We start from the raw sequence: 121,920 nt of genomic DNA, 5'->3' as shown, positions 1-121,920 counted from the left end.
ATTATCCACCGCTATCCGGAGGGCCCCTGTTTATTGTCCGCATCAGCCTCTCCACCCACTTCCCGTTCGCCCTGGGGCCACAGCGGGGTGATCTTTCTGTGCCTGATCCGGAGAGCCTCCAGGTACGCCTGGAACTCTCTCCCTTGAAAGGGGGGTCCGTTGTCGGACTTGATTTCCTCGGGGAGCCCCATCGTGGCGAACACGAGGTTGAGTACTTTCTTGACCTGCGGGAATGCTGTGGACGCTATGACTTCTACGATTGGGAATTTCGAGAAGGAATCAACTAACACCAGCATGGTGCCTTCCGTCCGGGAAGCTGCCAAAGTCTATGCTGAGTTGAGTCCAGGGCGCCTGGGGTGCTTCTTCGGTGATTACGGGTGCTGGGACAGGCTCTCCCCCGGTGATCGTGCAGGAATGGCAGGACCGTATCATCGTTTCCACTTGGCTGTCCATCGCCGGAAACCACACCTTGCTCCTCAGGCGTGCCTTCGTTTTGGCCATACCTTGGTGTCCTACATGTGCTAAACTCAGAGCCCGTTGTTGAGACCTTCTGGCATGACAATGAGGTGTCCTCGTAAGATCACTCCTTCATCTCCTACACTTAGTTCGCTGCGTACTTGCACAGCTGCTGTCTGGCGTGGCTCACTTCCGGTCAGAGGCTGGAGGCGCCGTCGAGAAAATGGGCCCCGCCGTTTTCCTCGAGGGCTCGACGGGCTTTCTCAGAGTCTCATCCCCTAGCAGTGGTGCTCTCCGATTTCTTTGAGCGACATGTTCTCCGGACACGCGGCCTGCGTGATCATGTGGACGATCTCTTCCACTTCTTCTCCTTCCTCGGTGAGTGGTCGCTGTGTGGGGACGTCCGGATGCCGGGACAGCGTAGTCGGCGGGATTGTGGGCCCCTGGCCGGAACACAACCCTGAAATCGGTAGCCTTGCAGCTGGACAGCCCACCTTTCGATGCGCGGGGGAGCTAGCCGCGATGTTCCCGCGAAGAGGGGCAGAAGAGGCTTGTGGTCTGTGACCACCGTGAACTCCTGTCCACAGAGGTAGAGATGAAAATGCAGGCACGCCCACTTGATGGCCAGGGCTTCTCTTTCTATTTGGGCATACCTGGTCTCGGTGTCCTTCAAGCGCCTTGCTGGCGTATGCAACTGGTTTCCACTCTTCGGGCCTGTATTCTTGTAAAAGAACGGCTCCTAGTCCCACGGGACTGGCGTCGACGTGAGCTCGGTCCGCCTGCGTGGTTGGAAGTAGGCCATTGTGGTGTTATCCAGGAGGCTGTTCTTGATGGTCTGGAACGCCTTGTTGCGGCCGCAGTCCAGTCCCATTTCTGATCGGCTCGAGTGAGGGTCCGGAGGGGTTCCGCAATGGCAGCCAGGTTCGGAATGAACCGGCCACAGTAATGTGGCCATGCCCAAGAAACTGCGCACCTCAGTTTGACTTTGTGGGGTGCTGGCTGCCTTGATCGCCTCAGCCTTCTTGGGATCGACTTTCAGGCCCTCTCTCTTGAATGTGTATCCGAAAAAGTCCACCGACTCTTGGTAGAAGGCGCATTTGGCTCGGTGTAGAGTCAAACCGCTGTCCGGCGAGCCTCTGCAAAGTCGCCCTTAAATTGACGTGGTGTTCTTCGAGGGTTGAGGAATATACAAGAATATCATCACTCAGGTTAATCACTCCTCTTAGACCTGATAGCACCTCGCGAATGGCGTTTTGAAAAACTTCGGCTGCAGATGAGACACCGAAGCTAAGCCGGGTGTAACGACGCAGCCCTACGTGCGTCGAAAAAGTGGTGATGTACCTGCTGGCTGGCTCCAACTCGAGCTGGTGATACCCTGAATTGAGGTCCAGCTTCGAAAACCACTTCGCCCCGTTGAGGTCCGCTATTATATTGTCCATAGTGGGGGTGATATGCCTTTCGCGCTTGACGGCTGTGTTGGGGAGCCTCATGTCCACGCATAGACAAATGGCCCCTGGCTGCTTTGGTTTGGGGGCGACAACCAACGGGGAGACCCAGGGTGTCGGGCCCGACACTTTCTTGATTACTCCCAGGTCCTCAAGTTTGCGAAGCTCCTCCTCCACTTGCGGCCTGAGATTGAAAGGCACCCGCCGGTGTCGGAGTGCAACGGGTTTGATGGTTGTGTCTATGTGTAGTTTGAACCTCCGTCCCTTTAGCTTGCCAAGGCCCTTGAACAGTTCAGGGAAGTCCTTTAACATGAAGTCTGCGTGTGCTTGGTGCACCTGGTTGGCGAAGAATACCAGGCCAAGGTCTTCTGCCGTGTGGCAGCTCAGGAGGGTGCCCTTCTTTCCCTCTGTGATGTGAAACTTGGTTTCTGTGGAGTATTCTCCGTTGACCACGGTGGTTTGGATCACTCCCCGAAGGGGCAGCGGTTCAGTTCCCCCGTATGTGTAGATTCTTGCCGCGGAGGGTGTTAGTGCTGGCTTCGGGGACATCCTCTCATATTGGTCCGAGTCCATGACGTTTACGGACGCTCCTGTGTCTATCAGAGCGTTGACACTCGTCCCATCCACTGTTATGGAACACATGGGCGGCGGCCTCCTTTTCGTGGATGCTCGGCTTACATAGGAGACGACGTATACTTCGTCGTCTTCATCGTCCTCGTATCTGGGCCATCGGTCTAGCGCCTCAGTGTCGGGCGGGGGCCTCTCCTGTTCGAGTGATAGCTGTCGGATGTGCTGTGTCACTGCCCTGGCACGCGGGCCTGCTGATCGGAATTTTCCTCCCCGGCAGACGGCGGCAAAATGATTCAGACGCCCGCACTTGAGGCACGTCTTGCCTTTGGCGCCACACGTGGCTGTGGCAGGGTGGTCATCACCGCAGTACCCGCATTGGCTGCCTCGTGGCGGGCCACTTCGCTGCTTTGTTGGTGGGAAACGTCTGTGAATCGCATCCACCCGTTCTTCTTTGATGGTCGGGGTTCTTGCAGCTGGTGGGGCGATCACCGGGGTGCGCAGTGCCGCCTCCATTTCTTCTGCCCTGGCATCGGACAGTTCATGCGATCTGGCCAGGATGAGTATCTCGTCAAGAGATATCCCAGGTTGCCTGAGGATCAGCTTTCGTAGCAGCTTCGACTTGCACCCGATTATGATCTGATCCCTGATTTCCTCCCGGGGTTGGCGAACGGGCACGTGCTTGCGAGCCGACGGAGTCGGGCATAGTACATGTCGACAGATTCGGAGTCAGTTTGCCAGGCGCGCTTGAACTTGAACTTTTCAAAGTCATTGTTGAGCTGGGGGTCGAAATGCGCGTTGAGAGCCGCGACGGCGGCATCATAGTCGTGCTCGGGCCCGGTGTTGGGGAGCGACTCGAATAGATCGTAGATTTCTTGACCCCCGTGTAGGATGAGGAGTGACCTCTTTACTTTCCCATCCGTCTCTCTGGTGCCCTTGAAATATAGATTGAGGCGTCCGACCCATGCTCTCCATCGGAGTGCAGCTGTCGCAGGGTCTGCCGTTTCGCTGAAGGGCAGGATGGGCGCTGCGCCGGCATGCAGGTGGGCAGGAAGTGCTGGTACAGGAGGACCCGCTGGGGCTTGGCCCCTGCTTGGGCTTGGACTTGTGGGAGTACTGCAGGTGCAGCTGGTGGTGGCTGAACTGCTGGCGGTGGGGGCTGGACAGCTCCGTCCTGGGCCGCCCCGGTCGCGTTCTGGCTCATGGTGAGGCTCTACGCGAGGTGTTCTGGTGCTTTCCGGAGTTGGAATGAGTGCGAGGCAGGGTGCCTGGTTGAGTTTGCCAAGGCTCCTTTGAGTTTGTGTGTGGCCGTGAGTCTCTTGTGCTTGCTGATTTACTTTTCTCTTTTTTTTTTTTTCTTTTGACAGTTGTGGCAGCTGATGCGTGGGAGCGCCGCGTGGGCTTGTGCCAGAAGCTCTGCAGATGACTCTGGATTGCGTTTGCCAGGGTTTGATTGTAGCGCGTGCAGCGCAGGCAGGTGCCGAGTGAGCGGGGCCTGGCGCGGTGCCTCCTGTGCACACGCGGTGAGAACGCCGCTCGCGCGCCTTCCCCAGGAAGGGGGGCGGGTCCGCTGCAGGCTGCGGCCACGTGGTGCTGCCGCTGGGCCTCTGAAGACGTCCGCGGCGGGCAGGCACACCTCCACCGCGCCTGCCGGTGAATCGAGGCAGCGCGGGGATCGCGCAGGCGGGGCAGACGGCTCACTCACCCACAGGATGATTCCGCAGCACACCGGCCCCACGAGTCCCGCCGGCTGAAGGCGCTCCCTCACGGGAGACGCGTGGGCGGGCCTCGGGCAGAGGGGACCGGCACAATGAAGCGGGTGGGCACCGCAGCAGGATACAAGCAGCGCAGCGTGCAGGAGGCAACAGGCACGCGTGGGGAACAACCGGCCTCGTCGCCAGTGTGGTGACCTAAGGTAAGGCCTAGCACGTGTGGGGAACACCATACGATAAGGGACACAGACTCTGGATAATGGTTAGCCGGAAAGACCCAGAGCGGTCTTCCGCGTGTTTATTTATACCCCGGCGCGAGCCCGCCCCGGGGTTGTGCGTGCGTGCGTGGGGGAAAGGATACATTGTGTGGGAGAGCCCGGGTGGCTCTCTACAACACCGATGTAGATGGCGTAATGTTTTCTCTTAGTCACTTAATAATTATATGCGAGTGCTTCCACCGAGCAAAAGATCACCAACTGCCACTGCCTGGACAATATATTGAACATGTGACTTTCGGTTTCCAGACCGAGATTAGGCGATAAACCCGCTGAGTTATTCACAGAAATGCCTCCAAAATGCTGACAAGATTCAGGGGTAGCCGAAATCTAGCGTATCTCCCTCGAAGTGTGGAGCCACCCGAACCTAACTACGGCCCAGAAACATAAAATTGTTGCCGCCCCTTGAAAGCAAAACTAGCGTGAGACAAAGCTCTCCAAAAGTGGTCGGCAAGACTCCCCCCCGCCAAAACTGGCCACACCGAGCCAACAGGCTCAGTACCAAAGCGTGCACCAGTGACCCCACATGCTATGCCCCCGAGCATTGCTACTCGCCCTAAAAGGCTTCTCCGTGGGAACGCGACACCCAACAAAACGCCCCATGTGCCATCTTGTGGCACTAAGGGGGCCGCCTGCGGGGACGTGTCGGTCGGTCCACATTTCACTCATAATCCTTTTTCTTTCCCCAACCTGCAGCCCGAGCATAAAAGCAGAGAGCAGAATCATCTCCCGTTCAGCTCCCTCCGGCTCTCGCTTTGTGCTCGACTCTTCCCCAGGGCCAGACTTGGCACATCGGGCGTTGCCCCGGGAGGCTGGAAGGGCGAGGGCCAGTGTTGCAGCGGTGGGGGCGGTTTTGTTACAGTGGGTCGGTTTGTCAGCGGTGCTGCAATATTGGTCCCCCCCAGTAACAAAAGCAGCAGTGTTGCACATTTGCACCCCACAGCTCACCCACCCTGGGGCTGGTCCCACAACATTGCCAGGGCTGCTTGCAGTTCTCAGTCCTGTTAAAGATTAGACTGCAAACGTCAACATTATCGGCGCCATCTTGCCCCTTTCGAGCCCATTCGTGCGCGTAAGCAGCAGCCATTTTGAGCATCATGGTCTCCCGGCCCCTCGCTGATAGCCAGCGCGTCTCTCTCTCTCTCTCCCTCTCTCCTAAACCTCGCAAACATCCCCCGCACGTTGACAACCCCCGCTCTCTCATGCCTTGGGTCATAAACCCCTCTTCAGCGCAGCTCCGCCACAGAATCCCATCCTGTTCCCAGCGCGACACCTCCCTTCATTCCTTTCATGGTCTCAGATCCTTTTGATGCAAACCCCCTTTTCCTGTGTCCCCGTTTGTCTTCCCTATTCCCAGGCCACCACCTGGCCCTGCGGATACTGTTTATTACCCCGTACAGTAGGAAGCTTCCCCTCCCCATCAAAAGACCCTCGAGCCGATCAAAGCCCCCACCCTATGAGATCCGATCAACCCCATGCATTCCGTGAATCGGCGGAATGCCCTGCTGCGTGACAATCCTCACCTGTTGTGACCGGGGTGGGGAATTCAACTGTAAATGTATGTGGGAACAGGCCTGTAGGGGAGATTCCGAGGATGTTCTTTCGAAATATCAAAGTGTTGCGAGAATGTGTTACGTGCAATAAAGGTCATAAACCCTAGTATAAGAGGCCAGGCCTCAGAAATGTGGTTAGAGCACCTCGTGATGATACTTGCTGTCTGAACTGATGTGTTCTCCTCCGGAGAGAATAAAATCCTCGTTTCCTGCCTTCCAGTCTCCAGCGCCTGCTTCTTCATTGATTAATATTGGTGGGTCATAGAGGCGACATCGCCGGGCAACATAAAAGGGTCTTTGGTTACTGGTTGTCTTTGAACCCCTTTTTACAATTGGCGTCCCAAACGTGGGGCCCATCAGCGACTCGTGGATCCAGTGGGAGAGGTCCTGACGACAGAGTGAACGACTGCAACGATCGGAAGGTACCCTGTCCGATAGACCCTCGTCTGACAGCCGATCATCCGAACTTCACTGGTTCCGAACAGACCTCTCTCAAGTGATCTGCGGTCCTGACTGGGAACCATCAGGAGTGCCACGTGGATTACGAAGAGAAGAGGACGATCGGGCGCTGGATTCGGAAGACAAGAAACTGTCCATGCGGTCCGGGTAAGGTCGTGTAAACACGACGAATTGCGAAAGTGATTGATAATTGAAAGTGATTGATAATTGATGAGAAAATACTAGTATTACTTTTTGTTAATTTATTTGGAGATTCGCTGTCTGCAAACGGAGAAACAACAGGCTCTCCCTTTATAAACAGCGAAGGATAGGTACGCATCCGTCGGACCTATCTTTCTCCCCCACTAAACAATTGCCCCTCCCCCATTGATTAACTGTTATAGATTGTTTTCTGGAGATTCTCTGTCTGCAAACAGGGAAGATTAGGTCCCCTCTTTGCAGATAGTGAAAGGGTAGGTGACGCGGACCTTTGCGAGCCTACTTATTCTCCCCATTGACCATATTGATTTTTTATTTTTGACCTAACATTGATTGCTCAAGATTGGTTCATGAGGTATTCACTACCTGCAAACAACGTAGAATAGAAATATTCTGTCTAGTCTTTGCAAGCAGTGATAAGATAGGTAGTGCTGACTATTATCCCATTGTGATCCGTCATGCCTGTCTTCTCCCCCCTGGTTAGTAGCCTGTTTAGCCCGGACCGCTCATTAGAGATGAACCATCCGGCTCCGCTGGAAGGCACCCCTAATAAGGACATGTTCATGAAGCATGGATTAATCGCTATAGCCTATAGCCAGCTGTGGCATAAATATACGAAAAAGGATCGAGAAAGTCAGTGGCCACTGGTAGGATCCTTTGAAGACGATAAAATAAACGCACTAGAAACAGCCCTTGGTAAAAACAAGACGACGCCCACTATGCTTGACAGCTTCGGCATGTGGCGCAAAGAAACTGAACAACGTAAAAAGAGAACTGAGAGTAGGTTGGGAAAAGAGCTGCGGAAAGCAGCCCACCTAGCGGCCCAGAAACTAGAGAAAGAGATAAAAGAAAGAGAGGATACCAAACAGAAGCTAGAAATAGAAACGTCAAGCCAGTGTCTGGTTAGAACACCCTCCACGCTCTACCCTGAATTACACTCGAAACAGCGAACCAACGATGATCTGCTGCTAGGTCCTCCGATCATCCACATGCCCCCTCCATATGCCCCTTCCCAACCCTTAGCGCAGCACCCACTACCCCCAGGTACAAGCGAGAGTAGCACCACGGCTTCAGCCCCCATGGCCTCTGTGCCGGCTGAACTCCTTGTATTAGATGCTACGCAAACGACAACGTTGGGCGACCCAGAGGCCCGAAGGGTTGGTCCTGCAAGAACATATAGACTAAACAAAAATGAGCGAGCAGGGGTCGACAAGATAGCAAAGATACTGGTAGAGAAGGGGGAAGATGAAGAGTCCGTCACGGATGTGTTTAATTCTTATACAGGGAGTCACAGACGACACTTTACTGTACAACTGTGTTACCACGTCCTAAACGCATACGAGGACCGATATCAAGAAAAAGGTCCCCAGAGCCTAACGACTCTGTACCGGAAGGTCGATATCGGGGATGAGAGTGAGAGTGATGTGACGGACCTCCTTACGCGTACGCTTGAGGTTTTCCGCCACCTCACTGAACAAAAGCCGAAAATCGAATCCACAACATCCATAGCAACCGAACCACAGACTGAACGATCTAACACCATGATGCCGATACGAGAGGCTGCCCCTTACTGGGTTCCTCCACGAGGTGAAGGGACTCACGATAACGCAAACAACAAAGACGCAAAGGGACGGGTAGTGTACAATTGGGTCTACCAACCATGGGACCGGCAAGAGATTCTGACCTTCCGGAAATCTCTGCCTGACCTACGTAAAAACCCCACTGCCTTCTATACTGAGTTGGGTACAGCCCTAGGATCGACGATTATGACTCTGGCTGACATCGACTTGTTTTTCGGGTTATGTCTACCAGCTGATGTGTGGAAACAAATCCGGAAAGTCGACCACTCTGAGCTGTTTGGACATAACTGGTCACAACTCGATGGCATAGACAGACAGCGAGAACCCGGACAAAAGCCTTTGAAAGCCATTTTAGACCTCCCGGATAAAATCGTACAGAAATTAAAAACCCTGATCCCAGAAAAGAAAGTGGACTGGTCGATAGTAACGGCTTGTCGCCAGAAACCTCAGGAGGATGTATCGGAATACTTCTCCCGGTTTGAAACGGTGTTCTCCGATTACAGCGGCCAGGACCTGACCACTTCAACCGGACACCATCTGTTTGTCCAGAATTACGTTAAGGGTTTATCACCGGAGGTCTCGCAGAAACTGCAGGCCAGCGAAAGTAGTTGGGCAGCCTCCAAACCTACGGCTATCCTCCAGATGGCCCAATATTATGAACATCAGAAAAACGAAAACGATAGGACAACAGAGAGAAAGAAGAAAGATTTAAAAGAGAGGGTGATGATGGCTCAACTGCAAGGGGTGACTCTGGGACGAGACCAATACCGGGGAAACCACCAGATGAACGTCCCTAAAACTGCACCTCCCAAAGACCGTACTTCGACTCCCCACATTGGACGTACAGACATTAGAGAGGACCAGTGTGCTTTCTGTAAAGGAACGGGCCACTGGAAATCTCAGTGCCCAGTTCTTTTGGAACTCATCAGAAATAGAGATCCTAGAGATACAGCAAGCGACCCAAGAAATAGGGGACCACAGCGAGGGCCCCCAAACAACGCAACTAATGATAGATCAAGTAGGCCAAACACATTTGATCGACCCCGACAGAACCAATGCCAGCAATCTGACTACGATGATGTTCATGACTTTGCATAGGACTGCCTAGGGCAAGGGAGGGATCCAGTCGAGCTCCATGTTGACCAGCAAGGCCCTTATGTCACTGCTAAGGTCTTGGGTACAAAGTCACCATTCCTGGTAGACACTGGCGCAACACGTAGTGCATTATCTAAACGACTGATTCCAAGGGCACCCTTGTCTGGCTCACTAATAACATCGACAGGTTTCGATGGAACGCCCTCCACTAACCCTTTGTCCGCCCCGATCCTCTTTGACTTAGAAAACAACACCACTGACACTACGTTTTTGCTATCCTCCAACAGCCCTGACGCAATTATGGGACTTGACTTATTGAAACACTTCCGAGCAACGATTAGATGTTCCCAAGATGGAGTCCGAGTTTTCCTTTACGACAATCCTGTTCTGCTTAGACATTGCCCTCCCAGACACATGTTTTCCATCACCGACGCTGACACTTCCCTGCTTGACACTCTGCCTCCGTATCTGTGGGCCAAAACGGATTCGGATGTAGGGCGCATGATGATTGACCCAGTGCACATTACTGTTCGACCAGATGCAACACTCCCAAAACTTCCACAATATCGGATATCGCCCGAGGGCGAGAAGGCATTGGTAGAAATCATCCAATCACTGATAGATGCGGGAGTGGTAGAGGAAGTGGTTAGCAACGTTTGCAACAGCCCAATCTTGCCCATCATTAAGAAACAGGGAGAAGGAGATGAGAAAGCATACCGCTTCATGATTGACCTTCGAGAGATCAACAAAGTGGTGGTACCCCAGTACCCTGTGGTCTCGGACATTACCACCATCCTGACTTTGATTCCCTCCACTGCCACCACCTTCACTGTCATTGACCTCAAAAACGCATTCTTTTCCATCCCCATCCACCCAGACAGCCGATATCTCTTCGGTTTCACCCTAAAAGCCCACTCGTATAGGTTCTGCCGAGCACCCCAGGGCTACACAGAAAGCCCTAGCATCTACAGCCAAGCCCTCAAGAGACAACTGGATCAAGTCCAGTTACCCGATGGAGTGGTGTTAGTGCAATATGTCGATGACATCCTCTTGGCAGCCGACACCACTCCACTAGCTGTCACAGCCACCATTCAACTCCTGCACTTCCTTGCAGAAAATGGCCACAAGGTCTCTAAGAAGAAGTTGCAATTCTGCCAACCCCAGGTCACTTACCTAGGCCACCTTTTGTCCAAAGACGGAAGGAAACTGACTCCTGACCGAATCCAAACCATTCTCGACACCCCCATCCCTAGGACCCAGAAACAGGTCCGCTCCCTACTATGCCTCACCTCCTTCTGCCGACAGTGGTTACCCAACTTTAGCCTTGTAGTAAAACCACTGCTTTCACTGCTAGCTAAGGATATCCCTTTCCCACTCCCTTGGACCCCTGAGTGTCAGGCTTCCTTCACGCAACTACGAGATGCCCTTTGCTCGGCCCCTGTGTTGGGTACCCCCGATTACACAAAGCCCTTCTCCCTTTACACTCACGAAAGGGAGGGGTGCGCCTTATCTGTCCTGACCCAGTCCATCGGCTCAAAGCAACGACCATGCGCTTACTTCTCAGCCACCCTTGATCCTGTAGCCAGAGCCCTGCCTGCTTGCCTTCGAGCCGTAGCTGCTGCTGCGATCTCTATCCGACAGAGTGAGGGGATCGTGCTCTCGAATTCCCTCACAGTACTGGTACCCCATGCAGTTGACACCCTCCTAAACCAAACCAAAACGCAACACCTGACGAGTGCACGACTGACTGGATACGAACTGACTCTGCTCGCACCCCACATCACTCTGAAGAGATGCACCACACTGAACCCAGCAACCCTGCTGCCCTTACCAGAAAACGATCCCAATGTGCACCCTGTACACGACTGTGTGACCCTCACAGACGAACAGACCAGAAGTAGGGTTGACCTCAGAGACACGGCCTTTCCCGACCCCGACGGAGAGCTGTGGGTGGACGGTTCTTGCATCAAACTCCCCGATGGCACCACTTCAGCTGCCTATGCAGTCACCACGGCTCGAACTGTAGTCGAGACAGCCCGCATAACGCAACGATCTGCCCAGGCAGCGGAACTGATTGCCCTGACACGGGCCTGTATTCTAGCAGCAGGAACCACAGCAAACATTTACACCGACAGCCAGTATGCCTTTGGGGTGGTTCACCATTTCGGGCTCCTTTGGAGGGAGAGGGGATTCTTGACCTCACACGGCACCCCCATTTTGCACGGGGATCTAGTCTCCGCCTTGATCGAAGCCGTCCTTCTCCCCAAAAAACTTGCAGTCATCAAATGCCAGGCACACAAAAGGGTGACAGACATTATTGGACAGGGAAATGCACTAGCCGACATCACTGCCCGAACGACAGCTGAAAATAGGACGACAACACGCATGTACGCGACCAGGTCACAAGCAGAAAAATGGTCAGACGCTAGGGACACTATTAGAGACATTCAAATGGCTAGCACACAACACGAACTGACTGAATGGACACGGGTGGGATTGAAAGATGACGAAGGCTGCTGGCGGACAAAAGACACAAACAAATGGTTGCTACCTGACTCGTATCTGATTCCCATACTGACTATGGCACACTCCCCTGCCCACATAGGATCAGCCCCCATGATTGAACTTGTCTCCAGAGTTTGGCACAATGATAAGATCACAGAGTCCGCCAAACGCCTGGTCCAACAATGCTTGATATGCCTGCAACACAATCCCGGGAAAGGAACTGTAGTACCCCGGGGAGGGTTTGGGGTCCCAAATCACCCGTTTGAAGTCCTGCAGATGGACTACATCCAACTAGACAGATGTCAAGGCCTGAAATATGTACTTGTTGTGGTATGCGCATTTAGCAAATGGGTGGAAGCATACCCAACCCGTGACAACACTGCTATGGTCACAGCAAAAGTACTGTTAAAGGAGTTTTTCCCCCGTTACGGCCTTTGCCGAATTTTGTGGAGCGACAATGGCCCCCACTTCGTAGCCGAAGTTATCCAACTCATTTTGAAGGGGTTGGGTGTAAAACAAAAGTTCCACGCAGTCTTCCACCCCCAATCTGCCGGACTAGTTGAACGACATAACGCCACACTGAAACTAAAATTGGCCAAAATAGTGGCTACCACAGGACTGAAATGGCCAGACGCACTCCCCCTGGCATTGCTCTCAATGCGTTCCACCCCTACCAAACACCACTTGACACCATACGAGGTTGTATTCGGCCGGCCTATGAATGTCTGGTCTGCACCGAAACCAACTTCCATTCATGACGTCCCGGACGTCCTAATGTCTGATTACTTATGCCAGTTGACTAAAACACTGTCTGTTATCCATCAACAGGTGCTGCATGCCATCCCTGACACTTCCAGGGGTCCCGGACACACCATCCAGCCTGGGGATTTCGTCCTGATCCGGAACTTCCAGCGCGCCAAGAGTCTGGAACCCCGGTGGACGGGCCCCTGGCAAGTCCTCATCACCACCCGAACAGCACTTCGAGTGGAGGGAAAACGCAACTGGCTGCATGCACACCACTGTAAGAAGGTCTCCTCGACCCTGACCTCGACCGAAAACATCGACAACCAAGAAGAGCTCCTGAACAAGGACCGACCGTCACTAACCTGCTATCCTGATACCGAAACGCTTGAACTTTCAAAATTCTCTGATCCCACTGTGCCATCGAGAGAAGGGTATTTCCTGCGTCGAAAGGAGGGAGCCTCGGCTAAGTAGACCACGGACTGAGTTAAATCTCAGAACGGTGACCTAAACACTACCAAGGGTTACCCGGAGAGAAGCAAAACAAAATCTGTGGTTCTGCCCGCTACCGAGCACCTTGAAGATGATGGAAGCGCAAGATAAGAAGATGATGGAAGCACCAAATAAGAAGATGATGAAGACAACAGGAAATACCCACCACAGAAACCCAAAAGCAGACAGACTCCACAGCTCAAAGACAATTGCACTCTTCATCACGATCCTTTTCTGCTTTCTCCTCATGACCACACTCTGGATTGTGGAAGAAAATGCACCCGCTCACGAAACATTCCTGACCACTGCTCAGCCTACCACCATGAAGGAACATTATCTGATTTCGCTCTCTCCCCAACTCAGAGAGAGGCGAAAGGAATTTTGGAATAACTCTTTCGTACAACTACTTCACCAGCACAACCTCGCCACCAATGCCACCAACTGCTGGATCTGTGGGTTGCTACCCCACGCCACTGGACACTCGATACCATTCATCCCTTCACCTTTCTCAGTTCACGGCTCCTGTCTTGCTTGGCTGATGCTTCTGCAAGAAAGCTTTAAGGACAATGCCACCTCCAGCAAAACCGTAACGCATTTCTACCACGGGGTCTGGCGGAACAGAACAAAGACACACTTCTGCCCACAGACCACCAACAAAACAATCCACTTGGACATCCCGGCTAAAGAACAAATCGAAATGCAAGTGTTCAATAATCCAACCAGAACCACCTTCTCCTACCTGCGAAAACGAACGGCTGCCACTCTGACTGTGGCCCTGTCAGTCATCAACGTCACCGGCCACATGTGCATGGAAGGGCTTGGGACTCAGCTGGTAGGCCACAGTGCTTGCCGGTTTTCCAGAACTCTGGACTCCACCGACCCACCTTCCTTTGTGGCATCTCCAAACACGTATTTCGTCTGCGGCACGAAGGCTTACACCTGGCTCCCCAAAGGCTGGGGGGGCACTTGTTTCATTTCCTTCATCCTTCCTCCGACATATGTGGCACCAGCAAATCATCACAGACAAAAACGAGCCAAAGACATTGAACAAGCCGACTCAACAGGAGCGCAGTTCTTCGATGCTATGAAGGGACTTGTCCCCCTCTGGGGCCCGATGGCGAACAGCCGTGCCATCCGACATCTGACTCAAGCAGTTGAGACAACAATGAACATCACGGCTGGTATCCTTGCTAACAACACCGCTGAACTTCAAGCGGTCCGCTTGGTGGCCCTCCAGAACCGCCTTGTCCTGGATGTGGTTCTTGCGGATCGAGGTGGAGCATGCCGCATTATTGGGTCCAGCTGCTGTACGTACATACCGGACAACTCACCCTCAGTGTACAAAGCCATCGAACATCTTCATAGGCTCTCTTCGGAAGTCCACCAAGAACAAGAAGAATGGTCGCTTGGTGGTTGGTTCTGGAGCACCGTTAAGAACTGGGGCTGGAGGCTATTCACCATTATCCTGATTCCTGTAGTTGTAATATGCGGTCTATGCTTAGGAATTCAATGTCTGCCACCTCTGTGTACATTATGCGTAAATTGTATTTGCCCTAAGACTGTGGACTTTGGGAACGAACATATGAGAGCAATATATGATGCCGAGGTTAGGAATTTGATGAAGATTGACATTGAGTAAGCAAGTTGGCTAAGATATGTTGAAAAGGGAGGACTGTTAAAGATTAGACTGCAAACGTCAACATTATCGGCGCCATCTTGCCCCTTTCGAGCCCATTCGTGCGCGTAAGCAGCAGCCATTTTGAGCATCATGGTCTCCCGGCCCCTCGCTGATAGCCAGCGCGTCTCTCTCTCTCTCTCCCTCTCTCCTAAACCTCGCAAACATCCCCCGCACGTTGACAACCCCCGCTCTCTCATGCCTTGGGTCATAAACCCCTCTTCAGCGCAGCTCCGCCACAGAATCCCATCCTGTTCCCAGCGCGACACCTCCCTTCATTCCTTTCATGGTCTCAGATCCTTTTGATGCAAACCCCCTTTTCCTGTGTCCCCGTTTGTCTTCCCTATTCCCAGGCCACCACCTGGCCCTGCGGATACTGTTTATTACCCCGTACAGTAGGAAGCTTCCCCTCCCCATCAAAAGACCCTCGAGCCGATCAAAGCCCCCACCCTATGAGATCCGATCAACCCCATGCATTCCGTGAATCGGCGGAATGCCCTGCTGCGTGACAATCCTCACCTGTTGTGACCGGGGTGGGGAATTCAACTGTAAATGTATGTGGGAACAGGCCTGTAGGGGAGATTCCGAGGATGTTCTTTCGAAATATCAAAGTGTTGCGAGAATGTGTTACGTGCAATAAAGGTCATAAACCCTAGTATAAGAGGCCAGGCCTCAGAAATGTGGTTAGAGCACCTCGTGATGATACTTGCTGTCTGAACTGATGTGTTCTCCTCCGGAGAGAATAAAATCCTCGTTTCCTGCCTTCCAGTCTCCAGCGCCTGCTTCTTCATTGATTAATATTGGTGGGTCATAGAGGCGACATCGCCGGGCAACATAAAAGGGTCTTTGGTTACTGGTTGTCTTTGAACCCCTTTTTACAGTCCAGCCCGGCTCTTTTTCCTCTACTACACTGCCTCGCCCTTCCCTCACCACTCTGTGTGTGTGTTGGGTGGTGGGCTACGGCTGAGCCAGGCACACCCACCCACCCAACACACACACACCCACCCAACACACACACACACCAACCACCCGAAGCTGGAGCTTCATACACCCCCAATACAGGTAAATCATTACCTCAACTTCTTCAAACAAGAAAAGAGCCTTTCACCACCAACTTGCTTTTCTCTCTTCAAACTTTCATCTTAGTTTCTCTACTAACCTCTTCCTACCCCTCCCCCCACTTCTTCCTCGCACCTCAATTCTTTTCTTGCATAATCTCTCCCTTGAGCTTGAAGGCCTTCACTACTAGTCTAGTACGGACATGTCACTGACAAGAGGGCTAAACAGATTACCGGTCATGCATTTATAAATGCACCATGAAAGCTGTGGCCTGTACATAAAATTGTCACCTGTTTACATGTCTATGTTTTTTCACATTTGCGTGTTTTTCCACCATGGGACACAGCGCACATTCGTAGATTTGCCTCCTTACTGCACCTTGTATTTGACATTAGTACAACTTCTCTGAGGTGTACAAAGTACTACACTATTTGTGTAATTCCTATACTTTCCTGGTTTAAGTAAAATCACCCATGAGGCTAGAGTGTATTAGTGGTTTTACTGCATTAATTGTATGCTTAGAATAGATTTATTTGACTATCTGCAAATGTATAAATGAATTCCAGGTGAGCCATTGTTTTGAGTATTTCCCCCCCGTTAGTCAGGTTTTCTTTATGTTTTGTACACCTCTTCCCCCCCCTATAGATTGGCCCCGGGGCTCCACTCCCCTCCTGTGGGATCCATCCTTCCTTTTGGCCCCCGATCACTCCTTAGGTGTAGATGGCTCCATAGGGTCGCACGGTCACTAATGCAGAGGAGCTCCACCAGACCCTTGCAATGCTAGGATTTGCGTTTTCTCCTAGTGCGGTCTGACTTGTCTATGCTACACTTCTAGTATCACTGGTTGCATAATTACCGTTATTATGGCCCCACTTTCCTGTCCATCTATGCATCCATCTAATGCTTGAACGTCCTATCACGCACTCTTCCAAATTCACACATAGGCGTGGCTACAAAACATGCAACAAGAGCACAACTCGCACCCTCTTCCATGATATTATACACGCCACATATAGGTCATATGACAGATGCTCCTAAATCCACGCCACGCCCTCAGTAGGGGTGAAACCCAAGCGCAAACGTGGTTTGGTGCCTCACCAGGAGTATGAAATGAAAGACAAGAACTTCCATTCAATAATCATTTTTCAGACTATTTTGCAATAGGGGGCGTGGCTTGGTGCCCGAGCTGTATGGCGGCGCCAGGGTGAGCGCTCCGCCGACCGGGGAGACGCGACACGCTTCGAGGACTCCTTCACAACTGCCGACGACGGGTTTTGCTCACGGAAGGGTTCGAGCATGCCTGAAGACTTCTCTTGACTTTCACTGAATTCCGCCGGAGTAAGTGCAGCCACGATTTTGCGATTCGCGCCGCCATTTTGTTTCCTTCTCTCCTGACACCCTCGCAAACGACTGAATTACCTTCTATACCTCCTGTAACACTTCTTGGCAATTTCCTCTGCCTAAATACCTTACTGGCTCCCCCTATGACATGAACTTTTTCACCCAGGCTGTTTGACTCTTCTTACGCTCCTTTTTTCAGTCACTGCGTGCTACTTTGATTTTCCTCAGAAGTGGCGGCCATTTTACGCAGTCTCCCACTTAAGATTAATTTTTTCGTTGTTCTATGCCCTTATCACAGCGTTTCTTGATTGTCAGGCACATGCTCGCTGATAATGGTCTGTTCACAGATGACCTTCATTGGAACTAGCCTTCTCTACCACGCACTTTATTTCCTGTGAAGCACGACAGACGGCATTTTTCTGATCTACTCCTGCTGCTGGTCTTCATTAAACTGTGTTTAAATTTTTTGAATTTTACACTTCATGAGCCAATCTGTGCCACATTCTACTCTCACCTCCTCAAGACATTCCTTAATTAAAAATTCCAAATTATTTACGCTCTTTGCCAAGTTTGAAGCTCCCCACTCACCCTTAATTCTGGATACACAATCTACAATGGAATCTTCTGCATCAGCCTCTGGGAAAGCAAACTCCAAAAGACTTAAAAAGGACCCCCCCTCCCTCCACCTAAGTCACCAATTTCTTTGGAGCTCCTTTTGGAGAAAATAAGAGCTCTCCGCCCCTTCATGGAGGACACCAACGCCAAATTACAAGTCCTCACAGACAATTGGGCACAAATGGATGCAAGAGTTTCTTCTATGGAGCAAAGCATCTCCTCTTTCAAAGAAACGTCCACTAAAGTTTCTCACTTAAACCTGCAGATTTCTTCTCTCCAGAAGCAGGTAGAGGAGCTTGAAAACCGCAACAGACGCAATAATTTGCGTATTTATGGCCTGGTGGAGGGCTGTGAGGGGACTGATCCTATCGCTTTCTTTAAGTCTTTTCTCCCTAAGCTGTTACATCTCCCAGAGGGTACGGATCTCAACATCCAACGCGCTCATAGACTGGGCAGACCTCCTTCTATCACTGCCACTCCATCGCGACCAAGAGGAGTTATCATGTACTTTCTTGAACATACTGACCTCTTGAAAGTCTTGTCAGCAGCCAGAGCTTCTCCTCGACTCCTTTGATCCGGATCTTCTTTATTCTTCGCGCAGGACGATGCTAAAGCTACAACGAACCGACGAAAGGCTTTTCTGGACATGCATGCTGATCTACGAGCCATTGGCGCCAGATATGGCTTATTCCATCCTTGCCTCTATAAGGTCACCTACAACAACAAGACTACAAGGTACGAGGATCCTGTTAGTTTCTGAAGCTTCCTGAACTCATACAGATCAACCGAAATGGACACCTCCAATGCTTCTTCTTCCTTTCCTCCCTGATCGCCATGTCTCTCTTTTGTGGTTCTCTTCTACTCTATTATTGTTCGCTTGTTCCCCAGTTCTTCTGCTGTATTGTATGAATCTCTCCCATTTCATTCCTTTTTGATGTTTCCATACCTGTTGCTTACTGTTGCAATGTTCTTGCAGTGGTGTTAAGTTTCCTATGTTATGTTCATTGCTTGTATTCTTTTTTGCTGTTTTGATAAAATCAATGTTTCTCCTATATCCTTCTTTACCCTCCGCTTACCATTTCCCTCATGTTCCTCATAGGTCAGATCATAGTCATACGGTGTCTTCCCGGTTATGCGCTCCGCTGTCCTCGGATGCCTTGCCTGCTCTTTGTAGTTCCACCTCCCCTCCCCTTGATTCTGGTTTGTTCTTGGTCCTGATCCCTCATTCTGTAGGTATGTTTTCCTCTTTATTGATCTTTATCCTTTCTCACATGTTCACTTCTATTCCTTCCTTTCATTTACCTCGTTTTTCATTTTTCTTCGGTGTCGTTCTGTTTTTTCTTTTGCCTCTCTTTCATTACCTTTACTTGAACATTTGCCTTTTATATTGTTACTGTGGGTCATGCTCCCTCTCCTCCTATCTAGTCTACAACTTCAATGCCTTCCCTCTTCTCTTCTTGACACTTTTTTCATTATTTTTTTCACTTTGTAGTGCGCTTCTTTGCTTGTTTGCTCTTTTCTCTCCCTATGATCTCTCTCCAATATTTCTTTCTAATCATCATTATGGTCTTTTACCCCCTTTGGTCTTCCCCATTTGGTCTCTGTATCTGTGATCGGTATCTGTTTTTTCATGTTTGATGTCTGTTAAGATTGTTACGTGGAACGTTAAAGGTCTTCATTCTCCTATTAAGCGTCAAAGAATTTTAACTCATCTTGCTAAATTGAACATAGATTTTGCTTTCTTACAAGAAACTCATTTGTCTCAGGCTGAATCTCTCAAAATTAAAAGAGGTTGGGTGGGTGAAGTTTTTTTTGCTCCTGGGGATGGGAAACGAAATGGTGTGTTAATTTTGTGTCACAAGTCTGTCTTTTTTTCTTTAGTTGATACAGAATCTGATCCTGATGCAGATGGGTTTATGTCAAACTCTCTTTAAGGGGTGTTCCACTCTCGCTTTTAAATGTATATGCTCCCACAAGTGGTGATCCCACTTTTTGGCACACCATGGCTTCGTCCATTACCAAATTCTTGGATAACTTCATCCTGGCTGGAGTTTGTAACCAATCTCTTGATCCTTTTTTGGACAGGCACTCCAAGGTCCCCTTTGTCCCTAAGAAGCCGCACAAGCTTTTTACTTAGGCGATTTCACAACATAAGCTTGTCGATGCTTGGCGTTTATGTAACCCAACTACTAGGGAGTTTACCTTTTATTCTCCCTCTCACCATTCCCAATCCCGGATTGATTATATTTTTGTCTCTCACCACATCTCCCTATCCCTCACGAATGCAGAAATCTGACCCATTTTGTTATCTGACCATGCTCCTGTTTCGATTAATAATGATAGTTACCTAAATCTGTGGGGCCCAAACAATGTCGCTTTAATAATTCCCTTCTTTTGGATCCCAAATTCACTGCTTCCTTTTCCAATTTTTCTGCCGAATTTTTTGAGTTGAATGAGACCCCTGATGTCCCCAAACACACTATTTGGGATGCTTTCAAAGCTGCGGCAAGGGACTTCATAATTAGCTTTGTAGCTAAGAAACGGAAACTTGCTCGCAACTATACTGGGGATCTTCTCCGCAACATCGAGAGACTGGAGTACTCCTATTATACCTCTCACTCACAAGACAGTTTGACCGCCTTTATAGATGCTAAAATGAAATTTAATAAGCAGTCTACAGACGATGCTTCCTTATTTTTGTTGAAGTCTAGTGCGAAATTTTACGCGGGCAAAAACAATGCAGGGAAAATGTTAGCTAATTATTTGAAGGTTAAGCACAATAAGTTAAACATTGAAGCTATCTTTGATAATAACTCTGTTCTCAAACATAAAGATGATGACATTTTGTCTGAATTTACTCAATCTTTATTCTTCTGATACTCATCCCACTGCTTCATCCATATCCACTTTTTTCTCTGACATTCGCACTCCTCCCACTTTCCCCCTTGACCTAACCTCTTTCGAATCTGATATTTCCCAGCATGAACTACTTACAGCCCTGTGACATCTCAAAAAAGACAAAGCTCCCGGACCAGATGGTTTCACTGTTGAGTTTTACCTTCAATTTTCCAATTTTCTTTTACCTAAATTACACTCTCTTATAGACTCATTTGTCACCTTGGGCAGCTCCTCTGGTACTTTTTCGGATGCTTACATCTGTTTTATTCCGAACGAGGGGAAGGATACTAGACACAGCAAAAACTATAGACCCATATCATTGGTTAATATAGATTATAAGTTATTCGCCAAGGCACTTGCTGCGAAAGTAGACCCTTTTTTGCCAGATTTGCTTGGCCCAGAACAGTCTGGGTTTGTTAAAAGGCGTATTATATTTGATAATACCAGACTTTTCTGTAATGTTTTATCAAAATCTCCACGCATCCAACACTCCTTGGCAGCAATTGCACTGAAAAAGCATTTGATAGGGTAGAATGGACATATCTCTTTTACACACTAAAATGGTTTGGTTTTGACCCCAAATTTATTTCACTAATTTCCTTCCTTTATTCTAATCCTCGGGCTGCAGTTTGCGCTAATGGTTTAATTTCTTCCTTTTTTAATTTAGCCAGAGGGGTCCGTCAAGGTTGCCCCCTCTCCCCGTTTCTCTTTAATTAAACTTTAGAACCCTTCCTCTCTAAACTTCATCAAAATCCAGACATCTCTGGTTTTCAGACTACTCATTGTCTGATCAAACTCGCTGCTTATGCAGGTGACATTTTACTTTTCATGTCTAACCCTACTATTTCTGTGCCCGCCTTTCTCCAGGAAGTCCATAATTATTCTTTGATTTCTGGTTATAAATTGAATAATGATAAGTGCAAAATTTAACCCTTAACAAACTTTACCGTCAAACCTGATTTTGCTGCCTCCAACTTTACTTGGAGCCCCTCTCATATTAATTATATAGGCTTGCATTTTACTCCCTTAGTCACAGACACAGTCTCCCTTTGCCTTACTATATGTATCCAAAAACTTACCGATTTAACCACAAAATGGCATCCCCTTTACCTGTCCTGGTGGGGTTGCCTTGATACTATTAAGATGATGCTGTCCCCCATAGTTCTTTATAACTTCTCCAATATTCCAGTTCTCATCCCAGCCAAATTTTTAAAAAAGATTAACTCAATCCTTTCTACCTTCCTTTGGAGCAAAAAGAAGCCCAGGATGTCCATTCTTGGATTAATTCGCCCTAAATCAGAAAGGGGTGTTAATTTTCCAGGCTTCCCCGCATATCACAAGGCTTTCCTTTTGCGGCAAGCCTCTTTCTGGTGGCGTGACCCAGATGACGTCTCTCCTTTATGGGTATCGCTTGAGCGTCTTTCCCTTTCTCCTTTCTCTTTTGCTGAATACTAGTCTTTCTCACGCAAACCACCCTCGTTATCTACCCCTATAATTAAATTCACTACTAGGTTGCTCCTCTCCTCCGCCCCTGATCCTCCTGCTACACTCACTGAGTTTCTCAATTCTACCATTTGGCATAATAAATATCTATTAATTAATAAAAAACCTTTTTATTGGAATTCCTGGAGGCAGAAGGGTCTATTTTGGATTTCACAGCCCTTCTCTAACTCAATTTTTCTATCCTTCCCAGCTCTTAGTCTCTCTTAACTTGCCTGCTTCTTTTGCTCGACAATATTCATTACTTAACACGGCGGTCATGGCGCGACACACTCACTTTGCACAACTCTCATCCCATCACTCCCTTCTCACCCCTACCTCACAACTTCACTCCTTTTACACACAACTTCCAAAGCATCTGCCATTTACAAGCATCTTCATATTGCAGACTCCGTCACATCGAGATCCAAGGTAGAAGAACAGTGGGAATCTGATTTCGATACCTCTTGGCCCATTGCTTTGTGCGATAAAATTTGGACCAAACTCCGTGAATGGTCTAGGACAGCGAACATAACTCAAACTCTTTTCTTCATATACAATAGATTGCTCTTTACCCCACATACTTTGAGCAAGTAATTTTCCATAGTCTCTGACGTTTGTTGGTCTTGCTCTTCCCCACAAGCCACTTTATTTCACATGTTATTTTATTGTAAAATTGTTCACGCTTTTTGGATACAAATTTGGTCCCAAATCAACTTGATTTTTCACACTCACATTCCCTTCTCTTTTGCACACATCTTTTTAGGAAGTATCTCTTCATGTTGGGATGATGTTGAGCTCAATGTTAAGATTGTTGATTTGCTAATAGCTGTTGCTTTCCAACAGATTACTGCTAACTGGAAGAATTTTTCAAACATTTCTTTTAGGGCATGGTGGTACAATGTCTGCCATAATCATAGGCTGGATACTGCTTTTGTATTTCCTATCCATCTGGCAACAACGCGTTTGGAACTTTGACTTCCTATCACTTTATACCTTGATGTATGTGCTAAACGTTCGTTTCAACTGTGCCCTACTCAGCAGGAAGTCGCTAAACCTCCTTGATTGCCGTATACATTCCTTTTTCTTCATTATCCGCTGTATTATCTTTTTTCTGTTATTTGATGTATTCAATTTTTTGTAACTCATTTTGCTCATTTGGAGTTTTCTGTAACTGTTACTTTACTGCACTGCTTTGATTTACTTGCTTGTTATCATTTTCCCTTTTACTGTGTTTCCACATTGTAATGACACCCTTTATTTGATATATAAAATTTCTTATGAACTTAAAAAAAGACTATTTTGCAACCATCCTTTGACTACCTGGAGTCTGGAAAGAACTTCATGGGCTTTGACCCTAAACTCCCATTGGTCCGCTGTGTAGATCTTTTATCCTTTGTTCTTATACTGCAATACTTTACAAGGAGTGGTGATGCGATCTTTCAGGGTTATCTAAATGTTGGTCCCCTACGAGGTCAGAGTAAAATACTCGCGTTTATATTTCTTGTCTGTAGAGTACCCTCATTCGGATACCCTGAAAATCTGTCATGGCCCCAGCCCTTATGGAACATCATTGGACACCTCTACCAGATTTTAACTCTCTGATTCTGTTTCTTGGCACCCCCTGAAGTTTTTAAGCCCAGCTATTAACCTCTGGAGACAGATGTGCTTTGAATGAAAAACAAACAAAGACTTTTTGAGAGCGAAGCACTTTTCACTGGCCCCCGTGGGATGCTCTGTAAGAAACACAATTCTTTCCTTTATGTTTCCATCTTTTTCAAACTATACATTGTCAAAACAAATTGTCCATATGATACATAATCCTTGTCGAGAAACCAAAATGACTCAAATGCTTGTCGATGTCATATGTTTTAATGACTTTTTTCTTGCTTGAGTATTCTTCTTTTAGTACATTACATCATGTACAATGATTCCTCTTAACATCATTATGGTAGTCGCTCCCAATGCATTTCGGTATTATATACCTTCGTCAGGGGAATACTGCTCTGATGCTCCTATGTCTAACTGATATGTGTGCAAGCTGCTAAGAACTAACGGAAAGCTTGAAGGCTTGCCGATGTTACCAACGCTCAGTGTTCTCGATGTCGCCTTATTTCAGGCTGCCACGCAAATTCAATTCTGGCATGTCGGTTTCTGACTAGCTCCTGATCCTATCGTGTGGCGTGGAAGCTGTCAACAGGGCTGGCCAAGGCCACTTGCCACCCATAGCCCCTCCATTGGAGGGAAGATAACGGGCCCTTCCTGGGAGCTCAGAACCATAGGCTGTAGGGCCAGACTCTGGTCCGGGCAAAAACCGAACAAAAGAAATCCGCCCAGTAGCCTGGATGCCTTCAATAGGTGCGGAGAGTACTTATAGGGGCATCCAATGCCCAGCTGGATAGCGGACAGCCGCAAAGGGCCGATATTTGTTAGCCTGGCAGCTTATTCACCCTGAAATTCGCCCCCTCTCCCAATCCCTCTCTGAAAACACCCAGCATACAGATACTCTGATGGACGCTGACCATTCCCAAGGAGGCTCCAATGAGGAGCACGAGGAGGGTTGGCCACTGTGGCCACTAGCCATCCGCGAAAAGCACAAGCCAGAGGAGCCAGAAAACCAATCCCGCAGTAATCTACCAGCTGGGGAGAAAATATGGTATCATGGAAGAATTACAGAGGCTCAACACAGGGGCCATGAGGTCGCCGGGGAGGGAAGAGGATTCGTATGAAGTCCATTCTACAACAGACACAAGGCAATCTCAGAACTGGCACAAACAGGGGGGCAACAACAAACTCAGATTCCCATACACACTACGTAATACCACTCCCAGGGAGAATTAATGTATCAATGTGTGTGATGTTTGTACTGTACGTTCAGTATAGATACTGTATAATGAGCATGGTTAATACAATAAAAAGCTCTTTTTAAAAAAATGTATCCACCAGCCGATACGCTGGCCCTGGAGGACAGTATTATCCCTGCTTGTCAGAATGGACACAGGTAAAGAAAGTCGGCCAGTATGTGGGGAGGGAATGTGAATGCCTCTGGAAAAGGATGTGCCTGGCCATTTTCGAGCAGAATGCCTGTGTCCGACCCCTGCAAGGCAAGGTGGCAATAATGTCCAAAATAGACAGCCAGGTAGCTAAGTTTCTAGCAAACTTTGTCAAAGGACCAAAAAGGTGAATACACCACTCTGGGCATTTGGGGATCTCAGAACAGGAAGGTGGTTCAGGTATGCCATTTGAGTGGTGAGCCACTCTTCATTTTTGTTTTGACCTTTCCGTTGCTGGACAAGCACAAGCCTCAATTAAAATCTTAGGTTCAAAGCTTATCTGAGGAACCAGACGAGGCAGATGGTGCTTGAATGGTCGCTCCCCAAACCATGGCCTGCCCAGAGGATAGGGACCAGAAAAGAACAGTGGCAGGACTGGAGCCCTACCAGAGAGCTGTAGAAAATTGCTGACTTTATTGCACCTCCACTTTCCTTGTTGCTTAGTAATATCCTAAAAAACGGATGTTTCCCTATGGAGTGGAAAAAGGCCTCCATTCTGCAACTTCTAAAGAAGAAACCTCTTGACTCTGAACTACCGCCGGATATGGAGACTTCCCTTTCTAGCGAAAGTACTAGAAAGATATTTTAACAATTAGTGAGAGTAGCCTGCCCTCCCATATGAATGCATGAGGGATTTCCTGCTCAGTGTGTGGCAGTGGTTATTCCTGTTATGAGAGTAGCTGTGTGGTCAAGTCTGGTACATATGAAATTGTGAGAATAAATGCTGCACAATGGTGTGCACAGATTTATTATGACTATGTGAGAAATGGCACTTTTAGAAGTTGGCATTTCTGTGTGCTATGTGTCCGCCTGCCTGATGTGAATTGCATGTCTGGTTTTGGAGGGGCAGGGCAGGCTGAGCCAGATGTGGGTTGAATAAAGAGATCTGCAGTTGGAATGTGGGGAGGGGTGACGCTTTGATCTGAGCAGGGCTGTGCCTGGCAAGGTAAATGGTGGCTCCAACTCCCACTGTGCGGCTGATGGCAGACCCCCCCTTCAAAGGCAGGATGCAGCCTTATAAATAAAGTGCTCCAGGACCACACCGAACTGGTTCTGGCTGGGTTCAGTGACTTGTGACTTTTGAGCACAAACACTTTTGGTGGTATAAGTAAAGGGGCTGTGACCCCATGAAATTGTTCAGTTCCATGGCGCTCTTCTAGGATGATGTGCTGTTCCTGATCCTGCTGGGGCATGCTGCTGCTGGGGCCCAGGAGGCACTGCCATGAGGCCTTGCCACCCTAGGCCCTGCATTGCCCCCTTGATTGCGGAGGACTTTTGCTTTTGGAGCTATGGCTCCCTGCGAGCACTATATTTTAATTCTTAGCTGGAGGAAGAACGTTTACTTCTGGATGTCAAGATGAACCTCTGTCCATGTAACTAGAGGGAAAGGACTCTGAAACGTTCATCCTTCTTGCTGAAGCAACTACCCAATAGCCAGATTTGAGCTTGCCTCCTGCCGAAGTCTCAGGGACATTAGACTTCATCAATCAGCCATCCGGATTCCTATTTGAGGGGGATTCTACTCGCAGGTGAGGCCTCTGTTGGGAATTCCAGAGCCTCTGGTTCTACTGCGGGGAAGGCAGGCTGAAAGTCATCTCATCGCTATTGCGAGCCGCCACAGCTGAGGCGCTGTTACCGCTGAGAGCCCACATTTGCCTGTGTTACCAAAGTCATTGTGATCGCTATTGTGGGCCGCTGCAGCTGAGGAGTTGTTGCCACTGAGCGCCCTAATTTGCCTGTGTTACCAAAATCATCGCTATCACTATTGTGGGCCGCTGCAACTGTGGAGCTGTGCCGCTGAGTGTATGCAGTGCATCACAACATTCATCTACACTCCCCCCACAACACAGGGGAGACAGTATCGTAATGCCCCTGAATCTCAACCTATCCCCCTCTTAACCGGGAACCAGGTACCATACGCTGGGAACTGGGAATGGGACTTCCTGCACTGAACTACATATTGCTACCACCACTGGATCCCACCCTACTGGGGATACCAGAAAACTAAAACTACACTTAGGGGATAATCTACCCTCCCAAGCCAGTTACTCCATGCCAATTAAGTTACCACTGTAGGCCAACCCTAGAAATAGCACACAGCACAGGGGCAGTACAACTCCTGCAACTTCAGACCAACCCAAGGAATAGCAGACAGTAGAGGGGCAGTAACAAGTCCTTTAGCTTGTGCTGCAGGCCAACCCCATAAATAGCAGTCTGCACAAGGACAGTACAAAACTCCTTCAGCTTCAGGTCAACCCAAGAAAATAGCAGTCTGCACAAGGGCAGTCACTCCACCAGATTCTCTGGTGTCTGTCCTTGGCAGGACACCCAACGTATAGTGCAACAAGAAAACACATTTTAAAGAATGATACTTAAATAAAATCTCTTACTCTGACTTAGGAAGAAGGATCCCTATTTGGACCTCTGCTCGTTCCAACTTGAGATCCCCATTTCTAACACATTTGTTGGAGATAGGGGTCCAAAGCTCTGCATTCAAGCTACTCCGCTCCTTTCTGAATAATAAGGGAACAAATGGCCCATATGGGAGAATTCTTTAGGTCAAAGTCATTCTTCCTGCCTTGCGGTGGTCCACAAGGTTCTTCATTAAGTCCCACCTTATTCAATATATATGGGGCCCCTCTTAACCCCTTGCAGCTGGGGTAATTCCCCTGCTTTGCAGGGGGGGGGGGGGGGGAGGGAGGGAGGCCACGCGCGGTGCTCATGAGGAGTCCAGCTCGTCATTCTGCCCAGTGGAGCTGGACTCCTCATGACTCCACCCACTTTAATCGAACACCCACAAGGGTGTGGAATTCGCAGCGCGGTGGAGTGGCGCAGCCGTTATGACCAGCCCAGCTCATCATGAGCACAGCTCCACTGTGCCTCATAGTGGGCTGGGCTCGTCATAAGCATCAATGGGGTCCAGGGATTGATAAGGTCTTATGGTTTTTCTGCAGCGTCTTATGCAGATGACACTCAAATTATAGTTTCCATAAAAAAATATTTTGAAGAGGTGGCCTCTCACCTAAACAAAATCATGAGGACCATTTTCAACTGTATGAGCTCCCATGGTCTCAAATTAAACTGTGGAATAGCAGAGGGTCTCCTCTTTGGGCGGGATACATCTTTCTGGAACAATTCTTGGAGGCCTCAAGCCCTGGGCTCTCTTCCAGTGCCTGGGGTTAAAACAAGGAATCTTGGAAACATTTTTGACACTAAGCACTCTTCCTGGGACCAAACCAATAATTTGATTTCCTAATGATTCCATAGTTTAGAAATTCTGAAGAAAATTCTTCCTTTCTTACCATAGGATCTACAGAAGACAATGGTCTCTTCTCTAGTAATATCAAAGCTACATTATTCTAACGCACTCTATGTTGTAGCCCAGCAGTGTGTTTTTGGAAGACTGCAGAGACTGCAAAATGAAGCAGTTAAGGTTCTGAACAAGATCAAAAAATGTTAACCATTTCCCCTAGATAGGGAATAATTTCACTGGATTCCTATTAAAATGAGAGATACAATGCTTTGTGGGCAATGCAGAGTTAAGGCACTCTGCATTGCCCACAAAGCAATGTATCACCAGGCCGAGATTTTGGGGAAAACTAATTTCCATGGTACACTCCAAACAGATCATTACACTCATCCACAGCCAATAAAGTGTCTGCTTCTTACATTAATCATAAAGCCTCCTGAGGATGTAGAAGCTGTCCCCACATAACCTCTTGCCTCTGAAACAAAATGCCAGAGCACTTAAGGAATATCTCCAGCTTTCGGACTTCGAGAAAATCACTAAAAACACGACTGTTCATTTTCCCTCCGTAGACTTTATATGCTGGTTTCTTCCTTCACATTACAGGTAGCGGCAAGATACCCTGGGGCAAAAGTCACACTTTACACATTTTTAAATCAAAAAGAGGTGTGGCGCCAGGGCGACTCCAGAATCTGGGGATCGATCCCCGGGGCTGGCGCAGATTAGCCCAGCACCATGTGACTCTGGGCAATAGCTCGTTTAATCTTCCCGACGGCCCCCAGCACCTAGAGACCCTAAAGGGTGATGGTTTGCGCTTTACAAATGTGGATTATTAGAATTTGGAATATTTTTCCCTTCAAGAGCACAAAAACCCGCAGAACCAGGGGAGCTCATCTTCCAGCAGTTGATAATCCAATAAATCTCCTCCATTTTCCCCCACTTAATAGGAGAGAAACTGGCAGTGTTTCAATACACCAGACTTCAGATACATGGGTCCTACAAATAATCAAAGGCATCCATGTAGAATTTCATGATTCATCCAAACTAAGGTGACAACAAAGTTTGATGACCTTTTTTGGTCCTGCAAATGCACCTGATGGATCAGGAAGTAGCTTCTCTAGAAAGTAGGTCTCTAGAGGAAAAAGGGGCCATACCCCGTTGCGTTCCTCCTCCGAGAGGCTTCAAAAGCAATCTTTTCCTAATGGAGAAAAGGGACAAGGGAGCAAAGGGCGGTGAGGAACTGCAGGGTCTTTAACAAGTGTCTGGAGTTCCGCCACTTCAAGATGGAAGTATTAAACTATTGAGGTAATTCTCCATCCTCTGGATCTCAATGATGTGTCTGGACCTGTAGGACATCTCCCTGATTGTACCTATTTCCCAATACACAGCTGCTCATTGAGAGAACACAGGTTTACAAATTGCAAACCCTTCCCTATATCCAGTGGTGCTTCATGAAGGAGCTCAGGCAGGCTATGGAGTTCTTCCAAGCCCGAGAAGTAAGACTGACCATCTATTAAGATAATATACTCCCGATGGATCAGTGTCGGAACCCTCTCACCAAACAAGTACAGATGGCAGTTTCACTTCTGCAAGATCTGGGTTTCATCATCAACAAGGCACCTCTGACACACAATTGGACCTGGACCTTCTTGGGGTTTGTATTAAAACACAGAATTGGTCATTCATAGGGTCCAGATGAAGAAGATAACACACATCAGGACAGGAGCTGAGATGCCAGGCAAAGGCCAAGAGATCTATTCGACAGCACGTTTAGCGAGGCTCCTATCAGCGTCCATTCAGGCCTTCTTTCAGTGGCCACGCAGTTACAGGGCCTGGTAGAGATGAAAGACTGCCCATCCAAGGAAAGGGGGAAAATACACAGAAATGATTACCCACTCTGACAGAGCAACAGAGGAGATAAGGTGGTGATAGAAATACATGGAGCTTCGCATCAACCCTGGACCTAGTCATAGAATCAGGCACCAGCAGACTGGGCTGGTGAGCCAAGTGTGGGGAGTTACCTACCGGAAGACAATGGTCAGAAGACAAATAACAATTGCACATCAGTTATCTGGAGCTACTGCCAAGCCCCATTGCCTTCGAATGTTGGACTATAGAGGGCGAAATGCTACGTCCTGTTGAAGTTGGATACATCTCAGGAGTGTGCTTCATTAGCCACCTACTAGGGCCCTGATTGAGGACTGAGAATTGGCCATGGCTTTTTGGCACTTCTATCTAGAAATCAGGTTGCAGTGGCAACAAAATACCTGCCAGGGAGACCAAATGAAGTGGTGGTCTGGCACTTCGAACATGTGTAAGACCTCAGTTCGTGGACCAGCAGATCTTCAGGCTCTCCTGTGGAGATGGGGTCAGTGTTCCATCAGCCTTTTTGTATCTTGGTTGGTCCACCACCTCCAGAGGTATTTCAGCTGGACACTGGACCCGGGAGTGGTAGTAACAGATGCAAAACTGTTTTTCTAAAATGCAACCACGCCTTCCCTACATTTGCTGTGATAACTAGGGTGGCGGCGCAGGTCAAGAGACAAAAAGTGAATGTTGTTCTCATCGTAGCAATTTGCCGCTCCGATTTGGCACTCAGTTCTGATGGATCTTTTGTAGGATTGACCCATCCATGTTTCCCGTTGCCAGAGTCTTATAACAAATGAAATGGGGTGCCACCACTGATTGGTGGAGCAGACCCTCCGGTCCATGGGTTGGAGGATTACAGGGATCCCTGGGCGATCCAAAGTCTTTCTAGTCAGGCTGGAAAGGTCATTTGGAGAGCATGGCTTACAGTACAGTGAAAATAAATAACCCAGCATGAAAATATGGACTGATTGGTGTATGAAATGTAGTCTGGATCTGGTGGGGGTCAAGTCTGGCCACATCTTTAATTTCTAATTAGATCTGGCTAAGCAGGATCAGGTGACAGGTCAGTTGACACTTTATGTTTAGTAGTTTTAACTGGCCATGTGGCAAGAATAGGGTCTGGGTGAGGAAGGACCCAATGGTATATAGGTTGTTGAGCTGTATGCATTTCTTCGCCACTCTGGGCCCCGGGTATTCTAGACTGTGGGATGTTATCAGAGTGTTGAATCTACGCCTTTTATGGCAGCAGAATGAATTTCTGCCAGCAAAGGAACTATGAGGGAAATTGACCATGTTGCTATGTTTGGTGTGTTTTAAGAGGGTGTCAGACATCAGGGTGCTGAACGTCTGGTAGTATGTTCACCCCAAATGGTCCTACCTTTGAAATTAACCTGGTGTTGCTCTTTGATCAACTTCTGATTTTAAATTCGGCCCATAACTATGTGTGGTTGAATGCATCGAAATGTATGGGAGTGTGCCAGAAGAGCTTTGTCCCGAAGGGGTCTAAAAAGTGTCAATCTCCATTAGGAAGCAGTTTTCTGCAGTCTGTTAACCTACCAAAGTATGCTGGGTAAAGCGGGTGAGACAATAAGCAGGAACAAATGTTTCTGTCTTTGGGGGAAGACTTGGCCAGTGGCATTATGGCATCGCAGGCAAGTCGACTGGTCGTTAAGCACAACCTTTAAGATGTTCTATTGTATGCCTGTAATGATTATATGCTCGCTGGTGGAAAGTAACCTTTGAACTAGCATAATCCACACCTCCAGTTCTGACATTATATATATATATATATATATAACATTGCCAGCTTTTGTGAAGGAATTCTATGAAGAAGTGAGGGGAGGTTTATTCCCATCTGGTCGAATACTCATTTTGTTTTCTGCATACCCACGTTACATCAAGAGTAAATAAGATTGCTAGGTTAATAATCTGTTTCAGAGCTTTGAAGAACAAGTTACTTACCTTTGGTGATGATATATCTGTAAGAGACCTAGATTAGTTAAGATTCCTTACCTTAGAATTACCCCCAAGCGTCAGACTGGATCCGGAGAAGCTTTCATCAGCAGTACCCTTTGCGCGTCGAAAGGTGGCATCGGTCAGCTCCGCTTTCATCGTTGGCGTTGCGGTCACCGGGATGATGATGTAGTAGCTACTTAGACACCGCCCTCACACGCTGACATCAGTTCTGTACACAACTTTCCACGCTAGAAGCGCCAAGCCATGCAAGACACTGACCACTGGTGCACAAAAGTAGAGCCCTGAAAGAAGTCCTTAACCCTAGAAATCAGGTCGCAGAACGGAGAAGATAGGTGGGGTGGTAAGGAATCTATAACTAATCTATGTCTCTTACAGATATATTGTTACCGAAGGTAAGTAACTTGTTTATCTGAAAGAGACAGTTATAGATTCCTTATCTTAGAATAAATACCCCAGCATTCCAAACCCAGAGGTGGGTCTGTGAGCCAAGTTCACACCAGAAAGTCCTGGAGAACAGAACTGCCAAAGAAGCCGTCTCTCTGAACTTGGCTGTCCAGGCAGTAGTGTTTTGTGGACGTGTGTAGAGATGCCCACATAGCTGCCTGACAGATGTCGTTAAGGGGGACTCCACGTCCCAAAGAAGTGGTAGCTGCCCTTGCCCTGGTGGAATGGGCGCTTAACCCCACTGGAGGCTCCTTCTTTGCCAAGGAATAGCAAGCTTTGATGCAAAAAACAACCCATCTAGAAATGGTCAGATTGTGCACAGACCAACCGTTTTCGGCACCCACGTAGCCAACAAAGAGCTAGTCATCCGCCTGGAATTGCTTTGTGCGATCCAAATAAAATGAAAGCGCACGTTTTGGATCCAGGCGGTGGAGTATCTCTTCTTCTGTGGAAGGATGCGGAGTTGGAAAGAAGATGAGCAAAGTGATGGTATGTCCAATGTGGAAAGAAGTAACCACTTTGGGAAGGAAGGAAGCAGGGCTGTAATTGGGGGTGCTCTAAAAGGGGCGCTCTAAAAGGGGCAGGGCAAACCTCATAAAGGGGTATGGCCTATCCAAGTAGGGACGTGGTCTAAATCAAGTTAACTAGCATTGTGTGCTTAAGAAAATCCCCTCCAATTATCCTACCTTCGGAAAACCCTCTTTAAAAGAGTTCCCTTCCTCCTACAACGTGGCTTACTCAGCATGACGTCTCCACTTCTCAGTAGTGAGCAAAAGGAGCATGCGCACATCAATGTGAATGCCCTCTCTGCAGTCCAATTAAAAAAAAACGGACAACCTTCGCGAGGCCCGAAAATAGAGCCCTATAGAGGCCCCCTGACAATAACTGCCGGTGCTCAGACCCTGCCCACTTAAAGCCCTGCATCCATCCATCCTTAGCACTGTGCCATCTAACCATCTTTCAATCCATCCATCCATACATTCCTACATTGATTCATACATACATCTGTCCCTGCACCCATCCTAAGCGTCTATCAGCCCACCGCCTATCATGAGTACTAGTCCATTCATTCATCCATCCATCCATCCATCCATCCATCCATCCATCCATCCATCCATCCGTCCGTCCGTCCGTCCGTCCGTCCCTGGACCTATCCTAAGCATCTATCAGCCCACCCGCCTATCCTAAGCACTGTCCCATCCAGCCATCCATCCATACGCCCATACATACATCTTTCCCAAGCCCACCCGTCTATCCTAAGTACTGGTATCCATTCACCCATTCATCTGGCCATCCAGCCACTCGCTCTTTATTCACCTATCCGTCCTTCTTTCCGTGCACTCTCTGCCCCGATCCTAAACACCCCGTATTATACTCATCCACCCAGCCTCTTAATGGGAGGAAAAGGCTGGTGATAACCACTGACCGGCATATTAAAAAAAGATAGGTAGTAGTGTTCCCTTACAAAAAGAAGGAACCGCACATCCGATGATCACTTCGAATTAACAGTTGTAGTGTGAAGAACTTTACAATATATATTTATAACATTGTCGGGTGCTATTCTGATTCTAGCACCTACTAACAAAAAGGTGCCAATAACAACAAATAAAGTTGCGTAAACAGACTTACAAAAATTCAAAAGCAATATTCAGCACACCCTTATATGTATCAAATACATTTAAAGCATAGGCCAATATGATGGCCTTATACCTATGAAGCCAACATTCATGCACTGTTTGACAATAGTAGACAATCCAAGTTCTACTAAAAAAGCAGAGTCCACATCACTGGAATTCTTCAAAGACGTAATTTTTTATTTCCCTTTGGTGGTAAGTCCAAAAACAAAATTGCCACTAAACTAAAATTGATCAGAATCCACCTTAAAATATATATATATAGTGAAATTAATTTGGACTTTGGAGAGACGATAAATGGAACCCCGATATGTTCAGACCGAATGCAAAGCCGTTCTCTCCTCTGTCCTGTCGCGTCTTAACCGTGCTATACGCCTATTTATCGTCTCTCCAAAGTCCAAATTGATTACACTATATATATTTTAAGGTGGATTCTAATAAATTTTAGTGCCTATGGAAATCGCGTTACTCCCACTTTTTCTACGAGTAGGTGGTGAGGCTAATAGGAAAGTTGCGGTTATCACTGTGGCAGTGCTATGAGAATATTTCCAACTGCCTGATGGATGTATTATTTGGTCAACAATCAGTTCGCCATTTGCCTTGACAAAGTCTAAGGGAAGACGAAACACGTGGTGGCAGTTTTGTTTTTAGACTTACCACCAAAGAGATAAAAAAAATTATGTCTTTGAAGAAATCCAGTGATATGGACTCTGTTTGACAATAGTAGACAATCCAAGTTTCCAATTTCTACTGAAAAAGCAATCAGTGCATGAATGTTGGCTTCTTAGATAGAAGGCCATAATATTGGCCTATGCTTTACATGTTTTTGATAAATGTAAAGGTGTGCTTAATATTGCTTTTGAATTTTTGTAAAACCATTGGCAGGCAGATGTTTCTGATAAAGAACAAGAAAGCTTTCAGTTGCTCTTTGCAGACCATAGTACACCACCATTCTCTGGTGGGGTTTTAAACAAAGGTTGATCCAGCAAAAGAAATGTAAACTAGCTTTTCAGTGTAAGACGCTAATTCAGAAACAACCTTTTGTCCATTTCTATAAAGGAACACTGATTTCAATCGGCCGTGAATCACAGATACTGAATACCTGCAGTTCTTACATTTGAGAGAGTATACCAGAGAGCTAATTTGGGGTGGTGAGAACCTGCCCTTCTATATTTCCATGTGAAGCACAGTATAGGAATATAAAGGTAATTCCAACGCGGTTATCTTTATATTAAAGAGGGGGTGTGAGAACTAAGTGAGCCAGGCAAAACATGTGTTTTTCTAGCACTAAAACAAGACAATGTGAAAGGTCAGAGCAGGGTTGTGCTGGAGTTGGCTGCCTGGGGTCATCTCCAGAGGTGCAACAACTAGAGCTAAATTTCAGGGGAGGTTAATTCTTCCAGCAAAAAGCAGAATGGAGATGCAGGGGCTCTGAAAAGGGGTAAAAAATAGCAGAGCTTCATTTAAAAGCAAATGGTCTTTTAAAGACCTGTGAAGTACTCGGGTGTGGCTGTGTGTGCACGCCTAGGAAGCTGTCTCAGTCCGGGGCAATAGGCGTTGTACGCCTGGTCGTCTCTCTCCTAATCATCCCACGATGTTGCTCCTACACTGCAAAAAGAGAAGGGAAATACTGAGAGAAAATGGCTCTCTTAAGAGGATTTCCCTTCCCCTACAACGCGGCTTACCTGGCATGACGTTTCCACTTCTCAGTAGTGAGCAATGCACATGCTCTCACTGCAGACCAATAAAATTATTTTTTTTTTTAAACGGACTACTTTTGAAAGGCCCGAAAATAGAACCCGATTGAGACCAGTCTCGAGGCCCCCTGATAATAACTGCCGGTGCTCTGACCCGGCCCACTTAAAGCCCTGGGAGGAAGGACACGTTCGAAGGACAACCTTGTCCGATAAACAGCCAGAAAAGGAGGGTGAGAAGAAAGAGCTTGGAACTCACTCACCCTGCGCGCAGAGGGGATGGCCACCAGAAATGCAGTTTTTACAGTCAGAAGCCTGAGAGGACAGTTATGTACAGCTCCAGGGGAGCGTACATAAGATACAAAAGAACCAAGTTCAAGTCCCACTGGGGCATTACGAAGGGAACAGGAGGAACAAGATGAATAATGCCCTTAAGAAAGCAAGTTACAACAGGGGACTTGAAAGGAGAAGGCAGATCAGGAAGCCTAAGAAAGGCTGAAATGGCCGAGAGGTAGCCCTTTAAGTGCCCAGAGCAGAGATCTGCTGGGCCACAGAAAGGAGGAACAAGAGAACCTCAGAAAGAGGGGCTGAAAAGGGGTCCACAGCCTTTGTGGAGGGACGCCTGGCTGCCAAGATAACATCACAGACTTCGGGAGGAAGGTCGAAAACTGTCAACTGTCGCAGCTCAATCTCCACGCAAGGAGGTAGAGGCTGGACAGGTTTGGGTGGAGGATCGTCCCCTGCTGCTGGGACAGAAGAACCTCCCAAAGAGGCAGTCTAATCAGAGGATCGATGGCCATGTGTAATAGCTTGGGATACCAGACTCTCCGAGCCCAATCCGGGGCCACAAGAATGACTTGGGCCCGGTTGCGCCTGATCTTCAGCACTCTGGGCAGAAGTGATATAGGCGGAAATGGGTATAGAAGACCACAACTCCACTCTCGATGAAAAGCGTTGCCGAGCAAGTGCCGCCTTGGAAATTCCATGGCGCAGAATTGCTGAAATTGTGCGTTCTCTTCAGTGGTGAAAAGATCCAACCAAGGCTCTCCCCATTGTTAGAAGAGACCTTGCACCACCTTCAAGTCAAGACGCCATTTGTGATCCATCATGCACCTGCGGCTGAGTTTGTCCGCCCTGGCATTCAGCAAACCTGCCAGGTGTTGAACCACCAGGGATATACCCTGATGTTTCAGCCATGCCCAGAGGTGGAGAGCCTCTAGACATAGGGGCCACGACCCCACCCAGTCTGGTTTGTTGCAGTACCACATGGCGGTGGTGTTGTCCGTGAACAGCTGCACTACTCTTCTCCGGACAAAGGGAAGGAATGCTTTGAATGCAAGACGAATTGCCCGAAGCTCCAGAAAGTTTGTGGAGCCCGGAATCCGCTGGAGACCAGAAGCCTCTGATTTCCGTCTCCCCCATGTGGCATCCCCATCCCCAGAAGTGATGCATCGATCACCACTGTAAACTCTGGTTGAGGAAGGGAGAGGGATCGGTCGTCGACCCAATCCTGATTGGTTAGCCACCACTGCAATTGGAGTGCAGTGCCCTCCGAGATCTGGATGCAATGAGACAGGTTCCCCATATGCTGTGCCCACTGGAATTTCAGGTCCCACTGCAGAGCCCCCATATGCCATCTGGCATGATCCACCAGCAGGATGCAGGAGGCCATCAGGCCCAGTAGCCAGAGGGTTATCCTGACCAAACCCCGGGATAGAGGCTGAAAGATCGGAATCATAGCCTGAATATCCCAGACTCACTGCCTGGGAGGATAAACCCAAAACTGCGCCATCTCTAGAACTGCTCCAATGAAGAGGAGCTACTGAGAGGGAGTCGGGTGCGATTTCGGCATGTTGATGGAGAAGCCCAGAGAATGCAGGATGTCCGCCTTTGTCTGGAGGTGGGAGACGACAGCCTGGGGTGAGCCCACCTTCAACAGCCAGTCGTCGAGAAAGGAGAAGACTGGAACCCTTGATCTGCGCAAATGAGCTGCGACCACCGCCATCACCTTCGTGAACACCCGAGGGGCGCTGGTAAGGCCAAAGGGAAGCATGGTAAATTGAAAATGCTCGTGGCCTACCGAGAATCAGACGGGGATGTGAAACTAGGAGTCCTGCAAGTCCAACGCTACCATCAAGTCTCCAGGGTCTAGGGCAGACAGGACCAGAGCTAACGTCAAAATTTTGAACTTATCCTTCCGGAGGAAGCAGTTGACGTTCCTGAGATCCAAGATAGGATGCAGGACTTTGCTACTCCCACTACTTTCTGGTGCCCAAGGACAAACACGACCTACTTCTGTGGCAGGAACTCGCTTGATGGCTCCCTTGGCCAAGAGCCATAACTTCCTGTTGGAGAACAGCCAGATGATCCTCTGACATGCGATTGTACGGAGGTGGAATGGCTGGCGGGGAAGTATCGAAGGGGAGGGAGTAGCCCCTTCGGGCTATCGGCAAAACCCACCTGTCCGACATGATGGTGAACTAGTGGGGGAGGTGATGGCAAATCCTGCTGGCCATTGGTGGCCCTGGAAGGTCAGACTATGAGGGTTTGGAGGCTGCTGCAGAGAGGGCGGTGGTTGACTGGCCCGCTCGCTGGCCCCCAGACCCATGACGGTGGGTCCCACGGCCCCGGACGCACAGGGGCTGAACAGCTTACGCCTGCCTGTGGCCCTGGGTGGAATGTGGAGGAGCACCCCTTCCATAGCCACGAAAGGGGTGAAAGGCAGACTGCACAGGGCGAGTGGTGGCGAGGCCAAAGGACTTGCCCATAGCACGCGAGTCCTTGAAACGCTCTAGTGCGTTGTCTGCCTTGTCGCCGAACAGGCGGCGGCCATCAAAGGGCTTGTCTATAAGGGTAGCTTCAACATCCCCAGAAAAGTCAGTTGATCTTAGCCAGGTGTAGAGTCGAAGGGCTACGGACGTGGAAATTGTCCTACCTAGTGAGTCGGCGGTATCCAGTGTACAGCGAATGGTAAACATCGCTGTGTCTCTCCCCTGGGCAACTGCATACGAGAGCACAGCCCAGGCCTCCTTAGGGCACTGGGGCCGCACCTGCACCACTGTATCCCACACAGACATATGGTGTTTACCAACCGCAGTCCCAAGCTGGAGGAAGAAAACATCTTCTTCCCAAGGTGGTCCAGCTTTGGATTTCCTTTCAGGTGGTGTGTTAGAGAATGCGCCTTTGGATGTGAAGGCTTGGACCACTAAGCTCTCAGGGGTGGGGTGATGGGAGAGTAAAGTGGGGTCACTCGGGCTGGGCGGTGGCATCTGGCAATCATCTTGTCCACAGGAGCCCCAGTGTTGGGCCTGGACCAGGTGCCCAAAAGGATGTCAGTTAGGGCTTCATTGAATGGCAGCAGGGGCTCGGAAGAGCTCGCTGCCTGCTGAAGCACCTCTAGTCCTGACTACTAAAGCAGGTAGCTCGAGGTGGAGAGCGTCAGCCACCCTACGCAACACCACGGTAGGAGAAGACAACATGCCAAGATCTGGGGAGGTATCCAGACCACTGGCTTCCCAGATCATATTCCAACTGGTCTGTCAAAGGGTCACTGTGAGAAGTTACCCTGGCATATGATGTCCACTAGTTCTAGTGGGCACCTTGTACAAGTCTAATCGACCCTTATTGATGGTGGTTGTAAAGTCAACCTTATAGAAAGCTATCCTAGTGGTAGCATGAAGCAGCAGAACCAAATGAAAGGACACCACACAAGGTATATATCAAATATATATGTATTTAATCTAAACACAACCCCTCTGCACTCTTTATGAGGTCAGAGGTAAAAATACAATACAAGTCACACAGTTAATATACGATAAGTTGCACAGCATACGTTATGCCATATGCTAAGAAAGTGGTAGAAGTACCACGTGAGAGTTAGAAAGCAGGCCTAGGGCCTGTAGAATCGCTGGGGCAACACTAAGCAACCAAAGGTTAGAAGTAGGAGACCCACGGGAGCCGCGTGCAGTGTCTAAACACAGGTGCGGGTTCCCATTGACTTTCTATGGAGTTCGTAAAAGTTACAGTTTAATGACACTTCCGGATGGACTAGGACGGAACCTTTTTAGACATACACTAGGAAGGCCAATACCCTTGAGACTACCAGAGTACTTGTGTTACCTCACCCACGGAAGCCGGGTGCATAGTTGTCTTTTGATGTCTGGTTTTGTCGTAGTTTTCTATGGAGAGCTGCAAAGAAGTGCTGCAGGCGACCAGAGGAAAAGTGTCCAAGTGGATCGGAGATGTGAAGAACCTGAAAGCAGAGGGGACAGAGTCTGGGTCACTAGCCAGTGACCAGGAAGGTACCAGGCGATGTTGGCTGCTTGAAGGTGAAGGTGAATTTGTCTCTTCAGCCACGAGGTCCAGGAGGCATCAACGATGACCAAGAGCTGGATTCGAGCTGTCCCACGATGGATCTAGTGGACTGCAGCGTCGGTATCCGGATTGGACCCAACAAGCCTTGGCAAACGCAACCCACGCAGGATGTCGAGATTGGCTCTGTTGCAGACCAGCAATCGCAAGTTAGATTAAAGATGGCGTCTTCAGGGGGCTCACTAGCCAACGGGCAAGTAACCGGGAAGACGCGTCAAGCACAAATGTAAAGGCGGGGCCCACGGGACACTCGCTTAGTGTGGGGGCCTGAGCTTCGGTTCAAATGATGCTCGGGGCTTCTCATAACCCATGTACAACTTACTGAGGCTTTAGGAAAGGAGTGCAGGTAGCAAAATGCAGGATGTCCAAGATGTCCGGTCCCACATCTCTCGTGTCTGCCACTGGTCTCAGCGTTGCTGTGGATGTGGATGTGGATCAGGGTCAGAGAAGTCTGGAAGTCCAGTTCTTGAGTCGCAGAGTCTTCGGGTTCCGACGGGAGCCTTGAAACTGCAGACCTGCGAAGTTGCTGATGGTGCCTGTTTCAACAGGGTGGTCACTCCTTGACCACAAGGGAGTTGTCTTCAGTCTTCTAGTCAGAATAGAATGTCGAAGGTCCAAGAGTTCTGTATCAAAGTTTCTTTCCAGGATAATCTAAAGTCCTGGGGACACAGCTTCTATACTTATACTGAGGATGGGGGCTGGATTACCTGACTAGGTCCCTCCTATGGGTGGACCTGAGAAGGGGGTGGTTACACCCCTTTCCCTTTGTCCAGTTTCGCACCAGAGCTGGGAATGGAGTGCCCCAGCAACTGGTTTGAACCGGGCTATGCATGGAGCACCTTGTGTGCCCCAGGCAGTGTCTAGATGCAGTCACTGAATGCAGTCCTCCCTGCCCCAATACACAAACCCCCTGTCTGGGGAAGTGCTGGCACCTCCCTGGACAGGAAACCTATTGTCCAGGCCGCCCTTGCTGGTGTTTCCCCCAGCAACAGGAGGTCAGACTCGTGTCTGTGGCAGCAGCATCCATTTTGTGATGCTGAGACTCCGTTTAACTTTAACCCGGTAAAGCAGTAACATACATGTCTTTTCCCTCTAGAAGGGTGGAATGCTACCCCCGCCCCCAGAATTGGCAGGGGGTAGTATTCCAAAGTGTTTGACACCTTACATGACATGTTTTGATAAAGCCAAACCAAAGTGAGCATTAACCGCGAGGATTATAATGCACTTAAGAGTATATGGTATTCCGATATCATAGAACAGCTATAAGGCGATGGCTCCGAAAGCTGTAGAGGGGCTCAGTTCATGCTAGGGCACCCTCTCACATAAAACCAAGCACTCTGCCTCCAGGATTGTCGATGCCTACCATAGGAGTGGCTTATAGGTGTATATGTGTCTATATGTAAAGGTAGATATAGGTATACTATATCCAAGTAAGGGGTGATTACACCACCTTAGCCAGGCTGTGTGAACAGACCTGTGGTGTCAGTTTGGAAGGCAAACCAGGGGTGGCACAATACATGGTGCAGCCCCTGGTAGGCCTAGGGTGCACCTATGCCCTGGGTACCTATGGTACACTATACAGGGGCTCACAAGGGTGACCCAGTAACCAATCGGGTATGAACCTAAAGTACATGGAGTCCATTTTATAGAGAAAGCAGATAATTGGCCTGGGACCCAGCTATTCAGGGCCCCAGACTAAGTCGAAAACCAGCAAAACACCAGAAAAAAAGTTGGGGTAACCATATAGTCAGATTCCACCTTCCTACAGTCACCAGACCCCTCCCAGTCCTCCCCACCTCTTCTGGTTGACAATCTGGCCGAAAAGAATCAGGGTAGAACAGGGGCACAAAAGTACCAGTCAGCGCCGGATTCGGCATCTATCTGGCTCCATGTCTACATCGAGGTGGAGGCCGGGGTCGACGACGGCTGGGGACACAACCGGCTTTGGCAGCAGAAATAGTGCCGGTGGAAGTGTTACGAGGTCGACCGGCACCGATCTGGATCAAGATGAACCCTGCGGCACTGGAGCCGAAGCCGCCAGCACCGAAGGACCTGGGCCCCCAGCAGAGTCCGCGAGTCCTGAAGGCGCACCGGCAGAGTCAGGCTGCCCAAAGAAGGCATGCATCGCTTCGTAGAAACTCCAAAGCTGGTCGGGGGTCGCTCCGGGTCTCGGGAAGGGAGGGAAACTGAGTCGACCCTTCGGGCTCCGCATGTGGAGCCACGGGAGGGGCACCAACCACATCACTCATTGCGTCAGCCGACCGATGGGGAGAAGTCGGAGAATGACTATGCTTCTTCGACTTCTTCTTGTGCTTCGACTTACCTGAGGAGTGCGATGACTTTGAAGAGGATTGGTGGTGGTGGCTCCACGATCGGTCCCTCGACCTCCCACGCGACTGGGACCTAGAACGGCGCAGAGCTGACTGCCGCGCCTGAAGAAGCTTTTGGGACCACTCCCGCAAAGACTTTGGATTAATGGTCCGGCAATCGGAGCACGGCTTGGGATCATGGTCGAGCTCCAAGCAAAACAGGCACACGCTGTGCCGATCTGTCACTGACATCAGGCGGCTGCAGAAGCTGCAAGCTTTGAAACCCGGGTACCCCTGACGTGCACCATGAGTCGAAGACTCAAAAAAGGTGTTGACAAAAGCCACCAAAAAGTCAGTCAAAAAGTGACTGGAGGTACCACTTTCTCCAGATCTGCGCTGGCTGATGCGGAAAAAGAACAGATGTCAGCGCGCGAGGGCAGCGTCTAAGTAGCTACCGCGACGTCATCTCGGCGACCACGATGCCAAAGACTAACGCGGGGCAAACCGACGTCACATTTCGATGCGCAGGGGTACTGCTGACAAAAAACTTTACGGATCCAGTCTGACTCCTGGGGGTAATTCTAAGGTAAGGAATCTATAACTAATTGTCTCTTTCAGATGATCAATGTGGAGATCTGCATACTGAAATTTTCTTTTGGAAGTTTAGCCTGTAAGTTGTTTGTTGTTGCTATTTTAGGAACCAAGCAAAACCATGTATAAAGTTGAATCCTCTCGCTTGAGAGGGTGATGTGAGAAGAAAGACAAGCAAGTCACAAGGAAAGGGATCTAAGGCCATGTTATTTTTTTATTTTGATTTGTCAGCTTCCTGAGTTAGAGGAAATGAATAGCACTTTTGTGATTGATGTTTTGTTCTAACTGCTGCTGTGAAATAAAAGCTAAGGAAAAGAATAATCCTCGCCTCCAGGTCCTTAATAGAACTGAAACTTACTTTCACAATAGCTATGAAAGGTTATATTTCTGTGGATCCCACTGTGCATCTGGGGTGTAAATAAATATATCAAATGGTTGCTGGGGGCTGGCTGAAGGAGGGTGGGGGTTGAACTAGCACCTTCCATTTGATAGGACCGAGACAGAGTGCTCCGAGGATGTATCTCCATCAACATGCTGCACAAGGGCAAAGACTTGTCTCTTGGCTGTCTATGGTTTTATTGCATAAAGAGTGTAGGGAATAGAAGTTTGCACATGTAAATATACAACCTGTATCATTTTCATTTTGGTAACACTGAATTCAAAACGCACAGACCATTACTTTTTCTTCACTTTTTATTGCAAAATCATAAAATAAATTACAATATCTTACAAAGAACCATCAAATATTTACATACAGTGTGATTCCAGTGGTACAGGAGGACACATGCACACAGACCATAGGAGCGTTGCGTCTTTCGGAGTGTCACCGTGGGGCCTTTTCACCATATGCACTACAGGCTCAGAAGTAATGACAAGACATTTAAGGCATTACAAGTTCGAGTGCATGAAAATTAAGGGAAGGTGACAGGTAAAGGCACTTGTTGCAAGAGGAATGTAAACTTTGGGCGTGTGCTAATAAGAAGGCCATTTTTGGACAGGCTTCCCTTGGGAAGGAGAGAGGAAATAAGGTCAGGGTATACTCTGTTCACCTCACCCTCCCTCTCCAAACCATATACACCAGATTGAGTCTCCAAAAATGCGGACTTGAATGTGCCCATATGCCAGGGTTGCTCAGAGTAGCAACTGAGAGCTTTCGTACCAGCAACATGCGTTTCATATTTCTTTTTAAATCTGATGGCAACACACACGCGCGCACACACACACACACACACACACACACACACACACACACACACACACACACACACACACACACACACACACACACACACACACACACACACACACACACACACACACACACACACACACACACACACACACACACACACACACACACACACACACACACACACACACACACACACACACACACACACACACACACACACACACACACACACACACACACACACACACACACACACACACACACACACACACACACACACACACACACACACACACACACACACACACACACACACACACACACACACACACACACACACACACACACGTGTAGCTGTCGCGGGGCAATTACTCCAACCTTCACACCTCCCTAGCCTGCCCTATCACGGGAAAACAAACCCTTGTGTACCACCCAAACCCAATAAAAAGGGGCTGGGAGGAAGGGGTGAAAACAATCTGTCTTCAACCTGACACCTGGAAACGGCCCCAACTAATGAGACTCAAGTTAAGTTCTTCCCTCATTTCACAGAGCAGAAGTTTACCTACATTAATATTTTCAACATGAAAAAAGCAGATGGGTCTCGTTTCGGCATGGCCCGAAGGAGGAACAGGCACGTCTTCAGGGCATGAAAACTCCTGTATGGTTGAAACATGCCATATGTGGGAAGAGACATGATGGACTCAAAGAGAAGATGAAAGGGATACGCGGTCCATCAATGGGCAATATGTTCCTCATAGTCATCACATCTCCCCCCGCTGTCTCCTCCCTCCCCATCAACTCGTAACCCAGGACCTTCAACACTATCAAGGCATGAGCAAATCTTGATACAGGATAGCCTAAATAGAAAAAACATATTCCATCACTAATACTGAATTAGGTCAAACAATGACACACTGAAGAGGATCGACCTTCACTGCCTGGGCCCTACACTGTGCAGGTTATAGGGAAGCGGCACTCGAAGGACAATGTAAGACTTGGCAATCCCCCACACCCTAAAGACATGAGGGTAATATGGCCGAAGCCAGTCGGTTAAATAGCAGCCTATTGCTCCGCACGAGGAGCTAGAACAGTGTGGAGTGCTTCTTGCATGGAAGGCAAGCTGAAGATTCTGTAAAAGTCAAGGCACAAATAGAGCAGAGTTTGTCTCCCTACAAACGTGTCACAAAAGTAGCTAGAATACTAAAAGGAGGTCTAGTTTTCGGCAAGTAATGTTTACCCCTTTAGCACAAGCAGCCCTATATCTAACAGAATATACATGTATTCAGACATACATTCAGGGGTGTTCAGATTCAGATTGGAGAAATCCTTCTGAACGAGTGGCATCTAATATCAGATCTTTGTGAAATCTTGTAGAAAAAAAGGTTTTCAAGAAGCAGCCAAGAGCTCATGGGCTAAAGACTGAAAGAGCTCCTGCACCTGGGGATTGAAAGAAAAGCCCAGGACAGAGGTGGGTAGAGTCCTGGTTGATGGCTAGGCCCCAGGAGATGTAGTAGGCATAAGTTCGTAAGCAAGCACCTGGAGAAAGTCAACAGCAGTGTGCAGAAAGACACCGATGAAGAGAAACCACCAAAAAAGGACCCAAATAGCTTTGTCCACTTGAAATCCAGTGTGCAGGACTGTGACCAGGGGAGCCCATACCCATTCAACCCAAGGCCTCTGAACTAGGGTGATGTCAGACTCCGGGGCCCCTCATCACATTATGCACCGGGGCCCATCTTTGTGTATTACACCACTGTCACTATGGTGAGCAATATTGCAACAGCACATTTATAAACCATCATATCATCACTTGAAGGACAACAAAGCACAAGCCAAAAATGGCTGACTGTTGACAGATGTCTCGCACTTCCACAAACCTCCCTTGAAGGATGAGGTACTTGAAGATGCAGACGCCATCACTGCAGACTACGCTCTGTAAGGCTTGGGTGGACACGCAAATAATGCCGCACTGGTGGTACGGCTATTGGCTACGCACAGCCACCTAATCGCAGTTCGGATAAAGACAAGTTCAGACTGTTGCTAAGTCCATGCACACTGGAGTGATTGGCACTCCCCCCGGAGTTAACGGTCTAAATCACAGGTCAGGGTACATAACGAAAGTAAGTGGCCATCAGCATGCGAGTTGCCATTTCTGATACCCCTTTAGTTATCCGCCGTTGGCATCAGTGTGCTGGCTGCTGGCCGGCACGGTCAGCAACAGAATATACTCCTTGTAATCTGGCCCCAGCCCCTCTGCGCCAACATTCAAATAGATTGTCTTAACACTGGAGGTTTACCTGTGACCATAAGCTCAAATTTCTGTCAGTCAAAATATGAAACGCTTTGCAGGCCACTACTTACAGGAACATGAAGCCGAAGGTTTCAAGCAGTATTCCGAAAGTGCCTACTATCATTCTACAAAGGTAGCGTTGTAACAATGGAAGACAGGAGACAAGGCGTTGAGGCACTACAGTGCAGCATTCTCCTCCTGGCCACTAGGCAGTGTACGAGCTGTGCACTGGCTGCCATGTCTGGGGGGGGGGGGGGGAAAACAGAGGTGCAAGCGTCAGGCAAGACAAAAACCAACAAAGATGCAAGCATCAGGCAAGACAAAAACCAACTGAGATTTAAGCGCCAGGCACAACAAAAACCAAGAGGTGCAAGCGCCAGGCAAGACAAAAACCAAGCGATGCAAACGTCAGGCCTAATGTTCAGTGCAGCCAAACGATTCCCAAAGCCTGGGGGGCCACCAAGATGCATTTCTTGTATAAACGCCTAAAAAATTACCTCTGTGTGTTTTTAAACAATTTGCAACAGCTGCCGAGAGAGATCTACTTTCAAACACTGACGAGGCTGCGAGGACATTCCATTTTTATGTGATAACAGAAAGATTTATTATTACCTATAGCATTTCACCCGCAGCAGCTGAAGCAGACAGCTGGATCCGCTCACCACAGCCTGCTTTTAGGCGGAAGAGATCCAGGAGGGGGGGGGGGGGGGGGGGGGGGGACATTCCGCTGTCAGGTGCAACACACTCAGAGCTTTACTTCCATCGTAAAGCAGTGATGCAGACCTCCCGCCCAGCGGCGCCATCTTGGGCCGGAGACTGAGCACGTGCATGAAACCGAGGGAAATGGCCACCCGGGACCCACCAGGGGATGTACTGCGGCTTCTGTCAAACATCCGGTAATGTGTCTGTTGCCAACTGAAAAATGTCCTAGACGCGACTAGGAATGCTAAACTTGGCTTCAAAAGGATTTCTGTCTACTTGTGCAAAGGGGTGATGGATGCATACAAATGCATAGCAACCTTAACAGACTTCAGTGAGAAACTCATTTTCAACCACTTTCCTTGTGCATCGGAACCAAAAATCAGCTTCTGTCGCCGTCCACCTAGCAAGCAGAACCAATATTGCCTACACACAAAGGATGGACCATTAAAAATGTCCACCTGAGGAGTTCAACTGGTGCGTGCACTCTTTCTTCCCAAAGACCGCCCCAGCTGGCCCGGATCAGTCAGCCCTCTTGTACATACATCCTGTGCTCCCTGTATTGGTTCGAAGGGTTTCCGTGCACCAAACTCTTCTTATCGACACTTTGCAAGAGCGATTCCAATAGGTCAACCTGCTCTAGCAGTTCACTTGGCCAGCAACACCACTCAAAGACCTCGGCACAGAGTTCAAGCTACAAGCAGCATTAAATATCTGACACAACCACACATGGGCATGAAGAGCCGGGACCTCATGTTCAGAGACAGCATCAAGACACCTCAGACAGCAAACAAATAAATAAAGATGTTAGGAGTGACTTCAGTGTTAGGAATTTGCAAGGTGAGTGCATATCCAAGGTGTACATTCACAAATACGGAAAGAAGAACATGGTAAGAGGCAATAAAATAATAAAAGGGCAACTTCAAACAAGTCAAAATAAAAACATAGCAACATTAAAATTGGGAGACAACACTTTGGATAATGCCCCCACAAATACCTTGTCGCTTCGAAGAATTTATCACAGTAAATGAGAGGTTAGGACACAGGATTGTTGCTGCTGTGTACAGACCTCAGGGAGGCCCCTCTTACAGTGACAGGGTGTGAGGAGTTGATGAGGTGAGGATTCTTCCATCCACCCCACCCACCGCAAAGTCTGGGACTCCCAGTGAACCCCCTGCAGCTCCTGAAGGAGTTCAAAGCCAAGCAGCGGAGATGCAGGGAGGTGGGCATGGACAGGGAGGAGTAGTGGCGGTCCCTACTACTTGAGGAGGTCAATACAAGGCTGAGGAGGGAGTGTTCATGTATGCCCTTCTCCATCAGTGTATGTGGTTCTCTGCCTTCGCGGCAAGTGACAACACAACGTGTGCAGCGACTGCAGCAAGCTGCACGATTTTAAACTGCACGCATCTCCAAACCAGAGGAAACACTGTTGTTTTCATCATACTTTTAAAAATATTTGAGGCCATGCCCTAGGAAGCCATGATTGGGGATTAAACATCAGGAACTAACCTTCCTATTGTCAAAACCAGAGTCTAGTTTTTTAAAGTGTGCGAACATTCAGGAGTGAGCAAATTCCGTACAAAAGTATTAATACATTAAGAATAAAATACTAAACACTATGGCAACTTGCGCACTTTGAGTCAGAATGTCAGAGGCGTCTAAAACTGAAGTGCGATGAAGCTGGAATCCTGCAGGAGGAGTAAAACAAAAACTATAACCGTAAGAATGCCCAGCAACTGCACTTTGATCAACATCATGCACAAAAGCCCCGTAAAAATACCAGAGTTGTGACATGTTTCGAACTATAAAACATCGTCCTCTTCATCAGTTCACGGAACGTGTCAGTACCGGTCAAAGCAAAGTGTTCTACATCCGCGAGGGATAGAAGTTCACTGCATCGGAAAACGTAGCAGTGGGTCGTGAAGTTCCACCAACATGGACATCACACTAAACAATACGGAACCCTGAAGAAGGTCTTGTCAAATGGGTAGCCAACACGCATACATCAGCCACATGAGGTAGAGGCAAAGTCTCCCTTGTCGTTTTCAAGTATTTCTTCGGGGAACTGAGTGGGAGACTGCTCTTTGCTCCCATCAGAGTTTCCTTTCAGCGTTCTTGCTCATGTGTTTTGATCATGCTCGGCATCAACCACCGTCTCAATAAAAATATGTTGCATAGCAGCACTAAACCAGGTCTCCAGGCACACTGGAAGGGCAGTCATTAGAACAGTAAGACCAAGATGGGCTAGATAAGGGATTCTCAATAGCATTGACGCGAGCTATAAACCAATCAACCTATTAAAAAGAGTCCTCCAACCCCAAATTTGCTTCTTTAAAATTGCACGTAGTTCAGTTTCAGAATTAGTTGTCCTCTATGGGGTGGACTCAAATGACTTCTGCTTTCAGTGTAGGAGTGCTTGTCTTCTCAAATATCAAATCACTTGTAGAACTGGTTCAATGTTATCAATTGGCTCAGGTCGAAGACCAAAGATTTTAAGCATAGGGTTGCTAATTTTCTTGCACTGTTAAAATAGACACACAAAAAAAAACAGAATTGCTGGTCATGTCTGGCAGAACCATAGGACTGCCTTGTTTTTGGTCAGGGACTCATTTTATGGATTAAAATACTAGTCTTCGGCACGGTGTGTCACGTGGTGACAGTTACGTTGTCAACTTTGTAATCGTTCCTAAGCTGCTCATAGGAGACCGAAGTTTCCTCGCTGCTAGAAACAGAAGATTCGTCGGTGAAAGACTCTTTGTCTTCATTCTGAGCAGTCTCCACTTCTACTGCGTTTTCCTCATTGGAGGACTTTGATTTCTCATCAGCTGAAAGATCATCCTCTCCCAGCTCATTGACAAACGTTATATTGGCGTTCTCAAAGATCAGCGGGCGGTTTTCCCGGGCATCCCACAACTCCCCTTCTTCTTCGCTGATCCTATCCAACTGGTTTACAAACATGGTGGTATCCTTGTTACTGAGAGGCCGCACACCACTCTCTTTCCTGTTGCCATTGAAAAATGCAATCTCGTCAAAAGAGGTCCCATGGTCCTTTGTATATTTCACTTGGAAGTCTGTGAGGTGCTTCTGAGAACTTGATTTGGTCGGCGTTTGTCCGTTCGCCATTTTACTCTCAGCCGTGATTTGCTCACAAATAGCCTTGGCCGACTTTCTGCCAATCTGCTTCATGTGATCGTTGTACGTTTCTTGCGACTTTGACAAGAAACTGAAGATCTTCACATCCTTCGAGCTCGCCACAGCAAGAGCCTTCGCCCCCTTAGGCTCAGGGTCATTTTCGAAGGACTCCTTCCTCTTCTTCCTCCGCTTCTTGATGGCTTTGTGGACTTCTACGAACATGCTGACCTTCCAGTTTATGAAGAGGGAGAGCCAGGCCAGTCCCATGTAAATCCACATCTCCACGAAGTATCGGTACAGGACGCTGTAGCGGATCCTGGGGTTGACACCTGAGGAGAGAAGAAAGAACACACTTAGCCAGGAAAAACAGACTTCAGGAAAACTATTTTGGCCTTTAGAAGGTTTTGTGCACAACCAGACTACTTTAGTAAGATTTACTGCAGCTTTCAAGTTTCCCAGGTAGATCTTCAGGACCAGGTTTCGGTTTTGCATCCGGAGCAGTTCTCCAGCCCAAAAGACCTTCACCAGAAATATACTGCTAAAGAGACCTGTCAAGGCATTGTAATCTTTTATGTTGAGGAGTGTGGGGGATAAAACTGGATTCATGCCATGTGAACGATCTACACGACACACTGACAGAGGCGTACAAGGAATTACTTATTATGTGGGGTGGCATGCCATAAGTCAAAAAGAAGTTGTAATCAAATTAAATCATAAGTAATGTACACCTATGTTACAGAAGCATATCACTAGTGTACATATACAAACAACCATTTCTTCTTATTTAATTAAAAATGGGCTTTCAGTGGAGTAGTCTGGGCATGCTACAAACCTGAAAAAGTAAGTTACGAGACTAAGAAAACCAAATTAAAGCAATATTTAGAGTTCCTGTATACATATTGGGTTGCTTATGTATAGGAAAAAAGGAGGATTATGAAGCTGGCAGCGTGCCTTACGTATACAGGCATGGGCATTGACTGCAGAAAGGAAAATTCAGGGCGCAGAAAATATGCCACTAACAGATGTGGCGAGAGGACAGTCAAGCTAGAATCCCAGAATGTCACTCACAGCCTTCTATCCTTGAGGCAGGTAAATTGAGAACCATTAAGCAATAGAACCACATTTGCTACTCTCAGCCCTTTCCAAATGGCAGAAGTGTAGTACGAAGCACTATCTAAAAACGAATGTATTATTGTATAGGTCGAACATTCCTGGGGGCAACAAGGCGCAGAGGAGGGGGACAAAGCAATGACGCACAGGAATGTCCCCCAGATCTTCAACTTACCAGCAACATAGTCGCCAAAGCCAATGGTGCTGATGGTGATGAAGGAGAAGTAGAGGCCCTCGATGTAGTCCCATCCCTCGGTGGCCATGAAGATGAAGGGCGGAAGGACCAGGTGCACCATCACGCCCCAGATGATGAAGATGGCCGTGCAGATGAACTGCGCCTTTCTCTGTTTGCAGCAGGAGAAGAGAGAAGAAGGTGGTCAGACTTTGGTGGTTTTCAGCCCCCAGCATGATATTGCAGCCGCCCTATCACCACTCTGGGATTCACAGGTAAAACATTGCCACAGGGAACAATACTGCACAGTGTGGCACCCCCCCCCCTTGTTGGAAGAATTCAGGAAGAGACTCCAGACCTGGCTTTTCAACTGAGACCAGCTACCTAGTGCCTGGATAACCTCACAGGTGATTAGCAGCGCTATACAAGTATTGATTGATTGATGGAAAACTCTTCGAAGCCCAGCAAAAGATGCGAGGTACAGAAAGGAAGGGGTCTAAACACAAGCAAAACAGGCCATGCTGCCGAACATGCCTGCAAGGGCAAGTCTGCCTTTTTGTTTACTTCTGTAAATCACGCCCCTTTAATTACTTGTTCAAGCCATCATACTTTCTGTAAGATACAGTTTGATATTTCCCCACAGACGGCTAAAACCAAAGTCAACTGCTGCTGGTCATGCCTCAATCCAGACATTTCTGCATCGAAAGGTTCCATTTACTCGGTCACTGCCTTGTGAAATGACTTTAAATCCCACACTTTCCCTACTGTTGCGCAGACCAGAGTTGAAATAGTAAATTATACTATTCTAAGTTCAGCGCTTTCCCCAAGACAGGCCATTTTCAATGACTCGCATGGTAAAGGAATGCATCGCAAAGATGCAGTTGTGGTTCTGACCCCGCTGTTAAGGCAGGCGCAATACAGCACCCTTCAAAAAAGAAGTAAAAGCTCTCCTCCTAGCCAAATTTACATGATTTCTGACTATTGTAATCTGGTAACTCAATACTTCCTTAATGAGACTATTTTAGATTGTATTTTGTATGTCTATTGGCCTCCTGCATCTTTGTCCTTCATACATTGTTTTTATTTATATTGTAACCATTTAATCGTTTCCGCTTTTGCTTAATCTTTAGTCATCTGCATGTTTAGTCACACTCTGTCTGTAAAGCGCTCTGATATCCGTAAGGATCTTGTTCGCGCTCTATAAAACTTCCAAAATAAACAAATAAACAACCAGGGGAGGGGCGAGGTGAGGTGAGGTCCTGTTGTGGGGGTGGGAGTCAGCAGGAGAGGAAAATCAGATGGAGCGGTTCATTGTAATGATGCGCTGTCATGGTGTATGTTCAAACTAAAAAATGCCTGGTTAGTCCCTCCTGGATGTGCCTCCAGCCTTAGTTCCTTTATGCCAATGCTGGAGGGTTCTTAAGGATTCATCTAATAACTTCATGAAGGTCTGTTTCAATGCGGCATCAAAGCCTCCTCTCACACAGAGGAGCCAATGGCAAAGACACCTCGCTAAAACCAAACTAGTTGGATGCAGGGGCATCATCTACCGACCACCGCTCAGGTGACTGCAAATCACTACCATGGACAAGACCAGCAGAACAGCCAAACACACTTCAGACGCAGCAACAAACCACACTCAAAGGGTAAGGGGATCCTGAATAAGAAATCGAGCAAGGCGTGACAGCGACCCTTTCTAATCCACATGATGTGCATGGGTCGCCATGGGTATATCATGCTTTTAGAGGTAAGTCGTGAAATGAAGCAGGCTCTGTCCTTACTCTGCCATGCTGATATACCATTGCCCGGGACCAGATCTCTACACCCTTTAGCACGCAATGTACACAATCTCACAATCAATATGGTATTTGTTGCACTTGAGCGCAAGACATGCAAAATGCTCATCTTCTCATTTGTGTCTGTAACACCAAAATGGGGACATGACAAAACCACAGATCACAATATAAACCACAAGACCGGTCACTTCACTACAAACACTACAGTATATTTCTTGAAGCACTCATTCTTCCATAGCTATGGGTTCTTAGAATCCACTTTCCCATCCGCGAGCCAGGATGCGGACGTAAAACTTACCAGACCCACACCTCTCTTTCTCATGAACTGGCCGAGTCTCCTGGCCCGTCCAGCGAAGAACTTGCCCAGAGCACTAATCCAGGTCAGGCAGAGAGGCACCCCGAAGAGGCCGAAGAATACACAGAAGAGGCGTCCGGCGGAGGTCTTGGGGGCAACATTGCCATAGCCTGGAAGGAAGAAGAAATTGATCAGAAAGAACGCAATGTTTACCATTACAACGACAGATATCACATTACAGAAAGGGCCACTCCACCCAACGTGGTATCTTGTGGTGGGTGAGCGCCCCTGGTTTCTCTGTGTAGGTCTAGTCTTTGTGCAGTGGGATGGTCCACAAACACTGTGCGTGTGTGTAATGCTGGCTTGAGAAGCCACCCTCCCACAGAGGTAATCCAAAGCAACCAAGACCACTCCACCTACTGCGGTATCTTGTGGTGGGTGGGCACCCCTGGTGTGTCGATGGGTCTCTAGTCTCCATAGAACGAGATGGTCCACAAGCGCTCAATGCAAATAAACTTTGCAAGTCAGGATAAGAGAGACATCAATGCTGAGCTCTTAGGGATTAAACTTTTAGTGGGAGTTGCCAAATCTAGCGAGCAACCAGTTTATTGATATTGTCCCACTATGGGGTAACACGATTGAGATTTTTGGGGTTGCTGAAATGTGCATAACAATAGCAGACTCCTGGGGAGCCAAATCGGTATCCTTGATGACTCCCAGATTCTTGTGGACTGGAGCAGGACCAATCACAGGTCAAGAAATCTGGTTTACGAGAACGAAGCGCCGCACAGCAGTGAAATGCAAGCTTCCAGGCCATACCCAACTTTTGCGTTGTGCATTAATCAGGGAAACAAGATTTTGTAGGGCTTCTCCCAAAGATGGTGTGGCCTTTAGTAGTGCATAAAAGAACTCTGCTGAGGCACTCATAGGCTCGGAGTCACAGGAGCAATGGTCCCATACACAATGGCCACATAAGAGGAGAAATAAGCTAAGTAAAACCTACAAATATAAGGGCGCATTATGCCAGGAACAACTTAGAACAAAACTTCAGGAGCACATTCGGAGCTATATGTAGCAGTTTTCATATGAATATTGTTTGAGGTTTCATGAGAACTACTAAATAGTCACCAATGTAATTAAAGCTTAGGCGGAAATTAGGTTGTCGCCTAACAAATACCCAATACAGGTGTGCCAGCACAGTGACGGCAGCCTTGGCCCTTGTGGAATGAGCAGATCTTAATGCACAAGGAGTATCTCCCAGGATTAAGTCCTTTTCTGCACGACCCTGCCTTTCTTTACCACAGAGAAACCCATAAAGAGCATGGTAAAGGAATGCATCGCAAAGAAGCAGTTGTAATTCGGACCCCACTGTTAAGGCAGGCGCAGTAAATGCCACCGTGGTTCCGACATACAACCAGGGGAGGAGCGAGGTGAGGTCCTGTTGTGGGGGTGGGAGTCAGCAGGAGAGGTAAATCAGATGGAGCGGTTCATTGTAATGATGCGCTGTCATGGTGTATGTTCAAACTGTAAAGAGCTTACAGTCCACCCGATGGTCTTTGGTACGATCAATGTAAAAGCAGAGTGCTCGTTTGGGTTCAAAGTGATTGGTTCTCTCCTCCTCTTTCGAGGGGTGAGGGGAGTGATGGACTGTCCACCATGCAAGGCAGTCCCACCTTTCAGTAGAGAGGTCGCTTTATTCCTCATTACCGACTTATCCGGAAAGTAGGCGCTATAGGACTGATAAAGCTTGCAGCTCACTCACATGAGGAGCTGAGGTGATGCTGATGAGCAAGGCCTTCTTCAGGGTCTGGAGACAGAGGACAGCTGTGCCACGTCTCCAAAGAAGAACTCATAAGGAAGCTGAGGACCGCTGTGCCACGTCTCCAAAGCAGACCTCTAAGGAAGCTAAGGACCAAGTCAAGGTCCCACTGTGGCTTCAAGGTCACACCAATGCCAACCATCCCCTGCACGACTCCCAGTCTAGCTTCTGTTCACGCTGCGGCGTGGAGACCACCACCCTACACATCATAGATGATGCCCTCTTAACCAGAGATGAAGAGGCCTCCTGCCTCCTATTGCTGCCTTCTTAGCTGCCTTTGACACAATAGGCCATCCCACCCTCATACGCACCCTTAAGTCTCAAATGGGATTCACCATGAATGAATGAATTATCAGAATTTATCAAGCGCACAGCTGCTCCAACAGGAGCATACCAGCGCTGGAGGGTCCCAGAAAGCTGCCTAGTAAAGGCTTAGCTCCTGAAAAGCAGAGTTTTCAGCCGTTTCCGGAACGGAGAAAGATCAGTAGTTGCTCTCAAGGCCGCCGGCAATTTGTTCCATGCTTGTGCACCACACAGGCCGAAAGAACTTACCCCCTTTCCGCGCCAAGCGTGTTTTGAGAATGCAGGCCATATTGGCAGAGGATGAACGAAGTGCCCTGGAGGGTGTGTATCGGCACACTCGCTTTCTAAGATAACCGGTGTCCAGGCCGTGGAACGCTATGAAAAAGACTAGACTGGCCTTGAATTTCATTCACTCCCTCACAGGGAGCCAATGTAAGGCCTTAAGATGGGGGTCATATGCGACCTAGGGTTCAGTCTGAGGATCGCCCTGCCTGCCGCGTTTAGCACCATTTGGAGGCGCTGGTGAAGGAAGTCCAGTAGTCCCAAGTAGAGAGCGTTAGCGTAGTCAAGCCTGTACGTGACCAGCGCCTGCACCACTAACTTCCTGGAATCCAGGGGGAGAAGCGGAAGGAATTTTTTCAGCATCTGCCATAAACCAAAACAGGTTCCCACCAGCGCCAGAACCTGTGACCGCATAGAGAGCGTATTGCCGATGTGGATACCCAAGTTCTTGACTGTGGATTGGGCAGCCCAGAGGAGGGTGGGGTGTGAGAATTCTTTGTCCCACCACTGGCTCCAATTGTTCACATAGGGCAGAACAAAGAGGACAATCTAGAATTTATCCGGATTGCATTTAAGCGGATTCATCTTTAGCCATTTAAAAAATTCTGTGAGGCAGGATCTAATAGCCTCACCACTGAACTCAGTGTCCTTCACTGGTTCTCCTCCTGCCTTTCCAACCAACAGCAGCTGGTTCACACGCCCCCGCGCCACCAGATTACAACAGATTTCTATCCCCTGTGGAGTCCGCCACCCAGTTAGAGTTGAGGAGGACCGGAGCCCTGGACAGGAGCTAGAACACAGCTTTGGCCGAGCTGGAGACGGTTTTGGTTCGAGATAGGACAGAATAATGGGGCATACATCTTCCTTCAATTTTGGCAGTACGGTGACAATGTGGGAGCAACTGGCATGAATCATGGTGCTGGGTGTGGTGACGGCACTGAAACCAAAGCAGGTTTAGGAGGAACAGATGGCGTCCAGGGCCTCCATGGATCCAAGGGGGCGAAAGCGTGCCAGTGGGAGCTGGTAGAGCAATTTTTTTTTTTTTTTTTAGCAACGGGGGAACAGAAGAGGACGATATTTAATGGGGTCCAGTGTACATGTCCTAAAGTAGAGCTAACAGCAGAGTACAAAGTTCCCCAGGGAGCGTGTAACAGTGTGGAGCAAGAAGTTGGTATTGTAAATACCGTGGCTGCGAAGGAAGGGTTCCCTAGTCGGAACTTAGAGAGCCTCACACACCCAAAGTAATAGGCGTGAAACACACCCTTACTAGAGGGTGTCCGGTGTCATCATCGGCTCACTGCCCCTCGTCAGACCGGCGCTGCAATGTCTGACGGAGTCCCCAAAGGTACTCTTTTGACGGGGTTCTTTAGTTCCTTGCCGATGGTGTGGGTGAGGATGAAGAAAGGTGTAGTCAGTGCAATAGTGAGTGAAAGTAATAAAAAAGGTAATCAGTCCACTTCCAACTTTAATAACGTGGCTGATTCCTTAGTTAAAAGGGGTGGGAGGGGAGTTTAGAGACCGTAAAGGTATACAGAACAATAACTCTACCCCCTAGTGTGGTCAACACAAAGAGTACCTTTGGGGACTCCGTCAGACATTGCAGCGCCGGTCTGACGAGGGGCAGTGAGCCGATGATGACACCGGACACCCTCTAGTAAGGGTGTGTTTCACGCCTATTACTTTGGGTGTGTGAGGCTCTCTAAGTTCCGACTAGGGAACCCTTCCTTCGCAGCCACGGTATTTACAATACCAACTTCTTGCTCCACACTGTTACACGCTCCCTGGGGAACTTTGTACTCTGCTGTTAGCTGGTAGAGCAAGCCATTCCTGAAACACCTCAACATGTTGCTTCACTAGACCCTGGAATTCACGGTGCTTCGGAATCTGCAGCGATTAAAATCCACAGCCATTTGTTTGCAACAGTCCCTACAAGGCTTAAACCCTGTAGTTTTAGGAGGGGACAAGTTCCCTTGCACACTGGACAAAAATGTGAATGGAAAAAGCTCCTCAACTGACGAGACAAAGCAGACACCAGCTCCGGAGCCGCGTAGGAAGGAATAGAAGGAAAGGACGTCGGCCTGCTTGGGTGGCACCTATAGGCAGCTCCAGTGGTCATTTACAGGGCAGAAGAGAAGGCACGGGCCGCGCAATGCCACAGACTGGTGCGCAGGGGATAGGCTGAAAACCTATCTTCCCGATCAGTCTGGATCTTTATGAAGCTCTATAGATGAGGAATCTGTGGTTAGATTACAGTATCCATCAGAAAAAGACGGACAGGTTACCTTCGTGCAAAACTTCCCAACAGAATAACAGACAATAGTGGTAGATCGTGACAAGCAATAAAGTACGTATGCAGGTTTACAGATCTTTTAATTTTTTTCTCAACTTTCCTTTTTTAAACATGTATTTAAAGCAGGGATAAACTCTGCAGCTGATAACTGCAAGTCTAGTCTCCGAGTATCCCTCAGTAACGTAAAAGAGGATGCCAAATGGTGACACCTCTCTCTACTTGAGCTGTGCCCTGCCATGAAGTACTACATACGCGCAATGCGTGAGACCCTCCGATACTGCGGCTACATACGCGCAATGCGTGAGACCCTCCGATACTGCGGCTACATACGCGCAATGCGTGAGACCCTCCGATACTGCGGCTACATACGCGCAATGCGTGAGACCCTACGATACCTCGGCTACATACGCGCAATGCGTGAGACTCACCGATGGTTGTGATGACTGTGGCAGTAAAGATGACCGCGTTGGGCCAGTCCCATGTTTTGATGCTGTAGTTCCCGGAGAGCGTCACCCCTTGACCTTGGGCTGCTGAAACAACCTGAGGGCAAACACAAGAAAAGAAGAGTGTTAATGCCAAGGAACAGAAGAAAAAACTGTTCAACAGAATTACAGTCAAGAACTTACAACATGCATTTTACTGATGAAACAGGAAAGGAACTAAGGGCTGTGTGCAAAAACCTGAACAGTGCTTTGAGCCGATACGAACAGAAATAAAGCACTACATAAATCTCAGCAACGTAACATACAGCAATGGCTATTAGCAGATCCTCAAATCAGCTCTCAAGTGACCGATCTAGGTCGCCAATGTCGTGACCAACTTTACCTGTATATTCTGAGTGAGAACTGAAGAGTGGCCCTGTCAACACAGAAAGAATTAAGTGCTTGAATGATACCTTCGAATCCTATGGAAGCCGACTCAGGCGTTCATCCTTCTGTCGTCGATAGAAGGAGTACAGAATTCGACTGGGAAATGATTGTGTAAAGACAGCTCTGCATGGAGGGCACTTTAGGGTAAATGTGATCACAGATGATCAAGCTAGGCCGCCGTGCCTGTACCACAGCGACGCGTCTAGGCGCCCTGGTGCTGTGGAAGGGAAGCCTCCCAGCTCCAGCGCCTTGAGTGGCGCGGTGGGTGCTACAGACGGACGGGCACTGCCACTGCCTGGGGCAGGTAGAGCCACCTGGCCGTGCACGCCGTGCCCACACGCTCTTCAAGGCCTCCCTGGCACCCGAGGACCGGCCTGCGCTTTCTCAAGTGCCCGGTTTGTTTCCAATGTTCGGGTATGACAGACCAGGCCACGGTGCTATGCAAGGCCCTTGGCAGTGAGGCTGCGGGTGAAGGGTGGCATTCCTGGTTCCTTTACCCGGGCCGGGTTTACGGGCCACTGGAGCTGGCAGCCTTCCTCGAGGCGCTGCCAAGAGGCGCGGCCTGATGCCCATGGCATGAGCTGGGATGGGTAAAATAGGACGGTCCGATGCAGGTGTGTGAGGAGCCCCCCTGTGAGGGCACACCCCGCTGCCAACCGAGCTGGAGCGGGAAGGGAACTGGCTGGGGTCCGCTCTGTGTTGGACGGGCCCGGCCCTGAGGGTGGGCCGGGCCCGGCTCGCTGGGAGGGACGGGCCTTGTAGTCTTTGTAGTTACTGAGAAGCAAACCCATGCGGAAAGAAAAGCCTCTCCTAAGCTACCCACCAACCTATCCAACATCTTACACTTCGAAGACACCATTTCCAATCTCGGTCCAGACTCAGCCGGCAGCAGGGGCCACACCCGGGCTGCAGGCAGGTTCCAGAGAGGGTGAGGGCGGAGTTCAATCTACAGAAGAGACGAAGCATTCGGCCACCCGAAGGGTAGGTTGTTGCTTAATGAAAAGCACGTTCATGGTCTGCAGACCACATCCCTCGAGCCCCCCTCGGTGAACCGGGGGTCAGTGCTTGAGAGAAGGGTGCAGACCTGCTCCCGGCGCCTCGCCCACACGGCCTCCTACTCAAGAACCCACTGCTGCCTGGAAGTTCAATTTACAGGGCCAAATGCTACAAAGAAAAGTGCTCATTCAATGTTCACATTCAGATAACGTGAGCTGCCAGGCCCAGCTTCGTGGTCAGAGGTTCAAGTCTCAGCAGCAACATTCAGCCTTTCATCCTCCGGTGGTCGATAAGTTGGGGAACAATAAACACTCGTTAGCCCGTTCGAAAACGGCCCCAGCTGTTGGCATAGATGGCGCGATTAAATCCCTTTTACATTACGGATTTGCAGGGTGTTCTGGAGCGAGGATGGCTAGAAATTTGGGGGAAACCCACTATGTGGGGGATTCACAAACATCTCTACAGTAGTGATGTGCACCCCGGAAATAGTGATTTACTTGGGTCAAAGGCGGAATGAAAACAGACCCCCAAGCTCGGTGGGAGTGAAGAAGTGAATGAAAGTGCATTTGTAGTGCTGTGCGCGCGTGAACAAAAGATGGAATTCCCAGAACTGGTGGATTCCCAGTGGCTTACTCCGACAGACAAGGGGCCAGAGCCACCAGCACGTTAGGGGGTGGAAATCCCGTGTGCCGATATTCCTGTGTGAGGGGAGGCCCTGTGGGGCGGGAGGGGTTCCTGCTCGAGGAGTCCTGCTGATGCCTAGAACTCCCTAATCAATGCTGGTTTTATTCCGCAGTCCCTCCACCACAGGGACCCCTCTTTTGGGCGGCAGAATGGCCTCTTTGTTGCTACCCCCATGGGCTGGGGCGGGATGGGGGGGGGGGGGGGGGGGGGAGAAATGCACCTGCTCCTTTCATTTCCTGCTGTGACAGCTGCCCTGTCTGATGGGGAAGGGGTCAGGCCACGCCCCCTGCCCTCCTCCCATCCTGCTGTCTGCCCTCAGGACAATGGCCCCCTCAGTGTCTGCGATAAGGGCTTGTCCAATAGGAGAAGCCCTGGGGACGAGAAGGCAAGTATTTGAAAGGCTTTGGTACAGGATGCAGCCCCATCCACCAGATAGAATTAGGGTTCCGATGTTGTTATTTTCTTTTACATTTCCATCTGTATTTAGCCAGATTTCTTTTTTGGCCATCTTATTGGTATTTATCAATATTTTGTGGTTTGCAAAAATAAGTGGAGTCAAAAGTGGTAGATTTTCACTTTTATTTAACTGTTAAACATGCTCTCTTACTTTGGCCGCTGAATTTGCTAAAACGCAACAGGGATCAAATATAACAAAACTCTACAACCATAGGTAAATATTAGCAATTTACTAAAACATATATGTGGACATATGCCTGTATTTAAAGATATCTTAACGCGTTTTCTTTAACATGGCGATTAATTTGCTCATCCCCGGTCTTGGAATTCACAGTAGACAGCACAGACGGTCACCCATTAAAGCACCATTTTCAGTATTTTTCTGCTTTTAAAAATACAGGCCGGAAACATTGTTTTCTGTCTGTATTCATCTGTAAAAATCAGTACAAAACGAAAGGAGCCTTAATTATAATATTGCAAACCACCGAAGATTCCTTTTTAACATGAGGATTTATTTATATTACTTGATCAAACAATCACTGTTTCTCAAACCACGTAAACAGTCTGTTTGCTAAAGTTTTACCACTTCCAGAGTGCAGTAACATTCAAAAAAGCTTCATGCTTTCTAAAAATGACCTCCAACAGCATAAATCAGTAAAATAAAATGACAAATCCCAGTAATGATAGCTCATTTTTGTGGGATACAAATTTCAGAGGAAAGCGCTTGCGAGCTAGTTCAACTTCTACACAGCCAATGCGGTTTCACTCAGTCACCCGCAGTCACACTGCTGGTTGGCTCTGAATGCAGCCATTCCGGCCCCAAAAGTCACCTGTAACTACTCACTGTAGCCACCAAACAGTCGATCTAGAACACGGCGGCCAGACTTATCCACAACCTGCCCAAAAGAACCCACATTCCCCAACACCTGAAGACCTCCACTGGCTACCTGTTCACAAGACGGGCTATTTCAAACTCCTGACCCGCGCCTACAAAGACACAGTCACTAAGGACCTGCCTACCCGAACAAGTGCCTACTCTTCCGCCAGGAGCCTACACCTGCGCACGCCTCACCCTCGCACAGACTCCGCACAATCGTTACAGCCGCACTGGAGAACACGCCTCCCACCTTTCCGCCAAAACATGGAACACTCTACCCCTCCACCTGCGCACTGCACCATCTCTGGCCGAGTTCAGGAAGGGGTCAAGACCTCCAGGTTCGCTTGGGGGGTTACCAGAATGCCAGGAAGTACCACACCTTTATAGACATGCTGCTGAGTTCCTCAAGCTAGCTTGGGCAGAAGGCACTGTCAAGAGGTACACATCAGTTTGGCGTCGATGGACTGGTTGGTGTCTAACTGTTCAGGCCTGTTGAGGCAGAACTTGTCCATATTCTGAACTTCCTACCAGAAAGTGCTGAAGAAGGCCAAGGTTACAGGTTGTTAAATACTTTCAGATCAACACGGTCACCAGTTTCTAGATGGGACTGCAGTAGGACAGCATCCCACTGACCAAAAATTGAGGTGCGACACTTGCAGTTCTCCCAGGGCTGAGATATTCCATTGTACAGGATGTGAACAGAGCATTGATTTTGTTTGTTTACCAGAACGTTTTTAATGAGGAACGGATTGTCCAATAAGTTGGCTATGCTCCTGTGACTGGTGTCTTGCAGACAACTCTCTGATGTTAGCGTACAAGACTTATCTGGCAGAAAGTTAACACCACATGGAGTAACACTTGCAGTTTTCCAGGTATTAAACAACAAATTGCAAATACCTTACCAGGTATAAGGACTGTCAAAATTGTGTGTGGTCCCAGGATGCTGGTTTCCGGTACAGGAATACTTGGCTTGGTTGTTCGGGCTGGACTGGTCCCTTGAGGCACAGAGTCAAGACCGATTTGCCAATAGCTGGGTTGGAACTGGGGTGGGGGAGTGAGCTAAAGAACAAAGATGGATTCAACCCAGATCTGTGACTCGGGTGAGAGTCTGAAAAGTTTCAGCACTCTGTCTTGTGTTTGCTTTGTGGCACAACGTATTCAGCCTTATGAAGCCATGGTGAAGGAAGTTAGGCCGCTACGGGTTAACCAGTTACGGATATCTTACGGATGTCTGTCAGCAAATCTTTTATGGGCATCTCATTCCTCTCTATGGCTAGCTGAGTGATTAATTAAGACATTGATATGGATATGTGAAAGTTCAGCGCTAAATCCATGAGATGGGTTAGGACCAGGGCTACTGGAATAATGAGATCGTGCAGCATCGGTGATTTTCGCATAATTATAGATTTGTCGTATTTGCCACATAATCCATCATCTGACGCATGATATGTAGATTAACAAAAAACAAATGTTTGTTTCTAGCTCAAAAACACATCAATGGTTACTAAAAATGCTATGAGACGCGTTGCATACAGTGGAAGGATCTTTGCCAAGCTGGACTGGCCAAATATTGCTATATTTGGGTTTTAGATTGGTACTAACGTAATGCAAGCAAGGCCATGAGAGTGTTAGCAAGTTTGAAAATGACAAAATAATGAAGTAATACCATTACAAAACGTGCGGCATTATGCTGCAGAATCTGCCTTTTCTTGCAGCATAATTTACTTAACCCTGCTGCATAATTTGACCCTCTTCTGCCACATAATTCCTGTGGGCCGGGTTATGGTTTATAAGGCTTTTTCTTTGGGAGCCTGATTAGAGGACCTAATTAATTCAACTGACTGGGCTTCAAAGTACACATTTACACATGTTTACTTCAAACCGATTGTGGACGTGCCCTTGTATCGTGGGAGCAAGCTTTAAACTAGCATTATGCTCGCCTCCATTCAAGACCAACATAGATTTTCCAGATTCAAAAAGAAAGAGACAGTGGAACCTTCCTATATTATAGCACCTAACCCAAATCACTCAAGTTTTAAATCGCCCCCAATAGTTTGTATGGGCGAAGTGTGTTCACACTGGTTAACACCCACTGTCACAGTGATAGTTCATCAAAGAACTCAAGTAATCAATACATAAAACGCAAAGGTGCACCACACAATTCTTATACTGCAGTACAAATAATCACAGACGTAGATTTTCTTAGTTGTGATTTTCTTTATTCCAAAAGTATGTACAATCAAAACACGAGTGTTCGCAGCAGACTCGTTTCGTCCTCTAGGGACTTCTTCAGGGCGAATTCTTTTGGTCATGGATAGTCTTACTGGATAGATGATTTCTTTATAACACAAACGTCTCAAAAGATTTCTTAATTAATGGTGCTGGGATGCCACATGATTGTTGTATTGTGCTCAAAAGCAGTCAAAAGAAAATAGTCTTAAAAAATTTGACAGGACGTCTATGGTCAATCCTCTATAGTTGCTATGTAGTCTAATGCTCAGAGGAAGATGGTTAGAGAAACAGTTGTTCCAACAGGGGTGACTCTTAGTAAAGTCCTAAGCTCCCTGTGCCATCATTCTTCGTACCCCACCGCGTACGTATGAGACTGTATTCAGCAGCAATCCTACCAGTACTGTTATTAAGGGGAAGGTAACTAATGAAGTGATTGTATTTTTAGGTCGAACCTGGGCAGTGCATGCACTGCTCTGCGAGGCATGCTGTATTCAGGTATGGACTTGAAGCTCCGCCTACTCTACGCACATATTTGTCATTGTCCACTGTAAAATGTAGCTTTTCATTGGTCAATAGGCTTAGTAGTCCCTCCTTGTCCCATTTTGTAACCAACCATGAGGACACCCCCGCTACGTGAGTTGTTACTTGATAGGCTTTAATTACATCCTCCGAGCACTATTTTCTTAAATAGATTTGTCCTGTCTGCTGTTGCAGGCAGGACACGCTCTCACCAAACGCCACAAAAAAAAAAAAAAAAAAAAAAACTTTATAGCACGGGCGCCAAATGCATTTGCGAGAATTTATGCTCTTCGCACTGTAAATGATAATGCCTCTTATCGGTTTTAAAAACAAATACAAGGCAGTGTCATTTAAAATGCCCATAGCTCGGACTCTTCTAAATGCGAGACCTATTGTATAGCAAATGCTTGTTCCTATTCTGATTAGTTTACTATTATGACATACAATGTATATAACGCAACAGTGTTGATGACTGATGTGCAAACAGGTTTTAGAGAAATTAATGAAGCAAGTTATTTATGTATTTCTTATTTTTTTTTTTACTGGTGATGGGCGCCGAACAGAAGCAGGATTTAAATGTTTCAAGTATGAAGACAGGGGGTGTTTACATGGAAAAGTAAAAAGGTAACTTGGACTATGGTTCAGTGTTTTTGACTGTTTTCCTGAAGGGTTTAGGAATATGTAGCGTTATCGATCTTTTCTGACTGCATTAGGAGAATAAAGTTACGTTGGACGGCATTACTCTCTCATCCATGTCTAATATCTAGGAAATGTTATATTCCAATCACAGCTCCTTTTAGGCTGCACTTTGAAGAAAAATGCTTTTTAATGCAAAGTACCAAAAATAAATATGTATCATTAAAAATAAACAAATAAAATAGTTCTATATTGCTACCTCATGCTTCTGGTGACACTTATAAACTTTCAGCTTCATGGTTTGCAATACTGGACCATATTACATTCTTACCCGTTATATGTATATACCCACAAAAACACATAGACCCACACATATATACACCAGGCACTTGCTCTGTGGCGATGCATTCCTCCACCTGTACCAGTAAAAAGCACCAGATCAACACAGGCATAAAATAAGAGAACACATTTATCTACAGGCACCCAGGAGGGCCTCTAGGCTCGTTACAGTCCATATTAAAACGGGAACAACTGGGCTTAGGTCATCACGTTGAAAAAACAGAGCGCACGTGACAACCTGATCAGTGGTCACCAGCTGATTCCAGGGGCGGGTCAGAGGATCAGTGAACGGTATCTGCAAAGGTTGATGGTGCATGCTAAGGAAGCCCAGACTACTCTTGACACACTGGCACTTGGATGAGGTGGCAAGTGACGTGGGCAGCATGCCATTTACAGTGCAGCTAGGCACATGCCTAGAGTTGTGCGACTTCAGCTCAAGTAAGTAGGCAACTGCAAGGTGAAATGGAACAAGTCTCAGGCTCAGATCTCGGTGCCAGGTAAACAAGGATCCACAGGCAACTGGCGAAGGGCCAAGCATCTGAAAGGGAGGCCTTGAGAGGTTCAAACATTCCCTGGGCTAACAAGGGAGGGATAAGGCCTACAGGACTGCAGGGTTTAACGAAAAATGGAGATGAACCTCTCAGCTAGGATTGTACTGTATTTATTATAGCTGAATTTGTACAGGGCTTCAAACCTGTCCTAAGGTACAGGCAGGGCATGGAATTATGTGGCATGAGAGGGCCAAATTGTGTGGCAGGATTGAATAAATTATGCAACAAGAAAAAAAACTAGGAGGCATAATGTGGCACATTTTGTAATAGCACCTCTTTATTATGTCATTATTTTTAAACTTGGTAACACTGTAGGAGCATTGGTTGCACCTCATTAATACACACTTAATACTCAAACATAGCAATAAGCAACAGAAAGGTGAATAGCCCAGCTTTGCAAAGGGCCTTTCACTGCACTGCCACATTTGTTGCTGAGTTTTTAGTAACATCTGAACCGTTTGAGCTAGAAACAAACTTGTTTTTGTGAGAATCTGGAGATTATGCAGATGATGGATCATGTGGCAAATGCGGAAAATCTATAATTTTAGGGAAATCGCTGGGGCCGCACAATTGCATAGTTCCACTGGCCCTGAATACACGTTGTTGGAAGGTCAACAACATAGAACACACAAATTACAAATGAGGGTGACCATTTTAAAGCAGATTAATCAATTCACTGAATCAGCAATCAGCCGGTGTCCGCTTTACTTTTAGTGCATTAACCATCATTTATTAAAATCTCCAAAGGATAAAAAAACTAAAATATCTAATAAGGTGTCGGTTTTGCTCCACCCCCAATAATACACTGGCTGCAGGTTTTGGCCGCATTGAAGGTGGGCTTTGTCTAGGGAAGTGATTTGACTCACAATGGAAGCCCTATAAACTGAAGACTCGTTCACAACCACAGATACACAAGATGGGGTTCCCGTACCTTAAATCTCGCTGGACACGCGTGTGTATTTGCTCTCGGCTGTAAGCGATGAGAGTGTAAATTATAGACTGTCAAAAATCCTGTTCAGCATGGCCCTGAAGACCTGGGTGGCAAAAGAGGTGCCAAGTGTACCAAAGGGCAAGGCAGGGGTAGCAGTGGCAAGCGGTTGTCCTCAACTCCAGAAGGCAAGTAGTGCGTGTTTCATGATATCTATGGGTGCAGAAGTCTGAGCTATCAACAGTAAGGGCGCTGGTGCCAAGAGCATGGAACACTGGCATAGACCCAATGCTTGTGCACGAAGACCGAAGGAATGAAAAAGCATGGTTTGTTAGTAGTGGCGCAGCTCGCAAGAAAGTTTTGGAAGATGGAAAACGAATGCCCGCGGGAGAGCATGGGACAGGAGACCACACTTGAACATTCAAGTTTGCCTCCCTGCAACAGGATCCTCCAAGGTCTAACACAAGGGTCCAACGTTTTAAATGTCAATCCACCAATAATTCAATCTCTAAAAGCCTACATCTGAAGAATAAAACAGCCACTCCTTTACCTGAAGGAATCTTAAAGTTCACCATCTTCATCGTTCAAAGGTGTCAGCTGAAAGTTAAGGCAGCTCATCTTCTACATACAATATTTTCGCCAGATATCTCCCAAATATTTTGGCTGGGTACATTCACATAAAGAAAAACATACTTGGGGCTTTATGAATTTGTAGAAATGACCATGTCTACAGGGGTATTCCGCATGAATATCGACCCCAGAATATCCTTCTATGAGGATATGGTTGACAAAATATACCGGACCAGAATATGGAAGAGTAAGAAGTTAGTACAGGTTTAGTTTCTTTAACTCCACAGACAGAGCTTGATGATGTAGCGTCAATGTATGTAGATATGGAGTTAGAACAGTGAGCACCTTTGCAATATTTTGGTAGCACTGTGTTGATATTACGACATATAACCAATTCCTGCAGCCTCTATAGGAAGTATTGCTTAGAATAAACCGGGTCCTAAATCATTAACGTGTGTTTTGAGATTTACAAAAAAAAAAAATTCTTCTTACAACAGCAACATTTATTTTTTCACTAGGAAATATCTGAATGAGGTCCGCCCTACACATCCAAAAAGTGATGTAACTTATGAATTCTATGGGTTAATCATCTCCAAATCTGATTACATTTTGTGACATTCAGAAACAAGCAGAACACCTGCCCATCTGGGGTTACGTAGAAACTGCATTTAATCCGTCCCTTTATCAGCATCTACCCATCTAGACGAAATAAATGACCACCCGCCAAGTCCCACTTCTATCTGGTCCTCCAGTGGTTAGGATGGGTTGGCCCTACAACTGACTGAAGCGTCGGGCGCATCTTGTGAGTGCCCTGCAGAGGGCCCCTGATGGGGGTTTAAACAATGCTACCCTGCACCCTCTTCAAAAGGGGGTGTCTTCAAAGGACTTGGGCCAGGGCAGCTCAGTCTAGGCTCTCCTTACATTTCCTCAACCTCCTGCTAATGCCACTCTCGGATCTATGCTGAGCTTCTCTTGATGACGTCACTGCTCAGTCACATCACATGAGCTTGGAGGTTTCATGGAACACTAACACAAACTGAAACCAACCTATACTGAATGCCACCCTGTCAACACACTCAAGTTCCATAAACAATCTATACGGGACATGCATCTCGAGATTCTCACCCAACATCCTCAGAAGTGTCTTCATGTTCAGGACTCTGAATCAAAATGGTGGGCTACTGCACAATCAGATAGGAGGAGTGGGCCAAGCAGAGAGTATCTTCCTGGACCATTGCAGGCCACTGAGCATGGAGGGCTGCAAACCATGTGCATTGATCAAAGTGCTGAGTGTAAGAGGACTTGGTTTGAAGGAATGCTGGAGTAATTCTACTCTCTGTTCCTGCCACTGTGCCGGTCCTCGGTGCCGAAATACCCAGTTCGGAGATTTTTGCCGATATATATACCCATGACGAGGTAGTTGAAGTGCTTTTGAGCGAGTGCTACTCCTTAACCCAAAAAGGATTAATATAGGGAAATATGTGTTAATTTGGAGCGGTGAACATGAGAGTCTGTTAGATGGATCGAATAGGATAATGGAGGGATGCAAGACTCTAGAAAGTGTTGTTTGGGAGATCGTAGTAGTAAGATGAGGTTTGGCATGAGTAGGAGGAGAGATCGCAGCAGGAAGAGTCTCTAAATTAGATTAGGGAGATGCTGAACACCCCCAGCGCAGAATTGTTATAAATGCTTGAAGACCCCAACGTAGCAGCATTTTAAATGCAGCTATAGACATCTAACACAGCAGCCCTATGAAGGGCTGAGGAAGCCCAATGCAGCAGTGCTCTAAACAAGGCTGAAATAACCCAATAAAGGAATTACCACTTGCAAAAGAACATGCAAAAGCACTATTAGGAGGTTCATTGGTGGATTCGTATGTATACCATGCTGGGAGGGTAAAGTGGGACTGGCCTCATCTACTATCCGTGGGGGAACACTGGACATCTGTCCGAACCCTGTGGCTGATGACACCAAACGCAGAGTTACAAAGGTGGCAGGACACCCAATAAAAGAATTACCTCTTGTAGAAGGAGGTGGAAAAAGAGGATGGTGGCAGATCATTATCCCACCTCGCCGCTAAAACCTGAACACCCTCCCCATCCACCTACGACAGACCCAGGACCTGCTGACCTTCAGGAGACTCCTCAAGACCTGGCTGTTCGAGCAGTAGCAGCAACCCCAACCCCCCTAGCGCCTTGAGACCCTCACGGGTAAGTAGGGCGCTCTACAAATGATTGATTGATTCATACGATTTTAATGCTATGAGGGTCATGTGGTACTCGTGTCATCAAGGATTCATGGAGAACACAGGACACCTGGTTTCACACTGCTAGATCGAAGAGGCAGGGCTCACCACCACCATGTGACTGAGTGAACAAGCAGGACTCGCCGCCACCACCACCCTATGACTAGGTGGACAAGCAGGACCTGCTGCCACCACCACACTGACTTGGTGGAAAATAAGGACTCGCCGTCAGCACCACCCGGTGACTGGGGGGACAGCAGGACTCGCCACCATGCTCTGTCTGTGTCGAGAAGAGGCACTCGCCAGCACAATGTGACTGGGTGGACGAGTGGGAGCTGCCTCCAGACTAAGGCAGGACAGACCAGCATAATCTGCCTCCACACCGTTGAAAGACAGATTAGCAGAACCAGTTTCCACACGGTGAAAGACTGCATGGCACAATCTGGCTCCACGTTATGACAAGGTAGAAAAGAGCAGGTATCCCCAGCTTACTAGGAGAGTATGGACAACAAAGACTTACAAGTGCACTATATTAGAGAAGGGACTATATCAGAGTGGACAGCCAAGCAGGACCTTCCTCCACTCTACGGAAGGGTTAACAAACGTACCTGCCTCCACTGTATGGCATGGCTGACATCATGCCTCCACATTAGGACAATGCAGGCATGCGAGACCAGCCTTCGTGCTTGGCAGGCTGGCTGAGCAAGAACTGTCTCCACGCGAGCAGGAGTGGTCACCTCTTTTAACAATATGCGGGCATCTCACAAGTTGTCAGTCATTTTGTATGTATTTACAAGTGTATGGAGCTGGCCTAACCGGGGCGCTCACCCATCTCCACGCCAAGAAGTGAAAGAACTGAAGTTACACTAGTGGACGAGTACGATGGGTGGAGCATCATACCTAGAATCAGTGCAAATTCTCAAAGGGTAAAAGTTCCAGTTCTCGTTTTGCCAACCTAGCTGTTAAAATCCACCGAGACCAGCATATACTGGCTAATATCAGTTCAATAAGCAGGGCACAGCCAGCGTTTAATTTGGAAACCAATAAGTGCCAAGGACCTAGTCAGGCGGCAACTGCAGCTTGCACCATCCATTGCCCATGGCAGAGCTGCAGACAGTACCTACACTCCCACTAACCACCACACTCCTAATGGATTGACAATTCTGACTATTTCAGGTCCTCAAAGCTATAAGAAAGGCTTGGGTGGCAGGTATTTGTCGTTGTTGGTGTATATTGAATTCAGAAACAACTGGTGTTCTGCTAATCTTTAAATTGCAAAAAGTGCTATCATGTGGCAAACTGCCACAAGTGTAGGTATTGACAATAAGTGCCGGTGCTGAGCAACAGAAACCACTGTCTCAAATTAAGTGCTGCTGCACAGCACGAAAAATTATACCGAAGAAGGTGGTACACAGAATTTGGCCACGGGCTGCATGGCTGATCCTTCCAGACATCCCTGCAGTTCACCAAGCCTGGGGTAAAGTTGCATTACGCAGAACACTCTGCTGCATGGTTTTAAAATGTACTCACCATCTTCTATACCAGCAACCTATCCAGAGCTGCTTTGCTTGGCGTCTGGAGACTTAGATTCCTGCCAATATGTCTATACAAGCAGTGTCAAGCAAGAATGGGGAGGGGGAGCATGAGCAGGTAAGAGTGAGGGAAGCTCCTAACCAGGTTAGGCTGTGGTTGTGAGAGGGGATGTTTAGCTGCTGGTGCACAGGTTACACACGGTCTTATAAACCAATATATTGTGCTGCCAAGGTTGGAGGACACGACATTCTGCAAACAGGCAGTGACGTCCAGTACATGTTTAACAGAGGTGCTCAAGTATTTATACTTTCTAAGAATGAATTAATTGCCATATAGGTTTGTTTTTTATAGTGGTTACTTTATGTGCACATGCAGGTGTGAAAGCAGCAGCATATAAGAAAAATTATCCGGGATCGAAGACACCACTTTGCCAGCCTGGTCATGCACTCATCAGTTACTGACACAAGGCAACCTTCACTGGAGCTTCCATCAAGTGAACTAGAATCGCCAAACTCTGCCCGTTATCCAGAAGCTTCTCTGAACTCACAGCAAAGGGGTTTGCGCCAGTCTGACCATTGATTCTTCACGGAGGCCATTTTGTTTGCCTGGAGATGGGAAATGTTATAGCCGGGCATTAAAAAACCAAAACCAAAAAAAAAAAAAGAAAAAAAAAAAAACAGGCTAGGGCGGGGGGGGGGGGGGGGGGGGGGGGATTGGTGAAAATATATAATTTTTTGTTGTCGAAAACATCAAGTCCTTGACTTTCCTTTAACAAGGCATATAAATATGTGGTGGGTTTGTCAAATGATACCACTGATTACACATAACATGTCCCCTTGGCCGCATTCCTGCATGCTCACAGGCTGGAGGCAGTTAATAGATTGGTTTTGGTGACAACATTTAAACTTCCTGTGCTACTCTTGATTAAGGAAGGATTTCAGTTAGCACTCTAATCTGGAATGCACATGACCCAGCACGTTCCCTTAAAAGCGCAATCTCATTTGCAAAGGGATTTCCCATGAGAACCTGGGAATTCTCTGGCACATGAATCCGGTAACGTGCAAGCACCAGGCCGCAGGAGTACGGAGAACTGAGGAAGAGGTTGCCATTTAGAGAAAGTAGCCTAGTAAGGTTTGGAGTGGAGGGGGTATAGGTGGCTGCCAGGATGCCTCCGACAGTTGCACCACAGTTTCTCTTCCATGGTGGAAGGCAGCACATTCTGCAGCTAGGCCCTACACCAAGGAAAACCAGAACCAGACAATTGGAGGGGGGACTCCAGCATCGCCAGACAGGGTGGCGGCTCAGGTCTGGGCTTCAAGGGTAAGACTATGTTGTGAAGGGCAGGACTCTGCAGACATAATGAACAGTAGTGTATAACAGGAGCAGGGGTCATCCCTCGTAGCAAATACTGATTGTGCTGTAGTAAAATATCTATATGGCGTGGAGCCATGTTCTAATCTAAAGGTTATTAAGGCTCTTTCCACATGTAGAGCCGTGCGTAACTGGAGCAGATTCCCCCTGCAGCGACTGCAGATTGATGCAGCTGAATATCCATAGGCGTGGAGCCATGTTCTAATTTAAAGGTTTTAATGGGTGGTTGTACAGGTAGAGCAGTGTGTAACTAGAGCAGAGATTCCCCCCTGCAGCTACTACAGACTTATGTAGTTTGAAATGGAAGGCCACGGAACCATTTTCTAATTTAATGTGTACGGGTTATGGCAGAGAGCAGTGTGCAACACACTGTCCTCTCCACCCTCACCTACCACAGACTGTGCTCCAGTCTGCTCTCCGCAGGGAGCAGGGTGTAGTACATACTAGTTCTTGCCAAGTTGCCATTCTAGTCTTTCTGTGTTATGCATTCATTACTTGTTCTATGTTCTATGTTCTACCCTGCCTTCTCTCTGTGAGTTCCACTCTTTGGCAGTTGACCTGTTGTTGCTGCTGTTGGTGGTCTGCTCTTACGCTTTCTCTTACTGAGAATAAAGGAACCTCCTACAATCGCCTACTGTGTTTGGTGCTTCATTTACTACAGTATTTTGGCGACGTTTCTTCCAAACCTGCACCTTTCCGCCACCTTCCGACTTCATTTAAGAGCAGACCGAGTTGAATTCCTGTCTACGCTTGGAGAATCTGCCTTCGAGGACTAAACGAGGATTGATGGTTTCACCTTAGCGTCTACCACGGAATCGGCGGAATCGGCAAGTTTTTACCTCTTCTGCCTCTGTTCCGCTTGCTTTCCTTCTCCTCTGTCTCCTGCTTGGCTATCTCCTGCTCCCTCGGCGTCTCTGCAGCTTTGATGACGCAGTGGAACTCTCCGGGGGAGTCAGCGATCCTGCTTGTGACGCTAGCTTGTGACGCTAGCATGCGCTCCTCTTCCTTTGCGTGATCGTCTCAACACGTCGTCTCAGACGCACAACGCGTCCACGTCATCACGCTGGGAGCCATCTTGGATTACCATGGTAACACATTCAACTCCAGCAACGACGATGCGCTCGTCTTGTGCGCATTTGTGACAAGTAAAGTTTTTACTTACTTCTTTTTGTAGCGTTTCGTTTTGGAACACGTTCCTGTCATTAACTATTTATTTGCTCATTTCTCCTGACTCGTTTTTTTGGTGTGTTTATTTCTTCGCAATTGACTCTGTTTGTGACTCTCACCTCTACTCAAACATGGCTGAACAGTCATCACTGCAGGCAGGATCTATTGTTTTGCCGCCTAGCTTTCTTTCTTTGCCTGGCCAACCCAGCATATCATGGGAAGACTGGTTTCCCATGTTTGAGAACTATCTTGATGCGCTGGATGCTCAAGAGTTCTCTCCGAAACGCAAGAAAGCACTGCTTCTAAGTTCGCTAGGTAAAGAAGGACAACGTGTCTTCAGGTTCTTGCCTCAAGTTCTTGTACCTGGCGCACAGGCCCCGTTGGATGAGTATAAGGAGGCTGTGTCTCGCCTTGAGGTCAGGTATGCCAAGGAGGAAAACCTTGTCATGAACAGGTATAAATTTTACACCAAAAGCCAAAAAACTGGTGAGAGCATAGACGACTTTGTTTCTAGGTTGCGCGAAATGTCAGTGAAATGCAAGTTTGGCAATATGACTGATGAGCTGATCAGGGATCAGCTTATTGTACAATGCAATAATAAAAAAATTCAGGAACGTCTTTGGGCAGCGAAAAATCCCAATCTACAAACAGCAATTGACTTGGCGAAAGTTGTTGAACAGTCCCAAGGATGTATGCGAGAGTTGGAAAAGAGGGCAATTTCATCTGATGTTGGTGAGGTGTCTTGTCATTCGTATATGCCTCCGAGTCAAGGAGATGATGACCAAGACGAAGTTGCACTTCTTAAACAGAGAAAATTCTTCAACAAAAAGTCTGTTAATGTTAAGTCAAATAACATTGTTAAACCTTCTTCTTCCAGGCAATGTCTGAGGTGTGGTAGCCTGGCACATGCTTCTGATTCCAAATTTTGCTTTGCAGCCAAACAGGAATGCATGAAATGTGGCAAATTGGGGCATTACGCTCGTGTTTGCAGAAGTAAAGCCCGCTCTTCTGTTTCATATCTTAGCGATATTACAATAGTTGAAGATGACTCGGACAAAATTTTGGTTGTGGGTGATGATAGTGATCTTCAACGCGAAGACCACAAACGTAGGAATAGACCTAAGGCTCTTTTCATCATTAATGAAAAGCAAGTTTATTTGATGGTTGATACTGGTTCGCGGTATACAATTATTCCCTACTCACTGGTTGTTGAATTGTGGGGTATGACTTCCTTTTTTCCCACGGATATTTCTCCTGGGGGGTATCAAGGGGAACCACTGAGCATTTTGGGGTACTTTGAGGCCTACATTGTGTTCTCAACCAGACAAATTTTTGGTAAGGTGTATGTCTCAGAGTCTGGTCCTGCTATCCTTGGTTGGATACACCAATATGACCTGTGCATTGTTGTGAATCCCCGAGCTGATCCACAAGTCATGGTGGTGGAGGACTCTGATCTGTCTTCTTTACTCTCTAGATTTAAAAATGTCTTTGGTGAAAGTTTGGGTCGACTAAAGGGCTATTCACATAAAATCATAATCAAACCCAACTCTGTTCCCATACAACACAAGGTGAGACGCATTCCTATCATCATTAGGGATGAGGTCAAGGGTCTCTTGGATGACATGTTGAGTTCTGGTGTCATTGAGCCTGTCGAAGCCTCTCCGTGGGTTTCGCCCATTGTCGTCACCAAGAAGGCTGACGGCAAGCTCCGTTTCTGCGTTGACCTCAGGTCTCTCAACCACTGCGTTGTTGCTGACACCTTCCCACTACCCAACATATCTGAATTGGTTACTACCCTTAATGGTGCGAGATTTTTCTCGAAATTGGACCTCAGGAGTGCATACCATCAAATTGACCTCCACCAAGACTCCAAGTCCCTCACAGCCTTCATCACTCCCTGGGGTACCTTCCAATTTACTCGTTTGCCATTTGGTCTCAAGTCAGCAGCCAGCGTTTTTCAGCGCATGGTGTCAGGTATCTTCAAAGGTGTGCCCAAGGTGGTCTATTTTCAAGACGACATTCTCATTTATGGTCTAACTGAATCTCAGCACAATTACACTTTGAATGTTGTTCTTGAGAAGTTATCTGATGCTGGTTTGACTTTACGGAAGGATAAATGTTTGTTTGGTGTGTGTGAAGTGGATTATCTGGGCTACACTATCACTGCCTCTGGTATCAAGCCCAAAAGAAACCTATGTGAGGCTATTCGTTCTGCACCCTCGCCCTCTGACAAAGACCAGCTCCGTTCTTTCATGGGGTTGATAGAGTACTACTCTAAGTTTGTACATAACTTTTCTGACAAGACTGTGCCTATTAGGTCTTTGCTTAAATGCCGTTTGCGAGAGAGCCAATAAAGTGGTTAAGGGTATCATACAGATGGCGTCTAGTGGTGGTCACATTGTCAGGAAGATGGTTGATGAGATGCTCTGGGCCTACCGCACCACTCCTTTGGCTAGTGGTGATTTGTCTCCTTTTCAGTTAATGAGAGGACGTGATCCTGGGTTGAAGTTAGTCCCGTCATGGATGAGGGATGTTGTCACCCTGCAGGCTCAGGGTAGTTTTCCGGATGATTCCCAAACTGGTGTTGCTGATTCTTCCTCAAATGTTTCTTTTTCTCCTCCTTTCCTTGTGGGAGATTTAGTCAAGATCAAATTGGGCAGGCTTCAAAGAGGTTTGTCCAAGTTTAAGGGTCCATTTAAAGTCAAAAAAGTGCTCAACCATTGCGTCATTTTGAATAATGGCGAGTGCTGGAACTTCAGGAGAGTTGCTCTCTACAAGAGAGAAAAGGGGGGTTCCCCTTTGTTTCCTGTGCACTCTGGGGTTTCGGTTTCTCCCACCTCTCCCACTGATTCTTCCTCTAGTGGATTTTTGCTGGCCAATGAGTCGGATGTCTCCTTACCCTCTAGTGGTGTGCCTCTTGCTTCCCTTGTGCAAGATGAAGTTGTTGTTTCTGGTGGGGGTGATGCACCTGCTTTGTTGCCGGGCCCGGTCCCTGTTCCAAGCCCTTCTCCTTCTGCACGCCCTCTCAGGCCTCGGCGGCCTCCTACTTACTTACAGGATTTTGTTTGTTAGTTTTTTTTTTTTTCTTTTCCTTTTCCTTTGTTTTTTTTTCTGTTCTTTCGAACAACAGAAAGGAAGAAGATGTGTAGTACATACTAGTTCTTGCCAAGTTGCCATTCTAGTCTTTCTGTGTTATGCATTCATTACTTGTTCTATGTTCTATGTTCTACCCTGCCTTCTCTCTGTGAGTTCCACTCTTTGGCAGTTGACCTGTTGTTGCTGCTGTTGGTGGTCTGCTCTTACGCTTTCTCTTACTGAGAATAAAGGAACCTCCTACAATCGCCTACTGTGTTTGGTGCTTCATTTACTACACAGGGCTCTTTTCCAATGGAGCTTCCTAACGCATGGTCTGCGCTCTTTTCGGGCCTCTTTCCTGCGCAGGGGGTAAGGCTGCGAGGTGCTGCCCTGTAGTGGTAAAGGGCAGGGGCTGCTGGAAGAGCGGCTGCACCCCCCCTTTAAGGCCCACGTGGCGGCTGTGAAGCCCTGCATCTGGTCGGGTGTCCACAGCTGGCAGAGGCCGCAGCTCCAGCTGTGGACACCTTGTGCGGCTTGTATGTACACTCCCAGGGCCTGGGAGGAGAGGAGACCGGCGGCTCGACACCGTGAGCGGCCTGCGTACACACTCCGAGGCCCGGGCCTGCCGAGCCCCCTCCCAGCCTCTGGCAGCAGCTGAGGCCGCGGCTCCGCGCCGCCAGCGGCCTGCATACACACTCCCAGGCCTGCCGAGCCCCCTCCCCGCCCCCTGGCCGCGGCTCCACACCGAGAGCAACTTGTGTACACACTCCGAGGCCCGGGCCTGCCGAGCCTCTGGCGGCGGCAGGCTGCACCGCGGCACGTGCCCAGGCGTGGCCACGTCAGCACGCCGGGGGCCACGTCAGCGCGCGGCAGGCCACTTCCGCCCCCCGAACTACGTCACTGTGGTAAACCGGAAGCCGAGAGGAATCAAGGGGCCTGGCCCTTCACTTGAACCCTGGCGTCCACCACAGTCGGGGTTAAAACAAAATAAATCAGCGTGCGCGGGAAAAGGGAATCCAGATGTGAACTGCTCGGTTGTGCGCTGTGATCACCACAGAGGCAAAGCCTCGGCACCTGCGTGCAAGAACAACAAACATTGGCCCACTGCCCTGCTTAAAAAACCTTCAGCCACCCTGGAGGAAGAGATTCTGGATTCATCTGCACTGGATTCATGGCAGTTGGTAACGCAGGTGCAGGCAGTGCCACCCAGATTGTCATGCATGTGTAACCTGCAGAAAAGTGGTTCTTGGGTACACTGTGCAAGCCATGGCATTCTCCAAGTTACTTTATGGAAAATCGCCTGGATATTTAAAGCTGCAGACCTCAGGCTGCCTGCACCCTATCGCCATTGAAGGGGTTTAATGTAGGAGGAAAAGTCTCGTTTCTTGGGAGTGTAATAACTGGGTTACGCTCGATGTCGAAATTGCTCAACCAATGGCCTTGTCGCCCCTACTCTGTCTCTGACCAAGTGCAGGGTCCCTTGGTTGATGGGGCCGCCTACTGACTTCCCTTTGATGCTGCTACAAGTCTCTGTCTAAGTTTAAGATCTGGGAAAAGGACAGACATGTTTCCAGTTCCAGGGCGAAGACCTCCGTAAGCCCCAGTGGAAGGCACATTTGTCACCTGTTTTGCATCTGCCACTTCCTCCTCCTTCGGTCACAAGTGGCCCTCAACGTGCAAGGTGACAAGAGCTGCCGATTACTCAGTTTACTTTCCACCTAAGCACCCAGTACCCAGACTAGATCAGTTTTGGGACACAGTTTGAGAGTAAAGACCACACCATAGAAGATATTTAAAGCATTTGTAGTGGCCTTCACCTGGTACAGCATCACAAGCCTTCACAGAGGACCACTTCTCAAGAGGATGCCTGATGAACAGCAGAGGCCGAGGGCCCAGGCAAGGTAACGCCCCAGTCAGGGCTTTAAGTGGGATTTCAAAAAGAGGGCATTGGGGTCCCTGAAAGGGGTGGGGCCCATATATTTAATTAAATGGCATAGAAATATGTAAAAATGTATTTAAAAAGTGCCTCCCTACCCGCACATTTGCTTAGAAGTACACATGTAACTAGCATAGGTTACCACTGCCATGTGCGCTTTGCAGCGAGGCAAAGGATTGGATGGCCTCGATTCTGAACACCTTTTTAACCCACTGACAGGCCCAGAGAGAAACACACTACCTTCAGCCACACTCAATTTTGCCCCAAGATAAACATCTGGATGCGACTCAGTTTAAAGTATGTCTTACACAGCAGAGGTATCTGCCTGAAAAAACACAGCAACAACACCCTTGAAAAAGTAAACACACACAGGGAATGCACGATTAAGTAAAGTATGTGAAATATAAGCAGAAAGGACAGGGGTTACCTTAACCTTTTTCCCGCGCTCATTGTTCACAAATAAATGGTTGGTTGAATGTTTTGCCTGAAGAGTCAAGGGCTGGGCATAAATAGAGGGTTTGGAAGGGACCCGTTTCAATTACCGTTTTTAATTATCACCAGGTCTGAGATCCTGAGCAACCCCGCCCACTTAAAGCCATGCACAACGGCACGTCCAGGCCCACATGCATACATTGCCTGTGCTGTCTAGGAATGCACAGGTGACTGGCCTGGTTTCTCTCCTTTCCACACTCCTGGATGAGCCTGTGTGCAGGGTTCCCACAAGGCAGGTGCGTTCCAAATGTGCCGCTTTCTTTTTACAGAGTGACAGGTCCTTGGCTTCTGCTCCAGAGGCGGCGCTAGCTCGGGGAGCCTGCTCGTTAGAACAGGTTCAGCAGGTCTGTGGAGCAGGGGAGGGGACCACAGCAGCTCCCTGGAGCATGCAACCGCAGCAGCACCCTGGAGGCAGAAGTGCGGTGCACACAGTTCAAAGGTGCCGCTTTCTTATTACCGAGTGACAGGTCCATGGCCGTTACCCCCCAGAGGCGGCTCTGGTTCGGGGAGCCTGCTCGGCAGAACAGGCTCAGCAGCTCCCTGGAGGCAGTAAGCGTCAGTTGAAGGTGTCCATATACCCGGGCACCGCGGAAACAGGACCTCTTGAGAACTTCGAATCAGAATTCAAACTTAGAAAATGGAACAGGGCCAGGCACAGCTCACAGCAGCTAATCAGAGGCGACCCAGGGCGACAATCAGCGAATTGGAGACATTTCAATTTGGGAGAAAACGGGAGTTGGATTCGGATGTTTGCGTTAATACCAAACAGGCGCGGTGCGTCCATTGGGGCGTAGGGGCGTAGCCCCACTAAGCCCCACGGACCCACCGCGTCCTCACTAAACTAATGATAGAAATATTAAAATAATCACGCTGCCCGCCGGCCCGGAATACGGGAGACACTCGACTTTTCAGGAATGACAGGGGGGGGCGGCTGGGCCTGCTGCAGCTGCGCAAGTGGATTTAAGGGCATAAACTAGCCCGCGCATGCGCAGATTGTTTTCCCAGTGCAGTTCCCCTTAGAGAGAGGACCAGGGGGAGGGGCCGCACCCCCGTGGATGTACAGGGCGACTGGGCGAGCAGTCATGGTGCCCGCCCAGCCAGGATTGGCTGGTCAATACTATAGCCCTCCCCCTCCCTCGTGCTGCGGCCTCTGTTTATGGGGTTTGAAGACCTGACCGGAGTCCGGACCCAGGAATCCTTAAGAGGGCGGGAGTCAAGTCCTGAAGGAACCACTCGGCCAGGGAGACCCGTTCGTTCACAATCCGGTATGATCAGCTGAACCTAAGCATCAGCAAGTGTGCATGCTTACAGATTGTCTAGAAGGAAAGTTCCTGTTTCAGAACGTTTTAAAGATTTTGTTATGGTCTAAGTGACAACGTTATGTACAGTTGAGCTGTGAGGTCTAGTCCTGTTCTTTTGTTACTGTTTAACTTTATTTTCACAATATTCCTCGTAGTCGCATACAGTGTTTTCTGTGCTTCATTTTGTTACCGTTATTAAAGTGTTCTCCTACTTTGGCTTACTTCCTTTAATTTATCTACTGAGGTGCATACTGCCCTGAATGTGTCACAGTGTCTTCACATTAAAGGGGTATAGCATATTCCCTTTCTGTTCAGGGGCCCAAAAATCCAAGAACCCGACTGCAGTACGGAGGTAAGGAGAGACAGCAGGGAGGTAAGGAGGGACAGCAGGGAGGTAAGGAGGGACAGCAGGGAGGTAAGGAGGGACAGCAGGGAGGTAAGGAGGGATAGTAAGGAGGGACAGCAGGGAGGTAAGGAGGGACAGCAGGGAGGTACGGAGGGACAGCAGGGAGGTAAGGAGGGACAGTAAGGAGGGACAGCAGGGAGGTAAGGAGGGACAGCAGGTTGGTACAGCACGGAGGTAAGGAGGTACAGCACGGAGGTACAGCAAGGAGGTAAGGAGGTACAGCAAGGAGGTAAGGAGGGACAGCACGGAGGTAAGGAGGAACAGCACGGAGGTAAGGAGGGACAGCAGGGAGGTACAGCACAGAGGTAAGGAGGGACAGCACAGAGGTAAGGAGGGACAGCACGGAGGTAAGGAGGGACAGCGCGGAAATTAGTTTACGCCCCACCACTGTCAAATGTCACCAGCCGCCCCTGAATACCAAACCCTGCAGTTCCACAGACACTGGGCAGGTTGCATCTGCAGGAGTAGGTCTGTGGGTGGCAGGCAAGAATGCAGGAGGAAAAGAATCAGTACTGCAGGAGTAGGTCCGTGGGTGACAGGCAGGAATGCAGGAGGAATTCAGTACTGCAAGAATGCAGGAGGAAATCATTACAGAAATACATCTAAGTGAGAATTCCCCATCTCCCAGGAACAGAGTAGTATTGGTAATCCCGGATGCGGAATTACCGAAGCGGTATTCCCAGATTAGCTGTTCGGATTATTTCTTTTTACTGCAGTACTAACAGACCAAATTAAAAACAAAACATCTAATCGGCAGTATTCAAGTGGGTATGTCTGTAAACCTTTAAGATTTCACTAATATACCCCTCTCACATGAAAATTTTGGGAGTGACAGCACCAGAGGCGGCACAACAGGGCACCCAATACTAGTGGCCATCACAGTATGGACAATTTACATTACACAGGGCAGCAAAACACCACTCAGACCACTGCAGCAAAAATGTCTTCCCCCAGCTGACTTCTTGTTCGTGTCCAAACCACGTGGTTTTGTAGCCATATATTATAGAGAAAAAATAAATGGTGGAGGGGGAATAACGGATTTAATTTTACCCTCCGCTTAATTACCATGGGTAGAACCCCTCCGCCGTTTTGAGCACTCATTACAGAGCCCAACCACATGCAAACCAACCTTGGCTCCATACCTGGTGGGTGTTACCAGGGCTGCTTGGCGGCATTCCCTCTGAGGCGGGGAGGTGTCTGTAATTCCTTGCAGGTTAGGACTGACTTGCACACAGGTGCCCCTCCCTGCAAGCAACAGCAGAGCAAGCAACCAATGATGGAATGGAATGCCTCCAGACTAATTACCAGCGCTTGATAAGAAGTCAAGCTTTGGGCCCAGCGGTCCACTTTAGCTCTTCAGTCTGCCCTATGGGGCTTGAACATGCTTGTAGGATAAATGCAGTATGGCCGACCTTTGACTTTCGATAATGCCCAAAAGATGCATGCATTCAATTTGAGTCTGGATGACAATTACCGATGCCTTTGGGAGAGGGCAGTTCTTGGTACCCCTCACTCTTGCATTATCTTGGGATGCAAGCCCTGCACAAGCCCATGTGGAGCGACGGTTCTCCAAGTCCTGTGAAGAGGCAGAGTGCAAGGGTGGCGTGACAGGAGCGAGAAGTCCTCCCACGCGAATGCCCTTGGGAAAAGACACAAAATGTATCCTTCCGCGGATCACTGTGCTGCGGTTCTCCTCCATCGGCTACATCAGCGAGGCCTTGAAGGCCACGTGCGCCTGCAAATAAAACCCAGACTCGCAACAAGGCTGAGCGCTTTCTACGGTGGAGATAGAAAGGCCACTCTTAAACCAAGAGACTCATTTAGACAAGCATCCATTCGGACACCTTTGTCAGCAGGGCCATTGGAATTGTGCGGCTGCTGCGATTTTCACATAATTACAGATTTGCCGTATTTTCTACACAAGCCATCGTGTGCCACATAATCTGCAGATTTTACCAAAAACAAAGCTTTCGTTTCTAGCTGTATTGGTTTAAACGTTACTAAAAATGCAGCCACACGTATCGCCGGGCAGTGGGAGGTCATTTACAAAGCTGGTCTGGTCACCTTTCTGTTTTTTGCTGTATTTGGGTGTTCAGCTGGTACTACTTAGGTGCAGCCAATGCCCAGACAGTGTTAACAAGTTGAAAAATAATGATATAATGAAGTAATACAGTAACAAAATGTGCTGCAAAATTTGCCTTTTCTCGCTGCCTAATTTACTCGACCCTGCCGCATAATTTGACCCTCTCCTGCCGCATAATTCCAGTGGCCCAGCTAGTAAGTAGGGGCTGGGCACTGAACTCTGCAGTCGCATGTGCTGGACTGAAGGTGCATATTTGGGTGAGGTTCGCCAGGAATCTGGCCCTTTCCTCACAGGCTTTCTCTAAACCCCAGAAGGCTCAAACCTTTGCAGTATGACGATTTATTGCTTTAAAGCACTCCAACCACGTCACAGAAGGAGAGAATCTCAAGAGGCCTTAAAAGGCATGTGTCGACCCATAAGCACATGGACTTGAGTCACCATCTCACTGAAAAGGGGTGTCCAAAGTTACTTCCATGAACCTGCTGTCACTCCAGAAGACATGGTACAATGGCAGGAAGAAAGACACCCCCCACTCCATCAGATCTCTCTTCCATCCCCCTCCATTCAGGATCAGACCACCTGAGCGTAGAAGACTTTGGAAAAACCAGTGGTCCCGCTCCATCTACCGACTTACAATGGTATACTGGTCTCATGCATATGCACTGCTGGGCACACTCACACATCCTCTTCCCAGTCCTCTAATGCAGCAACAAAGAGGATTACTTGAGAGCAACGGTCATTACAATTATTCAAGGGAGACAAAAGATTTTTGATATTATTTTGTCTTTTTTTAAATAGCTCCAGGTCAATTTCAAGGTGCACCCTGGAGAGACGGACATGAACTGGCCTGAGAACAAGTTGATGCTCTTCTGACATACAGCAATGGTTCTGTGGGTCTCTTTCCGTCTACGTGTAAATCCAACCAAAATTCACTCTGTGCATTATCCACAGGTAATGCTCTGTTTATTCCTAAGCAATCATATGAACGTCATCAAAAATAAAGTAACGTGCAGACGTTGCAGTGCTCAAAAAGTGCATCATTTACAATGATCCATACATACAAAGGGAAAGGGATGTCCTAAAAGTTGAAGTAAATAAACCATTGCCAGATATAATCACAGGTTACTGTTTGCCATATAAACGATCGGACAATCCCAATAAAACAGTCGACGTTTCGACTCATGTTAATTCGTAGGGGGTCTTCTCGGGACAAACTTGCCATCCGACATTTCGCCTTCAAGTGACACCCGTGTTCTCTGCACAGATAATGCCTAGGACAACATCTGTATCAATGCTGGCAGATGTGCACAAATTGAACTACAACAGGCTTCACAGGTCGGCTTCTTAATACTGTAGGTCTTGCTGGGAGATGCCGCAGTGAGTGCACGCGGTTCAAATATTGAGAAGGCGAGCACTGATGCAGATGTTGTCCTGGGCATCACCTTGGCAGAGCAGTGCCAATGGGCATGCTAGGGCAGCTCAGCAAAATCAACCTCCTTTCTAGTCTGCACTTTGTACCTATATGGGACGATGGAGAGAGATTAAATTAAAAAAAATGTAAAAGCGAAGACCAGCCTGGGCATGGTGGGGCTTGGGGGGGGGGGGTGGTCGAGGAAAGGATAGAGGGAAAACCAGGAACAATCCACAAACCTCAAGGCAAACGATGAAAAGTAGTTGTCGCCTGGGCATGCCAAGCACAGGGCATAGATTGTAGAGCGGTGCTGCACAACGATTGCTCGTGCATTGATGTCCCTTGCAAGGCCAACTCATCGATGAGTTATTCACATCCCAGACAAGCTCAACCAAGTTACCATAAAGGCAAGAAACAAAGAAGTTCATTGTCCGTCCACTCCATGCCTGCTCTGCGAACTGGTAGTCACACTTTAACAATTTTCAGCCCTTAGAAAGGGAACTTTGTCCAAACACTGCATATATTAGACACAGCACGCACAGGCTAAAGTCTGGGATTTGAGAAGTTTGATCTTCCATTGAGAGGCATTGCCTAGCCTTGCCTCTGTCTATCAAGAATACCATTCTCCACCAAAGTAGACACAGCGTGAAGGGCAGAGTCTCTCGGGAACAATCTGTGATCCCTTTGCCTCCTTTGATGAGCTTGAGGCTAAGCTACACCTCAGGCAAGAGAGTGCACTGTGAAAGAGGCCAGTGGCACCTCAGGCAACAGAAAGGGCACTATGAAGGAAATACTACTCCCATCTTTGAGGCTGAATGTATATTTTCAAGCCAAACTTGTCCCTGGCATATTGAACAATGCAGCTGATGTTCGGTCTTGTTTTAAAATGCAGGCATTCAGGTACCACCACCCAGAAACAGCGGAGTGAGTGCCCTTCACCGTTCCCGGAGCAACGGTGGCCGCTTGGTGCCCAGCTTACCAGAACTCATGGCTGCCAGTTTAGCACCCAGGATGTGGCGTGCCCAGCAACAAACTAGTTATGGTTTCACTTGTAAGCAATATGTAAATAACATGGGTACCACCCAATTTTTTTTAAATATCTGAAAAAACTGTGTGTAAAATAAACATGGGCAAGAGAGCTTGCGATCTGTGATGCAAACAGTTGGTCTCAGGCCTGGTCATTAATAGCCGGGTGCGCAGAGTTTGTAAGGGTGGACCACCACAAGACATCAGCACATTCCCTGGCCATCATCTATCCAGCACCCAATTAAACTGGAATAGATCAGTTTATGGTAATGTTACAGGCTGACAGCACCGAAAGAAATCAGCAGCCGGATGACCCTTCCATGCTGTAGATATAGGTTCTACCAGAAAGCGCGTCACGACCAGGAAGTCTGGCAAGAGGAATTCTGGACACGTACCAGAAGCAGAGGGCGAATGAAAGCAGCATGGCTCAGCAGATTCCTACAAGCTTGGATCATGCACTTGATAATTCCAGGGCACCGGTCCCCTTTCTGACCCCCACCTAATGCGCCACATGTTAATAAGTTACTGTTGTTCCCTGGAGTCGGACTTTCCCTGATAACCGGGGTGATTAACGCTTTCTTCGGTAAGGATTACCTGTGTTGGTTAAAGTGTAACCTTCAAGATGACACAAACAAGCACGGACCGAACAATGCAGAAAGGGTTGTGCTATGCACCTGGGTCTTCCAGGTTGGCGGAAGCCTAGAGGATGCAAGGAGACTGGCACACACTGTGCTCGTCGGTAGTGGGAGTGGTGGCAGGCTGCTGCTGCCAGGTCTGGTGGCTTAGTGGACTAATGCGCCCACTGTAGGAGCCTGTGTTCAACCTCATGGTCACAGATTTAAATCCCAGCAGGCCACTCTACCGTTCATCCCTCGGAGGTCGATAAAATGAGAACCCTTGGATAACAATAAACATCTGCTATTCTGGGCAAAGATACCCTTCTGGGTGAACGTGCGCTTTACAAATAAACGTTATGTTATGTGAATGAATAGGATCAGTCCTATGGTCAGATATTGCTGCTCTAAACGTTGCAAGTTGCGGTTTTCTACATGTAAATTCGACAATACACGTATTTGACCCATACCTATCAGTCACAGCTGCAAGGCCAGGAGGCTGTATGCCTGAAAGTTAAAGCAATGGCATTGGAGCAATAAAGACAAGAACCGAAGGCTTCAAGTCTCCGCTCACTCATCGCTGGCCGATGCCTCAACATGGTCACTTAGTGGCTGGGGCGTGGGGCAGGCCGACTCCACCTTACGGTGGAGGCCCATACTGGACCGAGCGCAGAGGTGACTCAAGCCTTTCCATGGCCGAGGTCAACTCTGCGCTATGAAGGCATGAAGGCGCTACAATGGGCTTCTGCATAGGCACAGTGGGACTGCTGCTGAATGGAGCCAGAGGTGGGGTGTGAGTCCTTCTCAGCACAGGCGGAACTGTATGAAGGGTCATGTCACCGGTGTGTGCTACATTAGGACCTATGAAGGCATGAAGGCGCTAGAATGGGAGTCACTGTCAGCACAGGCGGAACTGTATGAAGGGTCCTGTCTCAGGTGTATGGACATTGGGGACCCGAGTAGGGATTCTGGTTATAAAAGTGAAAATAATGCAGACAACTCTCTCACAGGAAAACATCTGACTTTTAAAGCACGAAGCACAAGTCAGTGTCCCTGCCCGGACGTGCGGTCACTTTCAGAGCTCTCCCCACGAAGCAAACAAACAAGTACAGAAAGTTCAGTACATTTCCCCCTTTCCTTCGATCACAAACCTAACTTTCTCCTCGGTGTTCTCGGCAGAGAACCACACTGTGCGTCCTCAGCCCGTCTCTGGAATCAAGCCTGGATTGTTCCAGACACGTGGTGGAAAAATACAGAAGAGATAGAGAAAATGTAGCCATTCGTAGTCGCCTCCCTGACAAGGAACATTCGGGGCAGGGGGCGTGTCAGTTATCTGAGGGGGAAAGACTTTGCCTCTTTACCTCGCTCCCCCCCTCCCTCAACCCCCACCCAAGTGCCAGGGGTGCCCGGTTTCTTGAGGGAATCCAGAAGAACTAACGATGTAAAACATGATTCTGTGCCTCGGGGCTCGAGGTGGCAAAGCCGCACCCTGAGACGGTGGGGGGCCACACAGCTCCTGCAATGGGCACATGGCCTGGGACGAGCATCTTCATGGAAGCGGAGAATTAATATATGAAGGGGATGCCGAGGGAAGATACACAAAGTCCCGGGGGCCCTGGGGGGTACACAGGGGATAGCGGGAAGCAGAGTAAAGGGGAGGGCTAATAGATACAGATTGAAACACTACAATGGTCCACAAATGTCTGTACACACGTGCAACAAATAGGTATAATGCTTGAAAGGAAGTAGAACAGCCTTTTTGGAACCATATAGTGCCTGTAACATAGCAATTTTGTGTTCTGCTAATGTAAGAAAATCAAAAAAGGTTTAAAAAATATAGTCCATTCTGGCAAGTCCAAAACACCGGAGTGCCCGTAACCACTGTTCAATATTTCAGTCCCCACCACATACCGGATGATGGTAATGCCGACCACCCCCAGTCCTTCGCCCCAGTCTAACAGAGTCCACAGGGCTTGGCCCCAGCATGGGGACTGGATTGGAAAGTACAAGAAAACTCATGTAGGTACCGCTGGAGCTGCTGGGTACATTACTTTAGTTTGAGCATCCATCATGCTTCAAACTCCCTCACACTCAGGTGCTGCACCCAAAGACAAGATGAAACACCCTTCGGCCAATACATGCACCACAACAAAACGCCTCCCTCCTTGGATCACGACAAATAAAGCACACCTTCAGCCACACAAGTGGGCGCTGTGATCTCTTCATGTACGTTCCAGCATCGTAAAATCCGTAAAGTCAGTCACCTACTACCACCAGCTGCTCTGGTCCAGGTCATCATCTCCCTGGTACTATCCCGCCTGGACTTTTCCAACTCCCTGTACTACGGACTCCCAAAATCACTGTTGCATCGCCTTCAGGTCGTGCTGAACCAAGCAGCCCACATCATCTACAAAACTCCCAAATGGCAGTCGGCCAAACCTCTGCTACACAAACTGCATTGGCTACCTATAGAACGAAGGGTGGCCTTCAAGCTGGGCTGCTTCACGTTCAAATCCCTCCACTGTTCCAGCCCCGCCTTCCTGTCACCACTCATCAACCCACACCGTTCAACGCACAATCTTCGTTCAGCTCATCTCAACCTGCTCACTATCCCCAAAACCAAAACTAACAAATTTGGTGGCCGTCGGTTTGCCCACCTTGCCCCCAAATTTTGGAATCCCCTTCCCCTGACCATTAAATCCAGTAGTTCCCTCCTTCATTTCAGAAAACTGCTCAAAACCTTCCTTTTTCCCCCACCCGGTTAAACTCCGCCTCCTCTGACCCCAGTCTCACCTCTGTCTTACAGCGCCAGGAAACCCACAGTGTCAGTGCGCTTTACAAATTCCACTTAACATAACATAACACCCTTTCCATCTGTGCTACCATCTAATAATCCCAACTTGGTGCCGTGAAGTGCAGTATGAGGAGCCACATAAATGTAAAATTACCAGGCTGAGCTCTTTCTATGATGGAGATGAACAGACCTCCTAAGGCTACCCTTCCACTAAAACACTCATTTAGAAACACATCCATTTTGACATCCTAGTAAGCAGGGCTCGGGCCAGCTTTAAGTCTCCACTCACAGGTACTGGAATGGAGGTGCATATTTGAGTGGGTTCACAGGGATCCGGCCTTGAACCACAGGCTCCTTGAAAAGCGGACTCTAAACTCCAGAAGGCTCCAACCTTTCAATAGGAGGGATCCTTGGCTCACCTGAGGATAAAAAGGGATCAATCCAGGTGGGGATGATTCTGCCCTTCAGCTCCTGAGGTCGATAAAACGAGTACCAGCGAGTTGCTTAAACGAAACACCAGTTTGCTACTGTGCTAATGAACAAGAAATCAGTAACGTGGGTGCTATATGGTAACAGATTGACTTCATAACTCAAAGGGAATCCCTTGGGTTCATCTTCTGCACTCCAGACGGTCCTTTGTCAAACGGGCACATGGCGACCCCTACTGCGGCACAGGAATCACTACAAGGCTTAGCACCGAACCCTGGTGAACTTCCAATCCGGGCCTAATGGGTAGCAAGAGTTTGCCAAGAACCAATCGGAAAGTCTTATCGTCCGCTTTTGAAACTCAAGTATTCCAGATGTGAGGTCCTCGAAGCAGAGGGCGGTTCCACCTTTTCTTACCTCACAATCACAAGGACTTTGATCAGAGGCAGGTGAGACGAGTACAGGCAGCGTGCATAAGGCTCCACAACATATGCATAACAGAGGTTTCTTGAATAGACTGCGGGTCACTGCAGACTACGCATTTTAGAGTTTTGCCAGTGCTTGTTTACGTAGAGCAAAGTACAAAGTGAGGCTGCACAGCTGTGCATAGGCAGTACAGAGCCCTCACTTACTCCTACGTAGGAGGCCGCCTTTAGCCATCAGATGGTCAGCTTCAAGTGTGGAGGCTTCGGGGCTCTGCACAATCGATCGATTTATAGAACAGCTGCTTGTAGTGGGTGGTTCAGTTTCTGGATACCTATGGAGGCCAGATTCAGATTAGCATCGAGGGCACCGGATACTTTTATGTACTGTGGACCCGGAGCCAAGGAAGGAATGTGCAGCCTGGTTGCAACCTTCGATAAAGGGTGACTCTGGGCAATCTGAAAATCAGTGCATATAAAGCCACGATCAACTGGGCTTGTGGCAGGACCAACAAAGTTAGTCGGACAAACCCCGGCTGCCTGTACACCTAGTGAGGAACTTGTGTCTTCATGTTGACTCCAACCTGTCTCTCAGGAGCGAGACTTGCCTTGCTACCACAGCCAACTTCTTCGATCTGTGGATGCTAACGCGAAGAGTACAGGGTCTTTGCCGACACAACTTGACCCTCAAGCCTCAGATGGTCGGTGGGACCATAGACAGCTTCATCTATCTATGGCTGTTACGGCTCTTTTCTCACTTGACCTTTCTATACCAGCAGGGCCACTGGAATTATGTGATTGTGCGGCAGCAGCGGTTTTCCCATAGTTATACATTTGTCACATAATCCATCATCTGACGCATAATCTGCAGATTTCACCAAAAAAATAATGGTTTCTAGCTCAAATGGTTCAGGATGTTACTAAAAATGGAGTGACACGAGTTGCCGTGCAGTGAAAGACCCTTTGCAAAGCTGGACTGGTCCCCTTTCTGTTGCTTATTTCTATATACAGGTGTTAAACTGGTACTAATGAAGTGCAACCAACGCCCCATACAGTATTACCAAGTTTACAAATGACAAAATAATGAAGTAATACTATATATGGAAGGTGACGCATAATATTTGTTTTCTTGCCGCATACTTTACTCATCTCTGCCACACAATTCCAGTGGTCCTGCATAGAAGGTTCATTGTGTGCTGGCAGTGTTTATTTGGCAGTTAGTGTGCACGCAGGGGCTACCTTGGAGTTTCCAAGTTCACTACAAGGTCTTTACCAACTGCAGAATACAGCCACCTATAAGGCGCCTCACTGCGATTGGTGGAATATGGTCTACCATGCATTATCGGTCTCGGTGAATGGTCAGGCGACACACCAGCTGGGGCCTCTGTACTTTTCAGAGGGACAAACAGTCCTCTGCCCATCAATTCTCTGCACAGACTTGAAGCTGTGCCACCCTGCTTGGACCCTATGCAGCAGCAAGCCTTGACAAGCACAGCCAGGCGGACAGACCTTTCCTGCACAAACATCTTGGCTTTGGAAGAAGCTGGCAGCATTTTCAAGTTTAAATAAGTCCCCACGCAGACGTCGGCTGAACTAACCTAACCCTCTTGTCCTGTGATCTCCTGTTTGGGGAGTTGTTTTATAGTGCCACGAAGCCACTGCTGGTTCTAGCAGCTAACTGAGCTCCGGTTGGCCATATAAACTGGCCATCCTTATTAACAATTTAATTCATTGCACATATGAAGAAAATATAAATGATGGAAAATATATCCTCTGTTTAGGAGCGCTTGACCCCCGGAATTTCCTAGTGCTTGTTGGGGATAACAGCTCGCATACACCATGCCCACCGCCAGCCTTGGAGTGGCACTGCCCATGGCCGCCCTCAACATAAGTAGGCCTCTGTAAACATCGAGGCAGAAGGGGGTGGCAGGAAAGGGACTACATCAATGCAGAGAGGCCATTCTGTTTGTGCCACCCAGGGCCGGCTTTTGGCATGGGCGAGCGGGCTCCACGCCCAGGGCGCAGGCTTCAGAGGGGCGTAAGGAGCGGTCTGCATTAAGGTCAGTAAAGTCCCTGCCCCTGGCTCCTTGGCTTCAGACACTGTTTTTAACACCCCATCAGCCTGCTTCCGTGCCCTCCCATCTCCTCCCACCCCCTGCTGCCACGCACTATTAACCCCCCTCCAACCAACAACTTGGCACCCGGGCGAGATGCAAATCGGTGCATAATGCAGTCGAGTGTGGGTGGGGCAGGAGGACAGACCCCACTCTGGTGTAATCCTCCAGGGGCGGCCCTCTGATCCCAGGGGCTCACGCTGCCTCCTTGTATTCACCAGCAGGAGGGCGCCAAATGCATTTCTGCCCAGGGCGCTACCCTGACACAGGCGGCCTCTGGAAGACAATGAGGGTGATCAATGCAGAGCATTCAAGGCCCGGACAAGCATTGGTACTGGGCAAGCGTCCCATGCTTCCGGGGGCGACACCTAGACACAGGACAGCAGCGCTGGGTGTGAACTAGGCATGTTTATGCAACAGCCACAGGGGCGGCTGGTTCCCTCTCCCAGCATTGTCGTAACGGGGGAGGCCTTCATGTTCGTTGCACGGAAAACACCGGCCATATCACCGAGCCGTAAAGGTGCGAGGCGGGGAGTGACGTACACATATACAATGTAATACTGTGACAGGCCACAAGGACCTCTGGATGGACTCAAACCCCGAGCCTGTCGCCAAGTTCAGCCTGCCTCAACTCGAAACACGCCGAATGCGCGAGCAGGCAGCCCTAGCGCCAAGCATGTCCTCGAGTTGTGAGGCGCTTGCGAAGCACATCGGTGAAGTCGCGAGCAGGCTCGTGGAGAGGGGTCGCGATGTGCAGTGGCGTCATCTCACGCACGTCACAAGGGTGGAGATCATTCTAGGAGACCCCTTGCTGCCGGGAAGGCCCGCCGCCTCGCTTCCGGCCCGTGCCCTGCCCCACCCAAAGAGAGGGCCGGGGTGACTCGGCCCCTCCCCCCTCCGGCCTCCTGTCACTGCTCAGATAGCGCCCTGGGCAAAACCAGACACTGCACAAGCACTAGTTCACCGCCTAGAGCCTCCAATTCTTTCAGGAGGCGCTAGTTCCAAGTAGGCAATTGTGGTCTACTTGGAACTAGTGCCTCGTGATAGACTGAGGCTCTAGGCGGTGAACTTGTGCAGTGTCCGTGCTTTCTTCTGGTTTTGCCTCCTGGTAGACTCTGGAGCATCGCACCCTCATGATAACTCTCAGAGCACGCACAATGAAAGGAAGGGCTTCTAGGAGCCTGAAGAACAGTCCTGGATTTTGACGAGAATGTCAAATGTACATGCAGAATTCCAAATGGATAATGCTGCACAGTGGATGTCCATTTGTGTCAGATTAAAACATATGTAATACTTTTCTCTAATGTGGTTATAATTAGAATGAATATGTATTCCATTAAGAAACAGCTTTCTAAAAACGATTTTTGAATACAGGAATGTTTCTTCTTAATCTCACCTGGTAATCCCCAGACACGAGTCATTTGTGCGCACTGCGGCGGTGGAAAACTACCCCGACAGACACGCAAATAACCCGAAAGATACACGTTTGGGAGCGATCCTGCGAACCTGCCCCACCCCCAGCACACTGCTTACGGATGCAGAAACGCATCGTGAGGATGGAACTGCTGCCGAAGCAACTGGACTTCGAACACTGAAAGTTCCATCAGGCCTGGTAATATATGCACAAAGTGGCCATCGGGCACGCGCAGAGGTGAGCGGGAACAAAGCTGAACTAGGGCCATGGTCCAGGGGCGGACAACACATGAAGAGGAGGTGAAGCCAGCAGTCAGACCAAAGAGAAGCGAGGAGACACGAGTGATGACGAAACTTAGCAATGAGAAGCAACAGGCAGGCTCCCCTGCAAGTAAAGGCACTGTGCGCGGGCTCAGCGGAGACCTAAAACAGAGGCAGAAGCAAAGGGTTTCTAAGGAAGGGAGACCGAACAGTCCAGAAAGCAGGAGAGGACACAGCAGAAGGGTCACAGAGAGAAGGAAGGCAAGCGAGACTGCAGGGAGATGAGACAACAAAAGATGAGCAGAGTGCATGGGTTGGGGGGGGGGGGAGACAGACAAAGGCTGAGGTACGAAAGAGAAGGAAACAGATGGTATAGAGAGAGCAACTAGCTCGTGGAAGGAGAAAGAGGAACAGGCGGAGCTTGCAGAAAGCAGAGAACGCGCAGCCAGTAGGAGAGAACGGAGAGGGTTTTAGGGATAAGAACAAGGAGGCACAGAAAGGACAAAGGAAGGGGTCAGAGGACATAACAGACAATAGAAGAAAGGAAGTGCACGGAATGACTGAGGAGAGGGAGGGCAGGTTCATTAACATAAGGGAGAGAAAAGAGGGTGAGAACCCTGAATTGTGCAGAGAGGGAATAGACCAGAGGAGACGCCAAGTGAGAAATGAGAAGGAAGGGCTGACTGAGGAAAGAGCGGAGAGGACATCCAGCAGTACAAGTGCGCAAGCGGGGGCCCTGTCTGGGGGCGTGGACCCTCACAGGTCCGGTAATGCAAAAACAACAAGGCAATGGATCACCCAAGAAGCATCTCAATCCGCTCCCCAAGGGAACAGTCCAGCTCGAACTGCCAAGCCAGATCCTCCCTGAACCAGAAACAAGCATCCTTGGACCAGCTTCGGGGCATCACCTCATATCAGCCTGGCTAGCTTGAATCCAGTGGCACAGTGAGCCCAGGACCCACGTCTGGGCATATCCATCGTACTTAGGGCGAGAAAGCAAAAGACACACAGATGATGGACGGAATGCAGAACAAATCAAAACATGCACCCCCAGTCAAGAGATCTGGATTAAATCCATCATTCATTTGCTCACTCTGCCACCCCAGTTCAGACATGGCCATATGCAAATCAATCTTGACCCTGTGCCTCATGGGAACTGTCCAGCCCGAACTGCCAAGCCAGGTCCTCCCTGGACCAGAAACAAGCATCCTTGGACCGGTTTCGGGGTTTCACCCCTCATCAGCCAGGATAGCTTAAATCCAGTGGTGTAGTAAGCTCGGGAACCACGTCTGGTCATACCTGGCGCACTTAAGGTGAAAAATGCAAAAACAAGGTGATGGATGAATGCTTGAAATAATCTCAGCCACGGGTGGGGTGTCAGGACTGGCTGCCCCAGTCCTTGCTCGCAGGGAGTGACCACGCCCACGTTGGAATAAATAATGATGTGCTCCTGTTGGTTCTTTAAATGGGTAGCCCCTGCTGGGTCTGGTACGTAGTGCCTGCGCTGCGTTCATTTGAAAGGGAGAGTACCAGCTCTCCTCAGTAACAAGAGGTACCCTTCCGGGTCAGGAGTATTCCACCTACGGATTTAGGGCACCTGAAAGACAACACTCCAGGACAGCAGAGGTCGGATGCGAGCGATCAAAAGATGCAGCCGTCTCTGTACCCATCGCCAGAACATCTTATATGGTCACACACAATGTGAGCAAGCCATCTCTTTCAGTCAGTTTTATACGTCGCTAGGATTGGTTATTGCGACCCTGGGAACAGTTTGAGACTTCTAAAGCTCAACAAACCACCCTTCAGGGTCTCAAGGCGCTGGCGTTGCTCGCTGCTTTGCGGTGCGCTGTTCGACTCCAACTGCACTGTGAACAACGCTTCAATGCACGCGCTTCCGGTCTTTGATCTATACATTGCTCAAAGATGGACTCGCCAATGTAAGAACTGTGTAGAAATGGACTTAACTAGGTGCGAGAGCACAGATTCAAAAGAAGGCCAGCGGGGGACCCAGCCTGCCAGAGGCCCCACGGTCTCCTGTTTGGGAGTAAAAGACAGTTGCTATCTATGGTGCTGCTGTCATAGGCCCCGGTGACACTACACCTGCTGCACTTCTGGTTGCTAGGCGCCTGCTCGAGGAGAACCACTTGGGTTCGTTTAGACTCTGATGTCGCCCCCCATCCCTGAACAAACTGCTGCACACAGTATGTCAAGCGAGTGCACCCTTGAAACCCACCCCTTTGATGCAAAGCGCCGTGTGGGCATCTCCAACGGTCACCGACTTACGAGGCTGGCCTAGTGCTTGGGCAAGAGAGGAAACTGGGCTTCACTCGTGGCTTCCGGCCCAGAGCCAGGGACACGCCCCCCGTGCCAGACGGGGTTATCTTATGCCTGCAGATGGCGCTGGAAGCCACCCCCAACACTGCCCACGCCAGTGCTGGGGGCGCAAACTGCAGTCCATGCCACACAAAGGGTCTACAGCAAAGGGGGAGGCTGGGGTCTCACTGCAAACTGCAAGCGTCAGTGAGGGGGACACTGCCAACTGCCCACAATGCAATCTCTCACGTGGAGGTGGAAAAGTGGAGCTGAGCAGTTGAACTTGTGATAAGTGTGCACACTAGTGCCCAGGTGTACTGACGGGCTCTCTACAAGAACTGCAGAAGGGGGGGTTTGAGGGCAGCTGAACATAGTGAGGTCTGCCCCCCCTCCCCCGGGCAGATTTTGAAGGGGGACGGGGCGAGCAGGGAGCAGCCATTTTGCGACTTTGGGCTGCCTTGGGAGTAGCCCAAAGGCGGCCCAATTTTGAAATGCAGCCCAAGGTTATGTACTGGGAGTTGGCGCTGTCCCAGCCACCATTTTAGGTTCTGGTCACCTGGTGGCTGGGAGCGCTGTAGTCATGGTTTTTCTGGCCCCGCCCACCCTCCCTGGGCTTAGTTTTTTTGTGGGAGGCGTTTTGAGTAGGTTTTTGGATAGGGGCTGCTTTTGGAACAGGTGCATAGGGGTTTATATTATTGTATGTTGTCGCTTGGAACAGGTGCTGGCGGAGTTGTTTTTTTAAGTTGGCCAAGTTTGGCTGGAGTTAGGTAGTTTATCGTTAAGTTTGGGGAGTTGGTGAACAGGAGCCGGGAAAGGTTAAGAACTTTGGAAGTTTACATTAGGGGGTCGGTAGTTACAGTTGCAGGAAGGCAGATAGGATTGTAGGTCTTGGGGGGTAGGGGTTCTAATGCTATGTATAAGATTGAGTATTATTTAATGTATTGGAAGTTATGTATTTTATGTTGCAGGGTGGTTTTTTTTTCATCATGTGGGGATCGTAGGGGTGGGGGGAGGAAAAAAGGGGTCAGGTAATGCGATGTTTAGAGAGGTTTTATAGTTTTGTAAGGCAAAGTGCCAGTTTTATTGAAGTGTGATGTGCATCTGTTTCAATAAAGCGGCTGTTCACACACAAATGGTTGTCGGTGTCGATTGCCCCCCTTTCTTCCTCCCAAGGCTGGGGAACACTGTGTCGACGTGATCAAGGGGCAGTCTAGAGTGTGCAGCATGAACATGTGACCGGGCACAGACTCCCATGGGGTGCACAGTGAGGGGGCACAGACTCCCCTGGGGTGCACAGGGAGAGGGCACACACTCCCCTGGGGTGCATAGACTCCCCTGGGGTGCACAGTGAGGGGGCACAGACTCCCCTGGGGTGCACAGTGAGGGGGCACAGACTCCCCTGGGGTGCACAAACTCCCCTGGGGTGCACAGTGAGGGGACATAGACTCCCCTGGGGTGCACAGTGAGGGGGCACAGACTCCCCTGGGGTGCACAATGATAGGACAGTCCCAGACTCCCCTGGGGTGCACAGTGAGGGGGCACAGACTCCCCTGGGGTGCACAGGGAGAGGGCACACACTCCCCTGGGGTGCACAGGGAGAGGGCACACACTCCCCTGGGGTGCACAAACTCCCCTGAGGTGCACAGTGAGGGGGCATAGACTCCCTTGGGGTGCAGAGTGAGGGGGCACAGACTCCACTGGGGTGCACAAACTCCCCTGGGGTGCACAGTGAGGGGGCATAGACTCCCCTGGGGTGCACAGGGAGGGGGCATAGACTCCCCTGGGGTGCACAGGGAGGGGGCATAGACTCCCCTGGGGTGCACAATGATAGGACAGTCCCAGACTCCCCTGGGGTGCACAGTGAGGGGGCACAGACTCCCCTGGGGTGCACAGGGAGAGGGCACACACTCCCCTGGGGTGCACAAACTCCCCTGAGGTGCACAGTGAGGGGGCATAGACTCCCTTGGGGTGCACAGTGAGGGGGCACAGACTCCCCTGGGGTGCACAGTGAGGGGGCATAGACTCCCCTGGGGTCTACAGGGAGGGGGCATAGACTCCCCTGGGGTGCACAGGGAGGGGGCATAGACTCCCCTGGGGTGCACAGGGAGGGGGCATAGACTCCCCTGGGGTGCACAGGGAGGGGGCATAGACTCCCCTGGGGTGCACAGGGAGGGGGCATAGACTCCCCTGGGGTGCACAGGGAGGGGGCACACACTCTCCTTGGGTGCACAGTGAGGGGGCACACACTCTCCTTGGGTGCACAGTGAGGGGGCATAGACTCCCCTGGGGTGCACAGTGAGGGGGCACACACTCTCCTTGGGTGCACAGTGAGGGGGCACACACTCTCCTTGGGTGCACAGTGAGGGGGCACACACTCTCCTTGGGTGCACAGTGAGGGGGCACACACTCTCCTTGGGTGCACAGTGAGGGGGCACACACTCTCCTTGGGTGCACAGTGAGGGGGCACACACTCTCCTTGGGTGCACAAACTCCCCTGGGGTGCACAGTGAGGGGGCATAGAGGGGGCATAGACTCCCCTGGGGTGCACAGGGAGGGGGCATAGACTCCCCTGGGGTGCACAGGGAGGGGGCATAGACTCCCCTGGGGTGCACAGGGAGGGGGCATAGACTCTCCTGGGGTGCACAGGGAGGGGGCATAGACTCTCCTTGGGTGCACAGTGAGGGGGCACACACTCTCCTTGGGTGCACAGTGAGGGGGCATACACTCTCCTTGGGTGCACAGTGAGGGGGCACAGACTCCCCTGGGGTGCACAGGGAGGGGGCATAGACTCCCCTGGGGTGCACAGGGAGGGGGCATAGACTCCCCTGGGGTGCACAGGGAGGGGGCATAGACTCCCCTGGGGTGCACAGGGAGGGGGCACACACTCCCCTGGGGTGCACAGTGAGGGGGCACACACTCTCCTTGGGTGCACAGTGAGGGGGCACACACTCTCCTTGGGTGCACAGTGAGGGGGCATAGACTCCCCTGGGGTGCACAGGGAGGGGGCATAGACTCCCCTGGGGTGCACAGGGAGGGGGCATAGACTCTCCTGGGGCGCACAGGGAGGGGGCACACACTCCCCTGGGGTGCACAGTGAGGGGGCACACACTCTCCTTGGGTGCACAGTGAGGGGGCACACACTCTCCTTGGGTGCACAGTGAGGGGGCACACACTCTCCTTGGGTGCACAGTGAGGGGGCACACACTCTCCTTGGGTGCACAAACTCCCCTGGGGTGCACAGTGAGGGGGCATAGACTCCCCTGGGGTGCACAGTGAGAGGACAGTCCCAGACTCTCCTGATGCATACAGCGAGAGCTGAGGGCAGAGCAGCCGCCTCCCTTGGTGCGGACAGGCCAAGCCGCCAGGGCCCTGTGCCAGGGTGTGAGAGGTGGCAGCGAGGGTGGAAGTACAGTAATGGAGCCGCTTCCACTCTGCCCTCATTAGCCACGACTTGTCACCGACCCTCGGCCCTTCCTGTTTAGCACTAGGAAGTCATTCGCATTTCTTCAGGGAAACGCATTCACCAGGAGTGTCGGAGTCCTTCGGCCCTTCCTTGTTCTCACCCTCAGTGCGAGCCGGGCGCGCTGCCACCTGGGCCCGGGCCCATCACCCTCCCTCCCCCTTCCTAAAACTCATCACATGGACGAGTTCGCAAACTAACTCAGATGGAGAAGTGCTCCGTGTTTGTCGAGCTCTGAAGGCAAACAGCAGCCGCACATCCGGGGATCCTCAGCCGCACACAACCCAGGACCGTTCCCGGGAGGTGGAGCCAGAGACACATGATGGGCCAAACTGCACAAGTCACCACAGACGTGCACACTGCACACGAGGGCAGCTTCAAGCTCACACACACTCTGCAACACCCGCCCTGACCGCAGCCCTACCTAGAGGACCCCCCCCCCCCCCCTCTTGGGGCCAACAGCCTCTACCCTCATCTTAATCTGGCAAGTGCCCTGGCAGCCACCCCAGCTTCAAGCCCACACTTTGTACCACCCCACCGCCCCTTCTCCAGCCCTACAGCCCCTCCATCAAACTACCTTCTTCCCCTCACCCCTGGGCCTGCCAGTCCCCCAGGGCCTACCGTGCTTAATTTGAGCTGGTGGCTGGCGTGCTCAGCACCAGCACTTAATGGTCAACACCAATGCTTATGGCAGTCAGCCATCTGATGGCGCTGTCTGTCTTATTTACAGAAGAGCGCAGCAATTGTTGTTTATTAATTCAATATACATTATTAATAGCGAATACCTGCCACTCAACCCATTCTTATAGCTTTGGGGGCCTGGATTAGTCTGAATTGTCACACTTGTAGGAGTGTGATGGCTAGTAGTTGTGCTGGTACTGTCGTTGGCAGAGGCAAAGGATAGTGCGGGTGCAAACGACTCCGTAGGAGTGCCATGGCATATGCATATATATATATATTTTTTTTTTAAACAAAACACACACTGCCGAGTACATCACAGCCACACAGACTCGAGTACCCTGTTCGCACTGAAACAAGGCCAGCTTTGCACCCCACATAATACAAATTTAGCATGGGGTGACCGGATTTTCGGAATGAAGAACCGGGAAGGACGTCGACATAGAAATAGGACTATGTTTTGGTCGGGCAGGATCACGGTCACAAGAGGGCTACACTAAAAATGTTTATGGTCACTTTCCCAAATAGATCTATTTATTTACAGCTCTTGTTTTTATTAATTCATCATGATAGGGTAAATTAAAACCATTACATGACTAGAGAACGGATAGCGAAAAATACAAAAGCACACGCTGAACACCAGGCGCCTTAAATAATTGCCCTTAATGCGGCCAGAACGAGCTCGTGCGACGCAGATGAGAATGGGGCAGATGTTACCAGTATAGAAACGGTTAAAATGTAGGGGCGGGCTGCTAATGCCTCTCATTAAACCGTGCTGTGCAGCCTGAGAAAGGCGCGGTAGCGCCGAGGGCGGCTTTTAAACCGCTCAGCTCACGTTCCTGCGTTGAGAGAGCCGGGGGAAACGCGAGCCGGTACCACTCTGTGATAATGTGCGCCCTCACCCGACCCCCTCTCAGGAACCGAGATCCTTTGTTGTGGAAAAAAATGTAGGGACACCCGGGCAATCCATGCAAAACTGGGGCCGTTCGGGCAAATCCGGGACGTCTGGTCGCCCTAACTTAGCAGGTCATATACACGCTGCTCGGGTTAAGGGAGGCCGAAATGGTGACCAGGAAAGCTCTCGATGGATTCTCTTCATTGCATTCTTGAAGACAGCGAGGCCTGCTTTCTGGTCCTCTGGACCCACTGGCCGCCTTCGACCACTCCTGGCTCTTAGAGCCGTGAACCAAGAAGGGGCTTCAGAGGGTCAGCTTCTTCCGGAGACACCAACTGCGGTTAGAAAAGCAGGAGAACTAAACCCATTGAACAAAAGAAACACTTCCCTTCGGTCACCAGTCTTATCGATGGGCACCACCTGTAGATTCCTCACCTTTTGAATACCCCAGGAGCTAGACTGGATCAGGAAACCTTTCCAAGCCGGAAGTGGGCCACCTGCTCATTGGCACCAAAGCCATCATGGCCTCACTGGAGCAATAATGCACCCTCCATGACAACGGCTTCCATCCACCGTTTCCATGCAAAAGAGGCAAGGCACAAGCACAACATCAACCACAACATGATTTGGAACCCGTATCCACATGGCTGATGGATGGCCATCCTTCCAGATGGGGATGTGGGTGGAATCAGGGAGGAAACGGCAGGTGGATGTGCTATCCACCAGAAAGATCGTTACCAAAAGGTAAGTACCTTTTTTCTCGGATGGATACTTCTCCATGCAGATGCCTCACCTTTCTACTAGATTACCAAGCAATGCAGTAATAGGAGAAGGGACTTGAAGCCTTTGCCAGACCTAAAAGTCCTGGTGGTGAGACAGAGCAAAATGGCTATGTAAATACATTAGTGACCGACACAGACTTCCAAACAGACCACCTAAAGAAGAAAAACTCCTTCCCATCAACCGATCAAGGCCTGCACCGCCTGCTCTCATCAGATCTAGAAATGACATGGGCGCTGCCATCTTCGCTGGTTTGCTCGCTTCCTCCCTCAAAGCTATCCTGCTCTCCACAGCACGACTCATTGCAGAGAGAACTAGCCTTCTCAATGCAATAGGTCTCGCATTTGCGAGAGTTTATGCTATTGGCATTGTCAATTACAATGACTTTTACATTTGTAAAAGCAACACATATATAAAAGACAGTGTCATTTCTAATGCCAATAGCTCAAACTCTTGAGAATGCGAGACCATTTTAATGGTGGCTGCTCCTCTTTCGTTAGACGTTGCACCATATTCCGTTTACAGTAAGCAGCATCTATAGGAAGGGATGTTGCCAAAATTAAAGTGAAAGCGTAGTATGGGGCGCCTTCAACCAAAAAGAAAGAATTAAATAAAAGGTTCTGTAGCGCATCCGCTAAAGTGAAAACGGACCGTGCTGTGAATTAAATAAATAAATGTGGCCACTAAATAGAAAGTGGACCGTGCTGTGAATTAAATAAATGCATTACTAATAACAATATCATAGTGGGCGGCGTGCTGCGACGTCGTGGGTGGAATAAGGGATTAACTTTAAAGAAAATAGTGCTCACCGACTCCATAACGCAGACCGTGTAACACCACAAGTTAAAAGTCCGGTCCATATGGGAGGGTACAAATGCAAACAAGGCAGTACCAAAGAGGAACTACTGAGCCTATTCACAGTAAAAAGCAACGATTTTGAAAGGACAGTATCAAGAGCCAATTGAAAGATGGGCGGAGCTTCCATTCCATACCGCAATACAGCATGCCTCGCAGACAAGCACATGCGCTGGCTAGGCTCGACCTAAAAACGCACATTTGGCCACATCTGTGCAATCTTGAGAGCTTGAATGGCTGCCTCTACAGGCGCAGTGAAGTTCAACCTTCATAACCGCAGACTCAGCTTCCTAGCAGACCACCTGTCCACACTAGGCGGACTGAGTACGCCCTCTCACCCTGCAAACACTGAAAATCAGCCCCTCGCCATCTTGGAAACAATCCTTCACAGGCATTGCTGCAACAGAACGTGTATTTGTAAAGCGCAGGTTCACCCGGAAGAGCATCTTGGCACGGAACAACAGATGCTTGTTGTTACACAAATCAATGGCACACCTTTTATCGACCTCAGAAGGATGAAAGGCTGCGTGGGCCCACAGGGATATAAACCTAGAACCATGAGGCTGAACAAAGGTCCCTAGAGTGCATGCATTAGTCCACTGCGCCACCAGACCCGGCTTCCAGTTATGAATCCGCTGCACTTGCGCACAGCACTGAGCATCTAAAGGCTCCCTTCTTCAGGACTTACCTTGGCAGATCAGGTCCTTCCCACTCCAACATCACTTCGGAGTCCAACAGTCCTGCATGCCAGAACGGGCACTTGATATTTCTACACTAGGTTTTTGTGCAAATGGTTTCGTTTCATACCACCCCTTACTCCCTCTTTGTGTCTTCCTGCCCCCACCCCAGCCTCCTGCATGCCCATAATCCCATCTCTGTTAACTCTTTACTCATGTACTTCATTCATTATTTTTGTAAAGCGCTCCAACAGCTTTGATGACATGGCACTATATAAATCCTTTGGAATAAAATATAACTCTGCACGCCCCTCCACCGAGCAGATTTCGTATCCCACCCCATCCGTCCTCTGCTGCTCCACAACTATCCAACAACTCCTCACTCTTGAGAAATGTCGTGCCCTTGCCAAGGATTCTCTGCTGCCTGCGGCCGCCCCTTTATCACCAGCACCGGGCTCCGGCCATTTTGTTTCTTTCCTAGTAGACTTGGGGTTTGTAAGAGTAAGGGCCATTCTACAACATTCTCCCCCTTGCACAGGGGGCTTGGTGGCAGTACTAGCAGAAGTGGCATCACATACCCTTTGACCCCCGTGCCATCTCCACATCGTCTTTGTCCTGAGGAAATGACGGACGTGTAAAGAACAATGCTGCTAAGCATGAAAGAAATAACATTAAAAAGGCAGTCAGGGTACAAGGGGCACAGATGATGCTGGTGCGACCACTGGTTCTTTTAGGGGTGGGGTGGGGTGGTACACTTCCTTCACAGTCGGGTGGACTCATTTCCTCAGCTGTAGACCTCTAGAACTGTGGCCCTCCGATGCTCCAGGAGCTGCTCACCTCTAGAACTGTGGCCCTCCGATGCCCCAGGAGGTGCTCACCTCTAGAACTGTGGCCCTCCGATGCCCCAGGAGCTGCTCATCTTTGGGCATAGGCAGGGCCACTGGAATTATGCGATTGGACATCTGCACTGATTTCCACATAATTGTAGATTTGCCACATAATGCATCTGCCACACAATCTGCAGACTTAGAAAAAAAAATGTTTCTAGCTTAAACGGTTCAAAAGTTAGTAAAAACACCGCGACAAACTCCGCGACATACGTCGCATTGTAGTGGAAAGACCTTTGCAAAGGTTGACTGGTCACCTTTATGTAACTTATTGCTAATTTGTGTGCTAAACTGGTACTAATGAGGTACAACTAATGCCTAGACACTGTTAACAAGTTTAACAAGCATTTGCAATGCAATACGTCTCGAACTTACGAGAGTTTGGGCTATAGGCATTGTAAATGACAATGCCTTTTCTTGATGTGTTGCTTTTAAAATAGATACATAAAAGGCATGGTCATTTACAACGCCAATAGCTTAAACTCTTGCAAATGCAAGACCCATTGCATTGCAAACGTGTGCTATAAAATGGTTTAAAAAGCGTTAGGAGAGCGCTCTCCTGCCTGCTACAGCAGCCACGAGAAAGCTTTTTGAGAAAATAGTGCTTGGAAGCTGTAAATAAAGCGTACTGAGTGACAACACATGTAACAGTGTCTGTCGCCATGCAAGGTTACAAAATGAGACATGGAGGTACCAAGAATGGACTACTAAGACTTTTGACCAATGAACAGCCACAATTTACAGCAAAGAATGATACAAGTCAATGAAGAATATGGGCGGAAAGTGGGCGGGGCTTTACAGCATGCCTTGCAGAGCAGCGCATGCGCTACCCAGGCTCGACCTAAAAATGGCAAAATAATGGCAGAATAATGAAGTAATACGATCACAAAAATGTGCCGCAAGGCATAATTTGCCTTTTCTTGTATAATTTACTCAACCATGCCGCATAATTTGACCTTCCCCTGCCACATAATTCCAGTGGCTTTGAGCATAAGTTGCTAGGATACCCTAGATGGTTGCATCTGCTAGCCTCAAAGGGCCCTCAAAGGCATTCGCCTTGGCAAGTATATCCTAAATTGAAGATTTAAAAATGTTCTCTAAAAAGGTGAAGGATTGTGAGCCTAGCAGGTAAAAATTAAGCATGTGTCCTTGGTTTGATTTGTGGAAGTAGCGCAAGCATAACAAACAGCATTATAGCATGTACATGGGTGGCCAAGGTGAAATGCCAACGAAGAGAGCACGCATTAAAAGCAAAAAAGACAAAGTGATATGCTAGAGTGTGGGATTAAGTGAATGTAGAAAAGATACAACCTTCCCATTAAATTTTTTCATATTTGCCTGCAAATTAAATATTTCATCACGTTTGTTTCTTTGATGTATGCTTACTTCTGTATTTAATCATTTTGTTTTAAGGTTTAAAATCATAGAAATCAGGTGCCCAACTTCTATTAATGACTCATTGGGGTCCCCACATCCCAGTAATGATTCCGGAGGGGGTCCACAGAAGTCAAAAGGGTTAAGAACTGCAGACAAAGACTAAAGGCCTTGGGGAGGTCTGGGCCAGGTCTTCACGGTATTTACTCGAAGCAGGAGCCTGGAGCAGGACCGTGGGTTTGAAGAGTAACTTTCGCCTGAATTTCTCTTCACATCGGGTGGGTGTGCACAAGGTGGGTTAAGCCAGTGCACTCCCAAGGATGTTCATGTCAAGTTCAAATCGGGCAAACATTCCACGCGGTCTGTAGAGAGTAATGGGTTGTGGAATAAACACGACCCAAATAATTCCCCCACACAGGGCCAGGCCCATGTTTTTGGCTGTTGTGCCTGGAACCATCGCCTACCAAGGACCGGTTGTTCTGGACTCTTGCACGATTTTGAGGTGAACATTCCACACTCTCCGGGCAGTCCCACTGCCCTGGTGTAAATCTGTGGTCCCAAACCTGTGTCCAGGGACCCCAGGGGGTCTGCGACTACTTCGAATATTAAGTCATATTAAAAATAATAAAGTGTATATAAATAAAGAAGCTAAACGTACAATTGAACAATGTAAAACATATTGTAAATGTGAAGGAATTTGAAATTGGAGGCTAAAAATTAAGCTAGTATGCTCAGATGTATTTGTGGGAGCAGTACGGGTGAATCAAACACAATATAATATGGAGATGAGGGACCTCAAATGAATTTAGAAAAGCTCCAGCCTTGGTAGGATGCGTTTGCGAATTAAATAAAAGGTGTCACGAGTTGCGGATTTGTTTGAGGAGTTCTTTCGAAATTTTTTGTGTATTGTTAAGTTAAAATCATTGACAATGCTTGGGTCGGGGTCCCCGACTTCGAGTAAATTACTCAGAGTGGGGGGTCCCTGGATACCAATGGTGATTCAGTGGGGGACCCTGGCTTCCAGTAATGACTCAGTGGGGGTTCCCTCTATTCCAATAGTGGCTCAGTGGGGGTCCCTGGGCTCCAGTAATGACTCAGTGGGGGTTCCCTCTATTCCAATAGTGGTTCAGTGAGGGTCCCTGGCTTCCAGTAATGACTCAGTGGGGGTTCCCTCTATTCCAATAGTGGTTCAGTGAGGGTCCCTGGCTTCCAGTAATGACTCAGTGGGGGTTCCCTCTATTCCAATAGTGGTTCAGTGGGGGTCCCCGGGCTCCAGTAATGATTCTGTGCGGGTCCCCAGATTCCAATAGTGGTTCAGTGGGGGTCCCCAGGTTCCAACTGTGGTTCAGTGGGGGTCCCCGGGCTCCAGTAATGATTCTGTGGCGGTCCCCAGATTCCAATAGTGGTTCAGTGGGGGTCCCCAGGTTCCAATAGTGGTTCATTGGGGGTCCCCAGGTTTCAACTGTGGTGGTCCCCAGGTTCCAACTGTGGTTCAGTAGGGGTCCCCAGGTTCCAACTGTGGTTCAGTGGGGGTCCCCAGGTTCCAATAGTGGTTCAGTGGGGGTCCCCAGGTTCCAATAGTGGTTCAGTGGGTGTACCCGGGCTCCAGTAATTATTCAGTGGGGGTCCCCAGGTTCCAATAGTGGTTCAGTGGGTGTACCCGGGCTCCAGTAATTATTCAGTGGGGGTCCCCAGGTTCCAACTGTGGTTCAGTGGGGGTCCCCAGGTTCCAATAGTGGTTCAGTGGGGGTCCCCAGGTTCCAATAGTGGTTCAGTGGGTGTACCCGGGCTCCAGTAATTATTCAGTGGGGGTCCCCAGTTTCCAATAGGGGTTCAGTGGGGGTCCCTGGGCTCCAGTAATGATTCTGTGGGGGTCCCCAGAAGTCAAAAGGTTGAGAAGCGCTGGTGTACATTACGCCTTTCTCTGGCACATTGCGCACAGCCACCAGAGGTGCAGGTCGGGCTCCCTGCCAGCTCTGCTCAGCAGCTGCCTAGCAGCAAGGCAGGTGGCAAGGCAGCCAGCTTGGCTGACATTAGTGAACGCAGAACTTACAACGCCCTTGAGGTATAATTGCAGGTAAACACAGCCAAATGTTGTCCCACTTTGAGCTACAAATCGGAAAGGGCTGCTTCAGGAGTCGAGTTTCACACAAAGCAATATTATAATAATTAGATTCAGGTGAGGCGGGGCGGGGCGCTTAGAAGCCCGCCTTCCGAGACGGGCGGGCAGCGGGCCACTTCAGCAGCACGAACCAGGGAATGGGCAGACGTAGTTTTACTTACACCCCCAGGCCAAGAGCAGCATTTGCGTTCATGCACAAAGCCAGCATGGACTTTGGGGTATGTCGAATTATTAATTTAGGTTCAAGGCTGGAGGGACACACGAGAGAAGATTCTCGAGGGGGGGGTTGTTGAGCGTGCAAGCATGCCACATGGCTTCAAAAGAAGCTTTCTGGGCCCCCTGTGATGCCGTGACAGGTCGGAGGTTCCGCCTGCCCCTAGAAGGGTTTTCGTGGGCGTGCATGTGGTTTAAGAGTGATGCTTTGAAAATGAGCAAATGGGGCAAAAAATAGGCAGAGGCAGCAAAATAAAAGCGGCCCCCATGAAGCAGATAACTAAAATAGTGGAAATATTGGTGACATCAGCAGTAAAAACCGGCCCACCTGGTCATAAAACTGGTGCATAACTGCTAAAAAAAAAAAAACGGCCCACACACGGATCTGTCAGACCAGCCCATCGGGCACTGCATGATTGCCCTAAAGGCCAGTCCAGCCATGACCAAGATACATAGTAGAAGTAGAAGTAACCAAGCCAGAATTGGCCGTCTCACGACAAACAGCACCTAGTCCTCATCCTAGGCACCTCCCCCTCCGCCTGGGATGACTCTTGGTGGCCAGAGGCCCTTGGAAAAGCACCCATCCCGACGGACCACCCACGGAACCTGGGCGTCATCCTGGATTCCTCACTCTCGATAAACAGACAAGTCAACGCCGTTTCATCATCTTGCTTCAACATTCTTCGCATGCTCAAAAAAACATTTCGCTGGATCCCCACCGAAACTAGAAAAACGGTCACCCACGCACTGGTCACGAGCCGCATGGACTACGGAAACACCCTATACGCCGGTACCACCGCAAAACTCCAGAAAAAACTCCAACGCATCCAGAACGCTTCAGCCAGGCTCATATTAGACATCCCGCGTAAAGAACACATCTCTGGTCACCTAAAAACCTCCACTGGCTCCCCGTCAATAAGAGGATTACTTTCCGCCTACTGACCCACGCACACAAAGCACTTTACGAACTTGGACCCGAATGCCTCAACACACGACTGTCCTTCTACACCCCCTCCCGCCAGCTACGATCCTCCAACCAAGCCCTTGCCACTATACCTCGCATCAACAAAACCACCATGGGAGGTAGATCCTTCTCCTACCTGGCAGCTAAAACCTGGAACTCACTTCCCACTCACCTTCGCCTTACTCAGAACCACCTAGCATTCAGAAAGCAACTTAAAACGTGGATATTCGACAAGTAATTCCCCACCCTTCTTCAAGCGCCTTGAGACCCTCTGGGTATGTAGCGCGCTATATAAATCTCTTGACTTGACTATTCCCCTACCATGCCTCCCCACCCCGAACCCTAAAACCGACCAACCCTTAAAACTAGCCCTTCCCTTCCCTTCCCCCGACCTGAGACCTAACACCCTGCGCCCTACCAAAAATGACCCGGGCCCTAAAACATATCCTGTGCTGCCCTAAAACGACACATTCCTTCGCCCTGCCCCCTTAAAAAAGAATGACCCCATCCCCCCGGTCCTGAGCCCGAAAACTGATCCCCACAACTAAATCCCGCTCCCCCAAGCCTGGTCCTAGCCCTTACAACAACCCCTCTCCCCCGCTGTGAGCCCTAAAACACTGCCCCCTCCTTAAAACTATCCAGATGAGCCTTAGAACCAACCCCACTAGAAAAAAAAACTACCCCTCCCTCCCAAACCCGGCCATAGCCTCACCTACCTGTCCGCATCCGGAGCTTTCGGTTTCGTTTTTTTATAAACTTTGTTTATTGAAGAAAATCACAGTAGTACAGTACACGATTTAAATACACATTGCATAATATCATCAAGAAATTACAAGTCAATAGCAGTCAAAATCCCTCAAGACACATCTCATCAATATCTCCTGTCCGCATTTCCATTTCTACAGTGGGCGACACACTTATATCTCCCCTGTGTTTGTTCCAGTGGGACCACTTCCTATCCCATTTCTTAGGGCACTCCCTTGCCTTATAGACCTCCGTCTCTGCCAGCATACACCGGTCCATTTATTTGCCCCACAAGGTGACACGAGGCGGGGTTGTGTCCCCCCAACCCCTATCCACCTCCCTCTTCACCATTGTGTAACCCAATGTAGTGAACTGTTGTTCGATTTCCGTTAAGTCTGTGGCCTCCCAAATGTTTAGTAGTCCGAGTTGTGGGGTTAGAATGGTTTTCTTTCCCACTGCAGTGGACATATGTGTTGTGGCTCCGGAGCTTTCTGTTCCATCCGACACTTCCTCTGCCTCTCCAGACAAGGACCAATTCCAGGACCTTAACGTCTAGACACACATCCAAGGGAACCTCTCCTACCTTTACACCAACTGTAGGGCCGTCTTCACAATACACAAGGACCAATTCTACGTACATACCAGGATCATTTCTACTCTTATGCAAAGTGTAGCGGGGCTCATCCGCAAGGACTACTCCCATCATGGAGATACAAGTAGTGGCACCTAACCACAACAAGTAGTGGCACCTAACCACAACAAGCATTGGCACAACCAACCTTTTTCCCTTTTGACCTATTGGCTTTGCCAATGCTGTGCAGGATCGCAAAAAGCAAAACTGCTGATGCTGTGCAGCATCAGGGAAAAAGGGCACAGTGAGATGGCCACAACAGGAAGCTGTGTCATTCCATGGGCCGGCACATGTGTGACAACATATGAGCATGCATGCATGCATGCATCACCATGCTTGCTCATGTCTAGTAGGCCCCATTTTCTTCTCTTCACCAATAAAAGATTGTGGACACCACATAAATTAGTAAATAAATGTAAATGTTACTTAGTGTATTCCGACACGTGAAGCAGCCGTCAGTAAACAGCAGCAGCTGAGTCCTCCCAATTTTTTTTTTTACAAAAATTGCATTTTTTTTTTTAAAGAGTTTCCGTGAAGTGGGAGAGTAACGGCAGCAATGGGAAGTAAGTATAGGGGTGGAGAGCAACAAGCACATTCGAGCTGGGGGGATACAGGGGTATATAGGTGGTCCTCGGTGGTAAATTCTGTTCAGCTCGCGGAATTTGCGTAAGTTCGTGTTCCGCAGAGAACGCAAAATTGCCCAAAATTCTGCATTCCGCGACATCGCAAAATTTTTTACTGGTCCGCGTTCTCAAATGAGTGTTCGCGAGATATTTCCCCCCGAGCACGCAAACAGCAATTGCGAACAGTAAAAAAGCAACGCCAACAAGCAATTCCACGTGATCGCGGAATTTCTGCGTGTTCGCAGAGATTTTTTACCGTTTCGCAGATATTTGCGTAACGCGATTACGCAAATTCGGCCCACCCCTATAAGTAGAAAAGCCAGGATGGGGTAGAGGAGCAACACAGGGCGTGCATGGGGGCAAGAATTTGTAGCTTGAATTAGCACAAGAGGATGAGAGCTAAATAAGAAGTGCATACTCTTGGAGTGCTGAAAGTAGTTCTCCAAATGCGTACAGTGGAACAATACAAGCCAGCCAATCAAAAGGATGGTAAAGAGGCTATGCTCAACAGGATGGACATGCACCAGAGGAAGGCGCGCCACTGACTAAGAAGCAAGCAAATGAGGGTGGCAACAAAAACAACAATGGGAAGGAATAGGGCGGATTAAGTTGTTGGTATGATCTGCAAGAGGTCTCTTAATCTTCCAGTTGGGTCCGAGCCCAGCAGAGACAGTCGAGTGCAGTTCGTTACCATCATATCACAACAGGAAGGGTGCAGAGCCTGGTAAGTGCTTTAAAAGGCACAAGTTAAAATCAACTTTGGAACTTGTCCCTACACGGCCTTTTATTCTTGTCCTTAACTTTACTGGAAAACACGCTGAACGATTTCTCAAGGAGGATTATAAAAACCCTTAATGTAATCAATGCAGTCTCTGTTTACATTTCACTTGGTTAACTTCATCTACAGTTCCCAAGAGGTTTATTTTTCAAGATGTTGCGTTTATGTAGTTTTTATTATGCAACACATGACTCAGGTGTAGTTCATATTGGGCAGACCCCCCAGGATATAGCGGCATGGATTAGCAAATTTAGCGGCACAAAATTTGAAATTTAGCGGCACAAATATGGAAATTTTGCAGCATTTTATTTGGCCACTTTTCCTACAACAAACACAGATATCTTAGTTGTTTGAGTTATTTAACAACATGAAGCTATGTATATTTGGTTTATTTACAATGTAGACACTTTGTTTGGCTTCATGGCTACATATAGGACATAAACAGGTTAATGAATAAATGCCCCAAAAGCAATGCCCCCCCAGAGCCCGCCACACATTGGGCACACAGCGGGCCCACCAAGAAACATTTGTAAAAATAAAATGGCAACCGGGGCCTGTCACGTGCCCAGTGTGCGGCGGGCCCCAAAACAGTGCCCCCAGTGGGCACCAAACACAGAAGCAGCAGCTTACCTGGGCCGCCGACGATCCGCAATCAGACGATGCTCCACAGCAGCCAGGTGAGTCCCCTCAGCCTCAGAATGTAAAAAAAGAAACAGCACAGCAGGGATGTGAGAAGTGTAAATAAACACCACCTCATCTGCCTGCTGTGAGGACCCCCCCCCCTTCTATTGGCCTCGTAGCGAGAATGTATTCAGGGTAGCCTTATTTTGTGTGTGCATATTAGGTTTGGAGGCCGGCTCACCCTGAACACCCCATAGCCTCTAGTGCCCTCTCCTAGAAAGATCTAGGGTTTTGTGTGTAGATTTAATGTAAATATAACTACAGTTGTCATCTTGGATATGACATCTTTCATGCAGTATGGTGTGGTTTTCCATTCCAACACCAAGCAAAATACATGATGCAACTTAAGGCCCTCTCTGCTAATTACTGCACCACTATCAGCGACAACACAAATGCTGCCCGCATCCCAGAGGGCAGGAGGAATATGTGGGTGGCGGCCGCCTAAGACAAACTACTTTGCCTCTTGCTTGCCCCTCTTAGATGCAGACATCTAGTAATTGGGCAGAATGCAGTCACTCACAATGCCACACACCACTAGCTCTATTGTTATCCAGCATATTATCTATGAGGCATTAATAAACGCTCCAGAGAATATGGCTTCAGCCAAGACCTAGCAAGCCTCCAGTCCTAAAGATGGCAGGTCCCACTGGATCTTCATTTGACAAACAACAGAACCGTCATGGACTCTCCCCTGCTATCCGATTAAGAGAAATGAAAGGCAGATAGCATGGACCCTTCATTTGTAACTAAACTCAATGATGGTCAAATAGCAAGGGAGCCTTCATTACGGAGCTGCTTTTGTTTCTATGTAAAATGAAGATTGGATGGGAAGGCAACATCTACCGGAACCAAGTAGGCTTAATATTACTTGAGGGTACAGTGCATGTGGGATAAGCGACTCCTAAAGCACTCCGCTCTCGCCAAAGGACATTGTCAGGTATGGTGAGTAGGCGGCAGGTATGGCGAGTAGGCGTCTGTCCACTGCTGTCAGTGGGCAGTCCTGGAGTATTGAGTACCAAGGCTGCAAGTGACCTACGCTGCATTGGCCTGTATGCAATTCCAGTTTCCTAATGTCACCCTCACATTCCGCACACCTGTATAGCTCCTGCCCCATCCCAAAAGAGAGAATCCCACAGGAAATCTCCAAGCCATAGCGATGCGCAGGCATGCCGGAACGAAGGCCAGGTCCACAAACGTGGCAATGATAAGTCTTCCACGGGGTTTGGGAATAACCCCAGCAAGCAGACAGCACGCGTCCCATCAAGAGTTCAGCTTGTGGCAGCATTAAGACCGGCTCTTGCCAACTCCTAGAATGGGGTAAGTGTCAGGCAGTCCCACAACATATGGAAAAAGACAGCATCATCAAAACGGCCTGTGGGACACGTCGCTTGGATCCCAGGGAAATATTCTATTGAACTGTTGATTAGTCAGAAACCCCCTGTTCAAGTCTGGATTTCGTGGACACTTTTGTAAAAATGCTGCGATTTTTACAAAAGTGTTGATTTTGTGGCAAACCGCGAAATCCTGGAGGGTCTGATTGGGAACCGGGTTGCCTCGATGTGTCTGGACGAGTTCAGATTATGAGTGTTTATGATGGGGCTGATTGAGAACTCTGAAGCGGAGGCCGATGGCAGAGCGAGCTTCTTATATTAATATTATGATGAGATTTGATGGAGTGCACAGCTACCCAACAGGGTTCCCCAGCGATAGAAGATATAAAGCAAGGCATCCGGAGGCAGCGTTAACAGTGGCTGAGTGGAAGAGCCAGGTCTTCAAAGGTTTCCTAAACCCACCAAGGGAATGGCGAAGTCTCATGGAGGCAGGGAGTGCATTCCACAGCTTAGGACCAAGGTAGGAAAAGGAGCCGCCTCCCTGCTGAGTTCTCCCGATTCTGGTAACTTTATTAAGATTACAGTTGTCTGAGTGGGTGGGACGGGAGGGCCTAACCAGCGATCTTAGGTACTGTGGACCTGCATTGGACAAAGCTTTGTGCATATAGCATAATGCTGTTAACTGGATTATTTTAATCCACCGGGAGCCAGTGGTCTCAGAGAAGATTGGAAGACGGAAAAGCAATCTAGCAGTAGTGTTCTGTAGCACCTGTAGGCGTGTGAAGCCTTGGAGGGCCCAGGATACAGAATGTTACCATAGTCCAGTCTGGACAGGATCAAAGGCTGAATTACTCTTCATTTGGCTAAAACAAGGAGTAACCAGAGAACTCTTTTCAAGCACAGTCGGCGGCTTACCACAACCATCATCACCACTGCCAATCAACCACCATCGGCGCAGTCTGCTGCTCCTCAGACAAAAAACGATGGATTTAGGCCCAGATCCCTGTACTGGGGTGAATGTTTGACATTGTTCAGCATTCTGCCCATCAATTGTTCTTTTTGCATTTGTCGTCCCGAGTGGGGCCTGTATGCCCAAACGTGGGTCCCATGTTCTCCAGGTCACTGGATTCAATCTTGCCTGGCTTATATGGGGTGATGCCCGGAAACCAGTCCCAGGATGCTTCTTTCCGGCCCAGGGAGGACCTGGCAGGCCAGTTCAAGCTGGACTGTTCCCATGAGGAGCAGGATCAAGATTGATTTGCATATAGCTGGATCTAAACTTGGTTGGCGTGGCAAGTAAAAAACAGTTGATTTATGCCTTGATCTCTTGACTGGGGGTGAATGTTTGATTTATTCCACCTTCCGTCCATCATTTCTGTGTCTTTTGCTTACTCGCCCCAAGTGTGCCGGATATGCCCAGACTTCGGTCCCTGGCTCACTTTGCCACTGGATTCAAGCTACCCTGGCTGATGAGGGGTGAAACCCCGAAACCAGTCCCAGGATGCTTATTTGCGGTCCAGGGAGGACCTGCCTTGGCAGTTCGGGCTGGACAGCTCCCTTGAGGCACAGGGTCAGACTGATTTGCATATGGCTGGGTCCAAACTGGGGTGGTGAGGTGAGCAAAAGAACGATTGATCAAACCCAGATCTGTGACTGGGGAGAATGTTTGATTTGTTCAGCATTCAGCCCATCATTTGTTCTTTTTGCGCTCATCATCAATTATGCTACCCAGCCGCCATCTGCACCATCTATTGCACATCAGCCACCATGAATGCTACCAATCCATCCCATCCACACCATCTGCAGCTCATCAACCATCATCAGCAATTGTTCCCGTCAGCTGCCATTGGCACCATCTATCACTCACCAGCCACATCATCAGTGCTGCCGCTCATCAGCCACCAACTTGACAGATGACAATCAGCTCCCGGTCACCATCTGCAGCTCATCAGCATTGTATCCCGCTTGTCAGCCACCAACTCCACTGATAACCGTCACATCAGCCACCAGTCACGCTAGCCACCATCACAGCTACCAAAACCGTCACATCCGCTACCACCACAGCTGCTGCTCATCAGCCACCACCAGTACAATCTGCTGTTCATCAGCCACCATCAGTACAGTCTGCTGCTCATCAGCCACCACCAGTACAGTCTGCTGCTCATCAGCCACCACCAGTACAGTCTGCTGCTCATCAGCCACCATCAGTACAGTCTGCTGCTCATCAGCCACCATCAGTACAGTCTGTTTCTCATCAGCCACCACCAGTACAGTCTGTTTCTCATCAACCACCACCAGTACAGTCTGCTGCTCATCAGCCACCATCAGTACAGTCTGTTTCTCATCAGCCACCATCAGTACAGTCTGTTTCTCATCAGCCACCACCAGTACAGTCTGCTGCTCAGCCACCACCAGTACAGTCTGCTTCTCATCAGCCACCATCAGTACAGTCTGCTTCTCATCAGCCACCACCAGTACAGTCTGCTTCTCATCAGCCACCACCAGTACAGTCTGCTGCTCATCAGCCACCATTAGTACAGTCTGCTGCTCATCAGCCACCACCAGTACAGTCTGCTGCTCATCAGCCACCACCAGTACAGTCTGCTGCTCATCAGCCACCACCAGTACAGTCTGCTGCTCAGCCACCACCAGTTTTGTATGCTGCTTGTCAGCCACCAACTCCCCTGCTGTCAATTAAAGTCTGAACTGCATGCCAATCACCACCATGGATACAACTGTCAATCAGCAATGATGGCGCCTACAAGTCGATCAATAATGCAGTACATCGGCTACCAAGAGCACTGCTAACCAGCATCCATCTGTCTGTCCTGATATCTGCTGACAGACACGGTGGGGCAACCTGCATTACCAGGTCCGGCCTCCATGAAGGATGACCAAAAGAGCCTGGCATGGTCCTCAAGCATTTTAAATAAACACTGCGTCCTATGAGCTAGCAGCGACAGCTGATACCTTAAACTGTGGGGGAGGGGTGGAATAAAAAAAAAATAGCATCTACCCCCCCCCCCCCCCCACCTCCCCACCCCCCCCCGAAATCCTAGCCAAGAGAGGAAACCCAGCACAAAGCAGGGTCTGTCTGTGGGAACAGACCATAAGGCGTTCAAAGCAACGAAGCCCGCACAAGACCCGAGAAAAGCACGGGCGCCAGGCGGTGAATGGTTCCTGTGAAAAGGTATGCACATAAGAACAGTTTACAGTGGGAATGGCCACCCTCCCTTTCATACACAGTGCACACCACAGGACGTCTGTCCTTCCGCCTTGGTGTGTCTGCTCAGTACCAGAAGACGCACACTTGGAGTAGCCAATGCTTATACGTTCAGATACTGGTTGCTTAGCACACCAGTGCTTGGGCCGTCAGTACTGCAAAGTTACCATCTGTGGGACTGTGACCAGACACCTCTTAAATCAGATTTAAACTCCCCTCGCCACTCCTAAATCACCAGGCCACTGGACTAGGGATGGAGTGTAATGCACTGTGAGGGGTGGGAGCACCTGCCCTCTAACAGCTGTAGGATTGGGGAGGGGGCAAGAGAGTGCAAGAGGGCAGACCAAGAGAGCAGAGAGAGGGAGAACACAAGAGAGAGGGGGAAGCAAGAGAGGGGAGAGGGGGAGCAAGAGAGAGGGGAAGCAAGAGAGCAGGGTCAGAGAGGGGGAGAGAGAGGGGAGGGAAAGAGACATGGGAGGGAAAGAGCAGAGAAAGACGGGGATGGGGTACGGGGAAGAAATGGGAGAGAGGTGGGGAGAAGGGGTGAGACAGGGAGCGAGCGCAGAGAAAGAGCGGGCAGTGTGGAGGCAGAAAAGGCAGAGAGTATGAGAGTGCAGAGGGAGCGAGTGAGAGACAGCAGAGAGACCAAGAGAGCAGAACGACAAAGATGACGGGGTAAAGAGAAGGAGCAGGTGGCAGGAGAAAGAAAGAGCAAGAAGAGAAGCCGGGTGGGAGAGGGAGAGGGCCCCTTCGAGATACAAGCACACTTGGCCGAGTGACAGGCCTCCTCTCACCACGCTCCTCACTCCCTCGCGTGTCAACGTGGCTCACTCCTCCCGTGCATTTCCAGTGGCGTGATCAGCAAATAACTCATTCCAGCGCGTGCCACAGCGGGGCTGCTCTTCGAAGCGCTGTACCTAACGGGATTACAGTCAGAGCAGCGCTCGATTGCGGGCATCGAAGCGCTTCAGAGCCCTGGGGGGCATTCTGTGGAAGTGTGCATGTGTAACCTCGTACCGTGGAGCGGGGGGGGGGGGGGGGGGGGCACTCACCTATCGATTACGGGGTGGCATGTGTCGGTCTGAGCGCCGGAGGGTGGTTCCAGCACACACCGCCTGCATCTGTCTCGGCAATGCTGGCTGTGTGTGCCCGAGGCGCATCACTAGATGCCCACTCATCCCGCATTGCCCGGTGTTTCATCCCCCACAAAGAAACTCCTGCTCAAACTATTCCAAGTGTCGCTGCCCTTCTCGGGGTAGGGAGGGCGCAGCCGTGCCATCCTCCCGTATCACCGCCCCCCTTCGGATCTGCAGAACTTGTACCGTAAAGGCGCCACCCCCACAGTGAATCTTGCACCCGCGGCACCGGTGTGTACCCGGAGTGACGTCACACCCACAGATACCGGGGAGCCCCGGGTGTGATGTAACCCTGGCTCGGCTCGAGCTCCTCTTGGAACCACCACCCCAACACGAGCCGAGCTTTCACGGGGGCGCACTGGCCTTCTGTGTGACGCTGCCAAACATTTAACACAGGCAGCCAGGTTCACTTCTCCCGTGAGAGCCAGAAAACAGCCGAGTGCTGCAAAAACAAGACCGATGTAAAGTGTTCTATGCCCAGCGCAAGGTTCACAGTCTCAATCTGTCGAACATAAACCGTGGCTTCTGCCACTCACCCGCGCTCTCATCTCAACCTGCAGGAATGAACGACAACACGCTAACTTGGCTGTTATAAAAATGCACCCATCTTGAGGCTGAATTGCACTGTAAAAAACTGGATAATCTGGTCTCAATCCCAGCCTCCGGCTGACCAAACTGGGTGAGTCAAGTCAAATGTTCGCTCTTTCAAAACCATTTCACTATATATGAACAAACTGTGTGATCCTGTGCAAATACTTCATTTCACCAACACCCCTGTCTCCAGAGCACCTCTAAACGTGTACGGAGGACAGGAGATGCGTTCTACACACCCCTCGGTGTTTCATTTGCTAGTAGATAATGTCGCTGGCTCCGACTATAATAAACCTCAAGGCCGCTCATCCCCTGACCTGCCACTCCGTTCACTGATAGCGCTGCAGGAATGTCTCTCAGTTCATGTTTAAAAACTCTCCATTGGAAGACTTCTCAAACAGTCTGATGTAGTGAGGAGAAACGTCTCCCCTATGTATAGGCCCCCTGGTGCTTGCCCCCCCCCTTACCTCCACGATCTCGTCTAGCGCCTCCTTGCTCAGGCACTTGTGCCGGCGCAGGATGTCCTCCTTGCTGAGGCGGTAGCTCTCGGTGGCCCTCTTCAGGTTGGGCTCCTCTAGCGCCTGGAAGATGGCGGCGCCGATGGACAGATAGAAGATGACGGCGGAGGTCAGCACGGGGCCCCTGTCCACCATGCTGCTGCGGCGGGCGGGCGAGAAGTCAGGGCGAGCAGGGCCGGCTCTGTGCCACCCTCCGGCGGGGCAGCGGTGTGCAGCGCCCACCTCCGGCTCCGGGGGGCAGCATGGGCGCCCTCTGCTCAGATAGCGCCAAGAGTCTCTCTCCAAGGGTCTCTGGTGTAGCGCCTCGAGGCAGTGCCTGGCTCTCTTGAACCCGGGCTGTCTCGGGGGTAAGTGAACTCAGACAGGATTGTGGCCACTCGGTTGTCTCTAGTGCAGCGGGGACTCTGGCACCCTCGGGTGCGCGTTCTCTCGAGTGCCTTGACGCGGGGACTCTCGCAGCCTCGGCTGTCTCTGGTGCGATTTCTCTCTAGTGCCTAGATGGTCTCTGCGCCTCTCCCCGCGCTGTGAATCATTCTGTGGGCAGGTGCACTTCTGGCGTGGTTCCCTGTAGCGCCTCAGTCTTCTGTGCCCTCTCGTGCGTAGGTCCCTCCCAGGCTGTCTCTGGTAACACTCCCTTGGCTCTGCTCTCGTGCCCCGGGGCTGTCTCGGGCGCAGCTTCGTTGCTTGCCTGGCCTGGGGCGGTCTCCGGTGCAGCGCTGTCCTCAGGCTGTCTGTGCGCAGCGCTATCCCCCAGGCTGGATCTGGCGCAGTTTGGTTAGTTCTCTGTTGTCCGTCCCTCCCGGGCTCTGGTGCTGGCAGGTGTCCCCTTGGCACGCTGGCACTGCTCTTTATCCGGGACTGGTGCCCCCTTGGAACGCTGGCACGGCCCTTTCTCAGCGGCAGGTGTTCCCTGGCACTGCTCTTTCTTTTGGCAGGTGTCCCCTGGCACGCAGCTGCTCTCCGCTCCGTCCCTGTCTGCCTCTGGCACTGCTCTGAGTCTGCCAGCGCCTCAGCTGCTGTTTGAATTTGGAGCCCCCTCGGCGCAGGCGCGGTGCTCCGCCCGGGTGGGCGTGTGCCTGGGCGGGAGACACTCACACGGGCGTCGGAGGGGTGGGCGTGTGCCTGGGCGGGAGACACTCACACGGGCAGTCAGTGTCAGAGGGATGGGCGTGTGCCTGGGCAGGAGACACTCACACGGGCAGTGTTGGAAGGTTGGGTGTGTGCCTGGGCGGGAGACCCTCACACGGGCAGTGTCAGAGGGATGGGCGTGTGCCTGGGCAGGAGACACTCACACGGGCAGTGTTGGAAGGTTGGGTGTGTGCCTGGGCGGGAGACACTCACACGGGCAGTGTCGGAGGGGTGGGCGTGTGCCCACACGGGCAGTGTCGGAGGCCTCAGGCTCACCCGCACAACCATCCCGGGCACCGGATCTTGTGGCACCCAGTGCCAGGAATGCGGCACGGAAGCGGGCACTATCGGGAGGGCGTGCCACCACGTGATTGAGGCACAGGCTGAACACGTCCCGTGGCGTGGTTGTCTGTCTCTGTAGAGGGAGGAAACACACACACTTCTGAAGCAAACTTTCGGGCTCAGCTGAATCTTTTCAAAAAGTTATTCGCCACCGGTGATTGCGTTTGTCTTGTGTGGACGAAAGTGACTACTTTATTAACACGATTATTTCTACCGGCACACAAGATAGGAAACGTGACTCTATTGTATTAACACGATTCTTTCTACCTGCAGACCACGATCGTGGGTGTCACGCATGCAATGTTGCGCTCTGCAGTAAACAAACCCTCTGGTTCGAACTTTACTGGAACTTTTGATCGCCTCTTTTGCTGCTCGAAGTTATACACCGCGACCTGCCTTTATTTTGTGTTTTGTTTATTAGTGTTCACACGCCTCTTTTTAAAAAAAAAACGCAGAACACCATTTTACATTAACTATGCATTGTATCATGGCCACATGAATACGTGGTAGGAGCG

The 121,920-nt window shown here is 49.2% G+C and overlaps 1 protein-coding gene across 1 annotated transcript; it reads right to left on the bottom strand.

Annotated features, from left to right (window-relative positions):
• Nucleotides 1-45,401: 45,401 nt before the first annotated feature.
• Nucleotides 45,402-120,963, bottom strand: KCNK5 (potassium two pore domain channel subfamily K member 5). Its single transcript, XM_086949539.1, has 6 exons — nucleotides 119,885-120,963; nucleotides 59,143-59,254; nucleotides 54,024-54,190; nucleotides 51,933-52,101; nucleotides 47,114-50,976; nucleotides 45,402-47,048 (listed from the first exon to the last, which is right to left on the bottom strand). The coding sequence occupies exons 1-5, from the start codon at nucleotides 120,068-120,070 to the stop codon at nucleotides 50,162-50,164; spliced, it is 1,449 nt and encodes a 482-aa protein (XP_086805665.1). The 5' UTR covers nucleotides 120,071-120,963; the 3' UTR covers nucleotides 45,402-47,048; nucleotides 47,114-50,161.
• Nucleotides 120,964-121,920: the final 957 nt, after the last annotated feature.

Source organism: Lissotriton vulgaris, unplaced genomic scaffold (assembly GCF_964263255.1).
Source record: "Lissotriton vulgaris unplaced genomic scaffold, aLisVul1.2 SCAFFOLD_549, whole genome shotgun sequence".
In the NCBI taxonomy this organism is placed as follows: Eukaryota; Metazoa; Chordata; class Amphibia; order Caudata; family Salamandridae; genus Lissotriton; species Lissotriton vulgaris.
The sequence above is the reverse complement of the archived record's forward strand: the minus strand, read 5'-3'. Positions and strand labels throughout refer to the sequence as shown.

Bases quoted from the DNA above. Each gene is read 5' to 3' on its own strand.
- KCNK5 (XM_086949539.1), bottom strand. From the start codon at position 120,070: ATGGTGGACAGGGGCCCCGTGCTGACCTCCGCCGTCATCTTCTATCTG. The intron at 52,102-54,023 runs GTAAGTTTTACG...TGCTGCAAACAG, and splicing joins GAAAGAGAGGTGTGGGTCTG to AGAAAGGCGCAGTTCATCTG. The intron at 50,977-51,932 runs GTAAGTTGAAGA...TTCTCTCCTCAG, and splicing joins CTTTGGCGACTATGTTGCTG to GTGTCAACCCCAGGATCCGC.